Below are 144179 nucleotides of genomic sequence, written 5' to 3'. Positions count from 1 at the left end.
GTGTGTGTGTCTGGAAGTGTGCGTGTGTGTGTGTGTGTCTGGAAGTGTGTGTGTGTGTGTCTGGAAGTGTGTGTGTGTGTCTGGAAGTGTGTGTGCGTGTGTGTGTGTGTGTGTGTCTGGAAGTGTGTGTGTGTGCGTGTGTGTGTGTGTGTGTGTCTGGAAGTGTGTGTGTGTGTAAGTGTGTGTGTGTGTGTGTGTCTGGAAGTGTGTGTGTGTGTAAGTGTGTGTGTGTGTGTGTGTCTGGAAGTGTGTGTGTCAGGAAGTGTAAGTGTGTGTGTGTGTCTGGAAGTGTGTGTGTCAGGAAGTGTGTGTGTGTCTGTAAGTGTGTGTGTGTGTGTCAGGAAGTGTAAGAGTGTGTGTGTGTGTCTGGAAGTGTGTGTGTGTCTGGAAGTGGTCGTGTGTGTGCGTGTGTGTGTGTGTCTGGAAGTGTGTGTGTGTCTGGAAGTGTGTGTGTGTGTCTGGAAGTGGTCGTGTGTGTGCGTGTGTGTGTGTCTGGAAGTGTGTGTGTGTGTGTGTAAGTGTGTGTGTGTGTCTGGAAGTGTGTGTGTCAGGAAGTGTAAGTGTGTGTGTGTGTGTGTCTGGAAGTGTGCGTGTGTCTGGAAGTGTGTGCGTGTGTCTGGAAGTGTGTGTGTGTGTCTGGAAGTGTGTGTGCGTGTGTGTGTGTCTGGAAGTGTGTGTGTGTCTGGAAGTGTGTGTGTGTGTGTGTGTGTGTCAGGAAGTGTAAGTATGTGTGTGTCTGGAAGTGTGCGTGTGTGTGTGTGTGTGTCTGGAAGTGTGTGTGTGTCTGGAAGTGTGTGTGTGTCTGGAAATGTGTGTGTGTGTGTGTGTCTGGAAATGTGTGTGTGTGTGTCTGGAAGTGTGTGTGTGTGTGTCTGGAAGTGTGTGTGTGTGTGTGTGTGTGGAAGTGTGTGTGTCTGGAAGTGTGTGTGTGTGTGTGGAAGTGTGTGTGTGTGTCTGGAAGTGTGTGTGTGTGTGTGGAAGTGTGTGTGTGTGTCTGGAAGTGTGTGTGTGTCTGGAAGTGTTTGTGTATGTCTGTCAGGGACGTCTTTCCGCATGGGGCCCTACCGCGCTGCCCAGCATGCCCGGCCGACAGGGGAGATCCTTTGATCTCCCCTGCCAGCCAACGGAGAGGTGGCCTTGTTTTCTGGCCTTGTGCCGATGAGGGAGATCTCAATTCAATCGGGGAGAGAGGAAGCTGCCTAGGACCCAGGGCTGCAGGAGAGGCCGACCTGTAAGGCAGATCGTTCCTCCCGCAAGCAGGCTGTGTGGAGCGTTGCAGCGCATTACCATTGCAATGCTCCACACAGCATTCTGCGCGCAGTAGGACAGGAGATAGCCTGCAGCCAGTCGTGTGTATGCATTCAGCAGTCGGTGTGTGACTGCATTCGGCAGTCTGTGTGTATGTATTGAATGTATGCATTGCATTTGTTGGAGGTACTTCTAAATATAATCTTCGTTGTATCTATAATTTACATTTTTATTCCTGTAAGTTGTGTAGGCAGGGCCCCAGTGCACTGCTTTGCCCGGGGACCCATAATGTTGTTAAGATGGCACTGGTGTCTGTCAGTGTGTGTGTGTGTGTGTCAGCAAGTGTGTCTGTCAAGTAAGTGTCTGTCAGTGAATGTGTGTGTGTGTCTGCCTGTCAGTGTGTGTGTGTATGTGTCTGCCTGTCAGTGAGTGTTTGTCAGGGTTTGTGTGTGTATGTTATTGAGAGTGAGGGCCAGTGTGTCTGTCAGCAGGGCCAGCCTTTGAGGTATGCAAGCTGTGGGGTCATGTAGGGCGCAATAACAACAGAGGGGCCCGGCGGCCAACACAGCTCACAAGTTTTGGACACCAGCATATTTAATTTAAACGATTCCCTGGTGGTCCATTGGTGCGCACCAGCATAGGTGCAGTCACTGCGCTCTAACAACATTGAAAGTCGGAGCCGCAAAGGAGTGGGTATGGCAAAGAGCTACTAATTAGCATAATATCAATATCCGTTATAAAACCAGGAAAAGGTGGCCATGGATGGTGAGCTAATTCAGGGGTGCAATGGGCCACTTGACTGGATTTGCCCCCCAGGCCTGAGGCTGCCAGCCCTCCCCTGCTATAGTGCCAGGAAAACGAGTATGTTATCCTGGCACTATAGTGGTCCTTTAAAGCACAGGACTTCGGGTTCTCTGAGAGGCAGGGAGCAGTGCCTCATAGACCCCAGGTAAGAAGTCAAATCATTGGAAAATGGTTTGACAACTTACTTTGAGGGTAATGCCAAGACAATACTGGCACTATAATCACTTTAGCGTGTGGTTATGGAATGTTCCTTTTAACAAGTTCAATTTCAGAAATTAATATTTTTGTTTTGGTGATCGTGCATCCATATTGATATATCTGTAGTATTATGTTTATTTACTCACATTTACCCTTTGTACATCTTCTTTTTATGTTTGAAACAATTTAAATGACAAGGTTTTGAAATAAACTTTATTCCAAAGTCACAGAAAAATGAGTAACAGCTAGAATTGAGTTTCTTAACATTGGTAGCCACTGGGATGTGTCTAACTGAGAAATCATGTTGTATTACTTCTGTCTATGCATTAAAAGCAAATATATTAAAATTTCAAATATTTTTATATCTTCAAGTGTTCAGTCATTCTTTTGCATCACTAATTCCACCAACAGTGATGGCAAATGTGGCTTCATTTTCTGGCATTTCAGGGCTGTGAAGGAACAAGATATCTTTGTTAAATAAAACATTGGATAATTTCAGAGCTAAATTGTTTGCTTAGTCAGATATTTCTATCACCAATATCTTAGTATTTTTCATTAAAGGTTTACTCCAAGCACCCAGATACCGGTAACTTAATTGATGCCAGGAGTCTGTATGTGCCGTGTTTTGCTATGAAATGGTTTACCCCATTACCTGGGAACTGGGTCAGGCTGAGGCATACACGTTACATGGCACCTGAGAAGGGGAAATATATTTTGGCACCCACAATTTTTTTTCTGGGGTCTCCCCAAACCACCCCGAACCTCCTTTTAGTAGGTAAATTACATGTACATAATTCATATGTACATGTAATTCACTGACATTCATATACACATACACGTTCAGATACATACACATTCATATTCACGAATACTTCCTGTAACGGAACCGCTGGCACCCCGACCAGGTACCCTCCGCTGACGGATACTCCTAGTGCTTTGCAAGGTCACCGAAGCACTCTGCCTGACACCATAACCACTGCAGACCCCACGAACCACCGCAGCTTTGTTGGGGTCTCGCCGACTCCACCCACTCTGTACCCAAGACCAGGATCCAGCTTCCAGTAGGTGGACCTCTCCGAATTCCAGAGAACAGGAACAGGAACAAGCTCTTAGCAGAGCTCAGCGATTATACCCTGGGGAGTATAGTGATTATAGCAATCCCCAGAGTGTAGTTCTCCAATCCCCCAAACATGAGCCGAAACTTCATGAAGGTACAAGATGATCTGAGGTGCTAGCACACCCAGTCTGCTTTTATTTCCATCTTACACATATAAGACCGCCCACAGGGGAGGGGTAAAATAGCCAATAGCATAACGGTTGCAACCCACAGGTTCCCTCCCCTCAGATAACCAGTTAACATAATTATTACAGCCAGGGAAAATAAATTTTTTATACATGTGCTATAACTTTAAAACCGTACATCCAATCTTCATAAAAATTAAATTTTTCAAACATAAACACTTCCAAAAATCAGCCAAATCCCTCCAGTGGATCAAAAGTTAGCTGGAGGTCCCTTTATGACCGACCGCAAGCACATTTTCCTGCCCAAAACAGTTCCATAGATTTGGGCTGTGCGGTCGGTCAATTTCATGCCGAAAAACAACTAAGTCCCATTTCGAACGGGACTTAGTCTCTGGAGCTGAAAAACGAAGTGTAGGAGAAGGTAAGGGTCAGCGGTGTTCGGTAAAATGTGTAGCCGATTTCAGTTCCACAGAATCTTTAGCATACACCGCTGACCGCGTTCGACTGAACAAAGATGGCCGCCGCCACGTGCAATTACCCTGCAGTAACCTCACAGCCTGGGAGGTAAATTGCCTGCACACTTTAACTTCTGGGTGGTCCGCCTGTGTGGTACTTGGTTCAGTAAGCCCTATTTACTGAACCAAGTGGGAGAAAGCCAGGAACAAGTTATTTTACAGGTCTGGGGACATAGTCTTAAAGGGACATTGTTCACCAAAGTTACAAGATGTCCCCAGACGGTTCTTAAAGGGCCATACACACCCAATAAAAGTTAATACTTTTCAGAGGCCATAGTCTTAAAGGGTATTGTTACCCAAAGTCTCAATATGTCCCCAGACAGTTCTTAAAGGGCCAGCAGCAGTACAATAAAATACCATTCACTGTGCTTAAAGGGCCAGCAGTCGCACAATAAAATACAATATGCCCAAATGTTGCACCTGAAGGGCCAAATCTCCCAGGGACCATAGTCAACAGTTAAGAGGCTGGCAATCAGGCTCCTCCAACAGCCATGGGTAAAGGGCAGCTTGTCACCAATAATATTAAGTGACGAAAGGCATTTCGTCACACTACCCTTCATGTACATACATATATTCAAATGCATTCACATTGCTATACACACAGACTCACACACACAGATTCATGTACATATATATACTCATAATCACACACAGACATTCATATAAACACATAATTACATAACACACACACTTAATTTTTAATTATATATATGTTATCTAGTGAGGTTCACACAGCCACCCTGTTCTTACTTTGACAGGGACAGCTGGAGTGGAATCTCATCCCAGCAGTCCAGAGGGGTCTAGCTGAGATCAGTGTCAGTGCCTGACAGTGCAGAGCACGCAAGGAGCCTGGAAAAATAGTGCAGAGTAATCCCAGCAGCTCTCTTGGTGCACCACACCTCAAGTACAGCCCCAGGTGAAACACCTACCGCACATTACCACTGCAAGCATGGTGCTGGTAGGCAAGTGACTGCTCTAGCAGCAGAGCAGTGCACTGTGTACACCCCTGCTGCCTGTCACCCGGTGTGGACAGATTCCTCTTCCCCCTTAGTACACCACTGGGGCCAAAGTGCTTCTGGCATCATAACCAGTGTAGCGCACTGTAGTGGTTATGACGGTTAAAGTAAATCTTTAAGGAGGAACTGTCACTTCCATAGAACACGTTATTTCCAGTCTTAAGGGGTGACCGCTTGTCAGTTGTATATTCCTGCTAACTAACAGGTTAGCACCAATCAGTTGATTTAGTATGCTGTGTCCTAATTTTGAAATACTTCTTTAGTTTATATTAGTGGCTGAAATTTTCATAATGTATAAACATACTGCACAAGTGGCAAGCATCAAATATATTTAACAAGGGTATGAAACGGATATGCAATCAGTCCTCAGTGCTCCATTGCAGTGGGACCAGAGTTTTCAATCATCCAGTTACCTGCACTTTATGCATAAGACCCAGCAGTAATGTCAATCTAGAGCTACCAGGGAGAGTATGGAAACTATGATTTTCAGTTTGAAGAAATGACAAATTCTCCATCTTAAGTTTTCTTTCCGTCTGTCCCTATGTCCTCCCCTTGCACTGTTTGTATAAAGTCAAGTAAAAAGTATTTTTTTAACAGTTATATACAGAAGATGACCATTTTTGTGGAGGTAAGAAACAAATAAGGGAGCAATCACATAGCTAGATGATGGCACCTAACAGGAGGGCTTAGGGAAAGCAACAAAAAGAATACAGGAAGAGGAAGAGCAGAAGGACACAAAGAGCGAGAGAGAGACATACAATAGAATTAAATATATTGTAATAACCTCTTTTCAACGTATCTCGTTGCTCTATGGGGCAGCCATCTTTATGTTTACTTTGTTTAGAGTTTTACAATTTTGAAATTTAAAATGGTCACAGATATTTGTAACCTTTGACCCCCTTTGCCTTTGAACAAAAAATGGGTCGCAAGAGAATACTGAGAACGGGCAGCAGCTGAAATAGCCTGCCCTTCGGTGGGTCCCCGCTCAGTTCTCAAGCTGGTTTTTGCTCATCTTGTGCCATTACAGAGAGAACATCTCTGAAACATATCAGACTGGTCCCACCCATACGGGCAGTCCAGATCCCAAATGCCAGCAAGTTCTCTCTGCACGCCAGCAACGCCAGACGATCGTTTCAGCCTTGTTAGGCATCATCAGTGAGGCATAGCTTTTATCTCCCTAGGCACCGTGAGCAAGGGGTCCATGTCTGGATTATCCCTTTAAACTTGTGGAGAACAAAAAATGGGTCGCAAGAGAATACTGAGAATGGGCAGCAGCTGATATAGCCTGCCCTTCGGTGGGTCCCCGCTCAGTTCTCAAGCTGTTTTTTGCTCATCACCCTTTGCCTTTGATACCTGTGCTATTGAGTAATCAATATGTCTAACGAATATCATATAGTTCAATAGTGAAAATAAATAAAACATTATGCAAATGATGGACAATTCTAAGGTCATTGGCCATCTTGATTTTGGTATCATCTGGATTTGAAGATCAATAGACATGATACGTGAGCCAAATCTAATACTGTAGTAACAAATGTTTTAAGATGTTTAAAGGACCACTCTAGGCACCCAGACCACTTCAGCTTAATGAGGTGGTCTGGGTGCCAGGTCCCTCTAGGATTAACCCTTTTTATTATAAACATAACAGTTTCAGAGAAACTGCTATGTTTATACTGAGGGTTAATCCAGCCTCCAAAACCTCTAGTGGCTGTCTCATTGACAGCCGCTAGAGGCGCTTGCGTGCTTCTCACTGTGAAAATCACAGTGAGAGCACGCAAGCGTCCATAGGAAATCATTGTAAATGCTTTCCTATGCGACCGGCTGAATGCGAGCGCGGCTCCTGCCGCGCATGCGCATTCAGCCGATGACGTCACAAGGAAGAAGGAGAGGAGGAGGAAAGCTCCCCGCCCGGCGCTGGAGAAAGAGGTAAGTTTAACCCCTTTCTCCCCCCAGAGCCCGGCGGGAGTGGGTCCCTGAGGGTGGGGGCACCCTCAGGGCACTCTAGTGCCAGGAAAACGAGTATTTTTTCCTGGCACGAGAGTGGTCCTTTAATTAAAAGGTTTTTGCACAATCCAAAATGGCTGCAAAACTATGTGACTAATTTCTTGGTCACAAATCTCAATCTAGGTCAAGTCAAGTCATATCTGTAGTCTTAATGGCTCTGGAGAAGTTTTTTTTTTTTTTTTCCTTTAACTATTTATATGCGTATTGGTATATGCATATAAAAAAAACTTAAAAATTATAACAAAAAATAGGTTACTTGGCAACTTTTTTTGTTTGGCCCTTGAATTAATGCAGTTGTTTTAAAGAGATGCTGAGACATAAATAAGTGTTTATCTCAATACATAGTAAACATCATAGTACATTGATGTGTACTGTGGTCGTTGTTGCCGCCCAGGAGTGATGGGAGTGAGCGCAGGACTTATCTTTTTGTATTTGTATTCACTTTTTGTATCACACAGCTTTGTTACAATGCTGCCGCCCATCCCATGTGTTCCCTATTAAGGGTTAATAAGTATATAGGTGTCAGGATCGGGTCAGGGATCCAACACGCAGAGTACAAAGAGTAGCTGATACGTATACCGGACCTTAGAATGGCCGGACTTAACGTAATACTACGTATAGAATGGTCAGGGACAAGCCGAGGTCGAGGGAACGAGAAGACAGGTAAGCGAGAGACAAGCCGGGTCAAGGATAACAGAAAGACAGGTAAGTAATAACAAAGCCGGGTCAGAACCAAAAGACAAGAGAATACAAGAGCACTGTGTGACTAGGCTGACTAGAACCACGACAGGGCAATGAGTGAATGGAAGAGTTAAATACCCTGGATCAGTGATTAGACCCGCCTCCGATGAGTCCTGACTGGCTTCCAGTCAATTGAGTGACAGGTCGGTCCGGACTGACGTCATGACGTCGAGCACTGTGCGTGACGTTATAAAAGGGGACGGGTCCCTCGCGGCTGGCGTGTGAGTGACTAGGAGAGCCGCGAGGGATGGAGGAAGCAGCCCTGCCGGAAGGATAAACTGCTAAGTCTCTACCTCTTTCGGGGGTAGAGACCTCAGGTACCCTGACAGTACCCCCCCTCTCAGATACGCCCACCGGGCGGAAGGAACCAGGGCGAGATGGAAAGCGGGAGTGAAACGCCCTGCGAAGGCGAGGAGCATGAACATCCTCTTGTGGTACCCAACTCCTCTCCTCAGGACCATAACCCTTCCAGTCAACCAAATATTGTACCCTCCCCCGGGAGATACGAGAATCGATGATGGAGTTAACCTCATACTCCTCCTGACCCTCCACCTGAACAGAGCGAGGAGGGGCGATCGAGGAGGAGAATCTGTTACAGACTAGAGGTTTCAGCAATGAAACGTGAAAGGAGTTCGGGATGCGTAAGGCAGCTGGGAGAGCTAGACGATACGCCACTGGGTTAATTCGAGTCAAGATCCTGTAGGGGCCAATATATCGAGGAGCGAATTTCATGGAAGGAACTTTAAGCCGAATATTCCTAGTACTTAACCAAACTCTATCGCCTGGAACAAAATTCGGATGCCGCCCTTCTACGTTTATCAGCGTGTCTCTTAACCAGCATAGAATTGTGTAGAAGAATTTGTCGAGTCTGATCCCACAACTTCCTCAGATTGGCAACATGGACATCAACCGACGGTACTCCTTGGGAAGGAGAAACTGAGGGAAGAATAGATGGATGAAAGCCATAGTTCATGAAGAAGGGGCTTGAATGAGTAGAGTCACAAACGAGATTGTTGTGCGCAAACCCCGCCCAAGGAATCAAACCGACCCAATCGTCCTGGTGTTCGGAGACAAAACAACGTAAATATTGCTCAATTTTTTGGTTGGTACGTTCGGCAGCTCCGTTAGACTGAGGATGATAGGCGGAAGAAAAATTAAATTTGATGCCTAATTGAGAACAGAATGATCTCCAGAAACGTGAGACAAATTGGGAGCCTCTATCAGAAGTAATTTCAGAAGGTATCCCATGCAGGCGAAAAATTTCTTTAGCAAATATCTCCGCCAATTCAGGAGAAGTCGGAAGTTTAGGTAAAGGTACGAAATGTGCCATCTTGGTAAACCTATCAACCACCGTGAGGATAACAGTGTGCCTTTTCGAAACAGGCAAATCCACAATAAAGTCCATCGCCACACAGGACCAAGGTTTCTCTGGAACTTCCAGAGGATGTAGAAGGCCACAAGGAAGCGAATGTGGTAGTTTAGTCTTAGTACAGACCTCACAGGCTCCGATAAAATCCTTAATATCCCTCCGTAACGAAGGCCACCAGAAATCCTTAGAGATCAAGGAATATGTTTTGCGGACGCCCGGATGGCCAGCCACCTTACTCTCGTGAAGACACTGTAAGAGCTCCAGTTGGAGTTCAGGAGGAACAAAGTGTCTAGACGCAGGAGTCAGTCTAGGTGCCAGATGCTGCAAGCTCCTGATCTGATCAAGAAGCGGGGAATGGATTTTGAGAGTTGTGTTAGCGATAATGTTACACTTGGGTACTATAGAGGACAAAACCGGCTCAGATATGGCAGAAGGTTCATATTGGCGAGACAAGGCATCAGCTTTACAATTCTTAGAACCAGGCCTATATGTGAGTATGTAGTTGAAGTGAGTGAGGAATATAGACCAACGAGCCTGTCTCGATGATAATCGTTTAGCCTCCCCAATATAGGATAAGTTTTTATGATCTGTCAAAATAGTAACAGGATGCAAAGTCCCCTCCAATAAATGTCTCCACTCCTTTAAGGCCATGATAACCGCTAGGAGTTCCCTGTCACCAATGTCATATCTGCTCTCAGTACCTGATAATTTTTTGGAAAAGTACCCACATGGATGTAATGGTTTATCCACACCCAACCTTTGGGACAGAATGGCACCTATACCTGTCTCAGAAGCGTCAACTTCGAGTAGGAAAGGCAGAGTAGTATCAGGGTGAACTAAAATTGGTGCGGAAGCAAACAGCTCCTTGAGAGTCTTAAAAGCCAGAAGTGCTTCAGTAGACCAATTCTTAGTATCAGCCCCATGTCTTTTCATATTGGTGATGGGAGCAATGATAGAGGAGTATCCCTTAATGAAACGTCTGTAGTAATTAGAGAAACCAATAAATCTCTGAATAGCCTTGAGACCCTTAGGTAAAGGCCAATCTAAAATGGATTGAAGCTTCTCCGGATCCATTTCAAACCCCTCTCCAGAAATCACGTAACCAAGAAAGGTAGTTTGGGATTGGTCAAAGCTGCATTTCTCTAATTTGCAGTACAAGCCATGCTGAAGAAGTTTGTGTAAAACCCTTCTGACCTGTCCGTGGTGAGTCTCAATATCCCTGGAATGTATAAGTATATCATCGAGGTATACAATAACACAGTCATGTTGAAACTCCCTAAGAACTTCATTAATTAGATCCTGAAATACCGCCGGGGCATTACAGAGACCAAAAGGCATTACAGTATACTCATAGTGCCCATATCGAGTATTGAACGCAGTCATCCACTCGTGTCCCTGCTGAATTCTCACCAAGTTATAAGCACCTCTAAGGTCTAACTTAGTGAAAATCTTAGAACCCTTTAATCGATCAAAAAGCTCGGTGATCAAGGGAATCGGATAGGCATTTCTAATGGTTATCTTGTTCAGGCCTCGGTAGTCAATGCAGGGTCTTAAAGAACCATCCTTCTTTTTAACAAAAAAAAATCCAGCCCCAGCAGGAGAGGAGGATCTCCTAATGAACCCTTTGTCTAGGTTTTCACGAATATACTCCTCTAAGACTAAGTTCTCATTCGTAGACAAAGGGTATACATGACCCCTGGGAGGCATAGTACCAGGAAGTAAATTAATTTTGCAATCAAAAGGCCTATGTGGTGGTAAGGTATCAGCCTTTCCTTTGTCAAATACCGCCTTTAAATCTAGATACAAGGACGGTATCTGTAATTTAGTAGCGTCGGTAGAGTTATTAAGTGTGTTAACACTACAGAGAGGTGACTGTTGCGGTCACCGGCCTGCCGAGCCTCACGGTCGTGCCCGACCGGCACGACCGCCCCGACTACACGAGCTTACCTGCTCGTCGGCGAGCCGGGAACCGCGCGTGTAGTTCTTCCGGGCATCACGCCCGAATCCAATATGGCGCCGACCACGTGGTCGCGTCTATGGATAGCCCCGCCCCCGAGAATTATACTAACGTGTGCGTGACGTCACGACGTCAACGCACATGCACGTTCTGGGGTCAGAGGTCGCCCTCTGACCAATCATAGCTTAGAGAGGGGTATTTAAACCCCTAATTCACCCTAGTACTTTGCCATGTCGTGGTTTCAGTTCCCTGGTTTCCTGAAAGTGCTATTTTCGTGTTTCTGATTTCCTGGTATCCTGATCCTTGGCGTTATTCTGGTCTCTGGTTTCCCTGACTTGGCTTGTTTTATCGGTATTGAGTATTTTCTGGCTTCCTTGACCTCGGCTTTCCCTTTGACCATTCTCTGTCTCTAGCGTATTAGTCCGGCCATTCTAAGGTCCGGTTTACGCTCTGTCCTGTTATTTTTCCTTTTCTGACTTATGTATATGTTTACATAGTTTCTGCGTGCTGGACCACATTACTAGTCGTGACATTACGACATGGCCATGGATCCTGCAGAACTATGCAAACATATGATCGCCTGTGAAAATAGGGTGGAGGATATGGACCACAGGTTAGACCAATTTGCTCAGGCATTTCAGACCTTGCTCCAGAGGACTGCCTATTTAGAGGTCCCTCCTGTACCACCTGTGGTTCCGCCACCTGTAGTGGTTCCCGTACCACATAAACCACCGTCCATAACTTTGTCACCGCCCCCTCGTTATGGAGGTGATTCTAAGGAATTTAGAGGTTTTTTAAACCAAATAGAATACCACTTTGAGGCCTCCCCAGGTTCATTCCCAACAGATAGATCTAAAATAGGCTATCTGATGAACCAATTAACTGGAAAAGCCTTGACTTGGGCTAACCCCTTATGGGAAAGTGGTGACGCAATAGCCCGTGATTACAGTACCTTTCTTACGGCCTTTAAGGCTACATTTGAACCTAAAGGCAGGGAGAAGAACGCTGCCAAAGCCCTTATGAGAATCAGGCAAGGCAGTCGTTCTGTAGCCGATTATGCAATAGAGTTCAGGACATTAGCGTCTGAGGTTGATTGGACCAATAGCGGTCTGGTGGCTGCTTTCTCTGAAGGTTTAGCTGAGAATATACAAGATGAAACTGCAGCTAGAGACCTTCCGGTTAGTCTTAATGAGTTTATTGCCTACATGATAAACATTGATAACCGGCTCAGAGAGAGAGAAAAAAACAAACAACGTAACAGACGTTCTAATTTGTCCATAGCTCCTCGTTTCTCTAACCCAGTGGTGAGTAGCCAAACGCCTCTTCCAGAACCTGAACCCATGCAATTGGGTAGTGCTAAACTCACTGAGGCAGAGAGACAATACAGACGTAACGAGGGGTTATGTATGTATTGTGGCAAGAAGGGACATCTAAGATCGTCATGCCCGGTTCGGCCGGAAAACTTGCACACCTAAGGCACGCACGGGGACCGACCTTAGGTGTGATGTATATGTCCCCTAAATTGACTAAGAACCGTTTCCTGGTCAAAGTAACCTTATCTTTCGAGAACACTACTTTTCAGTGTGAGGCTATGATTGACTCTGGGGCAGCGGAGAATTTCCTAGACAAAGAGGTCTCTGCTAAACATCTCCTGCCCTTAAGACATAAAGAGAAACCTATAGCAGTCGAGGCCATTGATGGAAGGCCTCTTACCCAGCCTTTCATCACACACTTAACTCTGCCAATCACTGTTTCAGTGGGTATTCTCCACTCTGAAGAAATTACCTTTCAAATCATATCTTCACCTACAGTTCCGATAATACTCGGTTTCCCTTGGCTCCTGAAACACAATCCACGTTTGGATTGGATTGAAGGAGAGATTGTGAGTTGGGGTGAGAGATGCAAAGGTGTTTGCTTTAAGCAAATCCCACAACCTATTGGCACCATTAATGTTCCTGTTACACCTCCCTTGACCACACAAATTCCACAGCAGTATATGGATTTGAAAGAGGTATTTAACAAGGTCCAGTCAGAAGGGTTACCTCCTCATAGACCTTATGACTGTACTATAAACTTATTACCAGGGACTATGCCTCCCAAGGGAGGAGTCTATGCCTTGTCCCCCCAGGAAAATCTTTGTTTGGAGGAATATATTAAGGATGCTCTCAGAAAGGGTCATATCCGTAGGTCCTCCTCACCAGCCGGGGCTGGATTCTTCTTTGTCTCTAAAAAAGGAGACCTACGCCCTTGTATTGATTATAGGGGTTTGAATAGGATTACCATAAAAAATGCCTACCCTATTCCCCTTATATCAGAGCTATTCGACAGATTGAAGGGAGCTCGAGTCTTTACCAAGCTCGATCTCCGAAGTGCCTACAATCTAGTCAGAATTAAGGACGGTCACGAATGGAAGACCGCATTTAACACCAGAATGGGACATTACGAATACCTGGTTATGCCGTTTGGATTATGTAACGCTCCAGCGGTATTCCAGGATTTTATCAACGATGTCCTAAGAGAGTACCTTCACATGTTCGTTCTAGTGTATTTGGACGACATTCTCATCTATTCCCCAGACCTAGAGACACATCACGAACATGTGAGAATTGTACTGAAAACCCTGTTACAGAACGGCCTTTACTGTAAACTGGAGAAATGCCAGTTTGACCAAACGGAGATACAATTCCTTGGATACGTTATATCTCCGTCTGGTTTCCAGATGGATCCTCGTAAACTGGAGGCAGTCTTACAGTGGCCATTACCCAAGGGCCTTAAAGCTACTCAACGCTTTATAGGTTTTGCGAATTACTACCGCAAATTCATAAGGGGATTTTCCTCCGTGATTTCCCCTATAACCAATTTAACAAAAAAAGGAGCAAATTGTATATCTTGGCCCAAAGAAGCAAGAGAGGCATTTGAACGATTAAAATCTTTATTTTCCTCAGCACCTGTCCTGACCCATCCTGATCCATCCAAACCATTTATCCTAGAGGTGGATGCATCAGAGACAGGAGTTGGAGCCATTCTGTCTCAAAGAGAGAGTCCTGATACGCCTTTACATCCCTGTGGATTTTACTCTCGCAAACTCACACCTGCAGAGAGGAATTACGACATAGGGAATAGGGAACTTTTGGCCATTGTACTTGCCCTTAAGGAATGGAGGCATCTCTTGGAAGGTTCCAAAGAGCCACTTTTGATCTTTACTGATCATAAGAATTTGGCTTATATTGGGGACGCTAAGAGACTGTCCTCTCGTCAGGCTAGGTGGTCATTGTTCCTCTCCCGATTCAATTTCGTAATTACATACAGACCTGGTACAAAAAACACCAAGGCAGATGCACTTTCTCGGCAGTTTGAGACAGATGAAGTTCCGGAACAGGTGATATATCCTATTGTACCTCCTGAATGCCTCATTGCCACTACAGTTTCCGAAGTGTCTTCTCCACTCTTCTGTGCCATAATAGCAGATCAAACTCAGGCACCTGTGGGAAAACCTCCGGACAAACTGTATGTGTCACCTCAGTTTCAAAAGAAGGTACTAGATTTGTTCCATGACAGCCTCACAGCGGGCCATCCTGGAGTCCATAAAACTCTCTCTGCCATCTCCAGGAGATTTTGGTGGCCTGCTCTTAGAAACAATGTCAAAGATTATGTTGGGGCATGTCAAATATGTGCTGTTTCTAAAGTTCCTCCCAGGTCACCTCCTGGACTATTACAACCACTGCCCATACCTAGTGCTCCATGGACCCACTTGGCCATGGATTTCATTGTGGATCTACCCAGTTCAAACGGGTTTAATACAGTCCTTATGGTCATTGATAGATTCACGAAGATGGCACATTTCGTCCCACTTAAAAAATTACCATCTGCTCAAGATCTAGTTCAAATATTCTTGAGAGAGATCTTTCGGTTGCACGGTGTACCCAAAAGCATATTATCTGACAGAGGTACCCAGTTTGTTTCTAGGTTTTGGCGTTCCTTTTGCAAACAATTGGGCGTCGAACTCTCCTTTTCGTCAGCATATCACCCAAATATGTACCCAAATACTCAAACAAATGGAGCAGCAGAGAGGGCGAATCAGTCTTTAGAAGCCTATTTACGTTGCTTTATAAATGCCAATCAATCTAACTGGTACGAGCTCTTACCCATGGCTGAGTTCGCCAGAAACAACGCCACTCATGAATCTTCTAATCACAGTCCATTCTTTGTTAATCAGGGTTATCACCCCACTGTTTTTCCTTCTGCATTCTCAGACACAGAAATCCCCGCTTTGAACACCCGTTTAGATTCGATTCATGATACTTGGGATTCCGTCCATTCAGCTCTGCAAAAAGCCTCATTACGAGCGAAGGTCCAAGCTGACAAGAAACGGGGCGCTAATCCTGTCTATATTCCAGGTGACAGGGTGTGGCTCTCCACAAGACATATCAAGCTTAAGGTCCCGTCCATGAAATTTGCCCCTCGGTACATTGGTCCCTTTCGAGTTACCCAACGTATTAATCCAGTGACCTATACTTTGGCACTACCGGCTCATATGAGAATAGCGAATACTTTCCATGTGTCTCTGCTCAAGCCCCTTACTTGCAATCGCTACACAAGGGTATCCACTCCTCCTCCGCCCTTGGTAGTGGGTGATCAAGAGGAATACGAAGTCCGTTCTATCATGGACTCCAAATTATCCAGAGGTGTCTTGTCCTATCTCGTTGACTGGAAGGGTTATGGTCCCGAGGAACGTTGTTGGGTTCCTGCTGACCGGGTCCATGCGCCCCGTCTTATCCGGTCATTTCACAACCGCTTTCCTCTTAAGCCGGGTCCTTCCCGCTCGGTGCGCGGTCTTCGAGTGGGGGGTACTGTTGCGGTCACCGGCCCGCCGAGCCTCACGGTCGTGCCCGACCGGCACGACCGCCCCGACTACACGAGCTTACCTGCTCGTCGGCGAGCCGGGAACCGCGCGTGTAGTTCTTCCGGGCATCACGCCCGAATCCAATATGGCGCCGACCACGTGGTCGCGTCTATGGATAGCCCCGCCCCCGAGAATTATACTAACGTGTGCGTGACGTCACGACGTCAACGCACACGCACGTTCTGGGGTCAGAGGTCGCCCTCTGACCAATCATAGCTTAGAGAGGGGTATTTAAACCCCTAATTCACCCTAGTACTTTGCCATGTCGTGGTTTCAGTTCCCTGGTTTCCTGAAAGTGCTATTTTCGTGTTTCTGATTTCCTGGTATCCTGATCCTTGGCGTTTCCCTGGTTATTCTGATCTCTGGTTTCCCTGACTTGGCTTGTTTTATCGGTATTGAGTATTTTCTGGCTTCCTTGACCTCGGCTTTCCCTTTGACCATTCTCTGTCTCTAGCGTATTAGTCCGGCCATTCTAAGGTCCGGTTTACGCTCTGTCCTGTTATTTTTCCTTTTCTGACTTATGTATATGTTTACATAGTTTCTGCGTGCTGGACCACATTACTAGTCGTGACATTGACACTTTCTTTAAACAACTCTCTTGACAACCCTGACCCCACGAAACTATTTCCCCTGATTTCCAATCTATAACGGGGTTATGTCTCTTAAGCCAGGAGTATCCCAGGACTATGGGAACAGAAGGAGATGAAATGAGTAGTAGAGATATCTCCTCCTTGTGTAGAATACCAGTAGTTAAGTTAAGAGGTGTGGTCTCCCGGAAAATCACAGGCTCAACTAAAGGTCTACCATCAATGGCTTCAACAGCCAAGGGTGTCTTTCTTAACTGGGATGGGATAGCGTGTTTGGTGAGAAAAACTTGATCGATAAAGCTCTCAGCAGCTCCGGAGTCTATCAATGCCATAGTCTCTAAGGTTACCCTCTCCCAAGTTAAATAGACGGGTAATAGGAGTCTATGTTCTTTGTAGTTATGAGTAGAGGACAAAATCGAAACACCCAAGGTCTGTCCTCTAGAGAAACTTAGGTGCGAGCGTTTCCCGGACGACTGGGACAGTTCAAACTTAAGTGACCTCTGACTCCACAATACATACACAGTCCCTCCCTTCTCCTGTACTGTCTCTCCTCCTCTGACAGGCGAGTAAGGCCTAACTGCATAGGTTCTGGAAACTGTGGAGTTTTGGTTTCAGGACTTTGAAATGATGGAGCTAGTCTAAAGGAAGATCTACCGGTTCTATCTCGAGTGTTCTGCCTCTCCCTTAGACGTTCGTCAATGCGAGAGATAAAGGAAATTAAGTCCTCCAAGTTCTCAGGAAGCTCTCTTGTCGCTACCTCGTCAAGTATTACATCGGATAATCCATTTAAAAATACGTCTATATAGGCCTGTTCATTCCACTTCACCTCTGCCGCCAAAGACCTGAACTCTAGTGCGTAATCCACAAGTGTTCGGTTGTCTTGTCTAAGGCGCAACAGTAATCTAGCTGCATTGACCTTCCTGCCAGGGGGGTCAAAAGTTCTTTTAAAAGCAGCTACAAAGGCATTATAGTTATAGACTAATGGATTATCATTCTCCCACAACGGATTAGCCCATCTCAGAGCCTTCTCAATGAGTAAGGTGATAATAAATCCCACTTTTGCCCTATCAGTAGGGTAGGAACGGGGCTGTAGCTCGAAATGAATACTGATCTGGTTCAAAAAGCCACGACACCTCTCAGGAGAACCAGCATAACGTACAGATGGGGTAACTCGGGAAGAAGCACCTACAGTAGCTACCTCTAGCTCTGAACCCACAGGAGGAACAGAGGTATTACGCATCTCCTCAGGTGGATTAGTAGGACGTGAAAGTAACGCCTGTAGTGCTAGTGCCATCTGATCCATCCTATGCTCCATGGCGTCAAACCTAGGATCAGGAGAACCAAGCTGACAATTTGTACCTGCAGGATCCATGGCCCTGTCGTAATGTCAGGATCGGGTCAGGGATCCAACACGCAGAGTACAAAGAGTAGCTGATACGTATACCGGACCTTAGAATGGCCGGACTTAACGTAATACTACGTATAGAATGGTCAGGGACAAGCCGAGGTCGAGGGAACGAGAAGACAGGTAAGCGAGAGACAAGCCGGGTCAAGGATAACAGAAAGACAGGTAAGTAATAACAAAGCCGGGTCAGAACCAAAAGACAAGAGAATACAAGAGCACTGTGTGACTAGGCTGACTAGAACCACGACAGGGCAATGAGTGAATGGAAGAAACAGAGTTAAATACCCTGGATATGTGATTAGACCCGCCTCCGATGAGTCCTGACTGGCTTCCAGTCAATTGAGTGACAGGTCGGTCCGGACTGACGTCATGACGTCGAGCACTGTGCGTGACGTTATAAAAGGGGACGGGTCCCTCGCGGCCGGCGTGTGAGTGACTAGGAGAGCCGCGAGGGATGGAGGAAGCAGCCCTGCCGGAAGGATAAACTGCTAAGTCTCTACCTCTTTCGGAGGTAGAGACCTCAGGTACCCTGACAATAGGGATGTATATATTAAAAAAAAAAACCCTCTCTGTCTCATTGGAGATATCTTTGCCAGAGGCTCAAGGAAGCAAGGTGAAGGGTCAGTGTAGGACCCGCTTAGGGGGATCTGCCTTGACGTTGGCAGGCGGGCATTCCCTCCAATGGCCATTGAAGTAACTAAATGACCTCCATTTGTCTAAATATACATAGTGATTAAGGAGAAAGCACAGGTAACTTTTTTTTTCTTTGGTTTTTACTCTATCTCAATACATATCTTCTTTCAGGGCCGGATTAACATAGGGGCTGATGGAGCTGCAGCTCCAGGCCCAAGCCCAGGCCCAGGCCCATGGAATAGGCCCATTTTTTTTTTTTTTTTACACACTACTCTTAGGTTTGCCACCTGACTAGTATTTTACTGGCACAGCCGGTATTTATTTATTTTTTTTAAATTTGTATTTTATTGAATTTTATGCGCATAGGCAAATATTCATATCAGGGTATGAAAGTTAGAAAAGAGAGAAACAATATTCAAAAGAAACAATCATTTGACATATCGATATACAATATACAACATGCTGGGCTCTGTATTGGGTTCTATCTTGGGCAGTATATCGTGTAGTGTATTGGGCATGGGGCGTACTAGGTTGAACAGTCTATGTAGACCCCAGTGAGGTTTGGACCGGTGGTGTTTCCCTCTGGCATATGCCTATGGTGCTGGCCAGATTGACCGTGATACTGTGCCAGTGAAGGGTGAGCGAGTGGGCCCGTGTGAAGGGCGGGGATCTGGGTAGTGACATGCAGTCAGAAATCAAGGCAGTCTCTGGGTTTTAGTCTCTGTTGATGATCCATGTGTACTCTGCTCTCTCTGCGTTCCGCTGTGATCAGTCTGCGAATTCCCGGGTAGTCATTCTTGGGGTATTTCCTCAGCTTGTCTTCCCCTGTTGCTCCCCCCTCTTCTCCTGTGCGGTTATTCGTGTTTGACTTTGCTGGCGGGTGCTCTCCATCCGTGCAGCATCTTATTTTCTCTGGATCCTCAGCCGAGGTAAGTGTGAGGGTTTTGCCTTCGTGTGACACCATCAGGGTTCCATCAGCTCCCCAGCGGTACCTCACCGCGTTGTCTCTCAGTTTTTTTGCTATTGGGGCCAGCTTTCTCTTCTCTAGGAGTGCAGCAAAGGGGATGTCACTAAAGAACATAATATTAGCTCCTTCAAATTTCGCGCACCCCATCTCTCTGGAACGTGACATAATGGCCGCTCGTACGGCTGTGTCTCTGGTTACTATTATGGTGTCTCTGGGTGCGTCCTCTGGTGCCGACGGGGCTTTCCTGACTCTAAAGACCGCCGTAATTATTGTAGGGTCTGTTTGGCCCTGCAAGCCAATGGATGCAAGTAGCTTTAGTGTGTATGATAAAAGTGCGTCCCCTTTAACGGCCTCGGGTACCCCCCTCAAGCGCACGTTTCGGTGTCTATGCCTGGCCTCGAGGGTCGCCACCGAGCGGTGTAATCTTTGTACCTGCTGGGTCAAGCCGTCCAGGGTGCCTTCTGTGGCTAGTAGCCGGGTTTCCCGGGCCTTGCCTGATTCCTCCACCACTTGGAGCTTGTTTTGTAATGCTCCCATTTCCTGCTTAATGTCTCGTAGGTCCGACTTCCAGATTTGTCTCATTTCCAGGAGCATATGTTTAATGTCCCCCTTGGTTGCTGGGGACGAGTCTTCGTCTGAGTTAGCTTCCCGGTAAATGTCTCCCCGCCTCGGAGAGTTAGGTGATGCTTCCCTTTCCTCGTGGGAGTCTTCCGACGAGTCTGCTGTGCGGCCTTCCACGGGCGCCATTTTCGGCGGCGCCTGCGGGGCCTGCCGCTCAAATGAGAGCCTAATGTCTCTTTGTGTGGTGATTTCAGGCGCTTGGAATTTGCGGTGTTTGCGCCCCATGTTGTCTCTGGTGGGGTGGGATTGTGGAGGGTTCTCTCCGGGTGCTATTTTCGTCTTGGTAGGTGATTATTCCGTGTGATTCAGCGGAGCTCCACAGAAACACGTCTGTTCCGTCTCTAGGTTGGCCACGCCCCCACAGCCGGTATTTGAGGCTGCCTGGCAGTGCTGGTATTGCAGTAATACCGGCAATACAAATGCAGGTATTTTTCTCAGAATAAATGGAGATTACTCTGCAATACCAGCACTGGCCAATAGGGGTCACTGTGTGTGGAGAGAGGCAGGGATAGGAAGTTACAGCATATCCATGCCTCTCTCTACTACTCACTGATCCGTGGGGGAGCAGCAACACAGCACAGAGTCCAGACAGAAGCTCTACAGCTCAGGTAAGTGAGGGATGGGGGGAAAGGCAGCAGGGACACATGGGGACACTGAGACACTAGGGCACACATGGGGACACTGAGACACTAGGGGACATATGGGGACACTGAGACACTAGGGGACACAGACACTAGGGGACACTGAGACACTAGGACACAGACGCTGGAAAACATGGGGACACTGAGACACTAGGGGACACTAGGACACATGGGGATGCTCAGACACATGGGGACACTGTGAGACATAGGGACATTGGGAGACACTGAGACATTGGGACACGGAGACTCTATGTCCCCATGTCTCCCATGTCCCCTAGCCAGTGTCCCTAGTGTCTCAGTGTCCCCAAGTCTCCCAGTGTCTGTGTCCCATGTCTCTCAGTGTGCCTAGTGTCCCCATGTGTCCCTATATGTCCCAGTGTCCCCATGTCCACAAGTGTCTGTCCCCTAGTCTCCCAGTGTCTGTGTTCCCATGTCTCTGTGTCCCTAGTGTCTTAGTGTCCACAAATGTTTCAGTGTCCCCATGTCTCTCAGTTCCCCATTTCTCCCAGTTTCCCCAAATGTCTCAGTGTCCCCATGTCTCCCAGTGTCCCCGGGTCTCTCTGTGTCTGTGTCTCATGAGACATTGGGACACTGGGAGAAATGGGGACACTGAGACACTGGGAGACTTGCGAGACTGAGACACTGGGAGACAGGGAGACACTGTGAGCAATCCATCTATACAGCAGAATCAAACTGTACATCATGTGATGTCACGCATAACTAATTAATTATATAAATGATTAAGGCTGGTATTTTTTTCCAAGAAAGGTGGCAACCCTAACTACTCTTCACATACTCTTGCTTAAAGGAGCACTATAGGGTCAGGAACACAATCATGTATTTCTGACCCTATTATGATAAAACCACCACCCTGGCTCCTTCTTGCCTCCCTAAATATAGTAAAATATTACTTGTATTCAAGTCTGCAGAGGCAGAGCCAGCAGCTGCAGACTTGAATACAATATACAATACAAGCTGCTGGCTCTGCCTCTGAACTGACTGTCTGCTGACATCATCAGAAGTGGTGGTCTGAGCAAATTACAATACTTCCCCATAGGATTGGCTGAGACTGTCAACTAGGCAGATCAGGGGCAGAGCCAGCACAAGTCCAACATAGCCCTGGCCAATCAGCATCTCCTCATCAAGATAAATTCAATCAATGCATCTCTATGAGGAAGTTCAGTGTCTGCATGCAGAGGGTGGAGACACTGTATGGCAGTGCTGCACACTAGGCAGTACTGCCCCAGGAAGCACCTCGAGCAGCCATCTAAGGAGTGGCCAGTGGAGTTTTTTTTCTCTGAAAAGACAGTGTTTACTGCAAAAAGCCTGAATGGAATGATTCTACTTACCAGAACAAATACAATAAGCTGTAGTTGTTCTGGTGACTATAGTGCCCCTTTAAGTTTGGAAGCTTAATAGGGATGTATGGGAACAAAACTTGTGTGGACTGGCTGACAATAAAATTAGTTTAGGTAATGCAGACGTTGGCCTCTCTAACACTGTGGCATGTCCCCTTTCTTCTGCACTCACTACATACACCTTTTCTCTGTCCCAGACTATATACCAGGAACTTCTGCCTGCTAGTAAGAAGGTAAGGAGCAGTGGTGTATCTTGGTTTTGTGCTGCCCTAGGCAGGACAAAACTCAGACAACCCCCCCCCCCGCGCGCGCGCCACCCCACCCAACCCTCCCTGCCCCGCCTTCTAAATACACACACATTCACTGACAGATACGCATACACTAGCTAACAGACACACACAGTCAGACACACACACACACTAACAAACACACACAGTCGGACACACACACTAACAAACACACACAGTCGGACACACACACACTAACAGACACACACAGTGAGACACACACACTAACAAACACACACAGTCGGACACACACACTAACAAACACACACAGTTGGACACACACACACTAACAAACACACACAGTCAGACACACACACTAACAAACACACACAGTCGGACACACACACACACTAACAGACACACACAGTGAGACACACACACTAACAAACACACACAGTCGGACACACACACACTAACAGACACACACACTAACAGACACACACTGTCGGACACACAGTCAGACACACACAGTCAGACACACACACACTAACAGACACACACACAGTCACAGACACACACACACTAACACACACAGTCACAGACACACACTAACAGACACACACACACACTAACAGACACACACACACACACACTAACAGACACACAGACACACACACACTAACAGACACACACACACTCTATCAGACACACACAGTCAGAGACACACACACACACTCACATTAACACATTTTTTATTTTATTTTTATTTACTCCCCCCCCCCCCGCCTCCCTACATTTGGGAATGCTGGGGGTGGGGGGGGTTCTCCCATTCCCTGGTGGTCCAGTGGCTGCAGGACGGCACTGGCGGGCAGGCTGGGCGGCCGGCGAGGGAGCTCTTCCCCTGAGCTCTCTGCTCAGCTCCCTCGCGCGCCGCCCGCAGAGTGAGGCTGGGAGGCGGAGCCGGAATATGACGTCATATTCCGGCTCCCAGTCTCACTCTGCGGGCGGCGCGCGAGGGAGCTGAGCAGAGAGCTCAGGGGAAGAGCAACCAGCAACCAGCAACCAGCCCAGCATGTCTGTTAGCCGCAAGGCTAACAAGACATTTGCCTTGGGCATTTGGGGGCGGCGTTTTTTGCCGCCCCCTGGAAAATGCCGCCCAAGGCAAATGCCTTGTTTGCCTCGCGGCTAATACGCCCCTGGTAAGGAGACAAGTGGACCAGCGAGTGCTAGGGGACAGTCCTTAGAAAGTATGGAGCGAGCGCATCATTAGACATATTTATGTCAAGCTCAGGGTGCTACCTGCATAGTATGCCCTTAGTTGGACAGCCTGCATGATTGGCTGGCAGCCTGACATGCATTCATGCCAGGCTGCCCTTCAAATTCTTTGGACAGACATGCCCCCTTTTTGGGCATGCTCTCCCTTTTTGGCAGGTCTGGTCACGTAATTCGCACCAGTGGCCCACCCTTTTACCCCACCCATTGACTTCCTGCTTCACTGGACACTGCTGTTACGGGGTATGGATTTACTTGACAGATGAAAGCATAAATTAGAGAGAGATTAGCATAGAGTATGTGTTTTCTTATAGCTGCATCCTATGAGTTTCCCTCCAGCACCATCTCCATCAGATACATGACGCTTGGGAGGTATGATTGGTTTAGTGTTTTTGGTCGATAAGATTCCGTAATTAGGCCCATCATAATTGTCAGCACCAGGCCCACTGTGCTCTTAATCAGGCCCTGCCTTCTTTGTTTCTCACTGTTGTTCTGCTCAAAGTGGAATTTATAGAAACAATTAGTATGTGGCACAAATAGAGGGACATAAAATAGGGAAGCTGGAGACAAGGGTGATACAGAGAGATAAAGGGAGGAGAAAAAGACATTGATGAACAAGTGGCTAACAGACTTTGAAAGTGCAAGATAATTAGGCAAAATAGTGAGAAATACAAGGAAAGAGAGGTATAAAATGGAGATATGCTGACAGTAAGAAAGAGATTAGATGATGAAAGACAGAGATAAGAAAAGGCCCACATATGTAATCGTAAAACCAACCAGGCTCAGCAAGAGACACAGATGGAACATATATGTATGCACATACATACACACTTCCTTAGGACAGCACTTGATTGTACATATCCTGGTCTACTGTCTATCTGACATGATCCACATCTACTGGATAAAAATAAATAAAAAATGCTGCATGTACGCCAAGCAGCACAAATAAACCAGCTACTAGCAACATGCTCCCACGCTATCATTTTATTTTAATATTTGTATTATTTTTTTATTGAATTGTTTTTTGTCCCCCCTCCCTGCTTGTTGCCTGGCCAGGGAGGGGGGCTATGTGAATCCCTGGTGGTTCAGTGGATGGGCTGTGCAATGAGGGGGCCGGAGCAAGCTGTTACTTACCTTTACAGCAGCTCCGGTCAGCTCCCTTCACTTCCGTGCAGCTCCCCTGTCAGCTCCGTTCTGCTCACAGTGTAAATCTCGCAGTCTGCGCGCCGTGCGGAGCGTTGCCACGGTAACCCGGGGCAACGCTCTGAAGGCCGCGGGTGTCGCGATACTTACACTGTGAGCAGAACGGAGCTGACCGGAGCTGCTGTAAAGGTAAGTAACAGCTTGCTCCAGCCCCCAACAGGACCACCGAGCTTGTAATGAGCCTGGCGGTTCTGGTCTGTATTATGGCAATGTAAGTTGCCATAATACAAACACTCCCTCAAGGATAAGCCGAGTGGGGTTTTTTCAGCACAAAAAATGTGCCGAAAAACTCGGCTTATACTCGAGTATATACGGTAGCTGTTTTCACACACACTGTCTGACCCAAGGTGCAAGTAGATAGCAGAATGATCATGTCATGTACTAAAGGTAGGGATTCATTAATTCTTTTTTTTTTTTTTTTTTTTATACTTAATTTAACACAGAATCCATTTCTTTTCAAAACCTCATATATATATATATATATATATATATATATATTTGTGCTCGGAATTTATCTAATACGTAATGAAATGTAAAGGGGAAGCAAAAGTTGGTTGAGGTGTGCCGAAACCAACGTACGAGTAGGCCTGTAAAAAGAGGGCCCACAAAGGTGAGTGTTAATATAGATAGGTGTAGGTAGGTGGGGACAAACGGCTTGCAAGACAAAGGTAAGTAGGGGGGTAGGGTTTAAATAGGATCATTACTCCTCCCACAAATTCAGGCCAAATGGCCTTTCAATATATATATGTGTATATATATATATATATATATATATATATATATATATATATAAATGCTTGGAAGTTTACTTCTTTAGCGAGTGCAAGAGACTAGAAGAGTAATCACTGCAAATACAGAGCAAGCACTGCTTTTAGCAGGAGAACCATCTGCTGAAGGGAACTCCTGCACTCCCCTGTCACTCAGCAGTCAGCATAGTTTGATTCTCCTGGTAAACTGACAGAGGTACTGTTTGACATGTTAGTGGGGGGACCAGTTTTTTTTAGATCTAATTTTAGGAGTATCTACAGGTGATACTCGAAAAATTAGAATATCGTGCAAAGTTAATTTATTTCAGTAATCTAACGTAAAAGGGAAAATTAATATATTAGATAGACGCATTACATGCAAAGCAAGATCGTTTAAGCCGTGATTTGTCATAAGTGCGATGATTATGGCTTACAGCTCATGAAAACCCCAAATCCACAATCTCAGTAAATTAGACCATTACATGCAATCAATAAAATAAGGAGTGTACATAGAACAATATCGGACCTCTGAAAAGTATAAGCATGCATATGGACTCAGTACTTGGTTTGGGCCCCTTTTGCAGCAATAACTGCCTCAATGCGGCGTGGCATGGAAGCTATCAGCCTGTGGCACTGCTGAAGTGTTATGGAAGACCAGGAAGCTTCAATAGCGACCTTCAGATCTTCTGCATTGTTCGGTCTCATGTCTCTCATCTTTCTCTTGGCAATGCCCCATAGATTCTCTATGGGGTTCAGGTCAGGCGAGTTTGCTGGCCAATCAAGCACAGTAATCCCACGGTCATTGAACCAGACTTTGGTGCTTTTGGCAGTGTGGGCAGGTGCCAAGTCCTGCTGGAAAATGAAGTCAGCATCTCCACAAAGCTCGTCTGCGGAAGGAAGCTTGAAGTGCTCCAAAATCTCCTGGTAGACAGCTGCGTTGACCTTGGACTTAATGAAGCACAGTGGACCAACACCAGCAGATGACATGGCTCCCCAAATCAACACAGACTGTGGAAACTTCACACTGGACTTCAAGCATTTTGCAGAGTGTGTCTCTCCATTCTTCCTCCAGACTCTGGGTCCTTGGTTTCCAAATGAGATGCAAAAGTTGCTCTCATCAGAAAAGAGGACTTTGGACCACTGAGCAACAGACCAGGTCTGTTTTTCTTTAGCCCAGGTAAGACGCTTCTGACGTTGTTTGTTGTTCAGGAGCGGCTTGACAAGAGGAATACGACATCTGAAGCCCATGTCCAGGATCCGTCTGTGTGTGGTGGCTCTTGATGCACTAACTACAGCCTCAGTCCACTCCTTGTGAAAGTCCCCAACACATTTGAAGGGCCTTTTCCTGACAATCCTCTCCAGGCTGCGGTCATTCCTGCTGCTTGTGCACCTTTTTCTTCCACACTTTTCCCTTCCACATAACTTTTTATTAATGTGCTTTGATACAGCACTTTGGGAACATCCAACTTCCTTCGCAATTACCTTTTGAGGCTTTCCCTCCTTATGGAGGTGTCAATGATGGTTTTCTGCACAACTGTCAGGTCAGCAGTCTTCCCCATGATTGTGATTCCTACTGAACCAGACTGAGAGACCATTTAAAGGCTCAGAAACCCTTTGCAGGTGTTATGGCTTACTTAGCTGATTAGAGTAGGACACTGTGAGCCTAGAATATTGCATCTCTTCACAATATTCTAATTTACTGAGATTGTGGATTTGGGGTTTTCATGAGCTGTAAGCCATAATCATCGCACTTATGACAAATCACGGCTTGAACTATCTTGCTATGCATGTAATGCGTCTATCTCATATTAGTTTCCCCTTTTACGTTGCATTACTGAAATAAATGAACTTTTGCATGAAATTCTAATTTTTCGAGTATCACCTGTATACATGAGCTAGCAATTCTTTTACTGACCATTGCATGGCTCCTCTGATGTCAGTGCTTACGGGGATACTTAGGCATTACCCATAGGAAAACTGTTGAATTAATTCTTTCCTATGTGAATTTAAAGACCCTGGTTGTCCTCACGCACAAACATTGAAAAATAAAAGCAGATATTTGATCAGATCAAAGCTTGAAAACCTAAGAATTACCTGTCATAGATTTTTGCAATGCGCAGCTCTCCTCTTCCTTTTCTTAAACTTATTCTTGTGGTTGATGCATGTGCAAGTATATGACCACCAACTGGCTTTTTTGGATCTGCTTGAAATCTATCAATACGATAAATTAATATATCGTCATATAAGTGTTGTGGAATCTTTTAACAATCAGATGTATAATCCAGTGTTCAGTTCACACACGATTTACCCTAATTAATACACAGTATTACAAGTTTTCTTGTAGAAAAAAAACCCCCAAGAACTTACTTACGTCATGGTTGCACCCGGATCAGCAGTCATTTGATTTGTGACAAATACAGCTACATTATATTCTGTAGATGAAAAAATATACAACCAAGAGTAAAACAATAAGCCATCTCGTGATTTTATACCTATTTAGTTGATATAAAGCATATATTGGTATATTTCATGAATCCAGATTCTCAACTCGTGTAAAGTCTTCTTTTGATCAACTACTAACTGATTAAACCACAAACCTCTAATTTAAGGCAGACCGTAATTTCTTTTTTGAGTTGCCAGTGGGACATCATGACTAATGCACTAACTAAGTTGGCTGTGGGGGTTAAGCTGGAGGCCCAAATTATTGGAAGAGATCCCTCAAAACAATTCCATGCATTTATCCATTATTTTTAGGGTTACATCTCCTAAAGGCATGATAGTCATTATGTGTAGCTATGTCACCATTAACTTCAGGAGCTGATTCCAAGTGTAAATCCTTGTATGGGACAAAAGTGTCAGGAATATTAGGGGATCCTACACGCAGAGTGTAAAGGAATAGTAACATATACCGGACTTTAGAATGGCCGGACTAACTTCACAAGGACAGAGAGTAATAATAAATGAGCCGAGGTCATGGATGCCAGAAATCAGGAACAACGAGAAAACAAGAGCCAAGGTCAAAGGAATACAGAAAGGAGAATAGTCAATCTAAGCCAAAATCCAAGAAAACAATACGAAGTAAACGCGCTATTGGGACTATGCAGAACCACAACAGGGCAATGAGACTTTCCCTGAGTTCCCCTTAAGTACTGTGTTCCTTGATATGTAACCACGCCCTCAAACCGTTTGAATCTGAACGTTTTGGCGGACTGTGACGTCATTAGTGTCAGGAAGTCGGCGCGCATGCACCGCAACATAAAAAGGAGCGGAGCTATCACGGCCGGCGCAAGAACCGCTAGAAACAAGAGAAGAGCTACTGGGAATGTCCCCAATCCCCTGCTGGATGGTGTCAGCTTGTGGCACAGCCTGTGCCAACACACAAGGTACCCTGACAAAAAGGACTCATAACAAGCCTGTCATGTACATTTTTGTCAAAATACTTACATTTGAAAGATGTGAAGGTCTGAGACTCTTGTGCATTTGAAACATTTAAAGAGTTAGTAAGCCAGCCTGGAATGAGATTTCCGGGCTGGCTAGTGTTAACTTTGTCCATATTGGGCATCTGTGCATAGCATGATGGTGCAAATGACCAATTGCAGCACATCCTACCTCTGGATCTCCCAGGAGTGAGTGGGAGTGATATCACCAGATGAAGATCCTACAGAGAGAACATGGCCTCAGTGTAATATTACAAGTATGTTTGTTAATTTATTTTTTCTTTCTTTCTTTTTTGTGGTTGAGGGCAAGGGGGAAAAGGCATACGATTTAAAGATTACTACTCTTTAAAATACAAATTACTTTCAACATGTTATAGAGCCTACACTAGAAACAAAATAGCTACATTTCATAACTGAATAAGGTATATGCTATCATACTCACTATACTAACCTTCAGAGATCTTCTGAAGTCTGGACAGCATCTGTGCTAATTTCTGTTGCCTCTCTGCCAGTTCCCCACGGCCACTAAAATCCACTCGGAAAAGAGCCATTATAGAATCAATGACCTGGGAAAAGATCTTTAATCAGAAGTCTAAACACAAAAGTATAAATAACAAGGTGATTTATTGTTATAAGGCCTGTCTTGCATTCCATATCGGCAATGGTCACCATCCATATACATTGAGAAGAAATGCAAGAGAATAGTTGTTTAGTATATCTGGATTCCAGTTGTTATTGCACTAGGGATACATCGAAGTGTAGGATTCAGCTCATATTGTTATGCTATGTCTACATTTTAATAGATATTCTAAATACCAAGCTGCCATCAGAACTCAAATCATAGCAGATCAAGTCAGTGGAGTCAAACTCTGTTAAAAGTGGCATCACAGAAATGATTAACAAAAAAAAAAAAAGTGGCATCACAGCAAAATGTAATCAAAAATGCTATTCACTGTTGTCATATTTCTGTTATGCCAGTTAGTAAAAAATGTTTCTATCTTGAACCCAACCACACCATGTACTGTCCACCTCTGTGGCACTGAAAGTGAAAATAAATCAATTAAGTAATACATACTAGGGTCTGTAACTAAAACTTAGGTACTGACTGTACTGTTTTTGTTGTTGTTATGTACATGCTTTGCAAGGGACACTGTGGAAAGCATACAAATTAGCTAACCTCTTCATTTGTCACTGAAGCAAGTGCTGAGTGCATCTGTGCTCACACATATATTTCCGTAGATTCTAGAGCATGCATGAGTGTGCATCACGGTCTAGGCATCATGATGACTATGTTGATCTGGATACAGAAGTGCTGTGGAGTTACTACTTTGTTTTACTACTACTGCTATTTTATTCACCCCATTAAATAATAATTTCTCTGGAAATGACAGTTCTTCTTTCACTACTGGTTGTGTGCAGAACTCTTTCTCCTTCCTTAGTTCTCAAAGTAACATAAACAGATTTTTTTTTGTCCACTTTGTGATGCTCCATTTTATTCACCTTTTCTTGACTCTGATGTTATGTAACGGATCGCCTGGCACCCCGACTGGGTACCTCCGTTAAAGGATGCTCCTAGCGCTCCTGAGGACTTCAAGCCCTGCAGCAGACACCACAACCACGACTCTGAGAGGCATAGGAATCCTCTCTAGCATATGAATGCTGTATACAGCCGAATAGGAAAAACCATACGAATAGGTTTACACTCCTAGCAGTCAAACTGGAACAGCATGCAATAAATCCTCCCCCAATAATGAGACGACACTTCACTTTGAAGGTTAAGCAGGAACTATGGACTGGCACATCCAGCCTTGCTTTTATTTCCATCTCACACATATAAGACCGCCCACAGGGGAGGTGTCAAATATCCAATAGCATCACGGGTGCATATAACTTCAAAACCATACATCACATTCACATAAAAATACATATCCACAATCAATCCATTAAGGGGAACAACATATTCAAAATTGGCATGAATCAGACCAAGGGTTCAAAAGTTAGTAAAAGTATCTTTTGTTCCCCTGACTGGCAGCATATCAATCTGGCTCAAACAGGTTTTACAGGGGCCTCTATCCTGGAGACAAAGGGGAAAGTAATCCAATTATCCAGGGCTAGAGGCAGACTCCATTGAGCACATGGTTGCAAAAAGACATAAAACACTTTAAAATACATAAAGTCCCCTTTTACACATAACACACAGACATTTCACATATCCCCAGATAACTGGGATCTGAGCGCACAAAACTACCGAATTAAAGTCCATACGTTTTCAGGGGCCATAGTCTTAAAGGGTATTGTTACCCAAAGTCTCAATATGTCCCCAGACAGTTCTTAAAGGGCCAGCAGCAGTACAATAAAATACCATTCACTGTGCTTAAAGGGCCAGCAGTCGCACAATAAAATACAATATGCCCAAATAACCCAGGGGCCATAGTCAGTAGGTAGGAGGCGGGCAAACCGGCTTCTCCAGGGCCCAGTGGCGAGGTTGGTTTCGCCACATGTTATATTTAGAAATCATTGTGATGTCAGTGTTTAAGCATCCAGCTTGGTTGATTCTATCACATATAAAGTAAATTTACCAAGAGTTTGAAAATGCCAGCTTCCTCGTGAAATTTAGCTGCTACATAATCCAACAATTCCATCTGATGCTCACCTGCAGAACAGAGGGTAACGACAATAACAAGTATTACTTTACTGAGAGGGTAGTGGATGCATGGAATAGCCTTCCAGCTGAAGTGGTAGAGGTTAACACTGTAAAGGAGTTTAAGCATGCGTGGGATAGGCATAAGGCTATCCTAACTATAAGATAAGGCCAGGGACTAATGAAAGTATTTAGAAAACTGGGCAGACTAGATGGGCCGAATGGTTCTTATATGCCGTCACATTCTATGTTTCTATGTTTCTATAATCTCAAATATTACTTAGTATTACTTAGTATATTACTTAGTATCAAAACAATTTTAGCTTAATGATTTAGTTGTGATGTATATATATCATGGCATATGCAGTCTCACTGCTCAATTCACTACCACTTAGAAGTTAAATAACTTTTATTTCTGTATATATTGGCCTCCCCTCCCCTGCCTCTGTGAAAAAATGGTTTTAATTTCAATCAGATTTTACAGCTCAGTGTTTTACTTTAGAAGTTATTGTCTACTACTGTGTTACTTGAACTTTAATCTATCAACAAAGCAGGAGATAAGAAAATCTAACTTAAATACAATATGCAATAAAGGAAGCTAACAAATGTAAACTAATTTCAGGAAGTGTATAGGCTCTGTGAGTCTCAATCAGGGGAGGTGTAACTATGTGCTGCATAAGCAAAGAGATTTAGATTCTAATTGAAAGACAATTGATCAGTAACACAGGCTATCAGTAAGATGGAAATTAGTAAACGCTATTTCCAAAATATAATTTAAAAAAAAAAAAAAAAACTGTCAGATTTGTGCGTAAAAATGCTGATGACATCATTACTGATTGAAAAATCCTGGGACCATATGGTAACCTATGGCAATATGTGCAGGAAGCGATACTTCACCCTAGAAGGCGCGACCCTGTGGGTAATCTGTCTTACTAATTAGGTCTTACTAATTAGGTGTTTGAGTGGCTAGTTATGCAAGGGTGTGCATATTGCTAATTATGTGTGCGAATAGCTCATTTTATGAGTGAGGAGCTAGTTATGTTTGTGCGTTTTTGTGAGAGTGTGTGGCTTTTTGGGGCTGTGAAAGAATATGACTAATTATGTGTATGCAGTTAATTACGTAAGTACATGTGTCAAAGATCATGCATAATTAATGTGTATGTGTGTTCGTGTTCGATACACAGCAGATATAGAAAAATTCATCAGTTTTACACACTTATTGAGACAAATGACACAAATACATATTGTTTAAAACACACACACACACTACATAAATACTTATGCACCCATGCACCCACACATAATATATCCAAGTTACATGAAAATGTATATATGGAGGAGTGCACACACTTTGCTGTACCTAGGACAGGCAAACACACACACACATATATATATATACACATTAAAAAAAAAAAAATATATATATATACACACACTGGATGGGGGGTGATAAATAAAGAAGGTAATCTTACTTGTGTATGCACGAGCATATAACACATTGTCTAGCACTGCATCATGGTCCACACTAAATCGGTCAGCTATGTCTCTCAGACGATCTGGACGACTATAAACGTGTTAAGGGTGTTGCTGCTATTTGCTATTGAAGCCTAATAGAGTGAGGCAGATGATACAGGCCTAATTTGTGCTAGTTAAAAAAATATATATATTCATGTTATTGTATAAATGCAATCAAATCTAAATACCACAAAAGAATAAATGAGTACGTGGCTTGAACTTGAATTTGCAGCCTTTTCCACATAAGATTGTTATTTTTATGGACTAAACCCACACCCTCCCTTGTATCTATTATCCATGCAGTGTCAATGTAAGCCTTTTCCCTTGTAACCAGCAAAGTGAGAAATATGGATAGATTTTCTTTTTTTACAATTATTTTAAAGTAAACTGTTGTTTCTCAGAATGTGATGGATACTTTTTCATGGTACCTTTTTACTGTCTATTCAATTTAATGTGATGTTGTATGCCACATAATGTATTTACTGTATGTATATTTTGGAGAAAAAAATTGAATAAAACGTCTATGTAAAAAGTTCACAGTTTTAGCAAAATGTAACTTCCATTTATATATATAGGATACAATGTGTTTTCTGTATCAATAAAGATAACCTTTCCTCCCGTGTATCCAGTTGCTCCAGGAAGTTGGGCTGTCACTAGAAACAATCACAGTAAACATTAAACCAATAAAATTTATAATGAACAGATAATTATACCTAGACCATGGCTAATATTCCCCGACATTGTGAATGCATTTTAAATAGATTTACTGCATAGTTAATTAGTCCTCTGAATTAATATTATAGTATGTTAGTCTCAGCTGTCTAGCAGAGATTGCAGAAGTGACAACACTCAACGGGGTATCGTGTGAGAGCACAGGTAGATAGCAAAAGGAATCATATCCAGTAATAAACTCGGCTCACAGAGGAGAAAATTGCTGCTACTGGATAATCGGAGAGGGTGGTCTTACTGACCAGCTGAAAATTTTCTGGACATGGTAACTAATGAAAAAATCTATAACCATGGGAATCAAAGGGCAACCATGGAAAACTAATCTGGGTCGTTGGAATGTAGTGGTTATGGTGCCTTGACTGTGCCTTTAATGTTATATACACATATGCCATTGTGGGACAAAGTTAAGTTTTTGGAAGTGTAACTAAACAAGCCAGTCATCCTGTTTGCCAAAGGCAGTGTGCAGAGAAAATTAGAGCAAACAGTAAAGCCTAAAAAAAACTGTATATATGAATGTCAGCTCTTCTTCGAGTTCAACAATCTTAGAGTAAAACAGAACTGACGGTTCTGTGAGGAGAGAAAAAAAAGAGTAGTTTGGGTAAAGCTTTTCAGAGTGAGAAATGTCTCTCCAAATAGTATGGAAACAATTACCAAAGGTATGGTATAATTAAAAAGAAAATGTGTTAATGTTTACCATTTTGGTGTGTATTCATCAATCCTGTTTGAAGTTATCAGAATTGAGAAAAGCACGGGCCATTAAAGATGCTGGTTTCACATACACATACTCCTTTACTGTCCTGTCAACCATATACCAAAAAAAAAAAACAAAAAAAAAAAAAACATGCAGCAATGTCAATGTATACCAGGCAATATCGATGATTACATACCACAAAGAGTATGAGAAAGTTGGGTTTTTCCTGTTCTGAATTCTACAGATAAAATAACAAAAAATAAAAATAAATTAGTGATTACACACAAAGTTATTCAATAAAGTGAGAGTTGTCAGAAATTCAAAGTTAAAGCGACACTATAGTCACCAGAACAACTACAGCTTATTAATTTTGTTCTGGTGAATAGAATCATTACCTTCAGGCTTTTTGCTGTAAACACTGTCTTTTCAGAGAAAATGCAGTATTTACATTACAGCCTAGTGATAACTCCACTGGCCACTCCTTAGATGGCTGCTAAAGCTGCTTCCTTGGGCAGTGCTGCAGAGTAGCACCATTCGGTGTCTAGATGTTTCTAATTCAGCTACCTTAGCCTTAAATTTGACATCAACAATTCCTGACAATGCTCACCTTAGCGAACAACTTGTACCAGAATTTTGGTTGAAGGCCTCTTGAGCTTTGATTAAACACCACTGCCAAGCCCATTGAAAAGTAATTAAACGTTGTCTGTGGTTATTGTGTGGTCTCATTTTATTTATACAAATATTGCCTACCATACATATAGCAGAGCAGGATGCAGTGTTATAGGTGATATGCAGCCGCAGAAGGGACCACCATCCAAAACCAGACATGGGGAGACAGTTCACCCCAGGTGTAAGTACATACAAAAGAGAAGTAGTGAGAAGCTATAAACAAAGATTTACTTAGTAAAATTACCTCCAAATGTCTCTGTTATTGCCATACTTTCTATTCCACCACCCAATAACTTGCTGAAAATACACAGATTGTAGAATTGCTTGTTAAACTATACTATAGAGAACATGCAGTAAAATGTGTATACACAATCTAAAATCTAAGCATTAGAGATATATGATATACACATTAACATATAAAAGGACATAATTTAGGCTGTATACTCAAATTCTTGGCTTCCAGTAGATATGTGGAACACCATCTTCCTCTTTGCGCTGTATTCAAAGGCAGTAAGAAAACCTGGCTCCTGAAGATATCAAATCAAAAAAGCACAGATTTAAAAAAATAAATAAAAATAGATAGATAGATGGAACAATAGATAAAAAGTACATTAACTACTAACCTACTAGCTTGAAGCTTGAATTAAAAAAAAAGCATAAAAGATAGCGTCTCGGATTTATTTTTTCAAGAACAATTGTCAAGAGATATGCAAGAGTTATTTACTAAAGTGAGCATTCAAAGTGAATTTAAAATGTAAGGCCACAGTAGCCAAAATGGAAGCATAGTTGACTTTGGCTTTAAATTTGAAATTCTCTTTAAATTCTCACTTCAGTGTTAGACTGAAACATGGAAGCACTTTGTTATAAATGTGTCCGCTTATCTAATAAAATATTAGCTTATTTTTTATTAAAGGAACACTTCAGTATGAGGAAAAATGTGTTCCTGACACTACAGTGCTGGATTGGCTGTGTAGGTGCCCGGCTTTGCACTGATCACTCTGAAAGCTTAGTTGGAATTTCAGTGGAAGCTACGCCTCCCGGGAGCTCCTACTTTCACATAAAACTAGTGCTTCCTACCTGCGTTCTGTAACGCATGAAATGGAAGCTCAGCTCTCCTCCCAGGGAGCTTTCGGGCCATGTCCTCCCTGGCAGCATCCTGTGTGCCTCACCTCATCTTGCCACACCACAGAGCAACATGTCCGTTCTAATGCCATTACAAGAAGAGCTAGGACGACTCTTGGAGGAACAGGGGATTATAGTAAGTAGACAAGATCAGTAATTAAATATTGAAATCCACAGAGCTTATTGTCTACATAGAGGAGGCTCTACCTACTTGTTTGCAGGACTGCCACTATACGTGGGGAAAAAGGTGGTTTTACTCACCTTTTCTCCCGTGCCAGTCTGGCCGCAGTTGGCTCTGCTTTCATTGCTGAGATCATCAAGATTGATGATCTCAGCCAAACCAATGCTTTCCCCTTAGGAAAGTATTGGGAGGCTACTGTGCATACACTGCAAAACGCTGCACCAATGAGCATCTCCTTACAGATATGCATTGAATCAATGCATCTCTATGAGGAGTGTTCAGCGTTTCTATGTAGAGCATGAAGCTGCTGAAAATAGATGCTGCACAGTGTGCAGCACTGGACTAGGAAGCACCCTGATTGGCTGAGTGACCGCACCTAGAGATGTTACTAGACAGCAATGAATACCCTGCTTTTTCTCTGCAAAGGCAGCGTTTACACTGAAACGTCTGCAGGGATAGGCTATAGACACCAGAACCACTACATTAAGCTGTAGAGGTTCTGGTGACTGGATTGTCCCTTTAAAAACATTATGTGTTCTCCTTCATGAGCTGTATTTATGGGCTACAGACTGCACCTAGGCACTGATATTCACTGTAGTGGATATAGCGGTGTCTGTATATGACAATATTTCTGAGTGTATTCATTGTTAGTATTTAAATGGTATAGCTAGCACATTCTTGCTATAGTAGCACACTATATATTATTCTTGCACAAATATACAACTATACTAAACTATAAAAATGCAAAAACATAATGAAAAAAAAAAAAGATACTTGCGTTCAAAAATCTTTTTTTGCAAATCTGTCCACATTACATCATCAGCCTTAAACTTTATCTTCCTTAGTAAGGAGCTTGGCCAAACATGAACCTTTCATTCTGGTCTTAGAATCTCAATTTTTGGTTATGTTTAACCCAGCATGCAAGGTCTAAAGTGTGTGAGTACTGGGCCTAACTAGCTCCAGGTACACAGCCTTAGCCATGCTTAGAGCAGGGGTTTCTGAGACTTGTAGTTTCAGTTATCACCTTTCCACTTCTCAAAGCTGAACTACAACTCTAGTTTTCATGTGTTAACCAACATGTACAGCTGTGTGTATTGTTTCAACAACTACACAAACCTGGCCAGCCAAAATCTATAAAATACAAACAATATATATACATACCTAAGAGCTGTGTTCCATTTGAACCATGCATTGGGGTGTCTATGTATGTTGGGTGGAATAATGCAGGGACAAGCGAAAGCATGCAGTATTCCTGGGTAATTTCCTAGCTTACTACTGCACCATATCTCAAACCAGTATATTAATCACAGTAATAGCCATAGGCGTGCGCAGCCTGTTGCATTAGGGTGTGCACCCTAAAGCACAAACACACACGCCGCGTGTATATGTATTTTTATATACACACACATACATATACATACATATATATATATATATATATATATATATACACACACACACACACACACACACAAATACAAGTATACGTAGGTGCAGTGTATGTGTGATTGTGAGCTGTGCAGTGTGTGTGATTGTGAGCGGTGCAGCGTGTAAGGGGTGCAGTGTGTGTGATTGCGAGGGGTACAGTGTGGTGTAATTGTGAAGGGTGCAGTGTGTGTGATTGTGAGGGGTACAGTGTATGTAATTGTAAGGGGTACAGTTTGTGTAATTTTGTGTAAGTTTGTGTAACTTTAATCACATACAGGAGGCTCTTGCATGGTCTAGCAAGCTATTAACATAGCAGGGGATAAGACAATCTTAATTAAACAGAACTTGCAATAAAGAAAGCCTAAATAGGGCTCTCTTTACAGGAAGTGTTTATGGAAGGCTGTGCAAGTCACAAAGGGATTTAACTCATAAATGGCAGAGGATTGAGCAGTGAGGCTGCAGGAGCATGTTCTATACACCAAAACTGCTTCATTAAGCTAAAGTTGTTCAGGTGACTATATTCTCCCTTTAATAATGCTGCTTAATTAAACTGTTTTAGGCCCCGTTTCGGTTTTCTCCAGTTGTGTTTGGCCTCTACCGATAGCAGAGTTACATAAGGCTTTGCATCTTCCTGCTTGTGCTCCAAACATACCAACAGGAATCCAAGCCTAATCATGAAAGTTCTTGGTACAAATCAGCACATATTCAGAAAATAACACTTAATAAAATATATATCATCTTAAATGTACTTACAATTTTGAAATACTCACTATTAATTTGTTTGCTGCCTCTTTAATTTTGTCTACTTTAGCTTCAGATAAACCCTTAATGTTACACATTGCTTTTTTGGTAGTCATCTGAATGCCTTTTACAGTACATATTCCTACCAATTTTAACTTCTTTATATCTGATACATTCTGTAGGATGAAAAAGAGACATGACATTTACAAGCCTCCAAATCTTCATATATTATCTGTCCTCTTTTCTTATTTTGATAAGGTTGTTAATTTTTTTTTTTTTTACAAATGAAAAGTACATATATTTTAATTTATTAGGCTAGTTTTACCATTCACATTGACTCCGTTATTGTGAATACAAAAATAGCTGGGACATGGCTAAATCTTGACCCATGGGAGTCTGGGATAAGCTGGAACCCGGCAGCAGATGGACAGCACACCCTTGCAAGTGGGACACCCTTGGTGGCCCGGAGTTATGAACTGGTGCCTTGGAGGTCTGTGATGGAACAGGGGCTTTATTGGACAAACTAGGAGAAGAGGAAGGACAGAGCCAAATCCAGAATGGCAAGGCTGAAATCCTGATAAGAATGTCTGTAGGTCAAGGTCTGGGCACCGAGCAGTGCCCTGGGGGCAACTCCTCTAGATGTAGTGTGTCATGGCAATAGGCACCACTCACTTGCTCCCTGGCGCCTACTGCTTACTAGAGGTAGTCCAGGGTTAATGTGGCAAACAGAACGATTTATATAACCCTGCAGTGCTCCACCTTCAGGTGGTAAATGGATGGTCATGTGACTCTGTCAGTCTATTTAACCCCAGAGTGCCTCCTAATCGGTGCACAGATTTGCCACATGTTGCAGGGGTGTAACTAGCTGAAATAATGCACATCCAGACTCCTACCACACTGACCATTTCAAATCACTGAAAGAGTCACGGTGGTTGGAATAACAAATTAATTCTCCCTCACATTTACCTCTACAGGATTCCTTCTGCTAATATCAGTAATTGATATACTTTGCTCTAAAACATTAGAGAACAGTATGTGACCACCATCTAGTAAAGGCTGTTTTTTATTAGCATGTCAGGGAGATCTCCCAGTCATGCTTCGGCCAAGCATGCTGCCTCAGCCGATTGTCAAAACCCAGCACCAATCACAATCTGCATTGAGAATGCAGGTCATGCTCAGCCACAGGGATTTAAATCGATTTCGAAGTCTGCATGCAGCGCTCACATTGAGCACATCATACAAGTTTGGATGTCCACACAGAATATGGGCATTTCCTGTCCTTCAAGGAAACTTAGGCCTGCGCAACATAGGGTCATTCACTATAACACAGGTCATTAATCCAGTTGCAGTCAATCTGTATGTCTCTGAAACCTATCGGTTACACCCAGTGTACTGTGTATGCCTGTTAAAACCTTTAAGAGAAAACCAATTCCCTCTATGTACCACCATTCCTGATCCAGTTGTCATCAATGGTTCTGAAGAATTCAAAGTGAAGGAGATCCTCGATTCCAGAAGGAGCAGGGGAGGTTTGAAATACCTTATTCACTGGAAGTGGTATGCCCCAGAGAAACAATCCTGAGAGTCAGACTGGAATGTTAATACCCTTGCCAAGCTCCACGCCTTTCACCGGAGTCCCTGGTCAGCCATCCCTGTTTCACACCCTGAGGTCATGCCTACAGAGGGCATTTGGTTCTGGGCATCTGCCTCATCCTAGAGGTAGTCCTGGGACAAAGATGCCTCTGAGCTTCAGAACCATTTATATAACCTCAGAGTGCCTCCTAATTGGTGCACAGAACTGCCACATGTGCCAGTGGTGTAACTAGCTGAAATTAAATTTCAAGCTGAAATGATGCACATCCAGACTCCTACCACTGAACTGGCCATGGTGGTTGGAATAACAAATTAATTCTCCCTCACATATACCTCTACAGGCTTCCTTCTGCTAATATCAGTATTGATATTCTTTGCTAAAACAATAGAGAACAGTCTGTGACCATCATATGGGTGTCCTTTATTTTAGCATGACAGGGAGATCTCCCAATCATGCTTCAGCCCAGCATGCTGCCTCAGCCGATCACAATCTGCAGGGCTCATGCAGGTCGTACTCAGCCACAAGGATTTATTCGATTTCAAAGTCTGCATGGAGCACTCGCATTGAGCAAATCATACAACTTGTCTATCAGTCTGGGGCACTAAATATGTCAGAGAGGGGTCTCCCTGATGTGAGCAAGGATTTAACCCATTTCACACAAGACTTTCGTGTGTGGGAGTTTAATTCCCATTAAAAGGGTTGTGTGCAGAGCGCTAAAAATAGCCCAAAAGGGGAGCCTCACCAATTGATGCTTGGGTCTTACTTCTGCTCCCACCAGTATGTTAGTACATACAAATGCACCTTAGTGTGTCGTTAAAAGATTCAGCTGAATGTGTTGTTTGACATTGAGTGCCATCTAGTGGTGTCAACTGAGTATTGCACAGCTCGTAATATCTATCAACAAGGTACACAGTTTCCTGGAAAACAATGATAGCAGCCAGAAACAAAGCAGTTTGAAGCAGCTCACTATTACTACACTATTATTTTACACAAAAGTAAACAGTTGTTTTCTATTTGCTGATTGTTCACAACAGATGGCCTATGTAGAATAAAAAATGGGTCTTCGAAATTTACATTTACCCATTCACTACCAAAACAGTGTATACATCTTTTTTACTTTTATTTTTCAATAAAAAAAAGCATCATTAGGAACCAGCTTATGATGATTTGCACTCTGGATAGGAACTTACAAATTCCTTATTTTTCAAATCGGTGATTTTACTGTACTTACTTTATGTGGCCATTATGCTTCAATACAAACATTATTATTGTATACGGTTTCTGTTTTTAGCAAATTATATTAACAGATGCCCAGGAACAGAATATGTGACCATTTAAAACAAAATAAATATATATATATATAAAACAAATGTTTGCCAGCACTCCTGGATTTCCAACATCAAAATACTTTATTGTCAAAGTATTTTGATGTTGGAAATCCAGGAGTGCTGGCAAACGTTTGTTTCCTATATCACAGTGTGGCTGAGCACCCGGTATCATTGGCTGGACGTAGGAGTGCAAAAGTTCTTATATATTTTATATATATATATACACACACAAAAACATTGTAGACAACAAATGCCGACGTACATAGCTGCCGAGATAGTATGGTATAGCAAATAGAGAACAAAATATTAAACAATAACATAAAAACATTGTGAGTCTGTTTTTCTTTCAATATAAAATAACAAGAAAGAGTGTCAAAGGTACAACCTCCCAGGGGGGAGGTATAAGCAGTGGAGAATAACATTTAGTAGGGAGGAAAGGACATACAAAGTTCCATCAAATCTGTGGAAGAGGGGGAATAGAGTTGGTAGCATGGAAGTGATATTCACAGGTGTGGGAAGTTCACCAATTTTTATTTTTAGTCATAAAGCTGTATGAGCAACAAATTGTATATTTGTGTTATATTTCATACACTTTGTGAAAATTTGCGAGATAAGCAATAAAGTATGAAACCCTTTTATCCCAAAAATACTTTATTAAGGGATGACTAAATGAAAAATTAAATTATATAAGTTAAACAAGGGATTTCTATTCAGGAATCAAGAAATATATTTTTATACTTACAATTCCATGCTTCTGTAACATGTCAATATCTTGGAAAAAAGAGTCCTACAGTAGGAATACAGGACACACCTGATCATTTTTACATTCTTGTAAGACATAAACCTCATATGAAGTAAATACATAATATATCTATGAGTATGAAGACTAGTAGACTTTTTCACTTAAACCATGTTCTCATAAAGATCACAAAAGAGTGTCTCTTCAAGCTTAAATCTCACGTTATCTAGAACCTATATAATTTTTTAAACCTTATATGACTGATTTAAAGGAACACTATAGTGCTGGAGTAGCAGTTTAGGTCCCCGCCAACCCACAGAATGGAGTTAAAAGTTATTATACTCACCTTTTCTCCCTCGCCGCACTGGTCTTGCTGCAGCTGACCTTCCCTCCATGGCCGAGATCATCAGTCTGCACCAATCAGCATCTCCTCATAGAGATGCACTGAATCAATGCATATCTATGGGCAGCTTTCAGCAACTCAATGCTGAATATGAAGAATAGAAATGTAAATAAGAGTGGAGCAGTGTGGTAAAACTAATTTTAGGTGAGAAACCAGGAACAAATTAAAATAACTGGAAATAAAGGTGCTGTAGTTATACTTAGTAATCAGTACATGGCACCAGATCGACACATCTCATAACATGTATAGAGAGAAAAACATTAACACGTAATAGTGCAGACTGTTAGAATATACAAATGTAGAGTTAAATAATAGTTTTCTTAGTGCACATAGGTTCCCATCGAAATACCCATATATAGTTGCAAGAAAAAGTATGTGAACCCTTTGGAATAATATGGATTTCTGCACAAATTGGTCATAAAATGTGATCTGATCATCATCTAAGTCACAACAATAGACCATCACAGTCTGCTTAAACTAATAACACACAAAGAATGAAATGTTGCCATGTTTTTATTGAACACACCATGTAAACATTCACATTTCCTTCCCACTTTTGATAGCAGAGGTTGGGAAAGCAGGGGACTAAAATTTCTCCACTAAATCTGGAGCAGAAACGAGCTGACACCCTATTCTCACCTCCGTTCAACACATGACTTGCCCCACATAGGATATTTGCTATATTTGCAATTACAATCCCTATTAAAGAAAGTCAAACAGACACAATCCCCTGCCCTGTCCATGATGCCAAATCTGTCGATCATAGAGAAAATGTGCACAGAGACATTACCGAAAACGAAAGTTATATCAGTCTGCTATGACATGATTCTATGGGACACTAGTCATCCCATACCCAAGTACACGAAGGAGTGGGAAAGAGACTTGGGGCATGAGATTTCAAATGTCGCCTGGTTGAAAGCCTTTAAGATACATCAACCGTACAGAAGGTGCACTTCACATATAGAACTAATAAGAAAGATAGCAACTAGATGGTACCTAGTACCAGCATGCTTAGACCACATGTTCCCAACTGCATCTGACAGATGCTGGAGATGCGCCACTGAGAAAAGAAACCATGATGCACATCTGGTCAGAGTGTTTGGTGATCAAACACTTTTGGAAGACGATAGCAACCCTGATCTCAGAAATCATAAAAAAAAATAAAATAAGATGTCAGTCGAACATTTTCTCCTGTTTATGTTCCCCGATGATCTCACGAAGTAACAGGGGATCTTAACCTTTCATATACTGGAAGCAGCAAACTTATTGATAGCGAGAGGTTGGAAATCCCCCAAAGCTCCCAGCTGAGGAAAGGTAGTGCAACAAGTATCTATCAATGGTCAATACGAAAAGATGATCCATATGAGTTCCAACAGGCTTAATATAAAAATAGCTGTGTGGGATAGATGGGAGGAATGGGTGGGGTGCCAAGCTGAATCCACTAAGCAGACCCATAAACAGAAGACGCAAGCAGGGGCAGGGTTTCGACCCCTATCCCTGCATACCAGATACAAATCCATAAAGACTAATAGCAACACCACCACTCATCATCTCCTTACCCCTCATCGGTAGTTCACCTTCTTTTATCTCACCCTTTCTTCCTCTTTTCTTTCTTCTAGTCCAGCTTGGAGCTGGGAAATACTTCAGAAAATCTGGTATGGCACTACATTATTATTTTGTGGGTGACCAATCCGGTTCAAGGTGGCTAATAGCTCAAAGACCTGGCCATATGTAACTCAATCATTTACCCGCCTACAGTTTACAAATGTTAACACATATGACAAAAAGTTGTATATCAATCTGCTGTTGCATTATGTATGATTTTGTGGGTTAACCTTTTTACTGGACACTTTCTCTTAAATACTGTATCGCCTTGTGTAGATATTGTGGTGCCTATTTTCTTCTGTTAATCCTGTGTGTGCAATAATTACCGGAATAAAGACATAAAAAATAAAAATTTTAAAAATAAAATAAAAAATATATGTACTTACCTCATCATCAAACCTCACATCCTCCTCCACAACTTGATCTTCAACTGATTTCATAACTCACCAATTTTATATTTTCTGAAATAGTAAAACCATCAAAATATTGGCTTTTGTGCACAAGTATTAGATATCATAAAACATACTGTATCACCTTATACACCTACAGATGGCAATCAAAGGGACTCTCCTAACATAGAGGTTATAGTGCAAAGAGCTGCAGTTTTGAGCCCACCCTCTCACCCTAAAATGTCATAGGGGAATCTATGGTTCTCTCTGTTAATTAATACCATACTACATGGGTTTTTTGTGTTGTGAGAGTTGTCATTTTCTACAGTAACAAAAAATTAGTGACAGGACATGTACCCTAATGTTAATATGGTTACTCTAATTACAGTTGACGTAGCACTTCTTCGATTTTTAGTTCAGGTGCCCTTGAATGCACAGTGTTGTCTTATTAGGTGCTAGGTAGAACTTGGAGATTGTGTGTGTGTGTATATATATATATATATATATATATTATATTGAGGGACCACATTTTTCATCTTTGTACTATAGTAAGATTATTATTTGAATCAAGCTGGCTACCCCATCACAGTCCAAATCCATAAGTTATGTGTGCTAAAGACACTTTGTATCTACCTTTTTCCTAGCTGTTATTGTTTAACAATTTGTTTTTCATGTGTTTTTCTGTCTTGACTTTAGTTTTAAAAGTAACAATTGAAGTTATGTTTTAATCAGCTTGGTAACCACCAAGGACGTATTCCTTTTTTGTTCTTGTTTCTTTGTAGCCTCCTTTTATAAGTCATAGAGTCTCTAAGACTGGCTCCTTTGTTCCTTCTTCTCCTCCCTTCAATTTTATTTGGTTAACCATTTCTACAGTAAACAATAGCACATGCCCATCCAGGGACCAGTGTGTTTTGGGTAAGGAGACAATACAATATTCTTTGAAAAAAAAAGAAAATGCAATCCACTTTGATGACCCCAATGAAAAAGATTTAGTTTGGCATTATACTCCTTCCAGACCTAATTTTCCTTTTTTTAAGGGCAATATGGAATCTGTGGCTGATGGGAAATGAATTGTTTTACCTATGAAATGCTTAGTGAATATTCCCCTAGACATACAGAACTATAAATATATGCATTACCCTATAGATGTATTGCATACTGAGACGTGGATTTAATAACACATATTATCCTGTATCTACAAATACTTGGACAGATCGTCCTCGATGGTTTGTGGTGGGAGGGGGGCAAAGGGAATATTGGTAAAGCACTAATTAAAGGCCCACGGGTGCAATTAGTACATCTGGAGATACCTTGCCTAACTCTCACCTGCAGTATCAGTGAAAAGTGGTCTTGTCATAGATAGTTAAACTCACATTCTTTAACCCCTTAAGGACCGGACTGTTTTTGCGATGTTGTACATTTGCGACCAGGCATCTTTTTACACTTTTGTGGTGTTTGTGTTTAGCTGTAATTTTCCGCTCTCTCATTTACTGTTCCCATACAAATTATATATATTTTTTTCAGGACAAAATGGGCTTTCTTTACATACCATTATTTATATAATCTCATGTAATTTAATTTAAAAAAAATGAAAAAATATGATGAAAAATTTAAAAAAATACATGTTTTTTGACTTTTATGTGAAAAATCTTTTACTCATCTACAAAAGCGAATGAAAAAAACTGCTAAATAGATTCAAAATGTTGTCCTGAGTTTAAAAATACCCAGTGTTTACATGCTTTTTGCTATTTTGTTGCATGTTATAGGACTATAAGTACAAGTAGGATATTGCAGTTTCAAAACAAACATTTTTAAAATGTATCAATAGTGACATTGTAACACTATTATCTGTCGTAAATCTCTGAATACCCCCCCACATGTACATATTTTTTTTAAAGTAGACAACCCAAGGTATTCAATATGGGGTATGTCCAGATTTTTTTAGTAGCCACTTAGTCGCAAACACGGGCCAAAGTTAGCGTTCATATTTGTTTGTGTGTGAAAAAAGTAAAAAACGAAATTGAACGCTAATTTTGGCCAGTGTTTGTGACTAAGTGGTTACTAAAAAAGACTGGACATACACCATTTGCAATACATTGGGTTGTCTTCTTTTGCAAATGGTATGCCATCATGGGGGTAATTCTCATTCCTCGGCTACCATACGCTCTCAAAGGCAACGTAACCAACCTGGCCATTTTCAATGTAAAAATATTTGACCCATATATTTGACCCTGTAACTTTCAAAAACGCTATAAAACCTGTACATGGGGGGTACTGTTATACTCAGGAGACTTTGCTGAACACAAATATTAGTGTTTCAAAACTGGAAAATGTATCACAACAATTATATCATCAGTAAAAGTGCTGTTTGTGTGTGAAAAATTTAAAAAAAGTCACTTTCACTGACAATATCATCGCTGTGATATGATTTACTGTTTTGAATCACTAATATTTGTGATATTTTGAAGTCTCCCGAGTAAAACAGTACCCCCCCCTGTACAGGTTTTAGGGTGTTGTAGAAATTAAATTCTCTGGACTTTTGACCTGGGTTGGCAGGCAGGTCCCTTAAATTGCAATCAATAAAATTACTTAATTATGCAAAAATATTACATAAATACGCACGTAGAATTTAAATATATATGCTTATTTATATATTTGAAGTCTTCGTGTATATTTATATAATTATTTATGTAATTTTGTATATGGACATATGTATAGTTCGTATTCTTTTTATTTATTTATATATACATAGATATTTATACAATTTCATTCTAAGTGTATTTTGATATAATATATATATATATATTAATATCAAAATACAGTTAGAATAACATTTCATATAGATATATAATTTTTTTAATTTTTATTATTATTTTAATTTTTTTTTATTTAATTTAAATTACTTATTATTTGTATTTTATAATAATATTTATATACAATATATATAGTTATTATATATATTATATATATACACGTGTGTAATTTAATTATAAATGTATTTTTATATTAATATATGTACATATTAATATAAAAATACACTTAGCATGACATTATATATATGATATATAGACGTATATTATATAGGTATAATATATGTCTATATATCATATATATAATTATTATTATTTTTTTATTAACTTTAACTTTATTTTTATTTAATGATTTTACAGTTGCAGGGAGACTGCCTGTCAGCACAGACAGTCCCCCTGCAGGCAGACACATGGACACCTATTGTGACCATGTGGTCGCTCTGTTGAGCGATCACATGGCCCCAAGTGTCCTAATCCGCCATGGGGAGACTGTCTGGGCTGCAGGCAGTCTCCCCACACCGGGACCAACGCCGATCGCCGCCGGGGGAACGACGGCGATCGGGTAAGTACATTGCACTGTTAGGACGGTTCAGGACCGTCATCGGTCGGCAATGCAAAAATGCCGATGACGGTCCTGAACCGTCCTCGGTCCTTAAGGGGTTAAACATACCATATTATTCTGTTGAGAGCCACTATCGTGTATAAACATCCTGCTGTTGGAAAACATAACGTTCTCTCTAAGCACCTGAGAATTTTAATTGGGTTCCTAAATCAAAAACTGTCATGTACATTAGTTATTGCCTTAGTTAAAGGGACTTTCCAGTGCCAGGAAAACAAACCGTATTCCTGGCACTGCAGGTCCCTTCTCCCTCCCACTCCCCATCCCAAGTTGCTGAAGGGGTTAAAACCAATGCTTTTCTATGGGGAGGTCTACTGTGCGCGCGTTGCATTGCCGCGCATGCGCATTAGGTCTCTCCGGCCGCGCATGCTCAAAAGGTTTCCCCCGCCGGATGACGTTGGCGGGGGAGGAGCTCCTGCACGCACATTAGACCTCCGCATAGGAAAGCACTGAATAATGCTTTCAAGGCTTTTTTATGGGGATTTCAGGGAGGCTGGAGGTCCTCACATAGCGTGAGGACGTCCAGCGATGTTATAGCGCACTTTTCGTGTCTAGGAGACAGCCACTAGAGGTGGAGTTAACCCTGCAATGTAATTATTGCAGTTTATAAAAACTGCAATAATTACACTTGCAGAGTTAAGCGTAGTGGGAGTTGGCACCCAGACCACGCCAATGGGCAGAAGTGGTCTGGGTGCCAGGTGTGTCCCTTTAAGTCTTTCCACGTCTGCAGGGGTTAACAGCAAGAATTTTCTATCTCGGCTGCAATCGGTACTCTCTGTTTTTTCACAGCGCAAGCTGACACAGAGAAACTGACCTCGCATAGTTTTTAGAAGACGTGCTAGACATGCGCAGTGGATTTACAGCAATACGTAATGTTATATGAATAATTATACTGTTTGCACTGAACGTCTATGATTGTTTGATTTTGTCTTCTGCTGGATACACCTCTATGAAAAATGTGTTTCATAAAATACAATGAACATACATTAAAAAGCTACTTCTTTATTAAATTTCATCATGACTGATCTGCATTAATTGTACACAAATATTCAGGAAAGTAGGATGTGTTAGCTGCATAGGCCCATGGCAGCTTAAGGGTTACAGACCCTGTAAAATTCTTAGAGTCTAACAGTGCCAATACGATGATCTATGACTTTAATACAAGAAGCCTAAACATTTATATAACTATAAAACATTAAAATGTCAGGTGCCTCGAGAATTTGCCACCTACCAGAAATTGTACTGATCACAACAAGCTGCAATGCAGTTATTCCTGTTATGGCAAATTATAAAATCCAGGTGACCGAATAATAACAATAATAATAAAAAATTTAATCATGAAAAATGTTATCTGTGAGTGCTGTGTCTGAGGTGATTTGCGCGGGAAATGATGGCGCCAATTAGCTGGATGTCTGCCTGTAGGCTGATTGCTAGTTACCAGTTACTCCTCTGCAGAGATGGTTCCGCACTCACAGACCACTGTTGTGACTGATCAAGACGGGGGAAAGGAGCCTGTCTGTGAGACTTTATCCGAGTGAGGCCCGCCGGTAGTAAAGGCTCCGGAGCTGCACTGGGAGGGTTATTGTAGTGTGATACTGAGCCGCTGTGAGGGATCCATGCAGTAGAATGCGAATGAGAATGTTCCCGCTCTTTCTGTTCCAGTAACGAGACACAGAGAGCATTGCAGAGCAGACATCACAAGGACAGGGAAGGAAGAACAACAAGGGAGTCGAAATGAACTTCGAGACAGCCACAAGTGTAGCAAAGAGGAAGTGTAAAATTGACTAAGAGGGAATAATGGAGTAGACAAGGGAAGGGGGATCGGCAGGTTACAAATAAAGACCACTGTAGGATTGAGAAACAACTGAAGGCCCATGAGGGGAACAGTAAAACTTGAGCCTTTAGAGGTATCAGAACCAGATTTACCTGTATGCAATGGTGGGCAGCAAGTACTTGGTTAAATGTGTAGCTAGCACTGCAGAAATCTTCTACTGGGTGCTGCTGTAATTAAATAAATATCTAGTATAGATAATATATTGTACTAAGTAGGCTATATAGAAAGCAAACCATAATGGACATAGTGAGAGCTGGAATCTGCATTTTACTAAAATAGATCACAAGAAGAGCTGCACAAAAAGAAAAATATATTCTTACATCTTCATGCGTGTTGGACTTTTCATTTAAAAATCATAGGAATTGTTTTCATATCTTTCTGTATAGTGCCAATTAAGTACAGATACTCCTCACTTACCGACCGGTTCCGTTCTTACGAACCGGTAGTAAATCGAATTGGTCGGTAAGTGAGGACGCGCTATAGAGCACGCGCACCAGTACAGCGCTGTGCTGCATGCAGAGCTCAAAGTGAGATCTGCATGTAGCACTTTCAATGGGAATTTAAATCCTTGTAGACAGCAATGTGATATCAACAGGGTTAAATCCCTGCTTACACCAGGAGACCCACATATCAATAGATACATGGGGCTGACAGGTAAGCTGCATACAGAAATCAAAGTGAGATTGGCATGCAGCACATTCAATGTGGATTTAAACCACCATAGACCGCAATTTAGCGTGAGCAGTGTTAAATATCAGCAAACTCAGTTATCCATAGATACCTGTGGCTCCCTTCTGTCAGTTGGGGCAATTTTAATGGCTCCAGACCTTTGTATGAGCTGCATTCAGTGCTGAAAATCTACACGGCATATAGCCCTTTAATTTCATAGAGAACACTGCAGATGAGCGCTGCAATAACACATTACAGAGCATTCTGTACCTTGTGAGCTAGGAAATCCCTCTGCTAATGTAAGCAGAGGGAATCCTTTGTGAAGTCACAATTATTAGTAGTATGGTTAGTGGTTGGATTAGGGGAAAAGGTGTATCAGTCTACTTGAGGAATGTAGCAGAAAACAAATACGGAGTGTTTACAGTAGTGAGACATTGTTGACTGTGAAATTTACAAAATAAAATAAGTTTGAAAACATCCAAATAATTAAATATTATTCTTGAGGTTTGTGGTTAAATGAAATGTGTCAAAGTGCTCTTGGTTAAATAACCTGAGGAATGTACTTTATTTCGCTTTTGGGTTCTGTGACTCAGATTCTTCTGGTCTCAGCATGCTACATTTTGTATTTTTAGCTTTAAAACCATAATTCACTCCTTGTTTTAGTACTCCTTAGAATGTATGAAAATATTGGGCATTTTAACAATTTAGGTATAATGAGTGATTCCATTTTCACTTTTCTTCAGTTGCACCTGTTGTGTAGAAATGATTAAATTCAAAACTGACCCAAAAAATGTTTGACATCCAAACACCACCTGACGGCTCAAATGCAAGCTAGGATTTGAAATAAATCCAAGCTGTTTGCTCACTGGTAGGACTAGCATCCAGCGGGCAAATAAGTAAAGATATTCAGCAGTGCAAAGGTTAATTATGTGGCGGTTGGCTAATGCTTGGTACGTAAAAGCCTATGGGGTCAGTAAGACCTCAATATTACTAAAAGTGAGCAGGTTGTGCATATCTGCTAAACGGTTAAAGCAAGCAACTGGGCAGCCATGTGATGGGGCCTGTTAAATAATGTAAAAGCAATTATGTTTCCTTCGTGGCCAGCAGGTGTGGGCACTGATTATAATTTTATTGGGGGAGGATCTAGTGTCTAGTCCCCACCCATTTAGGAACCTAGTGTGGGCTGTGGGTGGATGTAGACATACAATCCATCCCCCCTAAACCCATAACCATCCTCCATTGAAATTAAAGAACCCTACCCATACTCCTTATCCTAATTATACTGGGGAGGCATGCCTGTAAGAGAAAAAATATACTTACCATCAGATCACTTTTCTAACTCATCTCCAACGTCTTCAAAATCCCCATAGGAAAACATTGATTCAATGGTTTTCTACAGGAAAGGCCTAATGCGCACGCAAAATGCTGAGTTCCCTCTTGCAGTGATGTTGGAGGAGGAATAGACAAAGCTAGCGTTGAGGGACCCTGGCGCTAGAATACAGTGTGTTTAACCCCTTAAGGACACATGACATGTGTGACATGTCATGATTGCCTTTTATTCCAGAAGTTTGGTCCTTAAGGGGTTAAAGGGTTATTTAACCCTTTGAGTGTTACTTGAGGTGGGGGACACTGTGCATATGGACACTGTAGTGTTCGAAATACAGCTTTAACTCTCTAATTCTCTGATTTAAAAAAACAAACAGGAAACAAATGTGTGCTGATATCAGAGAACGAAAAACACAAGCCACCTGATTGGGACTTAACATCCCTTTGAATGGCATGCCAGACATTGTCTGCTCCAGCTGGACTACAACTCATGTCTCCAGAGTGAGAATCTCCAGAGGCTGGTAAGAATTTAACTATGCATCTCTTGTAATAGTATAATTGGGGAACCACCTGCCAAACGGTTTATGTGGAATATAAGTCCAAGGTTGGGCTGTTAGACTGTCATTTAGCATTAAACATGTTGAATGAAAGGACAGAGCCCGTGACTCCAGACACTATACCCACTTATATGAGATGAAGCAGTTGAAGTGCCTATAGTGTCCCTTTAAGTTTTTCTGATATGAACATATGTTTGCAAATTTTAGTTAATGCATTTTTTCTTTTGCAACAGTTATATCCATTTAAACATGTATGCATTTTGTGCAATTGTAAGTCTTATTGTACAATTTGTAGGTCAATGATACCGTACAAAGAAGTCACAATTCCTTTTAAAGTTCTATGTATAAATGATGTGATTGCTACACTAGCCAACCAACTTAACTTTGTAAGTCCTTCATTGTATTTAAAATATTTGTAGATAGTATATTTTTGCTGGTCTAGTAAAAAAAAAAAAAAAGTGTTTTGGCTTACAGACACAATTATTGCTTTCTTAATGCTTAAAATATTAAACATATTGATAATGATAAAATATTAAACGTGATAAAACATCATTCCAATTGTCCCCCAAAAAAGGACAGAAAGTGTCTGTAGCAAATGTGTTAAAAAAAAAATTATAAGCTTAGAGTCATGTCTACAAATGCTCACAGTTTAGGAAATAAGATCCATGAACTTGTGGCAATAATGGCAACTGAGAATGTAGATTTCGTGGCTGTTACTGAGACCTGGAAAAATGACTGAAACGTAGCAATACCAGGGTACTCATTATATAGAAAAGACAGAGAAGGCAAGAAAGAGGGACGGGTGGCCATCTATGTGAAGGGTAGCATAAAATCTAACCTAAAACAAGTTGGTGAGGTGATCATAGAGTCTGTTTGGATTATGATAGAATTTGGTAATTGCAGAGTAATTTATTTAGGTGTGATTTATAAGCCCCGTGGACAAATAGAGGAGTTAGATAATCATTACAGCCTAGTGAGAACTTCACTGGCCACTCCTTAGATGGCTGCTAGAGCTGCTACCTATCTGTCTTGCCTAGTGTGCATCATAACATATCCGTATCTCCTCCCTCTGCATGCAGACACTGAACTTTCCTCATATAGATTATTTAAATGACTTGTTTATCTCTTTCATAAAATGCCATGCAAAAAGTAATACCAATAATATGGAACCTACTAAGTACAAAGCAATATTTATGACTCTCTTGCTTATATATATAATTTGTACATGACAATAAAAGTGTTTGACACGAAACAAAACAAATGGCCACCGACGAAAAGCTATACAAAGCAGTTATATACAATGAAGACATTCTCACATGTGTTGGTCCCAGTTTCTAATCTTGTTTCCCAAATTGTAGCCCTTAATGGTCTGCCAGAGGATTGATGGACATTTCATGATTTATTCATAAATTCTATTTATTTTATCTGACTAATCAAAAATAATAATAGGATTAACCTCTTAAGGCCGCAGCTTCAAAAATTGGACTTACCCTTAAAGGACCACTCTAGGCACCCAGACCACTTCAGCTTAATGAAGACCAGACCAGACCAGGTCCAGCTAGGGTTAACCCATTTTTTTTATAAACATAGCAGTTTCAGAGAAACTGCTATGTTTATAAATTGGTTAAGCCTTCCCCCTAATCCTCTAGTGGCTGTCTCATTGACAGCCGCTAGAGGCGCTTGCGTGATTCTCACTGTGAAAATCACAGTGAGAGCACGCAAGCGTCCATAGGAAAGCATTGTAAATGCTTTCCTATGCGACCGGCTGAATGCGCGTGCAGCTCTTGCCGTGCGTGCGCATTCAGCCGACGGGGTGGAGAGGAGGCTGAGAGCTCCCCGCCAAGTGCTGGAAAAACGTAAGTTTTACCCCTTTTCCCCTTTCCAGAGCTGGGCGGGAGTGGGACCCTGAGGGTGGGGGCACCCTCAGGGCACCCTAGTGCCAGGAAAACTAGTATGCTTTCCTGGCACTAGAGTGGTCCTTTAACCCCTTAAGGACCAAACTTCTGGAATAAAAGGGAATCATGACATGTCAGACATGTCATGTGTCCTTAAGGGGTTAAGGACACAAGCAATTTTTGCTGTTTATTTTTTGCACCAACACATGTTATATACCGTTTTTTTTAAAGGACAAAAAGGGCTTTAATCTGATGTGACACATACATATATAAATTCCTATTTTTTATTAAAAAATGCAACAAATGTTTTTTCCCCCCCCACAGTTTAGGCAATAATAACGTGTGTGTATAATAAGTGAATTAGTTGTTCTGTTTTTTAGAGTACATAATATGTCTAGGATGTGGAGCGATTTTAGAATTTGGTATGTTTGTCTTGTAAGCTTAATAGCCATCACAGAATGCAAAATTGCTGCACAAAAGTATATATTTATATAAAGCACACACCACAGGCAATTTACCTAAGGGTATTCTGACACTGTATACATAGCCATTTCACCACCAATCTCTGCTATATAGTGTGGTAAAATAGTTTTTTTTTTTCAGATTTCTAACATACACACATAAAACAAAGTATTTTACGTATTTCATAAAGCTGATGTATACTACTGCTGTAGAAAACCCCATATTGTGTTCAGCCATATCTGAGTAAAACAATACCCGCATCTATGCCTTTCACACTATCCTGTGAAGTTACAGTGCCATAGAAGAGACCTGACCATTTGTTTTCACAGTGATGATTTTGATAGATGAATTTGATGGGTGCAAGTCTCAATTGGGGCATTGTAGCAGTTTGACTGTTGAATTTATCCCTCAATGACCTACCATTTGTGAAAGTAGACAGGACAGTGTATCTCATATGGTGTATATTGTGCCTTAACGTGATGGCATTTTTTCACCAGTTTATATATACCCCATATGTATATATTTGGAAAGAAGCGATCTTAATCCCAATCTAAATCCCTAATTCTAAACCAAATCCTAAGCCCAAATCTAATCAAAAACCGTTACCACAATCCTAATCCATAACGTAATCCCATGTGTAACCCTAATGATCACCTTAATCTTAATCTCAATCCTACCTTTAGCAATAGTGTTACAATGATTCCCCCTGCTGGTGTCAGCAGAGGAATTCCCTTGCTATATTCAGCAAGGGATGACCGTGCTGATCCTAATCTGAACCATAATCTGAATCCTAATCTTAAAACATCCAAATACTACAATTAATTATAAAGCTAATCTTAAACATAAACTTAATAATAAACCCAGTAATAAACCTGATAATAAATCTAATACTTATTCTAAACTGAATAATAATCCTTAATTGTAATCCCCTGGGGGTCTCCCAAGCACCATATCACTTAAAAGAATGACTGTAGCTGAGCTTGATCGCTCAGTTGCAGTGTTCTTTGTGGATTTAAAGGGCTACATGCAGTGCTGACTTTTACTAAATGGCCCCAGCTGACAGAGGAAAGCCCCAGGTATATATTGATACCTAGGTTTCCTGGTGTAGCCAGAGATTTAACCCTGCTCACAGTACATTGCTGTCTATGGAGATTTAAATCCCCATTAAAAGAGCTGCATGCCGATCCTCACTTTGAGCTCTGCATGCAGCTCATCAAAAAGCTTGGGGCCATTAAAAATGGCTCCAGCTAACAGAGGGGACCCCCAGGTTTCTAATGATACCTGGGTTTCCTAGTGTGAGCAGGAATTTAACTATGCTCACATTGCATTGCTGTCTATTGGGATTTAAATCCCCATTTAAACAGCTGCATGCCGATCTCACTTTGAGGTCTGCATGCAGCTCAGCTGTCTGTCTGGGGCCACTAAAAATGGCCCCAGCTGATATAAGGAACCCCCAGGTTTCTAATGATACCTGGGTTTCCTAGTGTAAGCAGGAATTTAACAGATTTAACCCTGCTCACACTGCATTGTGCTCTATGGGGACTTAAATCCCCATTTAAACAGCTGCATGCCGATCTCACTTTGACATTAAAACGAACCCAGCTAACAGAGGGGAGCCCCAGGTTTCTAATGATACCTGGGTTTTCTGGTGTGAGCAGGGATTTAACCCTGCTTACACCACAATCTAGATATAGGTATTTAAATTCCTATTTAAGCAGATACATGCCGCGGTGACTTCCAGCACTTCATGTAGCTCATCAAAAAGGCTGGGGTTACTAAAAATCCCAGCTGATAGAGGGGAGCCCCAGGTTTCGATTGATACCTGGAAATACCTTGTGTAAGCAGGGATTTAACCCTGATCACACCAAATTGTAATAGTGGGGATTTAAATCCCCATTTACCGTATATACTCGAGTATAAGTCGACCCGAATATAAGTCGAGACCCCTAATTTTATGCAGCAGCTACTGGTAAATTTCTAAATAAAATTAGATCCCCCCCAAAATTATATTAATTGAATATTTATTTACAGTGTGTGTGTATATAATGAATGCAGTGTGTGTGCAAAACCTTGGTGGGGGGTGGGCATTTTTATTTTTTTTGTCCATAACATTATTATTATTTTAATATTTTTTTTTATATATCATTTAAATTATTTATATTTTTATTCGTCCCCCCTCCCTGCATGTTAGCTGGCCAGGAAGGGGGGCTCTCACTCCCTGGTGGTCCAGTGGATGGGCTGTGTAGGAGGGGGGCTGGCAGAGAGCTGTAACTTACCTTTCCTGCAGCTCCTGTCAGCTCCCTTCTCTCACTTCCGGTCCGGTCAGCTCCCTCTGCAAGTCTCGCGGTGTGAGTGCCGTGCGGAGCTCTGACCCCGTGGCTCTCGCAAGACTTGCAGAGGGAGCTGACAGGAGCTGCAGGAAAGGTAAGTAACAGCTCTCTGCCAGCCCCCAACAGCCCCTTGTCTGTATTATGGCAATGTAAGTTGCCATAATACAGACACTCACTGGAGTATAAGATGAATGGGGGTTTTTCAGCACAAAAAATGTGCTGAAAAACTCGTCTTATACTCGAGTATATACGGTAAATGCTTGTTTGCAGCGCTCACTTTGAGCACTGCAAACAGAGCATCGGTCAGTCAGGTGCCACTAATTCTGGCCCCAGGAATCAAATGATGCCTGGGGCTCATAGTTACCATTAAGGTAATAGACCCTGCTGGAAAAATACTGCTGGAAAAATACTGCAATACTACCTTGTCCTTAAGGGTATGATCAGCATGACGGAAAATTTCCATCACGCGTCCTTAAGGGGTTAATCGATTATGAAAATCATCAGTAGTTGGAGCCCTAATTCCAACAATGTTAATAGGTACTATTAACCATAGATCAGGCAGCCATTCTCATACCCTTAAAGCTACATCCCCTTGTAAAAGGGTTTTTGATGAAAGAACAGTGTCAAATACAAAAAACTGTGTAAAAAGTATTTTAATTACCAGCAACAGTTACAATTGTTTTGGTGACACACATCCCTGCATTCTACAATATTGAGGATGATAAAATAGGTTGTTTTAGAGGTGTGGATGTACTAGTAAGGAATTGTGCTTTTGGAATTCAGTTCTTCGTACTAAGATGCTCAGTCCATCTCGAGGTTCAGCTTTTAGATTCCGAAGGTGATATTGGATCAGTGGACTGTGACCATTCAGGTTAAAGAGTTTCTTTTCAAAATCTGGACCAGAGCATACTGAAGGAGCCTAAAAATAGATATGACAATATCACACAATACTAAATCTCTGAAACAATTATGAATGCATTATGCATAACTGCTGGTAGTTAGGGTAAAATACATTTGATATTTGAAGTTAATTTACTGGTGCTATTGTCATCACCTAATTTGTTAAAGAACCACTATAGACAACCAGACCCCTTCACTCAATGAATTGGTCTGTGTGCAGTGACTTTTTATTTTTAAGTGCGTTTTGTAACTTCTAGTGGATGTCTTCCTGCACTTCCCTGTGCAGGATATTCTTGCCATCCTTGTCAGGATTAATGCTACAGAGTCTATTTTGAAGGATTTTTGTGTGATCAGTTTAATTATGCACTAAAGGAAGTAGCAGCTCTGAGTACACAAATACCGGTATATTTATCTTTATTTACCTCTTTGGCTGGGCATATTTTCCGTGATGGCAACCTTTTAAACGATTTTCTCATTTGCTTCTTTCCACCTTTATTATAAGTGAATCCTGCAAAAATCAGGTACAAATTGTGGATGAGTAAATATATTGCAAAGATTCCACATGTGCATTGCTTTGACTGTGTGACATTTTAACTAGTCACATCTGAATTATCAAAACAGTATTTGTCAACAGCATTTGTATTATGTGTTTTTCATATATTAAATGTAACCGGAAGATGGGTTGATGCATATCAGAATGATTGTCTAGGGTCCTACATAACAAAGCTATCCATTGCAATATGTGCAGAGAGTTTTCAAAAGTGTGGTATTATGTATCAAAATAATTGTGTAAGCTGTACCAGAATGGAAATAGCTGGATCCCCTTACAAAGTATTTCCAAAGTTCTGATCTTAACAGGATCTGTGGAATATTTAGGAATAAACTTCCTACAGAAAATGGAAACTTGGAAAGTAACTCATCCTATTTCTCTTCTACTTAAATTAAGCTTCTGTCTACAGAGATCTTCAGAGTTTATCAACACCTTATTGTTTTTTTGTTTTGTTTTGACAAATTATTCACCTTTCTTTTGCTTTTCCTTCCCATGAGCAAGTTCAACTTTTGGTTCCAAAGAACCATAGTCCCACTTGCTATAGATTCCTGGACTGGGGTAGATACCTGACAAAGATAAAAATGTAAATGGACAAACAGGAACATATGCAATATTTGCATTAAAAGTGTATTACATAGATAAATGCAGGTTTTTTTCAACTGCTAGTAGGTAGTTTGGCCCAGCAACAAAACATAGCAACACTTTGATCTGACAGGCATTCATTCATTCATTCAATCATTCACTCAATCTAGCATCAGTAACCAATTAAAGTTTTCTGACTTTTGACCCATATCACCACATCACACAACAGTTAAAAATCCTAATTTTTCAAGAGGTAAGACAAGATATTCTCTGAAAATAAGTATAATTTCGACAGTATATTAAATGGTATTGTATTATTATATTAAAATAATTACAGTTTTCTTGTAAATTAACTTGCTATTCATTTCAATGTCAAAATATATTACACAATGCTACTAATTTCAGTATGTTTTATTCCAAAATATTTGGAATGCTAATGCTGAAATAGTATAACTACTGTTTGGGGAGTATGATCTCTCACCTGCAATCCATTGCCAGATAAGATTGCACAGCACAGTTTTAAAGTCATCTGACTGGAACTGGTACAGAGACTGGGGGAAAGAGCAGCAAAACCCACTGTATATAGCCTGGCTTAGAAGTGATGGGTAGACCTGGTTAAAAAGAGAGGGGGAAAATTCTGTAAACAGACATTTTTATTTTTATTTTTATTTTATCATTTAAATACATGCTTGAGAGTTCCTGAAAACTTAAAGGATATTCATAAAGTTGAAGATTTGGCCAAGCAAAGCTTTATTTTTTTTATTTATTTTTTATTTATTTTTTTAACATCACCTTTGCAATAGGTTTCCAAACAGAGTTACTCACTGAAGTGAGAATTCAAGGTGAATTTTCAAAGTTGGCAATATATCTGTGAGATATGTATGTATAGAATAGCCACACTCAATGAATAATTTTTTGTCTAACTAAATAGTAAATGAACAACAATACATTCACCCTATTTTCTATTCTCTATAGTCCAAAAATAATTTCAGACTTTCTATAACCAATTTGAGTTATAGTAAATATAGTTGATCCAATTCACATTTGATCTTTTAAGAAACGTTTTAATTTTCCTTTAAGCGCTCCTCTATAAATCAGTTTATTATAAATAGTAAATGAGTCCATCAATATCCTTTTGGAAACAAATGGCATACCTGGGATCAGATGGAGGTATACGAGTTACTAACCAAAATCTGTTTAAAGAGAATCTTGGGAGTTCTTGATAGTACCTTTTAGTAAATAAAATATAGAATTGAGCAGTGAAACTGCAGGTGCATGATCTGTACATCAAAACTGCTTAATTAAAGGAACACTATAGTGTTAGGAATAGAAAGTCCCCCCCCCCCCCCTCTCACAACAGTTAAAGGGTTAAAAAAAAAACTTTTTCTCACTTACCTTAGTCCAGCATTGAGGTTTATTGTTGCTGGCTCAATCTCCTCTGATGTCAGCTCTGAGGGGGAACCTAATGCGCAGGTACAGTGAGTGCCGTGAGCATTAGCCCTTCCCTATAGGAAAGCATTGGGATTTGAAGATGCAGGATGTTATCATGCATAGCATGAGCATGTCCAGCATTGTTTCAATGAGTCAAACTGCATAAAACAGCAGGAAATGCCTCTAGAAGCTGTCTAGTAGACCACCACTGGAAGAAGTCTTAATTACCAATACGGATACTGCACTCTCCTGGATCCCAGGGTGCAACTGGGTTCGAGGTTGGCCAATCCTCACAATGTGATTTGCAAAAAAAGTAATGTTGTGGACATAGAATAATGACCTAAAAGTCATGTTAGTAAAATGTCTATTTACTTAGTATAATTTCAATCAGTATTAACCAGCTTTAAATGTGATTTACCTAAAATGGCCGCTAGGGCCAGGGAGTTTCCCTTTGACATCGACTAACACACTCACTAACAAGATGGCGCTGGAATCTGGGGGAGACCTGCAAGAAACCAGTGACATTACACCCGCTAGGAGAATGAACCCTTTGTTTGGTTAAAATGGGACAGGAACACACTAGACCTTCTAAAGGTTATTTAGCTTGTGATATTGTTAAAGAAAGGGCAGGAGAAGAGGCTATGCTAAAAATTAAGAAGATAGCTAAGACTTGTGGTTTCCAGATGTCACCCAGTGGTAGATTACAGCCAGAATTTTGGAGGAAGTTGCTTGTTGATAAGGAGGGTTTGTTACTGGATAATGGGTTGACAAAAGCTGTAGAAGCTTGGTATCGAGTAGCTAGAGGACTCAAGTGGGAGGGTTGGACAGAGGAAGAGCTAGATTTCAAAGGACAGACGATTTATGTGTACCACCGTAATGTTTGCAATGATGATGCACCTCTTGCTGTTCCCCGACTACCGCCCTATGATGGCGCCCAAAGCATGGTGAATGAATCTCGCCCTGCCTCCCCCGTCAACGCCCAGACGTCACTCTCTGGTGGCGTAGGTGCTTCTGTCCCCACCCCTCTATACCCTGTGCTCGGGGCAGACGTAGCCTATTCCACATACATACTTTCGAGTAAAATGAGAAATCCCTATCAGAGGTAGTTTTGACCCACATGTTTATATTGATGCCATAGGTGTGCCAAGGGGGGTTCCTAATGAGTTCAGGGCCAGAGATGAGGTGGCGGCAGGATTCGAATCCTTGATTCTGCTAAACACTGCCAACAAGAATGTTAACCCCTTAAGGACCAAACTTCTGGAATAAAAGGCAATCATGACATGTCACACATGTCATGTGTCCTTAAGGGGTTAATTGGATCAACTATATTTACTACAACCAACAACGGTTTGTTAATTACACCAGAGATGCCCTCCAGGGCCTGGCAGAACAACTGCAAGCTACCTCCCAGATGACATTTCAGAACAGGATGGCCCTGGCATGATCTTGGCAGAGAAAGGGGGTGTATGTAAAATACTCCCCGATAACATGACATGCTGTACCTTTATTCCAGACAACACTGGTCCTAACGGTAAAGTAACCATGGCCATAGAGAAATTAGACAGTCTCTCTGATGAGTTACAAAGGAACTCTGGGATCCCTAATACATGGGACAGGTGGTTTGGATGGATGAATGGTTGGCAGAAAACTTTATTCCAAGTAGGAATGGCAGTACTTACTGTGACAATCCTTTTCCTCTTCCTAACTTGTTGTGTATTACCATGCATACAGAAATACTTACAGAAGACTGTAGGACAGACCATTGATCACGCCACACCTAAATTTTTACACCAAGACCTTGAAGACACAGAATGTGATACACCACATACACCTCTCCAGTCCCACCAGTTCAAACAGACAACTGCAAATCTTTAGGGATAGTGTAGGGATAGCTTCTGTCTCTACGGGCAAAAGTCTGTAGTGGGAGAAGTAGTGGGTTAGCCACTGCGGGATACCCACGGAGTGAAGCGTTCGAGGCCTGTTCAGATAGATGTGCTGCAGCCAATTAGGGACACCTTTAGGGACAGTTTGTAGTTGTCTTTTTAGTAAATAGTAATTTTAAGGGGGGACTGTTGTGGACATAGAATAATGACCTAAAAGTCATGTTAGTAAAATGTCTATTTACTTAGTATAATTTCAATCAGTATTAACCAGCTTTAAATGTGATTTACCTAAAATGGCCGCTAGGGCCAGGTAGTTTCCCTTTGACATCGACTAACACACTCACTAACAAAATGGCGCTGGAATCTGGGGGAGACCTGCAAGAAACCAGTGACATCACACCCAGTAGGAAGAGCAATAAATCAACCACTTAACCCCTAACCAATTATTGATGTATTATTTCATGTTATCTCTGACACAGCATATGATGTAATTTTGCTTTATAAGGGGCATGCCACCCCCTCTGAATAAACATTCCTCAAGTTTTTCATTAACCTGAAACTTGTGTCCGGTGTGAATTACTTTGGGAGCGTGCACGCACTATTTCTTTAATTTGGCCAGGGGCAGATACACAAAATAATCAATCGATTGGATTGAGATCCACTTCAAGTGATGATGGTCCAGGCACTCCAGTTCAATCCAGTGGGCAGATTTATTAAGGCAGAATCAAAACAAAGTTTCAGCCCACAACAAGGCGTTTGACAAAGGCCCTGTTGTGGGCCGAAACTATGTTTTGATTCTGCTTCAATAAATCTGCGCAATGGATTGAACTTGAGTGCCTGGACCATCATTACCTTTTACTGGAAGAAGTCTTAGCACTGCGGTGTTAATGATAAGGGGCTGAGGGGGCCAGGCACACTGCACCCAACCACTTCAATGAGATGAAGTGGTCTGGGTGCCTATAGAGTCCCTTTGACAGTAACAGTTTTGCCTTTAGTGATTACATTTAAGAGTTTTTTTTTTGTTTTTTTTTAAACACATAAATATTCAGGTCAGAACAGACGTAATGCTTACATTTAGGAAGGCCTCCCCATTGTGTGAGTTCAGGCATAAATTGAGAAGATGAACATAACTTTTTGCTACACGATCAAACAACTTCCTCTGGTACTCAATGTCTGTCTTTAAAACACAAATAAAAGAAGATATTATAGCCTCACTGTTATAATCAGTGTGTGACCACAGTTATACTTTATAATACATCTGCTAAGCCAAATGGTCTATACTTTCTGAATCACTATTCTGGTAAGCGGTAATATAAGCTTATATAGTCAAACTTAAATAAACATCTAGCTTTTGTAAGTTAGTTATTTTATACCGTTAATAATATGCCCCAAGTTTTGCCATAAGGACCTAATACTGTCCTCACATACTAATGTAAGTCCATATTTACAATTACATTTGGGTGGATCAGTTCTTGATATCTATTATTTTAGTTTCCTTATATATATATATATTAAAGGGATACTATAGTCACGCAGACCACTTCAGCTCAATGAAGTGGTCTGGATGCCAGGTCCCCCAGGTTTTAACCCTTCAGATGTAAACATAGCAGTTTCAGAGAACTGCTATGTTTACATTGCAGGGTTAAGCCACTTCGTGACAGCCGCTAGAGGCGCTTCTGCAACGCTGAATGCGAAAATCGAACACCGGCACAACATACAAGCACACTCCTGCAATCTAACACAAATAAATAGCATTCAAACTAAAAAATAAATATACAAACACACCCCTTCACTCAAACACAAACTTTACACAAATGTACATCTACATTTAAAAGTGGACATTACATTCAGACACATCCCTGCAATCAAATGCAAACATGACATACAAACACACCCCTGTATTAAAACACAATAAATGTATACAAGCACCCCTTCAAACACCATCACTGTACATTACACTATAGCGCCAGTAAATGCGGCAGCGCTGTACAAATACACAACCTAGAAATTTTGACTTGGGGTGCCTTGGAAAAATACTGAAATATTAAGGGCGCCTTGACCCTAAAAAGTTTGGGAACCACTGTTCTATAGTTTTTTTCAGCACACATACAGTGTTACGCAAGATAAAAAAAAATAAAATACCCACTGTCTCCTCAATGTGGCATTGACCTCTGGTACATGGCTGGACTTGCATCACACTAAGCTAGGTACTAAACAGTGGTAGAACAGAAAAGGAAAGATCTCCATAATATAATTACATTTTTGCACATTATTTGTTTAGGTCTTCTTACCTTATACATATGGAGAAATATCCACAAATAGCAATCCAGAAGCAAATCTTTGGCTGATGTGGAACTCAGAATATGGCGAACCACTTTGGATGAGCAGATCTGGTAATTGGTAGGAATGGTGTTTGGAATATACATGTACAGCCAGCATAGTATTTAAACCCACTGTCTTTCATTTATATATATTCTTTATACCACTTTATTATATAAGGTTATTACAATTTTTTTATGTTATGTTTGTTGTAACCTTAAGTCTCAAAAAGAAGCATTATACAATAATATTATGTAAACAAGATATTAAAATTTAGAAGCTCTGGTAGTAGTAGTAGAACAAGAGACAATCACAGAAGTATCGGTTTAACAGAAGGAAATACAACCTTGGGAGTTACAGGCTCAACTTAGACTAAAGAAAAATTACTGGGTAGTCACAGAACATGAAGCATATAGACACTAATGCCCCAGGTCAGGAACATCGGCTGAAGTAACAATACTTAATTCTCTTGCGACCCATTTTTTGCTCTCCACAAGTTTAAAGGGATAATCCAGACGTGGACCCCTTGCTCACGGTGCCTAGGGAGATATCAGCTATGCCTCCCTGATGATGCCTAACAAGGCTGAAACGATCGTCTGTGGTTGCTGTATCTTTCGTGCAGAGAGAACTTGCTGGCATTTCGGATCTGGACTGCCCGTATGGGTGGGACCAGTCTGATATGTTTCAGAGATGTTCTCTCTGTAATGGCACAAGATGAGCAAAAACCAGCTTGAGAACTGAGCGGGGACCCACCGAAGGGCAGGCTATTTCAGTTGCTGCCCGTTCTCAGTATTCTCTTGCGACCCATTTTTTGCTCTCAACAATACTTAATCTAACTCAAATAAAGGGCATATAATAGTTCAGCATTACATCAACAGACTCTCCAAGAATGACAACAAAGTGTCAGGGTACCTGCTGTCTCTACCTCTGTGGAGGTGAGACACTTGGACGTTCTTCCTCGCAAAAGGGTTGAATCACTCGTTCCTCGCGGTTCCCTCGGTCGTTTACACGCCGGCCGCGAGGGATCCACTTCCTTTTATGACGCGGCGTTCAGTAGCCGACGTCATGACGACAAACCAACCCGATCTGTCAATCAAGCCCCAAGCACGAATGAGGATTCGTCGGGGGCGTGATTACCTGTTTGGAACCAGGGTATAAAATAGGGCTTTCTACATTTGTTCATTGCACTGTCGTGGTTCTAGCTTGTCTAGTCCCTCAGTGCTCTTGTATTCTGTTAGTTTCTTTGGTTTTGACCCGGCTTGTCTGTTCTACCTCGTTTACCTCTATTACCCTTTGACTCGGCTTGTCTCTCGCTTACCTGCTCTCTCGTTCCCTCGACCTCGGCTTGTCTCTAGACCATTCTTTACTTACTACTTACGTTAGTCCGCCCATTCTAAGGTCCGGTATACATACCCTGTACCTGTTTGTACTCTGCGTGTTGGATCCCTGTCCCGATCCTGACATTACGACAGGGCCAATGGATCCTGCAGGTACAAACACTCAGGTTGGTCCTTCCGATTCTAGATTCGAGGCCATGGATCACAGAATGGACCAGATGGCTCTAGCGCTGCAAGCTTTATTATCTCGATCTAGTAATCCACCGGAAGAGATGCGAGCCACGTCCATCTCCTCTGTAAGTTCAGGTCTAGAAGTAGCCACTGTAGGTGCTTCTTCCCGTATTACACCTCCTGTACGTTATGGTGGTTCTCCGGAGAAGTGCCGTGGTTTCTTAAACCAAATTGGTATTCATTTTGAATTAAAACCTCGCTCTTACCCTACAGATAGGGCAAAGGTTGGATTCATTATCACACTCCTCATTGATAAGGCTCTGAGATGGGCCAATCCTCTGTGGGAGAATGATAACCCGTTAGTCTATAATTATAATGCCTTTGTCGCTGCTTTTAGAAGAACTTTTGACCCTCCAGGTAGAAAGGTCAATGCAGCTAGATTACTATTGCGCCTTAGACAAGATAACCAAACCCTTGTGGATTATGCACTAGAGTTCAGGTCTTTGGCGGCAGAAGTTAAGTGGAATGAACAGGCCTATATAGACGTATTTGTAAACGGATTATCTGATGTAATTCTAGACGAGGTGGCTACTAGAGAGCTTCCTGAAAATTTGGAGGATTTAATTTCTTTTATTTCTCGTATTGACGAACGTTTAAGAGAGAGACAGAACACTCGAGATAATATTCGTAGACCTTCCTTTAAACTAGCTCCTTTATTTCAAAGTCCTCAAACCACTATCCCAGTTTTTTCTGAACCTATGCAGATAGGCAATACTCGCCTCTCAGAAGAAGAGAGACAGTACAGGAGAAAGGAGGGGTTGTGTATGTATTGTGGAGTAAGAGGGCACCTTCGCCTAAATTGTCCTAATCGTCCGGGAAACGCTCGCACCTAAGTTTCTCTAGAGGACAGGCCTTGGGTGTTTCTATTTTGTCCTCTATACACAATTATAAAGATCACAGGCTTCTGCTACCTGTTTCTTTAGCATGGGAGAAGGGAGTAATAAAGACTATGGCATTGATAGACTCCGGAGCTGCTGAGAGCTTTATTGACCAAGTTTTTGTTTCTAAACACTCTATCCCATCTCAGCTAAGAGACACCCCCTTGGCCGTTGAGGCCATAGATGGTAGACCATTATCTGAACCTGTGATTTCTCATGAGACTATACCTGTTATTTTGACTGTTGGTATCTTACACGAGGAGGGTATATCCCTTATGCTTATCTCTTCCCCTTCTGTTCCTATAGTTCTGGGGTATCCATGGTTAAAGAAACATAACCCTATTATTGATTGGGAGCTAGGGGAGATAACTTCATGGGGTCAGGGTTGCCAGGACAGGTGTTTACAGAAAGTCTCACCACTTTGCGTAGGTAATACACCGGTTAACTCCACCCAGTCTACAGACTTACAAATACCGTCTCGGTATATAGATTTAAAGGCAGTCTTTGACAAGAAGAATGCTGATACTTTACCTCCACACAGGTCCTTTGATTGCAAGATTAATCTCCTACCTGGTACTATGCCTCCGAGGGGCAATGTATATCCTTTATCCACTAAGGAGAACTTAGTCTTAGAGGAGTATATCCGTGAGAATCTAGACAAGGGATTCATTAGGAGATCATCCTCACCTGCCGGGGCCGTTTTTTTTTTTGTGAATAAGAAGGATGGCACGTTAAGGCCTTGCATTGATTACCGAGGTTTGAATAAAATAACTATCAGAAATGCATACCCAATCCCTTTGATTACTGAGCTCTTTGATCGTTTAAAGGGTTCCAAGATTTTCACCAAGTTAGATCTCAGAGGGGCGTATAACTTGGTGAGAATTCAGCAGGGAGACGAGTGGAAAACAGCGTTCAATACTCGATATGGGCACTATGAGTACACGGTAATGCCTTTTGGGCTCTGTAATGCACCGGCAGTATTTCAGGATCTGATCAATGAAGTTCTTAGGGAATTTCAACAGGATTGTGTTATTGTATATTTGGATGATATACTAATACACTCTAGAGAAATTGAGACCCACCACAGACAAGTCAGAAGGGTATTGCGCAAACTCCTACAACATGGGTTGTACTGCAAATTGGAGAAATGTAGTTTTGACCAATCTCAGATAAACTTTCTTGGTTACGTGATTTCTGGGGAAGGCTTTAAAATGGATCCGGATAAACTCCAGTCTATTTTAGATTGGCCATTACCCAGGGGTCTCAAGGCCATTCAGAGGTTTATTGGATTCTCCAATTATTATAGGCGCTTCATTAAAGGATACTCTTCCATTATTGCTCCTATTACCAATATGACCAGACAGGGGGCTGACACTAAGACTTGGTCTACTGAAGCTCTCGTTGCCTTCAAGACACTTAAGGAACTTTTTGCTTCTGCACCAATTTTAGTTCACCCCGATACAACTTTACCTTTCCTACTCGAGGTAGACGCCTCAGAGACCGGTATAGGTGCCATCTTGTCTCAGAGGTTAGGCGTGGATAAACCATTACATCCATGTGGTTTTTTTTCCAAGAAACTATCTGGGACTGAAAGCAGATATGATATTGGTGACAGGGAACTACTAGCTGTTATCATGGCTTTAAAGGAGTGGAGACATTTATTGGAGGGGACCTTGCATCCTGTTACTATTCTGACGGATCACAAGAACTTGTCTTATATTGGGGAGGCCAAGCGCTTATCCGCCAGACAAGCTCGTTGGTCCTTGTTCCTCACCCATTTCAATTACGTGCTCACTTATAGACCTGGTTCTAAGAACTCTAAGGCCGATGCTTTGTCTCGCCAACATGAACCTTCTACTATATCTGAGACGGTTTTGTCTTCTATAGTTCCCAAGTGCAATATTATCGCCAACACTAGCCTCAGGATTCATTCTCCGTTGCTTGCCGAGATTATGAAGCTACAACATCTGGCTCCTAGACAGAGTCCTGAGTCACGGTATTTTGTTCCTGCTGAACTCCAACTAGAACTGCTACAATGCTTTCACAATAGTAAGGTGGCTGGGCATCCTGGCATTCGTAAGACATGCTCCTTAATAGCCAAGGATTTCTGGTGGCCCTCCTTACGTAAAGATATTAGGGATTTCGTCGAAGCATGTGAGGTCTGTATGAAGACTAAACGACCTCAGACGCTTCCATGTGGGCTTTTGCATCCCTTGGAAATTCCCGAGAAACCATGGACCTGTTTGGCTATGGACTTCATTGTCGATTTACCTGTTTCTAAAAAACAGACTGTGATTCTCACGGTGGTTGACAGGTTTACTAAGATGGCTCATTTCGTGCCCTTACCTAAACTTCCATCTTCTCCTGAATTGGCTGAGATATTCGCTAAAGAGATATTTCGTTTACATGGGATACCTTCCGAAATTGTTTCTGATAGAGGTTCCCAATTTGTTTCCCGTTTTTGGAAGTCATTCTGCTCTCAAATGGGTATCAAATTGAATTTCTTTTCTGCCTATCATCCCCAGTCTAACGGAGCTGCTGAACGCACTAATCAAAAGATCGAACAATATTTGCGTTGTTTCGTTTCCGAACACCAGGACGATTGGGTTCTCCTTCCCAAGGAGTACCGTCGGTTGATGTTCATGTTGCCAATTTGAGGAAGTTGTGGGATCAGACTCGACAAATTCTTCTGCATAATTCCATGTTGTTCAAGAAACACGCTGATAAACATAGAAGGGCGGCTCCAGTCTTTGTTCCAGGGGACAGGGTATGGTTGAGTACCAAAAACATTCGCTTGAAGGTTCCTTCTATGAAATTCGCTCCTCGTTACATTGGACCTTACAAGGTCCTGACTCGAATTAACCCAGTTGCGTATCGTCTGGCTCTTCCATCTGCCTTACTCATTCCTAACTCCTTTCATGTTTCCTTGTTAAAACCCCTAATATGTAACAAGTTTTCCTCCACTGCATCCTCTCCTCGCTCTGTTCAGGTTGAGGGACAAGAGGAGTATGAAATCAATTCCATCATCGATTCTCGTATCTCCCGGGGGAAGTTACAATATCTGGTTGATTGGAAGGGATATGGTCCTGAGGAGAGGTCTTGGATACCTCAGGAGGATGTGCATGCTCCTCGCCTCCGCAGGGCTTTTCACTCCCGTTTTCCATCTCGTCCCGGTTCCTTCCGCCCGGTGGGCGTTTCTGAGGGGGGGGGGGTACTGTCAGGGTACCTGCTGTCTCTACCTCTGTGGAGGTGAGACACTTGGACGTTCTTCCTCGCAAAAGGGTTGAATCACTCGTTCCTCGCGGTTCCCTCGGTCGTTTACACGCCGGCCGCGAGGGATCCACTTCCTTTTATGACGCGGCGTTCAGTAGCCGACGTCATGACGACAACCCAACACGATCTGTCAATCAAGCCCCAAGCATGAATGAGGATTCGTCGGGGGCGTGATTACCTGTTTGGAACCAGGGTATAAAATAGGGCTTTCTACATTTGTTCATTGCCCTGTCGTGGTTCTAGCTTGTCTAGTCCCTCAGTGCTCTTGTATTCTGTTAGTTTCTTTGGTTTTGACCCGGCTTGTCTGTTCTACCTCGTTTACCTCTATTACCCTTTGACTCGGCTTGTCTCTCGCTTACCTGCTCTCTCGTTCCCTCGACCTCGGCTTGTCTCTAGACCATTCTTTACTTACTACTTACGTTAGTCCGGCCATTCTAAGGTCCGGTATACGTACCCTGTACCTGTTTGTACTCTGCGTGTTGGATCCCTGTCCCGATCCTGACACAAAGGCATATAATTCAACTTACACACCCTAGGCCAGGTGTAGGCACCCTTCAGCACTTCAGATGTTTTAGACTACATTTCCCTTGATAAGAGAGACACTGCTATTTGGTGTACCGTATTTATCTATCGGTGCCTGTTTATACACTCTCTATATATACATATTGTATTTATCACCTTTAAGTTTATAACAGACAAGAATTAGATCAGTATGGTGACGTTTATATTCAGGATTTAGTACTAGTTTTAGGATTTATATGCATGGTTTTATATATCAATAAACTTGTCCTTTTTATTTTTTATCGTTCTACTTCTATGTTGTTACATTGAGGAGCGTACATACCCTTTTCTGACCTATGTGCTTTCACTCACTTAAGACGCTTATTGGTGTATGGAGCTGCCCTTTTTTTATTATATTTATTACACCTATCTCCACTAGTTTTGTACATTTCCCTTGATGCTATGAAAGCATTACGACTGTAAAAGCATTATAGGAGATGTAGTCTAAAACATCTGGAGTGCCAAAGATTGCCTACCCCTGCCTTGGCAGTACCAAGGTGAGGGCTCCGATGCTCTCCAACTTCAGCCAGGCAGCTGCTGCAGTAGTCACAAGGATCTCACAGGTAAGTCTACCCCATCATCTTTTAGACTGTTCAGGCTTTCTGGAACATAGCATTGCCAGCAGCAGCAAGGTAGCACTCTCAAGGCTTTCTTCAGAGTTGCTTGGCACTGGCTCGACTGAGCACAGCATAGGTACAGTTTATTTTCCTTGATCACCTTTTTGACCTTGAGGAGTGTGTAGGGGAACTCATGGTTGTGTGTTGAGTAAATATACAAAATGAAGCAGTAAAATAGCTGATGCAGAGCTGCTGATGAGTGCCATGTGAGCCTGGAATTAGCCTCCTGGTTGAGTAGCAGCAGGTATGTGTTATATCACACAAGCACCAAACCCTGTCAAATCAGGCGAACTCTTGAGGCCGGGATGACATCATCTAGCAATTTGGGAGGCAGGGGGACCAGGAAAGTTTCCACATAAGGTCTGAAAGCACCGGCTCCTGAGACTGGTCAGCTATCCTAACCAACATCATGTAAGTCCCTTCTAACCTCAGCAGGTTTGTCAGATTCAAAACGTGTCTGAATGTATCCTCAAACTAGTAAATGATCTGCTTTTAGTTGTGCACAGCCACTGCTAAGAATCAGAATCCTGGCACAGAGCTCCAGTAGAATGCTACTATGCAGGATGACAGTCAGATCATCCATGATATATATTTTTCTTTTTTCTTTTTTTTTACAAATTATATCTTTATTTGGTTTTATACAGATTAAAACATTCATACCAACTTCTTTATATTCACAAGACAAAGAAATGTATGTGCTCAGCAAAATATTTATAAAAAGTGAGCTAAGTTAGGTAAACACCATATATATGTGGAATATTTTTGTAGACTAACAGCTCTTATGTTCCTTTGTATTGATATTTAACTTATACAAGAAAAGCAGATCAAGAGTAGAGAAGAGAAAAAAGGGAGAGAGATAAAAAAAAAACATGTGAGTGCTTGTGGAGGGGAGAAAAGAGGGAGAGCCCCACTCCTGCAGCAAATAAGATTAAAGAAGTTCAAAACATTTTTATCAATTTTTCCCATAAGCCTTTTATTTTTTTTTAATTTTTTTTTTTAAATTCTTTATTTTTGTTGTGCACAATAGTAACATATGACTCTGGTGCGCCACAACAGCAACATCAGGACAAGCGTAAAAAAACATTTTCAATACAAGTTGTGACCTAGGTTAGTCAGGCACATTTTTAAGTTATTAGGGTTAGTATTTAGTATTTTGACAGTGTATATTCTCGCTTGATTTCTAATGTGCTGGTAGGTACAAGATATAAACATGCGCTATATCGGCGTACTGTAAGAGTATCATACATGAGGAAGTGGCACGAGCATTCGCACATTTTACAGAATTATTCAGCTCAATTTAACGATTGCAGTATCAGGCTAAGACAAGAGTAAAACAAGTGTGCACAGTAACTACTTAGCAGTTTGGGGCTAATTACGTTAGTGTCGGCTCCATACGAGTAAGAAATAGTATCAAGGCTTGCCTTGCTATAACGGCTGTATGCAACCACTCGCGCCAAGGGAGATAGCCTATCCTACCTGTCGTATGTTAAGCAGGATTTAACACAGGCAGTTTCATACATATAAGCAGGCATTGTTTAAGAAAAAAAAAAATAGCAGAATAACAAACAATCAATAACAGTGGTATGGCTTCTCATAAATTGCACATTTTGGGTTATTATTTACGATCAATACAAGATTGAATCTATAGCTGGGAGTATGTTAGGGCTATTTTGGCTTGATAACATAAGGTAGTAGTGTGCAGGGGACTACCCGTGGGTAGTAACCTAGCGAGACAGGGTAGTGATCCCTGAAAAAAAAAAAAAAAAAAAAAAGAACTGATAAAGTTTAACCTATACCCATTGCATAGAGACTCTCACCACAAAATGGTAGGTAGTATGGGCCTCCCCGATCAACCACCCATCTCCCCCAGACCTTTGCACAGTCCAGCATTACAGTCTTAGGGATCCCATCTGTAGCTGCAGCTGGGTTCAGGGCTCCACACTGCTTCCCTTCGCTCTGGGATCTGGCTTCCTGGGCAGAGGATGAGCTTCCACAGGAATGTCTCTTTAGAGCCTGCTGACCGAAGCTGTGTAGGAACTCCGCAGGACGGGGCTTTTGGCGGGAATAGGCCTGTTGCCTTCTCTTCCTCTGCGCTGTTGGTGCCTTAATCGGGCCTCTTTTAATGGGTTGTGGTACGGTGCGGTGTCCAGGAGGTCGGGTTGGGGCCACACGTTTCATCTTTGGCGTCTTCGCTTGAGGGTAGACCGCACTCCAGAACTGCGTCCAGAATCTCTCGAAGGCTTGAGCTATGCGGTCTTCTCCCTGTGGGTGCTTGGCTTCAGGCTTTCCTCCGGCGGCCATCTTGGAGCTCACGTGGCGGTGCAGCCGCTCCATGTGCCCTATCAGGGCTTGTGGATGTGAGCCAGTAGGTGCGCCAGCGGGGACCGGGATAACCCCCACTGGTCCAGAGGGGGGGGGGGGGGAGGCTCGGGTTGGTTGTTGCCGCTTCCAACACGGAACCGGGTGAGCGGCCGTCTCACCTCGGCTCGTTCAGGCGTAGGCCGCAAGCCTCGGGCTGGTCTGCTCAGGTTCTGGGATGCTTATGTAGGGTATCACCAGGTAGTGCAGCATCCCCCGGTCTTGATTATTGCTGTTTGTCGCTTGGATATTGCAGGTAGTAGGGGTTTTTGCCCCAAAATCTGCTGCCAGTCGCAGGAGCTCCAGCTAGGCACGTCTGCTCTGCTTGGCTGGCAAGCTCCGCCCCCCCCCATAAGCCTTTTAGACTAGCTTTTAAGTTTGATGAGGTTTTAATACCTTTTAGCCATTTTCAGTTGGTAGCTGAATTGAACTTTAATTGTAGTCCTGATATTTGTAAAATGTTAAACATTCTTAAATGGTAAAGTCATAACCAGCTTTTAATTATTAGTATTACATATATACATATAGAAAGAAAGTGGAAAAGAACATATATACATTGAATACAAGAATATATTGACATACCTTGCCCCCAGTGTTTTCATGGCCTAAAACAACATTACTAATTATGGTGCTCAACTTAATCCCGTGAGGAAAAGGCAAAGGACCATCTTCTGAAAATCCCGGACATTGATACAATTCTACCAGTCTTGGTATAAGCTTCAGTTCGTGGGGGGGAAAATATACCAACACAAATATATTATTTTTCACTTATGACTGTAAATATTACAGACATTTTAAATATGCAAATTACTTGCTCATTACATACCGTATTTATCGGCGTATAACACGCACTTTTTCTCTGAATATACCGATATACCATATTTACTTACCTGTCTTGAAGCGTGGGCCGGTGTTCAGAGCGCACCGCTGTACTGGAACTTCAATTTCAGGTTCCGGTTTCCGGCGGGACTGAAAGGAAGTGTGCACACTTCCTTTCAGTCCCGCCGGAAACCGGAACCTGAAATTGAAGTTCCAGTACCGCGGTGCGCGCTGTGAAGGTAAGTAATTATGGGACAAGGGGAGGGAAAGTGCACTAGGGGACACTATGGGAGGGGGGGGGGGCACTATGGGAGGGGGTGGAGAATACTATGGGAGGGGGGGAGAATACTATGGAAAGGGGGGGAACACTATGGGAGGGGGTGGAGAATACTATGGAAAGGGGGGGGCACTATGGGATGAGGGGGGGGAGAATACTATGGGAGGGGGGGAAATTTCCTGGAATTTCCTTCTTAAAATGAGGTGTGTGTTATACGCCGGTGCGTGTTATACGCCGATAAATACGGTATTTATTTTCTTACAAAAATAACCAAAATGATTGCCTTCATAAACTTCCCATTTAAGCCTTATGGCTTCAATCAGTTTTCTTCCACTCTCTACATTTATTTTGTTTTTCTTTTTTGTTCTCAAATTCTGCACCCTGACTTCAACTTTCTTATACCTCTGAGAGGGTTGACCAAACCCCTAGTGAGTAAGTCATGAAAGAGCAATGCTACACACTGTACATCAAGCATGTCAATCTCAAAGGCTAACACAGGGCAAATAAACCATGGTTTAAGTTTATGTAGGCCGCAAAAAAACCCAAAAAAATGTTTTTCATTAAAAAAAAACCAAAAGTTGCCTAACTGACATTGGATGTCTCCATGCTCATAGGGCTTCAAAGTAAACAAAAGAGTGAATTTATTTTAAGGAGACATGCATTTACATATAACCAATGTTTCAGTCCAACTACCTTGACATATTAAGAAAAGTTTGGTAATGGGTCTGAAATGGTGAATGTATGCTGTTGCACAGCTGTAAAAAACAAATTACGTTATCTTGTTGATTTTCCTATGAGTGTGTATTGCACTTTGGCTGAAATAAAATTTGATGATCTCAGCCAATCCTATGTGTGGCAAAATTTGCATGGCCAATCAACATCTCCATGTGGAGCTTTCAGCACCTCAATGCAGACCCAATCTAATACACTGCCCAGCCTAATACACTGCCCACAAATCCAATAAATTGCCCCCAAATTCAATCTAATACACTACAGTCTCCACCCAATCTACTACACTGCCCCATCTCTTTTCACTCTAATTGAATACACTGCCCCCCTCCATCCCCTATTTTAATACACTACCCTCTGCCCAATTTGACACACTGCCCCGTTTCCCCCAATTTAACACACTGCCTTCGCTCCTACCACTCTAATTTAATACACTGCCCTCCCCAAATTTAATACATTGCACCCGTCTCCTAATTTAATACACTGCCCCCCCTCCCACCACTCTCATACACTGACCCTTTCCCCCAATTTAACATACTGCCCCCTCCCATCACTATACACTGTCCCCCCATTACCACTCTGCCCAATTTGACACACTGCCCTGTTTCCCCCAATTTAATACACTGCCCTCCCCAAATTTAATACATTGTACCCCGTCTCCTAATTTAATACACTGCCCCTCTCCCTCCCCCAATGTAATACACTGCCCCTCTCCCTCCCCAAAATTAATACACTGCCCCTCCCTCCCTCCCTCAAATGAATACACTGCTCCCCCTCCGCATTAACCCTATAGTGTTAACCCCCCCCCCCATCCTCTCTGGCAGAAACGTTGATGTTTTATTGGGAAATATGCCAGAATACAGATTGGATGTTTGTACCTGCTATTTGCTGCGCATTCCACTATTTGCTATAGGTCTGTCCACCGATTATGGTTCCAGACACACCTCCTAAAATCAAAAAGATCCTTGTCCAACCAAGTGACATTTTTGTCAGTATGTAAACATTTCCACTAAATTTAAATGATTGTTCAACTGCATGTTTTTGAGCTTTTATTGAACACTAAAATATTTATTAATATAAATGATACATGTGAACACATAGCTTAATGAGACCCAGCATTTCTTAATACACATAATTCTTACTTTCTTCTCAGCTTTCAGCTTACGTTGAAAATTATTTTTGGTTAAGGAACTTTGAAATGTCGGGGTGAAAGTCCAAAAATCTTTTGTGTCACTTTCTGGAGATGAAGAAAAAAAAAAAACCATGATTCTGAAATAAAATATTTTTCTACTTTTCATCTTCTCATCCTACAAAGATTGCCAGATTCAACAAGCAACTAACACTGTAGATCTTACTGGGCTATTAATTAGTTGAGATCAGTACATCATATTCATCAGGTTATACAGGCATTTGCAATAAATACATGATTCACTGTATTCTCAGTGCAACTGGAGACACTGTAAAAGAGTGTAATGAAGGTGCTTTGTTAAATTCATTCTGCTATATATTTAAGAAGGGACACTGAACAGATTTTGCTGTTAAAGAACTGTTCACCAAGCTATTACTATGTACAAAATGTGGGTACTTGCCTAAGAACTTGTGATTACCTGTTTTTATCTTTAACGTTTCCTGTTTCATTTATCTATTTCATTAAGCAAAGATTTTTTTAAAGAAACATTCATAGCTGACCTATCCCTGTGAGCAGAAATAAACTGTATAAAGATGTTTCATATTCTATGCCCATGCCTTGCTCTTATTCATTTTCAAACAACAGAACAAATAACTGTTTATAGGTTTTGTTATATATATAACAATATATTCATATTATTTAATGTTATATCCCAACCAATAGGTGAAAATATGTTATGTTAATAGAATTTCAGGGTTGTTATGGTACTGTAAACATACCTTCAATACATTTGTTTTTTTCCTGTGGTCTCTTCGGTAACATTAATCTATCGACTGATTTTTCTCCCTCCCAACAATCATTTATCTACAATACAATTGAAAGATTGAAACCAATATCATAAGTGCAAGGATCATTCCGTACTTCATAAATCATTTAGGAATGTTCACATTTCATTAATTTATTGCATGTATCCCAGTACGTACTTTTAATGCACTACATATGGTTTCAAAATATTATGTCGACTACACATTGTCCATAGTTGACCTTCATTATTCTATTCATGATATTTGTTTTTATTTAAAATTTTATTTAGCTATAAATCAAACTATATAATCATCAGAGTATATATTTACATCAATATATCGCTCACATATAGATATAAAACATGCATAAAAAAAAACTTGTTCAAAGAGTTAGCATCAAAAATAAAGAAAATCAAATAAAAAATATACTCTGCAATCGTTAACAAAATAAAGTCAAAAGAATAGGTGGGCTTTCTCATGATAAGCAGAAAAGGTCATGATCGATAATTATCAAATTAAAACCGCTTGTTCTTGTGAATGGAAGCCAAAGCCAAAAAAAATCCAATGTTTACAAAATATTAACCATACCAAAGAGCTTAGTGGATATGTTGTAATACACTGCTTACCAGATCTTGTGTTTCCAACCCACACTCTATATGAGCTAATTTCTGATTTACCATTTCCATGGACCCAATTACAAATACTGGAAAGCAGGTGAAGGAAAAGAAACGGAGCATCGTAAATTGCTTTCAGACAAGAAACAAATAGCGATATTTCTGAGGTCAGGTCTCCAGGTGCCACATATCAGAGTCGCAGGATCAAGTCTGCTCTTCATGATTCAAATGTTGTTAAAAGGAGCACTAAAGGGACCAAAACAACTTTTGCTTAATAAAGAAGTTTTGGTGTATAGATCGTGTCCCTGCAGTCTCACTGCTCAATTCTCTGCCATTTAGGAGTTAAATCACTTTAATTTATACAGTCCTATCCACAACTGCCTGCATATGACTTACACAGCCTTACACAACACTTCCTATAAAGAGAGATCTAATGTTTAAACTTCCTCTATTGAACAGTCTATGAGATGTTCTCATCTCATGTTCAGTCAATAGCCTGCTAGAGCAGGAGATAATAACTTTTATAACAAGTTAACAGTTGATTGAAAATTAAACATTTTTTTTCATGCAGGTTGTATGAGTCACATGCAGGTTGTATGAGTTCAACACAGGAACTTCATCAGGGACCGCACAGTAAAACAAATCAACAGCAATATTGCAGATTGTAAAAAAATACACATCCATCCACAGGATGTGTATTTTTTTACAATCTGCAATATTGCTGTTGATTTGTTTTACTGTGCGGTCCCTGATGAAGTTCCTGTGTTGAACGAAACGCGTTGGACCTACTGCTGCACTTTTATATTTTATCTGCTTGGTGTTGTATCACCTTTTAAAGAAAATAAAACTACAAATATTTTCTACCATTACTCACCTGGAGTCCTGTGTCCCATTTGGCTGCTAGACACTACCGAAGGATACCAGCATCCCCCCATACTCCCTGGGGAGGCACCTTGAATGCTGTTTTACCTTTACTATCTCGTGAGTGCATCCATTTAAGCGCACATTTTCACTGTATATACTGTATCACACTATTGTTTTTCCTTGTATGTTCCCTATATAGACTGTACAGCCGTATCCCACTTCTGCTTGTGGTTCTATACATATATATGATCGTTTTTTGGTGGATAACGATCGTGGGAGGCTACAGACTAATTGAAGTTAAGTAATCGATATTTTACACTTAACAACGTAGTTGTTTTGTTTTGCTGTATGAGTCACAGGCAAGAAAGGTGTGGCTAGGACTGCATAAAGAGAAGAGAAAGTGATTTTACTCCTAAATGCCAGAGAATTGAGCAATGCGACTGCAGGGGCATGATCTATGTGCATTAAAACGGTTTAAGTAAGCTAAAGTTGTTCTGATGCCTATAGTGACCTTTTTAACACCTTAAGGACACATGACATGTATGACATGTCATGATTCCCTTTTATTCCAGAAGTTTGGTCCTTAAGGGGTTAAGGAACACTCTAAGCACCATAACAATTACAGCATGTTATAGTGGTTTTGGTGCCAGAAGTACCCTGAAAGCCTCTTACTGCAAGGGGCAAACCATTTAGTAAAAAAATTATCCCATGTAAATGCACTCTCCACTGGATGATCTCTTTATTGGGCTAAGCCCAGCAGTGCAAGACATAGCTCATTGGCTAAGAGTAATGAGATGACAATCTCAACCAATGAGCTGCAGTTGTTATGATGCTTGGAGTAGCCTTTTAAGTTGGATAATTGAATTATCAGTGTTACCACTGCACTGTTAACAAAAGAACCAATATGAACAAATTATAATAAAATGCCTTACCAGATGTAGAATAAGACATGGATTAAAACATAAACATAATATCATTGTGGAATAGAGCTCCAATATGAGACAGGTAATTTGAAGTCTTTACCAGATTTGGATTATTATACAGGGTGAGTTATCATAATTTAAATACCTGAAAGTTGCTTAAAGAGTTACACCAGCACAATGACCACTTTACTGATTTGAAGTGATCATGGTGCCTGGAGTCTTTAGGTGCACTATCAATGCACAGGTGCAGGTAATGTAACTTGACCTCTGTCATAAGGCATCAAGAGACAGCCAAGAACAAGAGGTCAGGGTCGCTAATGTGAATCCTGTGAAAATTAAGATCTATCGCCAGACAACCAATGGCGGCATGGTCCCCCACTCCGTGCCACCCATGCTCTGCCCTCAATCTGCCTTGCCTTTGGTGAGAGGGGGTGACATCAGTCATGGAGGATTGGGCTGCAGTGTCAGGGTATTTATATCGGCAGACATTTTGTGCTATGATAGAAATTAAAGTGTATATTGCCTGAATTATTCTGAACAGAGCAGACTCCATTTTGTTATTTTCAAGTTAACAAAAGACACAAGATTTCTATCCCTTCTGTAAAACTAACCACTTTGCCAGAAGCTAAGGAATTCTTAGTATATACAAACCAAATTGATAAGAAATGAGAAAGGGGGATGGACAGACTGTCTAAATGCTAATGGAATATAATCAATTCTAAACCCAGACATTTGTGACAGAGAAGATTAAATAATTTAATTTTACTTTCGATATTGTATAACGTCCCATTGTAAGTTTAGGGGTCATACTTAGTTATAACTGTCAAATTAGAAATTATAGCAGGATTTGCCAGACACATAGTCTGAAGAAAGCCCAAAGAAACTCTTTGAACTGACAGAAAACTTAAATTATAAATAACCATAAAGATAAGCTAAATGATGTCAAAATAGCCACCAGGAAAAGTTAACTCTTTCCTGGATAGGAATGTTTAGTGGGATGAGACTGCCCTCTATAGACCAAATACTTAAATTGCTATCTGGAAGGTAACCACACCTCCAGTTTTCTATTGGTCTATCACCTAGTGAATTTTTCCCTTTAAAAGTGAAGACAGGGGGGCGTGGTCTGCGGTCGGAGCGAGCTGGACGTACCTGCGTGAAGCTCCACCGGGATCGCCGGACCAACAGCGAATTTCAGCAATCAGACTGTGAGTTTACCGGCAGCTGCCTGCGGGGAAACCCGAGATGGACAAGCGGGCCCCTAAGAAGCAGACGAAAAAACACGCTGAGCAGGGAGTGACGGTGTCGGATCTCTTTGCAGCCTCCCGCGCCATGAGGAATTCCACCCAAGATGGCGGACGGGAGAGCACAGGAGGGCCTCGATCTCCGTCCAGTCCTGGCTCCAGCGCGACACCCGGACCCCAAGAGCCAGATACTAAGCAGATACTGGCTACCTTGGCAGAGGTAAGGTCTTTCCTGGCAACAGAAATAGCCAGGAATACCGCTGAGGTCAAGGCGGAAATTCATGCCCTGGGGACCAGAACTGCAGTCTTAGAACAGCGTGTAGAGTCCATGGTGGGAGCCCACAATGCGGCCGCGGCCCAAATTAACCTCTTAACGTCCAGGTTGGCGGCGGCTGAATCTGCGTTAGATGACCTGGGTAACCGCTCGCGCAGGAATAACATTAGGCTGCGGGGTCTGCCAGAACAGGAGGGGGAAGGCTCCCTGATTGAGGTCGTATCCTCCATATTTAAACCGCTCCTCCCAGATATATCGGAAAATCATTGGCACATAGAGAGAGCGCACCGCGCATTGAGAGCCCGCCGGGTGAACGATAACAAGCCCAGAGATGTCATCATCAAGTTTCAATTTTTTCAAACGAAAGAAGCCTTGATGAGACGCGGGAGAGAAGGCCACATTAAGTATAAAGGAGCGGAATTGGCCTTATATCAAGACCTGACGCCGGACACCCTGAGGCAGCGGCGGGAATGGCGGCCTATAACGGAATTGCTCCAGCGGCATTCCATTAAATATGCATGGGGATATCCGTTTCGGCTGATGGCGTTTAAGGACGGCCGCTCTAAGATTTTACACCCGGGGGGCGACCCGGTGTCATTTCTGCACGAGCTAGGGGTGCAAGAAACAGGAGGAATCACGATCCCAGATGCAGCGATGGCGACGGTGCATCCCCTCCCCCGAGATTGGTACACGGCGGGCGAGTGAGGTCTGAAGGGTGTTCTATTTCATTTTGGGGCCAACTCCTCGTGGGGATGGCTGGTGGGGGGTGTTCTGCATCCTGATTTTGGGAGGAGGTGTTTTTTCTATTTGCGGGCAAGTTCTTCAGTTTTTTATCTTTTTTGGGAGTTTGGGGGCTTTTATACCCGCTAAAATTGGGCCCTCTACACTCGGCCTGAGGCTCTCTTACGGGGGGGCTCCGGTTTACCATGGGGAGGGTTAGGGTTTCTATCTCCTGGCAGGAACTACCTAAGGCGAAGTTGAGGGTAGTGTCCCCCTTTTTTGGGCCCTTCTGGGGACTTCGGGTCAGTGCTCATCCATGCCCGTACCTAGGTTTTGACTGAAACACAGTGCTAAGGCTTGCAGGTGCATGGATGATTTTCGGGACCTGAACTTAATTTTTCAAAATAGCCGTCGGGTGGCGGGAAGGTTATGGAGGGCGGCGGGGCGGATTGCGGCAGGGAGAACTTATTTTTTCTTTCTTTTTCTGTTCCACAACTATTGCTTTATTTTAAGGCATTGCCTGTTTTCATATCCTTCTATATATTTCTATGTTGGATTGTTGCCATCTAGCTTAAACCGAGGCTAACTACCAAGAAACGTAGTGGTGGGTGGCGGGGGGATACCATTGTTCCTCGCTATCTTTTTGTCAGTGTCACTCGCGCCACCTAGTAGAGCATTGTCTCAGGGGGCCCCTTAACCCCTTGAGGACCGAACTTAAGGAAGGAAAGGTAATTATGACATGTATCACACGTCATGTGTCCTCAGGGGGTTAAACACGTGGTAAGGCGCGGGATTTGCGATTTTGTGATGGGAGGGGAGTTCTCGTGAGTCTCAACTGCTCCGATTCTCATTTTCGATTACGGGGACTGTACCATACTTTTTTGGGCTCTACATTTTTCCTGAAGTGTGAGCTGGGGCAACGCTGTACTCGCCATAGCTCTCCTGGCCGGGCTTTCTTAGGGATTTATGTCACAGCTCTCATCCTTGGTGGCAACATTATGCTTTTTAGGGGATCAGGAGGGCGGGAATACTGCGGGATGGGCGGATGGATGGGGGAAGGGGAGAGCCCAGAATGGTGTACAATTATACTGACCCTCGTCAGATTGTGGTGAGATGCCCCTACTAGGCGACTGTAACGGCAATGGAGGCTTACGATGCTATACTATGCGAATGTGGTCTCATTTACAATTTAAAATTTAGGTTGGTCTGAGTCCCTGCTCCTATAGGACCTTTCAGGAATACTGGAGGAACGGGGACTCACACCCCACACATGCCTGGCTACCGGTAAGACCAGGCACCTGTTGTATATAATATGTTTCTCGATTCTTGTTTTCCTTCTTTCCACTTCACTCTTTTCCTTTCCCTTTTTATTCCCTTTGCATTCCCTACCCTACTTTTCCCTGGAGGGGGGCGTGGGGGAGACACCCCTAAGGATTGGCCGGAGATTAAATGGAGTTCACCTGAAGGACGTGCAAGTCCAATCAAGGAAAGGAAGCGGGACGGCCGGTGAGAAAACATTGATTGAGGTTGCATGCACTGAGCAGACTAGAGCATACGGGCGAACCATGGTCCTTCCACCAACGAGAAAGGTACCTGGGGTCAATTTAGTGCGCATGCGTAACAATATGCCCTATCATAGCGAAACCAGTAGGGCAGGTCCATGCCGGTAAAGATATTGTCACTGAATGTTAAGGGACTTAACGCACCCAAAAAAAGGCGCCTTATGTTTAGGGACCTCAAAAGATTAAACCCAGACATAGCCTTCCTGCAGGAGACACACATTCAAGCGTCAGCTAAGTTTGCGCTTAGGGACCATACATACCGCACCACTTATGAGTCTAGAGCTCTAAATAAGAGGAATGGGGTAGCAATTTTGATCCATCACAGATGCCCGCTCACTGTTACAAAGATACACACAGACTCGGGAGGCCGCTTCGTACTCCTGTCAGGAACGCTCTACTCCCATAGTATACATATTCTTAATCTTTATGGCCCGAACGACCCCTCCAAGGAGTTCTGGGCAGAATTGACTCAGGTAATCAATGCATTGCCACATGGAATGGTGATAGTAGGTGGCGATTTCAATGCAGCTCCATGCCCAGCGAGAGATAGGGGATCTGGTAAAAACCTCCCTAGATCACACAACAGGGGCGGGCAAGACAAATTACTACACATCTTCATACAGGATACAGGCCTTGTTGATGTTTGGAGGGCGCAACATCCTGATGAGGACGATTTTACGTTCTATTCAGCACCCCACGATACATACTCGAGAATTGACTTCTTCTTGGTCAATCCCTCCTCGGTTCCCAAGGTGTCGGAGTCGACTGTAGGCTCCATCACTTGGTCGGATCACGCAGATGTGTCCTTAACACTAGATAGACTAAGTGTGGCGTCCCCGTGGTCCTGGAAATTGAATACGTCTATGCTTCGTGATTCTGAGATTGTTGAGACGGTAAGGGGGGAATTGACTGACTATTTTGCCAGAGAAGCCGAATCAGGACTGTCTAAGGTGACGGTGTGGTCGGCTCACAAAACGGTGATTAGAGGCATTTTGATTCGCGAAGCTACACTAAAGAAAAAGCGCAAAGCCCTATTGCTATCATCCCTTCTGGAGTCTTTGCGTAAGGCTGAACAAAAACATAAGGCGGACGCTACACTCACTAGTTTGCGGGCGGTCCAGGACCTGAGGGCCTCGGTCAGGGGAACGCTACTTGACGAGACGGCGCGGGCTATCATTTGGTCTAAACGGACCTACTTCGAAAAAGCTAACAAGATGGACACCCTGCTGGCGAGGTCGCTCCGACCACGACAGCAGAGGACCCACATCACACAAATCAAGGATGCCTCGGGTCAAAGCCGCACAGACCCAACAGACATAGCAACGGTATTTACAGAATTTTTCACTCAATTGTACAATCATTCCACAACAGACCCGGCCAGTGTACAAAGTGAGAGGGACAGATTACAAGCTTTTCTTACCGGGCTGGACTTGCCAAAACTAAAAGAGGCGGATGTTGAATACTTGAGGAAACCTATCTCGGCAGAGGAAGTGGACATAGCAATCTCTGCCTTGAAGAGCAATAAGGCACCGGGACCGGATGGTTTTGATGGCTCTTACTATAAAATTTTTAGGGAAGAACTAGTCCCGCATATGGAAGCTTGGTTTAACGAGTTACTGGAGGGAGGACCTCCTGATAGAGACATGTCACTTGCAGATATTGTATTACTGCCGAAACCAGGTCGGGATCTGTCGTTCCCGGAAAACTTTCGCCCAATATCCCTTATCAACCACGATTCCAAACTACTGGCGAAAATTCTAGCCGCCAGGATTAACCCAATGCTGTCTCGTTTGGTTCACCCCGATCAGGTGGGGTTTATACCAAATAGACAGCTTTTCGAGAATACCAGGCGTAATGTAGATCTCATATGGAGACAAAACATCAGGAAAATACCGACAATGTTACTGTCATTGGACGCCGAAAAGGCGTTTGACAGGGTTAAATGGCCTTATTTATTTACATTGCTGGACCATTTTGGCTTCCCAGCCCAGTTTACGACGGCAGTGCGAGCCATGTACACCAACGTCAGGGCGCAAATTCGCATTTCGGGCGCAAGGATAAAGCCATTCGATCTGAGCAACGGTACTAGACAGGGCTGCCCATTGTCCCCCTTATTATTTGCTTTATCGTTAGAACCACTCCTTCAGGCAATACGCGTAACTTCGGACATTAAAGGGATAGATGTAGGTGGGCAAAGATATGTGGTATCGGCATTTGCGGACGACGTATTATTGACTCTGACTGAACCGAGAGACTCTATGGCGGCATTAACGACCGTACTGAAGGATTTTGGGGAACTGGCCGGATACAAAGTGAATATGGACAAGTCTAGCGTACTACCTATAGGTATGCCAGAGACGGACGTCACTTACATAAGGATGACACATAGCTTACGAATAGCGAGGGATTACATAAAATATTTAGGCATCCGATTAACGGCAGACCCATCTCAAATGTTTCAACAGAATTACACCCTGCTGATACGGACGTTGATAGCGGACATGGAGAACTGGACTGATAAGGCGATTTCTTGGATAGGGAGGATCCATTCTGTTAAAATGAATGTACTCCCCAGAATATTATTCCTGTTTCAGGCCCTCCCGATTAAAGTAACTAGGTCTGACTTAGGGACACTTCAACAAACGATAGGCAAATTCATATGGCAAAACAAAAAACATAGAGTCTCACGCAACATCCTCTACCGAGCTAGGGACAGGGGCGGACTGGGCCTTCCACACTTACATTTTTATTATGAGGCAGCCCAACTGGCCCAGGTGGCAATGTGGCACTCTCCACCGGAGGAAAGGAGATGGGTAGACCTGGAAGCATCCCTTATGGGACTGGATAGGCCTCAGTTCTATATGTGGACCCCTAGAGAGCACAGACCACACATCACAGTGCCCTGTCCAGCGATTATCAACTCTCTGAGGATATGGGACGCAGCCGCTCCTAAGTATGGCCTGGCGTCCTCCCCTTCTCCGATGACCCCTCTCTTGAGGAACACGGCATTCCTACCAGGAATGACGGCCCGGGATTTTAGAGGCATAGAACGGGCGGGGTTGCAGAGATTATACCAGTTGTATGAGGGAGGGTCGTTGGTGACATTTGAGGATTTGAGCAACAAAACATCTTTGCGAACCTTTGATTTTTTTAGATACCTCCAGATTAGAGCTTACGCCCAAGACACTCAGGTTAAAAAAGCCGCAGTAGCAAAGATGACATTCTTTGAAAGAATGTGCGCGACAGAACAATTCCCGAGCAAACTGATTTCGCTTCTATACTCACAGTTGTGCAATAACACTTTAGAATGGGGAGGAATTACATATATAGATCAATGGGAGGCAGACTTGGGGGAGACACTGGAAGGAGTGGAATGGCAGGAAATGTGGGAGGCGGCCGCGCAATCCTCTATGTGCGTCTCAATACAAGAACAAGCATACAAGACGCTGTTTCGATGGTATGTTACCCCAGTTAAGTTGAGCCGTATGAACCAAACTACTACAGACTTATGCTGGCGGGGGTGCGGCCTCAAGGGCACTTACGTTCACATGTGGTGGGAATGTCCAATAGCACAGGTCTTTTGGCGGCAGGTTGCGCAATTGATACAAGACATATTTGAGAGGGAGGTTAAGCTGGACCCGTGGGTGTTCTTGCTGGCTAGATCTATGGAGAACTGGACAAAAGCGGAACAGACCCTGTTGCATAAGGTGAACCTAGCCGCTAGGAGAGCATTGGCACAGGTGTGGCTGCGGAGAGAGGCTCCGGAAATTGATATGGTAATTCGGAAGATTAGAGATCATTATCTGATGGATGACCTAACAGCCAGGGTTAGAGGCTCGACCAAAAAGTTTGAAAAAATTTGGGGCCCTTGGGAAGCCAGCGCAGCGAATGCCTGAGGTACACGCTAACGATACTACCAAGGCTAGGATTAGATAGATTGGATATGAACTGGCCGGTTCTTCCCTGCACCCTCCCCCCCCCCCCCCCCCCCCTCGTACTCCCTTTTTCTTTCTTCCTACTTACCCCTCTTATCTGTTTTCTTCTATTTTCTTTTTACCGTGAGTATTCACCGCAAATGTTGAAATATAACCACTCAATACGTAACTAACATGCATTACGAGGGGACATGGACCTGTACGCACAGAAACAGACGGATAGCAATTCTTAGGTGACTCAGAGGCGGATTTTTTGAACCCGCATATGAAAACCTGAGAAAGAATAGGGCATGTCCCATCGACTAAAGAAATGGATATGTGGTGATTTATATTTTATTCACGTCTTATCTGATTTTACTTTTATGTTATAAATTAAAATATACCAGGGAGGACAGTGTGTCCACGCTATATTGTTTGTTCTACTCACTCCACGATATGTCGGTGTAGGAAAAGTATGTAAGGAGTGTCACTCTTTTGTTTTTAAAGATGCACTGGAGACATGGCATACAAACTGTTACTATATCTTCCAATATTTCGATGTAATGTGTGTTCACTGTACTGTTTTTACCTTGGCATAAATAAAGAATTAAAAAAAAAAAAAAAAGTGAAGACAAAGGGAAAAGAGAGGAATGCAAAGAAGCAAAGAGGTGAGCAGTCGGGGGCAATGCAGAGAAATACATGACAGATATCCACTCCAGGGCACTCAGAATTTCTTACACACCAATCACAGATCCATTCAATTCCTGAGACTAGCTACTAATCTGATGAAAATATCTGCTCAACTGGTAATTATACTGGTTTCATTTAATTAATCTAATTTAATTAAAATTTTCTAATAGCATGATATATGCCTGGATAAATCACGATCAGATTTCGATATTTAGAAATCTTAGTTACTAAAGAATATATAGTTATAATATCCCAATCTGCAGATGGGAGAAGAATAATTATGTATTAATGTGACATATCACATGTTAGCATATCGTGATATTTATCCAGGTGTATTGATTTGCTCTAAAATAAGATAAAATATCTGTTTAGGCAAGTTAAAATTCTGCTTATAGAACATGGTAGATTACTCTTATTGGATGGTTCCAGGAAATGACTAATGAGCTGGTTTAAATGTTATTTTATTTAAAATTACATGAGAATAGGTTTTAATTACCTAGGAGGTCTAGTCAGCATTGAAAGGGTTATTCTAACTGCTAGCTAAAGTTTTATGGCCTTAAGCTGCAAGCTCTGTGTCTGTGTGTAAGTTTCACTTTCGTTTTTCTGTGAACTACCGTCATAAATCTTCTCTTGACAGCTAATGTTGTAGATTCTATGCTGTGTTAGCCAGTGAAATGTATTGCCATTTGTATTGCATACTCATGTTATACTGAATATGCATTGATTATTGTCACGCATGTTACTTATTATTATTATTATTTAAATTGTCACAATAAATTGTATCTATTTTTATAACAAATTGTGATTTTATTTATATGGAATACATTTCACTTACACGATAACGATCTTTGGGATCTGAGAATTGAAATAGTGGGCAATTCTCAACTGTTTACTATTATTATCCCATAAATATCCCCACAGTAGGGAGAACTTGGCTTTGGTCCTGGAAAACATTTTTATTTTTTTTCTTCATACAACCTCAACCACACCAGTGAGAATACATCAACAAAGGAACAGTAAACCCTTAAATTCACAATAAATATGTAGAAGTAATAAGATCCAACCAAGTTTTGTCTTAATTCTCTTATTTTGGTGGGAGACCACCTCAGCAAAGGTTACGATAACCAAAACCAGTGTTTTAGGAAAACACAGATTTTTGGTTGGAGTTATCCTTTAATGTCAATATGTTTAAGATGGCAGAAGATTAGAATGTCATGCATCACCTAATGGACTATTACATAATTGTATTATCTTATATTAAACGCCTTATAGATATTTGGGTGGTCAGCCTGTAAATCCATCTATTATATAGAAATAGAACCACTGAATCTATATAAAATGAAAAATGTTACCGCTAATCAAGGATACAAGCTGGTGATTGTAATTCTCCTGTTTGTGTAACATTTCTTCTCTTACTGTGCTCTGTGGAGTCCCCTTGCTGGAGAATTATTGAAGAATTCAAAAAATTGATGGAATCCATTCGCCCACTCTATAAAGAAGAACAGGAACAAGCTTTAGTAGTTTTCAAACAAGCCCTAGGCCCTAATTCGATTTATCACCCACCACCATGAGCAATATCAATGAGTTATAAAAGGTTTTACCTTTTCCTGCACTCACAAAGACTTCCTCGGTGCTCCAGGCTGCAACGCCTCCCACGACATCATCATGGAGGCGTTGCTTCCTAGTTGAGCCTCCAATCCAATACTCCTCATAGAGGAGCAATGGAGAAGAAATGCACATGCGCAGCGAGCGAGTAACAGGGCGAGTTGACAGCCAGTGGAGTGTAATCACCTTCTCCAAGTGTTATGTTTTATGTTTTTTCTATGCCAGCATAGATACAGTGTTCCCATTCCACTGAGTATCGCAAAACCAGTAACACCACATGTTATGTTCTTTCTATCTTGTTAGCACACTGAATGTCCTTCCTTGTTTGCACTTAACTTCCCATAATAAGTATCTTGTTAAGCTTGCTTATACCAATCTTAGTTGATTAACTCATTGTATACCTTGTGTACAAAACCAATAAAAAAAAAAAATTGGCACATTTATGAGTCAATAATATTACACCCCCTGACTGTCAGTCAACCAATCTTGTTACTTCCTGGTTTGGTTAGCTCAGTGGAGATGAACTCAAGAGGCAGCAATTGCCCAGAGCACTTGTCTGCCAAAGACTTCTCATTGAAAAGTCTGTGATTGGACAGTCACAGAAAGTCTTGGCTGGGTTAGAAGGGGAGGGCTTGGAAAGGTTTCAGATATACCTCCAATGAAAAAAAATGCATAATTAAATACATGGATGTTTTAATTGGGGGTATATCAACTAAACAGTTTTTTTGTATTTTGACAGTGGAGTGTCCCTTTAACCCCTTAAGGACACATGACATGTGTGACATGTCATGATTCACTTTTATTCCAGAAGTTTGGTCCTTAAGGGGTTAAAGAAGAGTAATGGCTGAGAAAAGGTCACAATTAACTTTGTACCCAATAGGTGTCAGCACAGTAAAAGGAAACATAACAGGTAGCACGTCTAATATAAAATTTGCCAGTACAGTGAAACAGACTCTAGGAAACAAAACAAGTTGTGAATCACAGGAGAAGGCAGCATAAACAATTAAACAGAGCTAGGTTCAACACAGAAGGTATCAGCAGACAGGTATCAGTAAGAAATGTTAAAGGAACACTCCAAGCACCATGACCATATCAGTCCACTTTAGTGGTTATTATGCCAGGAGTGTCCTGGTGATGTTCCACTGTAAGTAGTCTTAGCAAGTAGATTCTTTATAAGTCATCCAAAGCTTCATGAGATAATGATGTCATGAGAGGCGGAACAGCTGTAGTTTTAAGTTTTAACAACTTACCTGGGTCTCCCAGGCACTCATGCCAATCCTGGTCTTCTACAAGAGAAGTTGGTTATCTCTGTAGAATAAAGCATGCCCTTAGGGGTGTGCGAGCTGTGCGATCGCACAGGGCACCATGGCAGTAGGGGGCCCCGAGTGACAGCTGTGAGGGGTGCTCAGAGCACTCCTATAATGCTGTGTAGCGTGGCACCCTGGTGGAGGATTTCATTTTGTCCACGCTCACTGGACTAGAGTTCTCAGCTGACACATTCAGTCAACAAGCACATTCCTGTATAGCCGTGCTTAGCTATGTAGTGCAATTCAGACCCTCCTGTTGGGGATGCAACTGTGGGAGCCCAGCAGAAATCAAGTTAAGATGTCAAATCATGAAACTGCTTGATTACTTATTGTGGAATAGTGACAGGACACTCCTGGGACTATAGCCACTACTGCGGGAGGTTTTTGGAGTTTTCCTTTCAGATAAGGAAGTAAGGATAAAGTAGATTAACAGTTTTGTTTATGTGTACTCTACACGTTTTGGTACAAGGAGCCCAGCCCTATTGTGCCTTCCCCCCAAGATAATCAGAGCTATAAGCTCCATCTTGATAAACTCATACAAGAACTTCTGTGCATATGTTACATTACATATTTTCATAGCTTCCTGTGTATGAACCTGTGATTTGTTTGTTCTCCAGAGATTAGCTGTTTAGCTTGCTCAGTGATGCTACTGGTATTATCTCTTCTCATACAGGAAAGAAGCCTGAAGGTTATGCTTAGTATTTCCATTGAGAACACTGGGAGGCCAAGCCTGACCAAAAAAATCTAATTTAGATGCTGCAGATGTTTTTTAATTTTTTTTACCATCTTGCATTACGCATTTATACCATAATGCATTGGAAACATGGATCGGTCTAGAGTATATCCTACCAGTCTCAACTAGGGCTGCCACAGCGCCATATTTTGTGAGTCTACAGTCTGTAATGAGAGCCTTGAAATGCTGCCCATTAGTTATGCATATTCTACCTAGCAGAGAAATCTTAATTTAGGAACACCCCTGTCAAGCTGACAGCCAGGAAGGCTAACTGATTCCCTTGTTCAAGCAAATGTGAAAGGCTTCATAGGGAAACATTAGTATGATGCTTTTCTATGAGAAGCATTCTGTTGGGTGAACGTTTAGTACATTTATGGAAATTGCTGCACATGCACCAATTTCATCCAGACAGAAAGGCAGACTGTTGTCTCAAGAAGGTGGAGCAGAGCAGAGGTTGGGGTTTACCGGAGTCATGATCTACAGAGTTATCCCTTTCTCAAATAGAGTTAGAAATCTTAATGGTGCTAATTGCAGCTTTTGCAGTGATGGTTTCAAATTTAGACTGATCAAATTGTCTGATTCAACCAAATTTCTGTGGCCAATTATTTTAAATGTAATAGTTTGGTTGCTTATTTCACTACTTCGAATCTGGATTTTCAATCAATTGTATCTGGACTGGTAGAAATCTGGTCTACATTCAATCTAATTCAGAAACCTTATTGCAAAATTCTGACATTGATCAATCTTGAGAACAATGTCTGGATTTTGTATTCTGAATGCTCCCTGCTGGTAAGGGATTTCTTAGATAATCTAAATCAGGGGCATTCAAACTTTAGCAAAAAACCCAGTTTATCAAGATGGATCTTTTGTGATTCTGGTAGTGATTGCAGGTTGCATACTGAAAGCACATGAATTCCATGTACCTGCAGGCACTACTTTTATGCTTTAACTACTCATGCTTTCATGAAAAACAGAATTCTGAATTAATAAACATCCCACAATATTATGGCTAGTCAGTAGCTCTAAATAAATTTAGGTTTCCTCAATAGCAATTTTTTGGAAGGGCTCATATAGTGATTATCAACTAACCTCCAAGCTGTCCTGTGAATGGCAAATTTCAGCGGAAATCACAGAATATAATCTGAAAGTGCAGTTTGGGAATTTACTAAACACAATTTAGGGAAATCACACCAAATGTGTTATAGAAAAACTCCAGTGCCATAACTGCTACAGCTCGCTTCTGAGGAACCTCTGTCTCTTGGAGGTGGGGAGCAGTGCCCTGAGGACGATAGGTAAGAAGTTATGCCATATCCCTTTAATAGTCACATCTGTAGATAAATCATTGGAAAGGTTTTTTTGTGTGTGTTTTTTTTAACAGATTTGAATATTTTCAGATGCTGATACAAATTAATTAAACTTAGACCTTAGTGAATATTTCTATAAGAAGGTTTCATGATGTGCATGAAAAGAATGTCTGGCAATATGTACCGTTCATATGCAGCAGAAGTAAGATGAAATAATGAATCTTGACTTTTTGGGATATCTTTCATAATTAATTGTTTTTCCTTCTGCTGCATATTATAAATGCTATAAAATGCTGGTTGTACCCACATCCATGACATCTGCTTAAGCCTCCCCATCTGCTTATGTTAATCTAGTCTAATTCCACCTGATTCTTTTGTTTAATGTGCTCAATGATGTATAGCCACTAATCTATGTAAGGCACCAGGGAGAAAAGTGTCACATGAGAAATGAAAAAGTAATAACCGATTCCTGTGCTCATTAGTTAAGTAATATGCCAAATTCATTTAGTAAAAATGATGACCTGCAATAATCGTATGTTATTTGTAATATGTTTATTAATGTAATCTTTTAACTTTGTATTTTTTTTTTTTTTTTAGTATGGGAGACATAGGAATGTATTCGCTGCATACGCAACTGAAAAACAAATGGCAAAAAAAAAAAAAAAACAAGGCTAAACTAACCAAGCTGGTATAGTAGCTGACTTAACCCCTTAAGGACCGAACTTCTGGAATAAAAGGGAATCATGACATGTCACACATGTCATGTGCCCTTAAGGGGTTAAAGAACTTTTCCACCTCAGCTATTTAGCCGACACTTTGCAATTCGGTTTTCAATTCACCACAATTTGCAGGGTTATTCACTAAAGTGAGAATTATTATTATTATTATTTTATTATTTATATAGCGCCAACAAATTCCGTAGCGCTGTACAATGGGTGGACTAACAGACACATAATTGAGATCAGACCACTGGACGTACAGGACCAGAGGGGGTTGAGGGCCCTGCTCAATGAGCTTACATGCTAGAGGGAGTGGGGTATAGTGACACAAACGGGTTAAAGTAGGGGAATTAAATAGTTTGTTAGAGAAGGGTTTATTGAGTGCTTGGTAGGTCATTTTTGACAGTAGCAGGAAAGGAGTCATGGGGTGGGGGATGAGAAGCCTGCTGACAGTTTAATTGATACGCTTTAACGAAGAATTGAGTTTTCAAAGATTTTTTGAAGGAGTGGAGGCTGGGTGAAAGTCTGATTGAGGAGGGAAGTGAGTTCCACAGAATAGGTGCAGCCCTAGAGAAGTCTTGAAGGCGAGCGTCAGAGGTGGGGATCCGGGCAGAGGATAGGCGTAGGTCTTGGGATGAGCGCAGGGGTCTCGATGGGACATACTTGTGTATGAGGGAGGATAGGTATGTTGGAGCAGCATTATGTAGGGATTTGTAAGCAAGTATAAATGATAGGATATTTTAGGGATTCTGCTGGTGTACCTAGAATAGAGGATAAAACATAGTGCAAATATTGTTTGATACTCAAAGGTAGTGTACTGATATATATGCACTCACAAATTCCAAATGATTTAGCGCTTTAAAGGTGCCTCCCCACGATGTAGATGGGGGGTGTCAATCAATATCCCTCCTCGAGTGGTAGCCAGTGGGGTATCAGGGTCAGCAAGGTGTTTCAAACAAACTCCGACCAAAGAAATCCTTCCAAGGCAATTTATTCACTCATAAAAATCAGGAGGTGTACAAAATAAATAAAAGCAGATATAAATAAAACAGGTCACCGGTCCTACGCGTTTCGTCCTTGTGCAAATGGACTTCCTCAGGGACCTTTTTTTAGTAAAAACAGCAGTAACATGTACAATGGCATCCTAAAAAACGCTAACACATGAAAACTTATATAGGGCTAGTCCCTCCAAGTCATTGGTGGAATAGTGGGTGTCTTCTTTCTTCTAAATTTCATTCGTTGCCCGGTATTTTTCTTCAGGTGTAGGCTTTTACCGAAGATTTCAGCTCCCTCTCGTGTAGTTTTCTATCATTTCCGCATACGTCACGCGTTACGTTCTGGTCACGTGACCCGTATGCGTTCCACACTCGAAAAAATAACATGGCCGTGCGTTCCACCATAAAAAGGAATAAGTCCGTTTATTACTTGTGCATATTGATGGTGCTTGAGAATCTAAACGAAAGGGCTGTTAGATATTGCATACAAGCAACCCATAAATTAGTAAAATCATTAGTATATCCTCTATATCTCATAACATAAATAGAAAACAAAAATAAAAGTTGAATGCAACAACTTCCTATCCAAGTGTGCATACAAATATAATTCTAAAACTATATATCACAAATTATTATATCACATACCATTAGTGATTATCTCAAATAGTTTTGTGAATTATTATGATACCTTAAACCAATAATTAATGTGAATATATAACTATAATTTTAATTTTAATTTTTAAAGTGACATATCCATAATTGCGCGTGCATATTGTGTTTAACCTAGTCTATTTCTCTTGCCTAATCGCAAGGCTAGTGTACTTAAATCTCAGAAGTGGCTTATCCATGTAGGAAGAGAATATGTATATCTCTCTCTTTAACTTAATTAATCCAAAAAACAAATGATGTCCATATCTACATTCAGTCCCCTTGGTGTAAGGGTCCCCAATCTATGAATCCAGTATGACTCTCTGTGATGTAATTCCAGTAAAATACAAGTTTAGCAGGCTAAGATTGCCACAAGGCATATGTATGTATATGTGTTTGTAGTATCAGTTGGTTAATTACACGTAGCTAAGATACTGTCATCACTGTACTGACCAGGTGCAGGAATGTAAGAACTGGAATTACGCGTCCCTCTCCTTTGTATCAGATGAGCCACGTGGTTAGACCGGATGGATGAGTTTAGACTCTATTTATTAAATAGGTTAAGGGTATGTGTGGGTGTAGTTAATTGTGGGAGGAGCTACAGTGCTATATAAGGAATGTACTCTATGTATTCAGTACTCAGACTTTGCTGTATTTTGGTGACGCTAGTCCCTCTGAGTCCCGATCGGTGATCCAATAAAGAATCTCTTCCTTCCTGAAGAAACCTGTGTCCATCTCTCTGTGCTTGGCTTCCGTCAGTTTCTCCGGTATCATTTGGTGCATTGGCCGGGAAGCTCATCGTTCAACGGTAGCTGAGAGGCAGAGGCGTGAGACGGTCTATCTTTGCCCACGTTCTCTACGGCTGCACCCCTGAACTTCTGCGTGGACCTCCCTTCGTCTCGGCGCCACTGGTCTGTTGTCCAGGAGATCATCGGCCTCTACGTGAGAAGTGCTGGGGTGTCCCCGTCGATGAGTGTGAACTCAGGTTCAGGAACGAGGAGGTAAGATAACTGCTGTTTTAGACGGCAGGACCCGCTAGGGGTATACCGATTGTGCGGTAGGCCCAAAGGGGTTTTTGAATCTGTATCTGCCCCCTCTGTCGGAGGGAAGGAGCGAAGGCGCACCGCTCGATCGAACGCTCTTTAGTCAGACCGTTTGATTTGGTTAGTCAGGCGGGGTCCTGGTGTAAGATAGCCCTAGCCGGACACCGGTGTCTTGTCTAGACTAGCGTTCTAGGGTGTATATTACGTTCGCTAGGTCGGAGGGACCGGGAGACTAAGCGGCGCCTGTGTAAATTCGGTTCGCTAGTTCTCATCCTATCTGGGCTAAGTGGGAAGGCGTGTAAATTTGGAACCCACTAGACTTTTGATAGTACGACTAAGAGGCGCCTGTGTAAATTCGGTTCTCTAGCTCGTTGTATAGTGCGACTAAGAGGCGTCTGTGTAAATTCGGTTCTCTAGCTCGCTATATATGTGGTGATTGGGCAGTGTGGCTAACCAAAACGGGTGTATATAGTTTTAGGTAGTCCATTCAAGGTACTGGCCAATAGTTTAGTTGGGAATTGTAAATGTGTTAACGATTGTTTTAGTAAAGTGTATATCTTGTTAGATAGCGCGAGCTCAGCCGTCTAGCGAGAGTGTTAATAGTGTGTTGCTGTATTATAGTGCACGGTACCATAACCCTGTATATTTACTGACATTATATAATAAGTACTAATCATTGTCGTCCATTGCATGTTTAACACCATAACCACTAATAATTGTATTGTGACCTTAACTTGTGCTTTGACCTATGCTAACCGTACTGTAACCGCTATTTGTAAAAGACGATGTTACTGGGGTGTGTTATAGACGGGTAATTCGTATATAGAGAATTATAGCGTGGGTGACTGTATAGTTACGCCAAAGGGCATAATATTGATTATATAGTGACTGGTGTAACAGCTGTGTGTGTACGGGAATTCCCTGAGTGTTTATTGTTATTGTGTACGTTTCACTTGGTAACCGTACCACGTGGTGCTGTTGCCAGAGGAAACGGGTGTGACTGTTGAATAGTACGCGTGTATAGTATTCGTTGTCGACGACGTTCCATTGTTAAGTATGGGTGCGTCGCAGTCAACGATTCCGGATCCCTTAGGATGTATGGTTAAGAATTTTAAAAAGGGATTCAAAGTTTGTGATTTTGGGGTAAAGATGTCTCCTGTACGTTTGGTCACTTTGTGTACTAGGGAGTGGCCTACTTTGGTTGCGGCATGGCCGCCACGTGGCAGTTTGGATCCAACTCTGGTACAGCGCTTACACGTGGCTGTATCGGGTAGGCCTGAACTTTACGGCCAGTTTCCTTATATTGACTGTTGGAGACAGGCCGTAAATGACTCGCCAAAATGGCTCCAGACATGCCACGAGGAGCAGTGTCGCCTCATGGTAGCTAGGACTTGCTCGTCCACTAGGACTGGTGTTAGGCCCATTTTGGACACGCCCCCTGAGTCCGAGATCCCTTTGCCGCCCCCTTACTTTCCGGTAAGAGGAAGTGACGCAAATACAGGAAGTCCTGTAACCCTTCCCTCATTACCCTCATCCACTTCCGCTTCCTCCTCCAGTACAGGATCCACCCCCCCTCGTACTAAATCTCCCCTTCCGGAACCAGAATCCACCCCCATTAGAAACGAATATCCTGATTTGGCGCCACTTCAGACTTCCGGTCAAGCTTCATCTAGCTCGGCCCGAAGTGTTCTATTCACTACCTTTTCCCAAAACCAACCTCCCACATCCCCATACCCTATATCTCCCCGACCGGAACCCATGACTGACGCTTCCCTACGTAGCCCCATCCAAACCCGACAGTTGACTGGTGCCCAACAATTAAAGCACTATCAGATGCCTCTTCGCTTAAATCCCGGGTCAGCTTATATCGATGCCGCAGGTCAAATGGCACACGCTGACCCTGTCTTCGTATATGTCCCTTTCACCACTACCGACCTTTTAAACTGGAAGACCCATAATTCCTCGTATACTGAGAAACCACAAGCCATGACTGATCTGTTCACCTCAATAGTATAGACACATAATCCGACATGGGCTGATTGCCAGCAGTTATTAATGACTTTATTTAACAATGAGGAAAGGACAAGAATAAATCAAGCAGCCATTAAAGCATTAGAGGATAGAGCCCGTGCTTTGAACCAAGCTAATCCAGCAGCATGGGCCGCAACACATTATCCCAACACTGATCCCGATTGGAACGTAAATGGTGCTGATATGGTTCAACTCAGAGCCTATAGAGACGCTATAATTGCTGGCATGAAAGCCGGAGGAAAGAAAGCCATTAACATGTCGAAGACAGTTGAGGTGATCCAGAAAAGCGATGAAGCGCCCAGTGTCTTTTATGACCGATTATTGGAGGCATACCGCTTGTATACCCCCTTTAATCCGGAAGACGCAGACAATTCCCGAATGGTTAACTCCGCCTTTGTCAGCCAAGCTTACGGAGATATTAAGCGCAAGCTACAAAAGTTAGAAGGGTTTGCAGGTATGTCCATCACCCAACTAATGGAGGTAGCAAATAAGGTCTATATGAACAGGGATACAGAAAGTAAGAAAGAGGAAGAGCGCAAGATGCGTAAAAAGGCTGATATGCTAGCGGTAGCGATCGCAGGCGTAGATAAACGGGGCCCAGATAGAGGCAATAATAGATGGAGTAGGGAGCCTTTGAGTAGGGATCAGTGTGCGTATTGCAAGGAAGAAGGGCATTGGAGGAACGAATGTCCGCAAAGAGAGCAGTACGAGAGAGACCAACCCAGGGCAGGCTACGGAAACTTTAGAGGCAGAGCGAGAGGTAGAGGAGGTCCCGGAGGGAGTAATGGTTATAGAGGGAGTAATGGGAACAGAGGAAGTGTTAGGGAAGACAGGTATATTCCAGCAGCGCAAAGGTCTCGCGATAGAGAAGGTAGGGACTTTGTAGGATTGGCTGACACGGTCATGGAGGACTATTGATACCGACCGGGCTCCATCCCCCTTGGTCGAGCGGAGCCTATGGTCGATGTATCAATAGGGGGGAAAAGGAGTGCGTTCATGATCGACACTGGTGCTGAACATTCAGTGGTGACTAATCTAGTTGCTCCTCCATCTGGAAGGACTATTACTGTGATAGGAGCAACTGGAAGAAGTGCTGAAAAACCGGTTCTTAAAAGTCGACTCTGTACATTGGGAGGCCACGTAGTAAAACACCAATTCCTTTATATGCCTGAATGTCCAGTCCAATTGCTGGGACGTGATATGCTATCCAAATTACAAGCGCAGATTACGTTCCTACCAGATGGAACAACATCTTTAAAGTTTAATGGACCTTCAGGTATTATGACTTTATCCGTACCAAAGGAAGAAGAGTGGCGACTTTATACAGTGTTGACTAGCCAAAACCCTAGGAGTGATGAGACATTGTTTAACATACCAGGAGTTTGGGCAGAGAACAACCCACCAGGACTGGCCCGCAATATTCCACCAATAAAAATTGAACTGAAACATGGGGTTTATCCAGTGAGCCTAAGACAATATCACATTCCGCAGAAGGCTAAGAAGAACATCCAATCCTATCTGGATAAGTTCATACGGTATGGTATCCTAAAATTCTGTACTTCCCCCTGGAACACCCCATTGCTGCCTGTTCAAAAGCCCGGTACAGATGAGTATCGACCTGTACAGGACTTAAGAGCAGTCAATGATGCGGTTGTTAGCATACATCCAGTTGTACCCAATCCATATAACCTGCTTGCTTTAATTCCGGGCGGGGCTACTTACTTCACAGTCTTAGATCTCAAAGATGCCTTCTTTTGCCTCCGAATTGCCGCAGAAAGCCAATGTATTTTCGCTTTCCAATGGGAGAACGCTGTAACGGGCTCAAAACGCCAAATGACTTGGACAAGACTGCCCCAAGGGTTTAAAAATTCACCTACCCTATTTGGTTCAGCTCTAAGTCAAGATCTACTGGATTTCGAGTCTATCCCAGGAGAATGTGTATTGTTACAATATGTAGATGACTTGTTGATAGCAGCAGTTACAAAAGAAAAATGTCAGCAAGCAACGCACGATCTACTACATATTCTCTGGAAGGCAGGATACAAGGTGTCCAGGAAGAAGGCTCAGTTGTGTTTGCCAACTGTCAAGTATCTGGGATTCCATATCTCTGAAGGTCAAAGGATTATGGGGCCAGAGAGAAAAGAAGCTGTCTGCCAAATACCAATACCCAAGAATAGAAGACAAGTGCGAGAATTCTTGGGGGCAGCAGGCTTCTGTAGGATATGGATTCCCAGCTATGCGATACTGGCAAAACCTCTGTACGCAGCTATCAAAGGTACAGAGCACGACCCCTTCTTATGGACCCAAGAACAGCAAACGGCATTTGAAGATGTGAAGAAGGCTTTGATGAGTGCCCCAGCATTAGGTCTACCTGATCACACACGACCATTCTACTTATATGTACACGAGCAAAGAAGAATGGCTGTGGGAGTATTGACACAGTACTTGGGATCATGGCAAAGACCTGTTGCCTACATGTCTAAGCAACTGGATGCAGTGGCCAGCGGACTTCCACCTTGTCTAAGAGCCGTAGCTGCAGCCGCCCTGCTAGTAGCTGAAGCCGATAAACTCACTCTGGGTCAAGAACTTTATGTACGAGTCCCACATGCAGTACAGACGTTGTTGGATTACAAAGGAAATCATTGGTTTAGTAACAGCCGTATGACCAAGTATCAAGCAATGTTGTGTGAAAACCCAAGAGTGCATTTAGAGACTGTAAACACCTTAAATCCAGCTACCCTTTTGCCGCAACCTACTGAAAGTCAACATGATTGTTTGGAAGTAATGGATGAAGTATTTTCAAGTAGACCAGATCTTCGTGATTTTCCCATCCAGAACCCCGATGTTCAATATTACACCGACGGCAGTAGTTATGTGAAAGAAGGGATCCGCTATGCAGGATATGCAGTGACAACAATAGACAAGGTGATAGAAGCTCGGCCACTGGCGAAAGGAACATCAGCACAAAAGGCAGAATTAATAGCACTAACACGAGCGTTACAATTGGCTGAAGGTTTAAGAGTAAATATCTATACGGACTCTAAGTATGCGTTTTTAACCACTCATGCCCACGGAGCTTTGTATAAAGAAAGAGGACTACTGAATTCAGAAGGCAAAGAAATCAAGTACGCAGCTGAAATCCTACAACTATTGGAAGCAGTGTGGGAGCCGAAAGAAGTCGGTATCATACATTGTCGAGCGCATCTGAGAGGAGATGGTGATGTAACCAAGGGAAATCGGATGGCAGATAGTGCAGCTAAGCGTGCTGCTGAATCAGGAAGACAGGAGTATGTGGGGCATATAGCTGCTCTTATACCAACTCCACTGTCCCAATGGACTCCAGTTTATACAGCTCAAGAAGAGGAGTGGTTAAAGACTGAACCGGGAAAGTATTTGGAGAACAAGTGGTATCAGCTAGAAGATGGAAGAATAGTCATACCAGCATCGCTAGCGGTAGAAATTGTCCAAAATTATCACAACGGGACACATTCTGGGAGAGACAGTACTGAAGAATCTCTTAGAAAACATTTCTACATACCAAGATTGTCCAACTTGACTCAGGCCATTGTACGCAGATGTGTAACGTGTGCTAAGAATAATGCAAGACAAGGACCAGTAAAGCCACCAGGAGTCCAGTTTATGGGGGGACTCCCCATGTCCGATCTACAAATAGACTTTACAGTGATGCCTAAATCGGGTGGACATCGTTACCTGCTGGTAATTGTGTGCACCTATTCAGGCTGGGTAGAAGCATGTCCTACTCGTACAGAGAAAGCAGGAGAAGTTGTAAGATTCCTGCTACGAGAAATAATACCCCGATATGGACTACCCTGTTCTATAGGATCGGACAATGGTCCAGCTTTTGTTCATCAGTGCCTACAACAACTGACTCATATGCTTGGTATAAAGTGGAGGCTTCATACTGCATATAGACCCCAGAGTTCTGGTAAGGTAGAGAGAATGAATAGAACTATAAAGAACCAGTTGGCTAAAATGTGTCAGGAAACCCAACTTAAGTGGAACGTTCTCTTACCCATAGCTTTATTGCGAATCCGCAGTACCCCTACCAGAAGGATGGGCCTCTCTCCTTTTGAAATCATGTATGGGCGACCACCTCCCGTACTTGGTAACTTAAGGGGGGACTTGAGTCAGTTGGGAGAAGGAATTACCCGGCAGCAGGTTGTAGAGTTGGGTAAGACTATGGAGGAGGTACAGAAATGGGTACAAGATAGATTACCTGTGAATATTTATCCCCCTGTTCATAGTTATCATCCAGGAGATCAAGTGTGGATTAAAGAGTGGAATAATGTACCGTTAGGGCCCAAGTGGAGAGGTCCTTATGTTGTTCTTTTGTCTACCCCTACAGCGATAAAAGTAGCCGAAGTAACTCCGTGGATACATCACTCCAGGGTTAAACCAGCAGCAGTCGATTCTTGGCAAGTTACAGCAGATCCAGAGAATCCCTGCAAGATCCGGTTGAAACGCACTACTCAGTCGGAGTAACGAGGAATTATTGTGGATTACAAATTTTATTGTTACAGGTGTGAGTGAGAAGGCCATAATAAAGCCTGTCCGCTTACCAACACATAGTGTATAAGCCAGGAAAGTCTCGAAGGGACACCTGTGAAGACGAGCAGAACTCCATTCCCTGCAGCCCTCACATCCTGGAAGCTGAGGTTCCATCGCACGGACGAAGACTGAGGATGACGGCGAAAGATGTGCTTTTGATTGTGTTTATTTATATGTGTTTTTATATTCAGGAAGGTAGAGGTACCGACACTCCTAGCTGTGAGGTATGCATTAAGACTACGAGAACAGGTAACCATATTTCCCAAACCCTAATTTGGCATTCACAATACGAATGTAAAGGAGAGGTATCAAGATGTAGATACCTAAATATAGACTATAGTGTGTGCCATTTAGGAGTAGGAGAACCTAAGTGCTTCAGTCCAGAGTATCAACCTCGTACAATTTGGTTGACTCTCAGGAATGGAGATCCTCAGGGGACCCTAATTAATAAAACGGTGTTAGAATCCGTACATTCTTCGGGTGTTCTGCTATTTGATGCGTGTAAAGCGATATCGAGTGGTAGAAAGCCGTGGAATGTATGTGGGGATCTTAGATGGGAGAGGACGTATGGGTCTAACGATAAATATATTTGTCCCAGTAGCAAAAATAAATATGTGAGTCCTAGATGCCCAAATAGAGATTATAACTTTTGTCCATATTGGTCTTGTGTGGGGTGGGCAACTTGGGGACAGACAGTAGACAAAGACATGATAGTGACTAAGTTGCCGACTAGCCCTTATTGTAAGTCTATGGAATGCAACCCAGTCCATATACTCATTAATAACCCCGACAAGTTCTTAGATAAGTATGGAAATTTATTTGGGTTTCAGATATACGGGACGGGTTTAGATCCTGGGACATTATTGTTTATAGGAATAGAGACTGATACGGTATCCTCCCAGACTCATCAAGTATACCATTCCTTTTATGAAGAGATGAGTATAGATAATAAGATCCCCCATAACGCTAAAAACCTGTTCATCGATTTAGCTGAAAGTATTGCCGGTAGTCTTAATGTTACCAACTGCTATGTGTGTGGAGGTACTAACATGGGAGACCAATGGCCTTGGGAAGCAAAGGAGGTAATGTCCGGTTCTGAGGCAGTTGACCAACTAATATCTACACAAGCCGATTATCATTTGAGTGTTAGAGGTAAATCTGAGTGGAGATTAAAGACCTCCATCATAGGTTATGTTTGCATAGCAAGGAAAGGAATAATGTATAATACTTCTGTAGGAGAATTAACTTGTCTAGGGCAAAAAGCTTATGATGATGATACTAAAAATACAACTTGGTGGTCGGCTTCAAATGTCTCAGAACCATCTAACCCGTTTGCTAGATATGCCAATTTAAAGGACGTGTGGTTTGATCTATCCATCACATCTACCTGGAGAGCCCCAGCAAATTTGTACTGGATCTGTGGTAAGAAAGCCTATTCGGAGCTGCCACAGGACTGGGAAGGGGCATGTGTGTTAGGTATGCTCAAACCATCCTTCTTCTTGTTACCGATTGAAACAGGTGAGACTTTAGGTGTTAAAGTGTATGATGTGAATCATAGGAAGAAAAGGGGACCCATAGAGATAGGCGCCTGGGAAGATAATGAATGGCCTCCCCAGCGTATCATAGATTATTATGGGCCAGCCACGTGGGCAGAAGATGGTACCTTTGGTTATAGAACCCCAATTTATATGCTCAACCGTATTATAAGATTACAGGCGGTGGTTGAGATTATTACTAATGAGACCTCACAAGCACTCAATCTTCTAGCGAAGCATAATACCAGGATGAGGACAGCAGTGTACCAAAATAGATTAGCCTTGGATTACCTTTTGGCAGTAGAGGGAGGTGTATGTGGGAAGTTTAACCTGAGCAATTGCTGTCTTCAAATAGATGACGAAGGGCAAGCAATAGCTGAGCTTACTAGCCATATGGTTAAACTAGTGCATGTGCCTACTCAGGTATGGAAAGGGTACAATCCAAGTAGTTGGTTTGGTAGCTGGTATGAGTGGTTTGGAGGGCTTAAGGCAGTGGTAGGTGGAGTCCTACTGATTTTACTGTTGTGTCTACTCCTACCGTGTCTTATACCCTTAGTAGTTAGGTCTGTGCAAAGCCTGATAGGAAGTATAGCAGAGAGGAAGGCTGCTGCACAGATAATGGCGATATATAAGTATAAGGCTCTAGATCAGGGAGAACCAATGCAAGAAGATGAATGTTGAAGATTCACATCATAAGATAAGTCTGGTCTGGTTCATGGTAACCTGAGGTATATGCAAACCAAGGTTAAGTGATGCCTCAAGTAATTGTGAAATATCAGAGGCATCAAAGGGGGGAATGTGATGTAATTCCAGTAAAATACAAGTTTAGCAGGCTAAGATTGCCACAAGGCATATGTATGTATATGTGTTTGTAGTATCAGTTGGTTAATTACACGTAGCTAAGATACTGTCATCACTGTACTGACCAGGTGCAGGAATGTAAGAACTGGAATTACGCGTCCCTCTCCTTTGTATCAGATGAGCCACGTGGTTAGACCGGATGGATGAGTTTAGACTCTATTTATTAAATAGGTTAAGGGTATGTGTGGGTGTAGTTAATTGTGGGAGGAGCTACAGTGCTATATAAGGAATGTACTCTATGTATTCAGTACTCAGACTTTGCTGTATTTTGGTGACGCTAGTCCCTCTGAGTCCCGATCGGTGATCCAATAAAGAATCTCTTCCTTCCTGAAGAAACCTGTGTCCATCTCTCTGTGCTTGGCTTCCGTCAGTTTCTCCGGTATCATCTCTTTGAGCCAAACGCTTTTCCCTATTCCCCCCTCTCCAGTGTGGTTGAATTTGTTCCATCCCCATGCAACGTAAACCTTTTAAAAAGAATTGTGGACAGCTGTTGCAATGGAGAGGAACAGAGTGGGTTTCAAGTTTTTTCTTGATGTTATTAATGTGTTCAAGGAGCCTCACTTTTAAACACCTCTTAGTGCGTCCAACATACTGACTGCCACACGGACACTGAAGCAAATAAACCACAAAGTCCGAGCGGCAGCCAATCCCCGACTTAATTTTAAACTCCTTCCCAGTGGTGGAACTGGTATATGACATAACCTTATCTGTGTTAACCTGTGAGCAAGCTTTGCAATTTTTACATCCCTTGAAACCTTTGTCACTCTTTTTGTTTTTAAAAACATTTTTTAGGGCATAGCTTGGTGCCAGTAGATTTTTTAGATTTTGTTTCTTCCTATATATAATTTTTGGTTTCTAGGGCAGATGTTCTCCCAGAATGGGGTCCTCCAACAATATCGGCCAATATTTACACAAACTCCTCCAAATTTTAGGATGATCAATGTTGTACTGGGTAAAAAAGGATTGTCTGAAATTTTCTTTTTGTCTGCCAATCGGGTTATCTATTAAGAAATCATTTCTGTCTTTTTTAGACATCATATGGATTTCTCTATCAATCCTCTTTTTGTTGTAACCTTTTTGGACAAGTTTATCAGCCACATGTTTGGCCTGTGTATGGAAATCTTTAATATGGGAACAATTCCTCCTAACCCTGGTAAGTTGTCCTTTTGTGATCCCCTTCAACCAAGGTTGGTGGTGACAGCTATGTTTGTGAACATAGCTGTTTCCATCGGTTGGTTTAAAAAAACATTTTGTCTTGATCTCATTTCCTTCACAAAATAAGGTGAGATCCAAAAAATTTATTTCCCTACGGTTCCATATTGGGGAGAGTTTTAAATTATATTCATTAGAGTTCAAATGATTTACAAAGGTCATGAATTCCAGATCTGATCCCTTCCAAATAATGATGACATCGTCTATATACCGCCGCCATAGGACCAGGTTCTCCACCCAGTCATGCCCCAACCTTACGCAGAGGTCCTCCCACCTGCGCATGTATATGTTGGCATAACTGGGGGCGAACCTGGTGCCCATGGCGGTCCCCACCAACTGTAGAAAAAACGACTGATCAAAGAAAAAGTAATTATGTTCCAGTATAAACTGGATACCAAAAAGAACAAAGGTTTTAAGCCCTGGAGAAATATCTACATCCCTATCCAAATAATGGGCAACTGCCTCCAACCCCAAATCGTGACTGATGACCGTGTACAGCGAGGTCACATCCAGTGTGGCCCAGCTGTAATCTTCCCGCCACTCCAGATTTTCAACCTCTTGTAAAAATGATTTTGTGTCCTTAGTATATGACCATGCCTTTTGCGCATGTTTTTGTAGGTGAAAATCCAGAAAGGCGGATAGATTTGCTGTAATTGATTCAATGCCACTGATTATTGGGCGTCCTGGTGGGTTTTTTAAGTTTTTGTGGATCTTCGGAATGAAATAAAAAATTGGAATGACTGGATGAGGATTCCAAAGGTATTCAAAATTTTTTTTAGAAATAATATTCGCGGCTCTTGCTTCTTCTAAAAGGGTTTTAAGTTCTGCATTAAAGGCTAGGGTGGGGTCCCTTTCCAGCTTTTTATATGTCTTACCATCTGCCAGAATGTTAAAGGCCTCCTGTCGGTAATAATGTTCCGACATAATCACTATCGCTCCACCTTTAACCGCCTCCTTAATGACAATGTCCTCCCTTGAGGTTAAATTGTTTAGTGCTAATTGTTCTCCCTTAGTTAAATTTTGTGCTCCCTTTTCGCCTTTTTGTTTGTTCTTTCCTGTCCATTTCTCAAAATCTTTTTCCACTAGACTTTCAAACGTCTCCAAATGGGCCCCTTTGCTCTGTACTGGAAAAAATTTAGACTTTCGTTTAAAACTCTTTTGTATATCATTCTCCTTCGCTCCAAACCCTGTCTCAATTGGATTGGGAAACTTCAGAAAATGTCTCGTCACAGTCATAGATCTAATGAATTTTTTCAAATCAATATACAATTGGAAATCATCTGCCACCTGATTAGGAGCAAATTTCATTCCCTTTTCCAACAGCTCAATCTCTTGTTCTGTCAGGTTAGATCCAGATAAGTTAACAATCCCCCTCTTTAATTCTTCCCCCAACGTGTCTAATCCCTCCCTTGTGGTCTCTCCTGATCCTCTGCTCGTTTTCTCTTTTGTGGGGATTCCATGTATAAATTGGAAAACCGATTGGGATGTTCCCACCTTTTCTCTCGGGGACGGAAATAATTGGTGATCATTTTTTCTTTGGGGGCTCGGGTTCTCCCCTGAAAATTTTCCTCCTCTCTTGAATCAGAAGTATTTCCTTTCCTATTTTCATCTTGATTTTTGAGGGCCTGTGCATAAGATCCAAACCTTTTTGTTCCTCTATCTGGGGATCTCTCCATACCATTCATATTCCTATTTAAATTACTATTACTACATTACATTACTATTTACATTATCATCAACTAAAAAAAAAATTTGAATACCTTTGGAATCCTCATCCAGTCATTTTTATTTCATTCCGAAGATCCACAAAAACTTAAAAAACCCACCAGGACGCCCAATAATCAGTGGCATTGAATCAATTACAGCAAATCTATCCGCCTTTCTGGATTTTCACCTACAAAAACATGCGCAAAAGGCATGGTCATATACTAAGGACACAAAATAATTTTTACAAGAGGTTGAAAATCTGGAGTGGCGGGAAGATTACAGCTGGGCCACACTGGATGTGACCTCGCTGTACACGGTCATCAGTCACGATTTGGGGTTGGAGGCAGTTGCCCATTATTTGGATAGGGATGTAGATATTTCTCCAGGGCTTAAAACCTTTGTTCTTTTTGGTATCCAGTTTATACTGGAACATAATTACTTTTTCTTTGATCAGTCGTTTTTTCTACAGTTGGTGGGGACCGCCATGGGCACCAGGTTCGCCCCCAGTTATGCCAACATATACATGCGCAGGTGGGAGGACCTCTGCGTAAGGTTGGGGCATGACTGGGTGGAGAACCTGGTCCTATGGCGGCGGTATATAGACGATGTCATCATTATTTGGAAGGGATCAGATCTGGAATTCATGACCTTTGTAAATCATTTGAACTCTAATGAATATAATTTAAAACTCTCCCCAATATGGAACCGTAGGGAAATCAATTTTTTGGATCTCACCTTATTTTGTGAAGGAAATGAGATCAAGACAAAATGTTTTTTTAAACCAACCGATGGAAACAGCTATGTTCACAAACATAGCTGTCACCACCAACCTTGGTTGAAGGGGATCACAAAAGGACAACTTACCAGGGTTAGGAGGAATTGTTCCCATATTAAAGATTTCCATACACAGGCCAAACATGTGGCTGATAAACTTGTCCAAAAAGGTTACAACAAAAAGAGGATTGATAGAGAAATCCATATGATGTCTAAAAAAGACAGAAATGATTTCTTAATAGATAACCCGATTGGCAGACAAAAAGAAAATTTCAGACAATCCTTTTTTACCCAGTACAGCATTGATCATCCTAAAATTAGGAGGAGTTTGTGTAAATATTGGCCGATATTGTTGGAGGACCCCATTCTGGGAGAACATCTGCCCAAGAAACCAAAAATTATATATAGGAAGAAACAAAATCTAAAAAATCTACTGGCACCAAGCTATGCCCTAAAAAAGGTTTTTAAAAACAAAAAGAGTGACAAAGGTTTCAAGGGATGTAAAAATTGCAAAGCTTGCTCACAGGTTAACACAGATAAGGTTATGTCATATACCAGTTCCACCACTGGGAAGGAGTTTAAAATTAAGTCGGGGATTGGCTGCCGCTCGGACTTTGTGGTTTATTTGCTTCAGTGTCCGTGTGGCAGTCAGTATGTTGGACGCACTAAGAGGTGTTTAAAAGTGAGGCTCCTTGAACACATTAATAACATCAAGAAAAAACTTGAAACCCACTCTGTTCCTCTCCATTGCAACAGCTGTCCACAATTCTTTTTAAAAGGTTTACGTTGCATGGGGATGGAACAAATTCAACCACACTGGAGAGGGGGGAATAGGGAAAAGCGTTTGGCTCAAAGAGAGTCATACTGGATTCATAGATTGGGGACCCTTACACCAAGGGGACTGAATGTAGATATGGACATCATTTGTTTTTTGGATTAATTAAGTTAAAGAGAGAGATATACATATTCTCTTCCTACATGGATAAGCCACTTCTGAGATTTAAGTACACTAGCCTTGCGATTAGGCAAGAGAAATAGACTAGGTTAAACACAATATGCATGCGCAATTATGGATATGTCACTTTAAAAATTACAATTAAAATTATAGTTATATATTCACATTAATTATTGGTTTAAGGTATCATAATAATTCACAAAACTATTTGAGATAATCACTAATGGTATGTGATATAATAATTTGTGATATATAGTTTTAGAATTATATTTGTATGCACACTTGGATAGGAAGTTGTTGCATTCAACTTTTAGTTTTGTTTTCTATTTATGTTATGAGATATAGAGGATATACTAATGATTTTACTAATTTATGGGTAGCTTGTATGCAATATCTAACAGCCCTTTCGTTTAGATTCTCAAGCACCATCAATATGCACAAGTAATAAACGGACTTATTCCTTTTTATGGTGGAACGCACGGCCATGTTATTTTTTCGAGTGTGGAACGCATACGGGTCACGTGACCAGAACGTAATGCGTGACGTATGCGGAAATGATAGAAAACTACACGAGAGGGAGCTGAAATCTTCGGTAAAAGCCTACACCTGAAGAAAAATACCGGGCAACGAATGAAATTTAGAAGAAAGAAGACACCCACTATTCCACCAATGACTTGGAGGGACTAGCCCTATATAAGTTTTCATGTGTTAGCGTTTTTTAGGATGCCATTGTACATGTTACTGCTGTTTTTACTAAAAAAGGTCCCTGAGGAAGTCCATTTGCACAAGGACGAAACGCGTAGGACCGGTGACCTGTTTTATTTATATCTGCTTTTATTTATTTTGTACACCTCCTGATTTTTATGAGTGAATAAATTGCCTTGGAAGGATTTCTTTGGTCGGAGTTTGTTTGAAACACCTTGCTGACCCTGATACCCCACTGGCTACCACTCGAGGAGGGATATTGATTGACACCCCCCATCTACATCGTGGGGAGGCACCTTTAAAGCGCTAAATCATTTGGAATTTGTGAGTGCATATATATCAGTACACTACCTTTGAGTATCAAACAATATTTGCACTATGTTTTATCCTCTATTCTAGGTACACCAGCAGAATCCCTAAAATATCCTATCATTTATACTATTCTACTAAACGGTTATCAACTGGGAAATAACCTTGGGAGCTGTGTACCCAGAAGTTAAGTTTTTTTAATCACTTTTGTTTCACGGGTGATTTTGTTTGAATTTCATTTGTAAGCAAGTGCCAGAATTTTGAATTGGGCCCTATATCTAACTGGAAGCCAATGCAGGGACTGACAGAGCGTGGAGGCGTGGGAGGTGCGACCGGACAGGAAAATAAGCCTCGCAGCCGCGTTCATTACAGATTGCAGCGGTGCAAGCAGGGAACATGTAAGACCGATCAGAAGGGGATTGCAGTAGTCGAGGCGAGAGAGAACAACAGCATGAACCAATATCTTAGCCGCGTCCGGCGTTAGATATGGGCGGATGCGCGCTATGTTCTTGAGTTGGAAGCGACAGGATTTGACTATCGATTGGACATGGGGAGTAAAAGAGAGGTCAGAATCGAAAAGAACCCCTAGGCAGCGAGCCTGCGAGGTAGAGGTGATAGTAGCGCCGTTGACTTGGATGGAGACAACAGGAGTAGCAGCACTTGAGGGAGGAAAAACTAGAAGTTCTGTTTTGGACAGGTTGAGTTTAAGGAAGTGAGCAGCCATCCAGTTGGAAATAGCAGAGAGGCAGTCAGAAACACGAGTCAAGGTGGGCGGAGAGAGATCAGGGGAGGACAGTTAGATTTGCGTGTCATCTGCATATAAATGATATTGGAAACCAAAGGAGCTGATGAGTTTACCAAGGGAGGCAGTATAGATAGAGAACAATAGGGGGCCGAGGACAGATCCTTGGGGGACGCCGACAGAGAGGGGTTGGTGAGAAGAGACAGAACCAGAGAAAGAAACACTGAAAGAGCGCTGGGAGAGGTAGGAGGAGCACCAGAAGAGAGCAGTATCCCGTAGACCAAAGTTACGAAGAATGTGAAGAAGCTGTTGATGATCAACAGTGTCAAATGCGGCAGAAAGATCAAGGAGGATTAGGATAGAGTATTGGCCGTGAGATTTAGCGGCAATTAAATCGTTGGATACTTTGGTCACAGCAGTTTCGACAGAGTGACCAGCGCGGAATCCAGACTGAAGGGGGTCAAGCAGAGAGTTGGATTCGAGAAAGTCTGTCAATCTGGCGTACACAACTCTCTCGAGGATCTTGGAGGCAAATGGCAGTAGCGAGATAGGGCGGTAGTTGGATGGGGAGTTGGGATCAAGGTTGGGCTTTTTCAGAATTCAAAGTCAATTTCAAATTTAAGGTAAAAATTACAGAACTGGAAAAATTCTCTTAGCTATACTTCCAGTTTGGCTACTCTGGCCTTAAATGGAAAATTCACTTTGGATTCTTGCTTTAAGGGACATTATAGGCACCCAGGCCACTTCAGTTAAATTTTTAAGAAACTGCAATAATTATCTTTCAGTGTAGGGTTAACTGCACTTCTAGTGCTGTCTACCAAACAGCCACTAGAGGGACTTTTTGTCTAAGGTGTTTATTCTTTTTTTTCTAAAAACACCTTAGACAAAACTGGGTAATCCTTAAATCCTGGACTGGTAGGTGTGCCTTGAGGACTGGGTTGGGAAACACTGACCTAACTGATGCTGGCCTTCCAGCGTCACCCGAATCCCCATAGGAAAGCACTGTATAATGCTTTCCTATGGGGAAATCCTAATTTGAGCGTGGTCATTAGAGCGAAGGCGGACCCGAGCCAGAGCAGAGGAACATAGCGCTGGACCCAGGTGAGTGGCACAAGGGTTTTTTAACCCCATGTCTTCTACTGCTAAAACAATACAACCATGTTACAAGATTACAAGTGGGCAACCTTGGACACTCAAGACGTTTTGGACTACCTCTCCCATAATGCTCTTACAGCCATAATGCTAGCAAAGCATCACTGGAGATACATCCACATTATCTGGCGTACCGAATGTTGTCTACTCCTGCGCATGCTTAACAAATCAGGGTATTCCAATTTGGCTATATTTGGCCTTCGTTTTGCAAATCTTTAGCATTCTCTGTTAAAGAGACACTATAGGCACCCAGACCCCTTCATATCATTGAAGTGATCTGGGTGAAGTCCCTTTAACCCTGCAAGTGAAAACATTGCAGTTTCAGAGAACCAGGGTTACGACAAACCCAAGTGGCTGGCTGCCAGAAATGACATTGGACATTCTCCCATTTTGCACGAGAACATCCAGCGTCTTCAAAATCCGCATTGGAAAGCATTAATTCAATGCCTTCCAATGGGAAGGGTCTAATGTGCATGCAGTGCTTGGCGTGCGTGCACATTAGGCCCTCCATGAGCGTCGCTAGAGGAGGAGACTGAGCGGGTAAGCGAAAAGGTGTTTTTTTTGTTTTTTTTTAACCCTGTCATGTAAAGGGCAGGGAGAGAAGTAGAGAACAACTTAAACCTAGGGGGCGGGCATACCATAGCATTGGGAAATTTAGTTTTGCATTCCATTAAGTGAATGGAACTCTATGTAAAGTCTATCAGGATTATTCAAGTGATTATTCGAAGTGAATTGGAAATTCGAGGTAAAAATAGCCGAACTGGAAACATTCTCTGAGTCGGCCATGCTCACAGTTCGGCTACTTTGGTCTAAAATGTGAAATTCACTTTGAATTCTCGCTTTAATGAATGCCCTGTATCTGTGCTGGACACCGTTATGTGTATAGTATTGGCTTCCCATGCCGGCCCTCCGGCCAGGCCGCAGCCATCCTGCCTTCTCGTTACCTGACTCCGAGATCCTGGGCAATAACTGCCGCCGAGCGGTGTATCCGGTAACCATGGAAACACGGAGCCATACCATATTCTAGGTTTTTTTTTTTTTTTTTTACTGAGGATTCTGCTGCTTGATATCCCCATCCTCAGCGTATTCATTATTCAACACGTTCTATAAATCAAAGCAGCTACTAAAATCCGATGGCGTTAAAGAAAACAAGAAACAGAGAGATAGCTGATTAACCCGTGTCATACAATGGTACAGTCCACGGTCGCTGGCAGTTGAGGGAAAGCGGTTGCCATGACAAATGAAGCTGGACGAGTCCATTACTTGCAGAGGGTTGGATGGTGTAACATTCATATTGAGGTAACCAGGAAGCCGTTTATGTATTCGCAGAAAAAAGATGGCAGACGGCATGCAGTAATAGACAATGGTTGGGATAATTTAATGGGATTGTTTCGCGTTTCCTCCTGGTTTGATCCCCGCGGTGGTACATTCCGGTCGTTGCGCATGCGCAGTGTGTGCGGAGAGGTTGAGTTTGGGAATACCGGGAGTCCGGGCAGTCAGTTGCTCGGGGGCGGCTGATGGTCGGCAGACAGTGTCACAGGTAAGCGGATAGGGAGCCTGCTAGCGGCGTCCTCCATACCACCGGGTCACACTGTGCCCCTCACAGCAGCCTTCTATGTAATGAGGGACCAGCTCTCCCATCATGGCCAGCCAGCCAGCCATAGAGCCAGCCACTGTCCGTAGAGCCAGATAGCCCCCCCTGTCCGTAGAGCCAGATAGCCCCCCCTGTCCGTAGAGCCAGATAGCCCCCCATGTCCGTAGAGCCAGATAGCCCCCCCTGTCCGTAGAGCCAGATAGCCCCCCCTGTCCGTAGAGCCAGATAGCCCCCCCTGTCCGTAGAGCCAGATAGACCCCCCCTGTCCGTAGAGCCAGATAGACCCCCCCTGTCCGTAGAGCCAGATAGCCCCCCCCTGTCCGTAGAGCCAGATAGACCCCCCCTGTCCGTAGAGCCAGATAGCCCCCCCTGTCCGTAGAGCCAGATAGCCCCCCCCTGTCCGTAGAGCCAGATAGCCCCCCCCTGTCCGTAGAGCCAGATAGCCCCCCCCTGTCCGTAGAGCCAGATAGCCCCCCCCTGTCCGTAGAGCCAGATAGCCCCCCCCCTGTCCGTAGAGCCAGATAGCCCCCCCCTGTCCGTAGAGCCAGATAGCCCCCCCCCTGTCCGTAGAGCCAGATAGCCCCCCCTGTCCGTAGAGCCAGATAGCCCCCCCCTGTCCGTAGAGCCAGATAGCCCCCCCCTGTCCGTAGAGCCAGATAGCCCCCCCCTGTCCGTAGAGCCAGATAGCCCCCCCCTGTCCGTAGAGCCAGATAGCCCCCCCCTGTCCGTAGAGCCAGATAGCCCCCCCCTGTCCGTAGAGCCAGATAGCCCCCCCCTGTCCGTAGAGCCAGATAGCCCCCCCCTGTCCGTAGAGCCAGATAGCCCCCCCCTGTCCGTAGAGCCAGATAGCCCCCCCCTGTCCGTAGAGCCAGATAGCCCCCCCCTGTCCGTAGAGCCAGATAGCCCCCCCCTGTCCGTAGAGCCAGATAGCCCCCCCCTGTCCGTAGAGCCAGATAGCCCCCCCCTGTCCGTAGAGCCAGATAGCCCCCCCCTGTCCGTAGAGCCAGATAGCCCCCCCCTGTCCGTAGAGCCAGATAGCCCCCCCCTGTCCGTAGAGCCAGATAGCCCCCCCCTGTCCGTAGAGCCAGATAGCCCCCCCCTGTCCGTAGAGCCAGATAGCCCCCCCCTGTCCGTAGAGCCAGATATAGTATCCCTATAGTATCCCTTTAACATCTATGACACACAACACTGGACATTCACTGTCTTTCCCCCCCAGACATACTACTTGTAATAATCTTACAGTGTTATTCATTCAAAGTGAATTTAAAATAGAAGGCTAGACTGAAAACAGAATTGACTTGGAAACATTGTCTAGTTTAGCTTATATGACCTAAATTCACCTTGAATTCCCATTTATGTGTATATGATTAAAAGAGTATTATGTATGACCTGTATATTTAGTATTTTACCATACTTGCAAACAAATGTTTCATTTAAAAAAAAATAATAATTTCATATTCATTTTAGAAAATCCACTGTTTTCCATGACATTTGGTGTGTTTACAATCTGTCATTGTAAGCAGATTACCTGAATATATGAAGCATTGGTTCATGTTTTATATATTAGGTTACTATCTCAATCCAATCCTCTTATGTACTACTTGCAATAACCATGACATTTTACGCACATTAAATAGAATATATGCTACAAATCAATGAAACATGAAACCTGCTATTAGTTTTTCCTAATGCCGCCCAGAAGTGTTTTTTTTTTTTTTTTGTTTTTTTTTTTTTTTGTTTTAGTAACCATCACAAACGTTGAGAAGATACATCAAGGTGAATGGCAGCGTCCTTATATTCACAGTAGCAGCAATAGTGTAGAAGGTATTAAATGTAAGACAACTTACCATTACGTTAAGGATATATTAAAACATAGGGCCAAGGGGTCTAAGGGAACACTCTGGTCACCATAACAACTTAATCAGCGTTAAGTTGTGATGGTGCCAGGAGGACCCTGGTGCCGAATTACCTTTGGGTGTTATACCATTTAACACCCCAATGTCTTCTGTCAAGGCTATTCAGTAATGTCCCTTTAACATCCATTAAGTCTGAGGCTTGAAACAGGAACATTTTGCTAGATTACAGGATCTTGTCCATTGTAGAGAAAACCAAACTTGTCGAACTTACTTAAATTCTTTATTTATTTATTTATTTCTGCGCAGCTTCACCTTAAAAGGACGAGTTGCAGATTAAAACTGGAATCTTCTCTGTTTTTGGGCAAAATGCCTCTTTTTGGAAATACATTCAGTCCGAAGAAAACTCCACCTAGGAAATCTGCCTCCCTCTCCAACCTGCATTCGGTGTGTATATAAATAAATTGTACTTTAGATTTTGAGTATCCCTATTAGTCTAGTGATGCAAATGCAGAATTATCGGGCTAGGAATTTTAAGGGGGAAAAAATGGTGGAATTTATAGAGTCTAAATAATAAAATGGAAAATTATATGAACTTGATAAAATGGGCAAATCAAAAAAGCTTGATGGTACAACATGTTACTGTGTATGTGAAAACAACGCTAGTATGGTATTACAGGGAGTGCAGAATTATTAGGCAAGTTGTATTTTTGAGGATTAATTTTATTATTGAACAACAACCATGTTCTCAATGAACCCAAAAAACTCATTAATATCAAAGCTGAATATTTTTGGAAGTAGTTTTTAGTTTGTTTTTAGTTATAGCTATTTTAGGGGGATATCTGTGTGTGCAGGTGACCATTACTGTGCATAATTATTAGGCAACTTAACAAAAAACAAATATATACCCATTTCAATTATTTATTTTTACCAGTGAAACCAATATAACATCTCAACATTCACAAATATACATTTCTGACATTCAAAAACATAACAAAAACAAATCAGTGACCAATATAGCCACATTTCTTTGCAAGGACACTCAAAAGCCTGCCATCCATGGATTCTGTCAGTGTTTTGATCTGTTCACCATCAACATTGCGTGCAGCAGCAACCACAGCCTCCCAGACACTGTTCAGAGAGGTGTACTGTTTTCCCTCCTTGTAAATCTCACATTTGATGATTGACCACAGGTTCTCAATGGGGTTCAGATCAGGTGAACAAGGAGGCCATGTCATTAGATTTTCTTCTTTTATACCCTTTCTTGCCAGCCACGCTGTGGAGTACTTGGACGCGTGTGATGGAGCATTGTCCTGCATGAAAATCATGTTTTTCTTGAAGGATGCAGACTTCTTCCTGTACCACTGCTTGAAGAAGGTGTCTTCCAGAAACTGGGAGTTGAGCTTGACTCCATTCTCAACCCGAAAAGGCCCCACAAGCTCATCTTTGATGATACCAGCCCAAACCAGTACTCCACCTCCACCTTGCTGGCATCTGAGTCGGACTGGAGCTCTCTGCCCTTTACCAATCCATCCATCTGGCCCATCAAGACTCACTCTCATTTCATCAGTCCATAAAACCTTAGAAAAATCAGTCTTGAGATATTTCTTGGCCCAGTCTTGACGTTTCAGCTTGTGTGTCTTGTTCAGTGGTGGTCGTCTTTCAGCCTTTCTTACCTTGGCCATGTCTCTGAGTATTGCACACCTTGTGCTTTCGGGCACTCCAGTGATGTTACAGCTCTGAAATATGGCCAAACTGGTGGCAAGTGGCATCTTGGCAGCTGCACGCTTGACTTTTCTCAGTTCATGGGCAGTTATTTTGCGCCTTGGTTTCTCCACACGCTTCTTGCGACCCTGTTGACTATTTTGAATGAAATGCTTGATTGTTCGATGATCACGCTTCAGAAGCTTTGCAATTTTAAGAGTGCTGCATCCCTCTGCAAGATATCTCACTATTTTTGACTTTTCTGGGCCTGTCAAGTCCTTCTTTTGACCCATTTTGCCAAAGGAAAGGAAGTTGCCTAATAATTATGCACACCTGATATAGGGTGTTGATGTCATTAGACCACACCCCTTCTCATTACAGAGATGCACATCACCTAATATGCTTAATTGGTAGTAGGCTTTCGAGCCTATACAGCTTGGAGTAAGACAACATGCATAAAGAGGATGATGTGGTCAAAATACTCATTTGCCTAATAATTCTGCACGCAGTGTAGTGTCCTCTACTCTTATTTGTTTTCTCTGTAATCTTGTGTAAAACAGCCATCCAGTGACCCCCCCCCCCTTTTTGTGAGCAAGATGTCAAACTGTGCAGCTCTCTTTGCAGACACTTAGGGTAGCAAAAAGAGGCTTATGTCTTGGTATTTATTGAAAGATGTTGAGGATTATGTGATATTAAGGAAAAGTAAGGGGTTTGTTGTTCTATAGACAAGTTATTTTGTAGAACTGACAAGGGAAATGTGATTTTTAGGCCATGCTAGCTAGCCCTGAAGAATGATCTACCACATTTTTGCAATTCTTTTGTCCTTAAAGACGTTGAGTGGTTAAAATGTGTACCAGCTAGGTATAATATATCATATTAATTTTATTATTGCAATTATTACTCCAGATATCAGTCTTGGGGACAAATTGTCAGTACCTCCTTTTACAACTAACTTTTTTGCTTATTTATTGTAGCTGGACAGAACTACCAAAGAAGTAGAGTTGGGCTTAGATTATGGATTGCCAAGTATTAACATTGCGGGTCAAAGTTTAAAATTTGAAAATGGACAGTGGATTACAGGTAAACTAACCCCTTCACTACTTCATTGGAAAAAAACACTATTATCACAATATTATACCATATTAGTAAAGCATAATATTAGCATAAATTTACACAATTTGTATTTTTTCCCCCACTTATTCATTCAGCCTTTTACAAAACAATGTTTGCATAATAAAAAAAAAAAACTGTAGACATTATAACGTTTCCTTTACCTAATAATATTTCACACAGGGTCTGAAAGCAGAAATAGAACTGTTCTCACTTACAGTAGATATAAAAAAAAATAGATAAACAAAAGTTGTCAACTTGTTTATAAGTATTTATAGGGACCCTAAAGGCATTACTAGCCGTGCAACCCATAAAAAAAGCAAAATAATGTCCCAGTGTTCTATATAAAGGTATTTAAACTGCTACAGCAATATTCATCAATCTCTGGATTGATAATGCATTAACAGTGAAAAGGTAGTCCATTCATTGCCCCCTTCCTGAATGTTGAAGCTTTTTTCCTCGCCAAGTAATATAGTACATGTATTTGTGACTACCTCTCAGTATGATCACTTTTTTGTTTGTGCTGATGTAAAAAAAGTTAAATATTTAAAAAAAAAAAAATAAATGTGCTCCACAAGCTAGTCAGAAAATTGTATTAATTTTTTTTTTTTAATTCTTTATTTTTGCATGTGCATATGAGTTACAGACAATCTTGCAGGGCCACAACAGCAACTGCAGGCGTATTCTTGGTATTACAATGAGTGGCATTCAGAAACAGCACATTTTTATATATGAAAGAGCAAGTTTGTTACATTCTAGGCAGACGTATGACATTCCTAGGTACATCTAGGTTTGGTACTCTAGTTAGTGCATTCTCAGTTAATTGTTATGCTAGGACAACAGTGTAGTTATCATATTATTAGGCTTTGGCATTCGTTATGGAACAATATTAAAGTAGATTACTCAAACTGATTGAGGCTGTCGCTTTTACACATGTTATGCAGGTTAGTATACAGCATAGGCTATAGGGAATGCTCTGTGTTAACGTAAAATGACTGTGCTATACTTGAAATAGGCATATAGGTTATGGAGCAAATTCCCATATACGTTTTAACTCGTTGAGATCTGAGCTAGTCTGGATATAGGTATTTGCATGTTACATTTAATAGATTACCAGTGGCTTCTTACCCCACCAGCCCCCTTGCAAACAGTTTAGGAATCTAAGAGGGAAGCGGCAATGTCGGCATACACTCGTGTGAGTCCAGGTAAAATAGAGAGGAACCTTAGCGGTTGTGAGCGCCCAGTCCATAGTGTCCTGATCTCCCTATTGTCAGCCGATGCTTCTTAGGTAAGTGGAGGCCCCCTGTGCCGGTCTGTGCTGCCTTGATGTGGGTTACAGTCCCTTCAGATCGGCAGTGTGTGGCTTGGGTGTCTCAGCGTGGTTCGGCGTCCGTGTCAGTGAGTGAGCTGTAGCTGTGAAGTGGGACTCTTCCGACCGTGTGTTGTCGGGCTGTAGCCGTAGAGGGTGCTTCCAGTGGGGCTCTCTGGTGAAGGTGCCCCCTCTTGCTTGTGCTGCTCACAGGTTCATACTTTGCATGGGGAGCGGTGTGGGCCGCTTCTGAGCCTCACTGCCGGTTTTGGCGCCAGCATCTGTGGTCTCCGCCATCTTGACTGCTGCGCCCTCGCGTTAGGCCCCCCGGGAGGGGGGGGGGGAAACGGGGCCACGGCTCCACGGGTCTGGCTCCTGTCTGAGCACCGATGGGCAGGATAGCGGGGCAGCGGCCGTCTGCCCCACTCACCGCCGGAGTAGGCCTCGTTGGCGCCAGTGAGGATTCGTCCTCCAGGGGACTGAAACCCGTCGGGCCAGCCTCACCCTGGGTCCGATACTCTCCACCCGATGGGTTTCGCCGTTGTGTGTCAGCTTTTTCATGCAAAATTAAGTTGCTATCGTGGTTTTTCCTCCATTAGTTTCAGGAGCTGGTCTGACATGCGACCAGCTCGCTCGGCGGCCTGGCCCCGCCCTGTATTAATTTATTTGATTAGCCCCAGCTTTCTTTTATTATTATTATTATTATTATTATCGCCATTTATATAGCGCCAACAGATTCCATAGCGCTTTACAATATTATGAGAGGGGGGATTTAACTATAAATAGGATAATTACAAAAAAACTTACAGGAACAATAGGTTGAAGAGGACCCTGCTCAACGAGCTTACGGTCTATAGGAGGTGGGGTATAAAACACATTAGGACATAAAATATAAATCAAATAAGGTGGGAGTGGAGGAGAGAGTAGAGTGCTGCCCTTTAGGAGAGAGGAAAGGACAGGAAGTAAGGTAGAGGTTACTCTGGGAGGTCATAAGCTTTCCTAAAGAGATGGGTTTTAAGGCACTTCTTAAACGATTTGAAGACTAGGGGATAGTCTGATGGCAGTAGGCAGGCTATTCCATAGGAAGGGAGCCGCCCGCGAAATCCTGCAAGTGCGAGTTGGGCGTACTGGTGTAAGCAGCGGACAGGAGAAGGTCACGGGCAGAGCGGAGAGATCGAGAAAGGGCATATCTATGGATCTGTAAAAAGACATGAGAGGGGCTAGAATTGTTCAGTGCTTTATATGTATGGGTTAGCACTTTTAATTGACTCCTATAGGATACAGGAAGCCAATGTAACGACTGACAGAGGGGTGAGGTGTGAGAGGATTGACTAGAGAGGAAAATCAGTCTGGCTGCGGCATTCATTACAGACTGTAGCAAGGCAATACGGCTTTTAGGAAGACTAATCAGGTAAATGTTACAATAATTCATGTGGGAAATTACTAGAGCATGGAAAAGCTTCTTGGTAGCATCTTTTAAGTTGGAATCTACAGGATTTGGCAACATACTGGATGTGAGGCCAGAGTCAATTATGACGCCAAGACAGCGTGCTTGCAAGGATGGACTTATGTGGATACCACTGACTTGAAGGGAGAGCGAGAGAGGAGGATCAGTATTATGAGGAGGAAAGACAAGGAGTTCAGTTTTAGAGAGATTGAGTTTCAGAAAGCGGGAGGACATCCAGTCAGAGAAGGAAGAAAGGCAAGCAGTGACACGTGGCAGGGGAGAGGTCCGGGGAGGAGAGCTATATTTGGGTGTCATCAGCGTACAGGTGGTAGTGGAATCCAAAAGAGGCAATAAGTTTGCCAAGAAAGGCAGTAAAAAGAGAAAATCGAAGGGGACCAAGGACAGAGCCTTGGGGGACTCCAACTGAGACAGGAAGAGGGGAGGAGTTATCCTTGGAAAAGGAGACACTGAATGAGCGTTGGGAGAGATAAGAGGAAAACCATGAGAGGACATAGTCACAGAGACTGAGCGATTGAAGAGTTTGAAGAAGGAAAGCATGATCAACGGTGTCAAAGGCAGCAGAGAGGTCAAGAAGAATTAATATGGAGTAGTGGCCTTTGGATTTAGCTGCGATTAGGTCGTTAGTAACTTTGATAAGGGCAGTCTCTGTAGAGTGGAGAGGGCGGAAGCCAGATTGAAGGGGGTCAAGGAGAGAGTTGGAATTGAGGAAATGAGACACACGGGTAAAGACAAGTCTTTCCAGAAGCTTTGAGGAAAAAGGGAGCAGGGATATGGGACGATAGTAAGAGGGGGAGGGCGGGTCAAGAGATGTTTTTTTCAGGATAGGTACTACAGTGGCATGTTTAAGGTCAGCAGGGACAATGCCAGAAGAGAGAGAGAGCAGTTGAAGATGTGTGTTAAGGCAGGCACAAGACAAGGGGAGAGAGATCTGATGAGGTGAGACGGGACAGGATCGAGTGGGCAAGTGGTGGGGCGAGAGGAAAGGAGACGTGCAGCCACCTCTTGTTCAGTAGTCGGGGAGAAAGTCTGAAGGGTAGCAAAGGCATGATCTACATGTGGTTGAGAAAGAGAACGGCAAGGTGGGGAGAATTCTTTCCTTAGCTATTCAATCTTCTCTGTAAAGTAGCATGCAAAACTATCGGTTGTAAGGTTAGTTTGGGGGATGGTAAAGCAGGGCGAAGAAGAGAGTTAAAGGTGTCAAATAGACGCCTGGGATTGTGGGCGCATGAACTAATGAGAGGGAAAAAGTATGACTGTTGGGCGAGGGCAAGGGCTGCGATGTATGAACACAATATGAATCTATAATGGAGAAAGTCCGACTGGGTGCGAGACTTCCAACCAGGAGCGTTCAGCACAACGGGAGTAACTTTGCAGATAGCGTGTTGATTTAGTATGTCACGGTTGGGGGCGTGTCATTCTCGAGGTGCATGTTTGGAGTGGGGCAGCAGCGTTTAAGGCAGAGGTGAGGGTAGTGTTATATTTGGAGATGGCCAGTGAGGGACAGGAGAGGGGAGGGATGGATAGCAGTTGTGAATCAATATCAGCTGACAGCTTCTGGAGTTCAATAGAATTAAGGTTCCGCCTGAGTTGAGGGGGGTTTGGCTGAGGTTGTTGGGTGAGTGGGTACTTGAGAGCAAACGATAAGAGGTGGTGATCAGAGAGAGGAAATGAAGTGTTGCAGATATTAGATACTGTACATGCATAAGAGAAAATGAGGTTGAGGGTATTGCCAGCTACATCAGTGGGAGAATTAGCCCACTGCAATGGCCCGAGGGAGGAAATCATTGAAAGTCGTTTAGAGGCTGCTGAGGTCAAAGGTGGGTTAATGGAAATATTGAAGTCCGCAAGAATTAGGGATGGAATATTAGAAGAGAGGAAGTAGGTTAGCCGGGCAGCAAAGTGGTCAAGGAAGAGAGGGGGAACCAGGGGGATGATCAATAACGGCAATGTTAGCAGAGAAGGGTTTAAAAAGGCGAATTGAATGGATTTTGAAACGATGGGGAAAAGAGAGGTAAGGGGATGTGGGCAGAGTTTTAAAGGAGCAGTTTGGTGATCTTGTCTGTTTTGTGCTAATCATAACATTACCCTCCAATTGCAGAATCTGGTGGAACTGGGTCACAGAAGGAAATACAGCGGTTGCGCAAGAGAAACCTGCAACTGGAGGAAGAGAATAATTTGTTGCGTCTGAAAGTGGACATCTTGCTTGATATGGTAAGACATTTAACCATTTGAAATCCAGTGGTTTTGGAAACTGCTGATGAGCTTGATTAAAACCTCTATTGGTTTTATTATTTCCAAGCTTAAATCAGAAGCTAAACATTTGTTCTAAATTTAGCAGGATCCTTCATATACCATAGATTAAACCTACAATTTGGTATTTTCCAAGCTGCAGGTTTCTTAGAGGCTTCTTGTGACACACAAGTTGATCATTTCTGTACTCCTACCATGACCCATGGCAATTGAGTCTAGGATACATTTGTAGTGAGGAATCCCTCTCTGCGTTGGATTAAAATAAAGGGTAAAATGTGTTGACAAATGTGTGCATGCTCTTCTTTTATCGAATTTGAGTGTTGGACGTATCTGACCTAGCCTAATAGATAATATCTCTTTCTCTATTTTTATATAGTTGTCTGAGACAACAGCTGAATCTCACTTAAAGGAGAGAGAACTTGAAGAGTTGAAGAATCTGAGTGCAAGAAGGAAATAGTCTTTGTTTTTGAAAAAGATGAAATTTTGAAGGGGCCCTTATCCATGACTAATTGCATTGTTTTGTAAGATGTCTCCTTCCCAACAATTCTTCTGCATCACACCCACTTCTAGACACACGCCTTAGTAGAGCAATTTTGTATTTGACAAACACAAAAATCACCAACATTATATTTCATTAATTGTGCAAAATTCTAAAGGATATGTACATTGCTGTATGCTATGCTACCATACATATGTGTCTGAGTGTGGATTAGAATGCATATGATTCGGACGATCCAATCCAAAAATTTTTTTGCACAAGTCTACTAATTAGCATCTATTATTCTTTAAATGGTACTTAATGTAAGTTCTCCTTCTGTTTCATTATTGGAGAATTGTTCTGTACTGTAAAATAGCAACTGGGTGACCACACCAAGCAGAATAGAGCTATGGTTCTGTAATGGAATGTAAAGACAGGAAATCACAGTTTATACACTGTTATAGCTACAATGTTAATATAGACAAGCATATACAAAGTGAATTTGGGTTGACTTTGTATACAATTAAACATGGTTCCAATATTTCTGGTTTATATTCTACTAAACAAAAAAACTATTGTAAAATTGGTTGCTCATCACAAGTAGCATATGATTGTGATATACTAACTGGTATTTATCCATTAAACAGTGAAATGTAATAAACTGGCAAAGAATTTGAAACTTTAGATATCTTTGTCAGATTTTTCTATACACCGGTTAATCAACAAACCACTTGTAGATCTGCATTATATTTACTTTTTTTTCTTTTTTTAAGTTATTTTAAATGTACCCTTCTGTTACTTGGGAGATCATGTTCATATTAAATGAAATATTTTAAATGGTTACCTCACTAGAAAAAAAGTGTTTTGTTTTTTTTTTTAAATACCTTCTGCTAAATATACCGCTACTAAAATGAAATGTAGCATTTTAAAATGGCACTGTACTCTGTGTAAATGTTTCACTGAAATTCTAACCCAGTCAAAAGGTATCATAAGACAAAGTATGGACTACTTTGTTTTATGTATTTTCCTACAATTGACAAGAGGCAGAGAAAAGCTGTCTATGGAGGGTCTTGCGAGATCCTCCATAGATATCGGTGCTCTACAGCACTGATGTCTGCCCTCTATAGTTGAAGCACCAGAGCATAAGATGACCTTGTGGACGTTGGTGGTGCCAACAATGTACAAGTTCCTGTAAACTTACCTACCCCTGCACCCACAGGCCACCACAATAATAGCAGAGCATTCAGTATCTGGGGTCTTTGCAAAATATGCAATTACCCCAGAAAATGACAGTCACTTTAAACATAGTCCCTGGAAAGCGTGAAAACTCTGCCCCAAAATAGCTTTTTCACTTTTTGAGATTTTGCTCTTACAACTCCTTACGGTGTTAGGTATTCTAACAAAATCTGTTTTCATTCTTTTATGTATTTGGTACCAATGAAACTGTTCATATTAAACAGGCAGTTAATCCTAAAAAAATAAGTTTCATCCTTAATAGAAGCAAAGCTATTTTAACTTTGCAGGACAGTTTGACATAAAACTGCGACGTATGGTTAAAAATGTAGATAGATATCTGCAACTCTTAGAACTGCTCCAGTTTTGAGGAGGCTACAGCAACAACATCGATGTATACCCTCTCCAATCAGGAAAGGGTTTCATAAATAAGTTTCAATCACTTTCTTCGGTAGCTTTATATGTAATTGGTAGATGGAGGCCTAATTAATACCTAATACTGGAAGCAGGGACTGTGCTGGCAAGGCAAAAATGCATGCTTCGGTTTGAAGCATGCACCTTATCAAGTGATATGTTGGCAAATTTCTTAAAAGGTACATGCCCTCTTTGTTCAATTCCAAGTAATTTTTTGGGGGGATTATTCACGAGCGTGTGAATTGTTGGGAATTCAAAGTCAATATATTCCACGTTTTAGACAAAACATCACTTTCAATTCCCAGCAATTAATACTTTAGTGAATACCCTGAATTGTTTTTAGCTTTTTGCTTTAAAAATCAGCATTTGAAACCAAAAGCCTCGAAATGAGAAGTAACAAGCAGGAGTATACAGGGCATGTCCGTGTTGCGGCTGGTTTTAGGGAAAGTAGCAACCTTTATAGAATGTTTTTGGAATTGTTAAATAGAACATGTAAGAAGTGAATAGTTGAATATATACCAATATTTCGTATATTTTGGTTTATATACCCCCTGTAAGTTAGATACTGTTGTTTATTTAAACTTGTAAATTGACCATTTTATAGATTTTTATATTTTCATGTTTAATAAAATAAGTTTTCAGTTAAATGGTCTTCTGTCTTTATCATGTCTCATACTATCCTGATGCCTATGGTGGTGATTTGGGTGGGCAATATCATATCCATCCCATGCCTTATTGTATTAATGCCTATCAATCAATGCCTATAGATCATTCATTTACAGACATTTTCTAAAGTGAGAATTGTCAGGAATTCAAAGTTAATTTTAGGCCGAAAAAGCTGAACTGGATGTGTCTGTGACTTAAAGAATCTTTCAAATTTGGCTATTTTGGCTTTTAAATTCGAAATTTGCTTTGAATTTCAGGCAATTTATCACTTAAGTAAATAACTCTGAGAGGACATGCCCTATCTGACATGTTTCCAATCTACACCTTTATTGGGGAGGTTGTCAGTGAGCTTGGGGTTGCCAGGGGAGGGTGCCCTGTCTTTAGCTGTCGCGGGGCTGTACTTGGCTTACATCGAGCGTGTACGTCTCCCTGCCATCTTGTGTTGCCTGGAAAACGTGACGCATAATGTTTGAAGGTCCTGGTCGCCACTTGTCATAGTGGATCTGGAGGCCCATTTTAGAGCCTCTTATTGTGGCCAGCCTAAGACACACCTTTGCAATAATCATGCTGTCTAATCAACATCTTGAAATGCCGCACCTGTGAGGTGGATGGATTATCTTGGCAAAGGAGAAGTGCTCACTAACACAGCTTCAGACAGATTTGTGAACAATATTTGACAGAAATAGGCCTGTGTACGTAGAAAGAGTCTTATCTTTGCGTTCAGCTCATGAAAAATGGAGGCAAAAACAAAAGTGTTGTTTATAATTTTGTTCAGTGTATATATATATATTTTTTTTTTAAAAAAATATTAATTCTACATGTATATTTATGCAATCTTTTTACATAATTAAGTAATTGTATTAATTAATTACAACCCAGGTAGAAAGTCAAGAGAATTTAATTTGCAAGCCCTATATTTAACCCTGTAATTTTCAAAAACACCATAAAACCTTTACGGGGGGGTACTATTGTTCTCAGGAAACTTCACTGAACACAAGTATGAGTGTCTTAGAGCAGTAAAATGTATAATGCTGATATTAGTGAAAAGGCATTTTTTTTTATGAAAAATACAAAACAAATATGAACACTAGCTTTGGCCAGAGTTTGTGGCTGAATGGCTACTAAAAAAACTAGACATACCCCATTTTAAATACCCTGGATTGTCTACTTTTGAAAATGGTATGGTTAATTTTCATTCCTGGGCTGCTATATGGTCTCAAAGGCAACATAACCAGTCTGGCAAATTTCAATGTGTATAAACTGAAAAAGGAAAACATGATAAAATATATATATATATATATCATTCAAAGTTTATTTTTTATTGCAGCATAGTTTGATGATATACAAGACAGGATTGTAAAGTATTGTCACACAAAATAGTAAAGTACATAGCTGGTAAATAACAGGTATGGGTATAAAGATGTAAGTCAGTGTTAAATATCAAAATCAAAATCTGCGACTGTTTAACAAGCAATATGGTGATTCAACATTCGATAAATCAAGATGCGTGTGTGTAAGTCACCAGGGGACTTAAAGGACCACTCTAGTGCCAGGAAAACACTCGTTTTCCTGGCACTAGAGTACCCTGAGGGTGCCCCCACCCTCAGGGACCCCCTCCCGCCGGGCTCTGGAGAGAGGAAGGGGTTAAACTTACCTCTTTTTCCAGCGCCGGGCGGGGAGCTTTCCTCCTCTCCATCTTGATCGCGACGTCATCGGCTGAATGCGCATGCGCGGCAGGAGCCGCGCATGCGCATTCAGCCGGTCGCATAGGAAAGAATTTACAATGCTTTCCTATGGACGCTTGCGTGCTCTCACTGTGATTTTCACAGTGAGAAGCACGCAAGCGCCTCTAGCGGCTGTCAATGAGACAGCCACTAGAGGATTTGGAGGCTGGATTAACCCTCATTATAAACATAGCAGTTTCTCTGAAACTGCTATGTTTATAAAAAAAAGGGTTAATCCTAGAGGTACCTGGCACCCAGACCACTTCATTAAGCTGAAGTGGTCTGGGTGCCTAGAGTGGTCCTTTAAGGAACCGTTTACCAGGAGTTGGAGCCCAGTTGCAGGAGATGGCACAAGGAGGAGACAAAATCCAAAAACACAGTACAGATTAAGGGAAAATCCAAAGGCAGGGTCAGACGAGACGCAGAAGTCATGTCTGGCAGCGGAGTAATAAAGTCAGTAAATCAGGCAGAGGTCAGAGTCCAGGAAATCAGTCAGTAGCGAAGTACAGATCCGGCATGAAAAAACAAACAGGTAAAATGACCAGATCCTAGGTTTCAGGCAGGGCTGGCTTTTACAGCCTGCTAATTAGGTGCAGCTGACCCCAATTGGAAAAGGGCTGCAGGTGGATCAGTGCTGCTTAATCCAGGGCAATCTGCTACCTGCACAGTCAGAGTCTCCAAGATGCATGTGTCCCCATATGTCTCACCCATCACCGGCCACACACTTGGTGCAGGCGTGCACCACCCGCAGCCACAGGTATACTGGAGAGTCACACAATCCAGCCCCACAGGGCTCACGATGCTGGGGACAAAATCTCTCTGGGCCCCCCTCATACCCTGCAAGTGATGTCACAACAATTTCAGTAGGCGGGCCGGAATAACCCCCTAAGGCCAAAAGGGTGAGAGGGGGCAGGCACCCCCTGTCATGTGCTGCGATCAGTGCGTACTCATGGTTTGTATGTTCATCTGCATGATGTTGAGTGTTCGTATCTCACAGACATGGCAGGAGGGGAGAAGATCGCCATCTTTGGCTGTAAGTTGAGCTGCGATCGCGGCTCCAACTGGTTCAGTCTGACTGGCCGGGGTATCCCCCACAGGCCAGGGCCAGAGCAGGACCGGACCTCTATTTGCTGCCAGCTTTACGCCCTTTATAGTTACGGGCAGCAGTCACAGGCATACTTAAGAGTCGGCAGGCAGTTCTCCATCGTAATTGCATTGCTTGTCGTCAGGGTGAAGCATGGAGGTAGGCCTGAGGTGCCAGCAGGCTTGGGATCTCGGTGTTCAGGGTCAAAACCAGGATCTTCAGGCAGCTAATAGGTTCCCCTGGGTATGTGTAGCAATAGCTGGCAGTTTTCTGGGCTCTTGTGGCCTAAAATTAGCTTCTTCAGGGGCCTGAGACCGGAGCTGAGGAAGATGGCAGACATTCAGCTTGACGGTCCGGCCCTGCCTTTGGAACCTGCTATATTTGACCCTGTATCTTTTTAAATTTCCATAATACCTGTACATGTACTGTTGTACTTGTGAGACTTCTGAATACAAATATGAGTATTTTATTGCAGTAAAAGCTAACAGTATTATGACATTCACAGCTAAAATAAATGTCATGCAGAACCAAAAAAAATCAAATTTCTTAATTTCTCACACCTTTTTACATTTGATTCATATTATTATTATGTTTCATATATGAATATTTTTTTTGTCATTCTTTGTTTTATTGAAGCAATGTGAGATTGTTACAGAAAGGAAGAATACATCAGTGAATATACAAACATATGCAATAACCATTAACATTGATATATACTCTCCTGAGTGCATGCTTCATTTTATGTTTTAAAGGATGTCGCTTTGTCTGATTAGTTAGGCATATATAATTGTGATAATGTATTAGTAGAGTGGATTAATACATGTTAGGTTTAACTTTAGCGTGAGAGTGAGTAGCATTTACATAATCTGATTTATCGTAGGTTAAACACGCTGTGTTTTGGTAATAGGTTGTATGAATGCTATAGGGCATGTGGATATACTGTGCCCACTGGGAACAAGATAGGCATAAGTAAGCAGATTGGGCTAGCTTTTGGTTTAGGCAGCACTGTGTCATGTTACTTGCATGGTAAAAAGAATATAAAAAAAAGAAAAATAGATAAACAGAATGCACTTGTGTATGCATAGTGTGGAGCACGACAATATAGTAAATTCCCCGGGGGTCCCCCAGGTATGAGTCCCTCTCTGGCCGGGCAGGCTTTAGGAAGATCGATTCTCCCAGATTTCAGTGCAGCGCCATGTGACTTATTTGGTCTCCCGGTCGCGGGACTCAGCTTTCTGTGCATCCCTGATGGTTCACCCGATGCCTCGTTGGGGCTGTACTATTTCCTGCTGTGGATGTCCGTGGATCCCCGACGGGGTGCGGTGAGTGAGCGGGAGTGGGTGGGGACGATTGGCGGTACCTTGTTGCCCTTGTAGGGTCGCCCCTGTAGCGGGCCTGTGCTTGATTTCTGCGGTGTTCTCCGCGTTGTTGCTCTGCGTGGGTGAGGTACATGCTCGCCTCTCCAACGCCATTTCTTGGTTTTAAGTCCCGCCGGTGCAGTTTTCTATTGCTGGAGATAAGGTGGCAGCTGTCGAGGTGGGTGGCTTGAGCTGAGTGGACGTGTGTCACTTTGTTGGAATATATGCTCGAGTTTGTGCCAGAAGTCTGTGAATATGCGGTCCAAGTTGGACATGGGGACGAGCTGGGCCTCATGGTTGCCTGGGGACCGCATGGTCTCTGCCATTTTATGTAGGCCTCTCAGATCTCCGGCCATTCTCTCCGGCAATTCCGCTGTGTCAGGGGGGACACCTAGGGGTGGCCCGGGATCACCCCCACCGGTCCAAGATGGGGGGTTGCGGGGTGCCCACTTGTGGCATTTAGTCTCCGGATGGCTCCAGGTTGGGAGGTCGGCCGCCTCTCCCACCCGGCACATGCCAGGCCGCATGCCCTCGCAGGTGTAATCTGCTGTCCATTGTCCGCTCATGGGCCACTTTACCGGTTCACCGTGGGGACTTGGCGATATTAAGTCGCTTGGGGTCTCGTATGGTGAGTCAAAGAGTGCCTTTTTAGCCATTTTTCAGTATTCGTAGGGAGCACCAGCTAGGCACGTCTTCCACCCCCCCCCCACATATATGAATATTTGATGTGAAATTAAAGCCCTGTTTCTCCTGAGCAAAGTGATATATAATGTCTGGGTGCACTTAATATGAAAGAGGTAAGTTATGGTTGAATAGACATATAGTCATATTCCAGGCTTTGTTTTGATTTTGAAGGTGTACAATTGCCTCTGTCCTTGAAGGGCTATAATGCTTAATTAAATCTAAAGAACTGGGTAATCCATTTTGACAATCAGACTGAATTTGTAGTAGGTTTCTATTTACCTCACCAAAAGGTTTCTTGGGACTGGAAAACTGGTGCTTTGCTAGCACAGTGAGTATTAGGGTTGTCTGTTGTTTTGTTTTTTTGTATCGCTTTGTTGGTGTATGTAAAATTTGTTCCTAGCCCCATTCTTTTGCAAAAGTTAAGAAAATAAAAATGATCATCTTATCTGATGCATTTTGGTCTGGTTTAAATTTGGTGCTTGAGAAATACCCAGAGCCTTTATGTAGGATGCAGATGCGAAAAGCGCACGATAATCACATTTTGACATTATTAGGCATGAGGTGAGGATTAACAAACCAAGTCTGTAGACCTTTTCCGTGTCGTGCATCGCGCAAGATGACCACACGTGGCGCTGTGCAGTGTGGGCGCATCTCTCCTTCTCACTGCCTCTCTATGGTTTCTGTGCCTGTCGCCTCCCGTGACGTTTTTCCTGCCGGCTGACCCCTGTGTGTTCTCGCACGCTGAGAAACATGTCCTCCCCGCTGGGTTTGCCGCTGGGAGCCGAGCTGAGCGAGGTTCGAAACACGGAGCTTGAGGAGGAGGGAGAGGAGGATGACGAGGTAATATCGCAGCTCGATCTCTTAATAAATAGCCGACATTGGTGAGAGCTTGGCCTCCATGCTGCCAGGTGTGCATGCCTCTCCTATAACACTGTATCACCGCCAGCTAGGGATAATACAGCTCGACACTGCATTGGGCACAGCTCTATTATTATTATTATATTATTTATATGGCGCCTGCATATTCCATAGCGCTGTACGATGTATGCCGAGGAAGTGGGAAGGTTAATGTAAGTGCCCTTATTTCATCATTGACATCAAGGGTCCTGCAGTAGGACTAAGGTCTCAGGATGCATTGCTGTCCTTTATTTCACATGACTCCCAGCATATTATTATTACTGGTATTGATATAGCACCAGCATATTCCGTAGCGCTTTACAATATTATCAAAGGGGGGAGGTTTAAAGGGACACTCCAGGCACCCAGACCACTTCTGCTAATTGGAGTGGGCTGGGTGCCAACTCCCACTACTCTTAACAATGCTACTGTAATTCTTGCAGTTTTTTATAAACTGCAATAATTACCTTGCAGGGTTAACTCCTCCTCTAGTGGCTGTCGACTAGACAGCCACTAGAGGACACTTCCTGGTTTCTAGCACAGGTTTTCTGTGCTAGAGCGTCGCTGGACGTCCTCATGCTGTGTGAGGACCTCCAGCGTCGCTCAATTCCCCATAGGAAAGCATTTTCAATGCTTTCCTATGGAGAGGTCTAATGCGCATTAGGTCTCCCCTGCCGGCGGCTGCGCATGAGCGAGCGGTCTCCCCCGCCGGATGACGTAGGCGGTGGAGGAGCATGGGCGGACCCAAAACCACCACTGAGGGACATCGGCGGGGGTCTCAAGTCACTGGAGGGGTTTTCACCCCGTCAGCAACATGGGATGGCTGGTGGAAGGGAGAGGGTACCTGCAGTGCCAGGAAAACGGTTTGTTTTCCTGGCACTGGAGTGTCCCTTTAAGCATATTTATTTGCTACTGTGTATCGGAATCCCACAGTAAATGTGACCTTAATCTCACTGGTGGTGTTAAGGCTTATTTTTCAGGGATTAAAGTTCCATTTATTTATTTTTTTTTCAGCACAGTAAATTTTCTGTAGTGCAATGAATATATGGCACAGTTTGAATGACCTTTTGAAATTGTAATGCTGTTTTGTTTCATCTGTATTTAACCTCCATGGCCAAATAAGGTTTCCGTTGTGTATTTCGTAATGTCACATCATGACTTCTAAATATTTATGCAAGATGGCATGTGAGAAATGTGCACGTCAAAGGTTTAGGTCTTCAAAAAAATAAACTCTAATCAGCAGATTATAAACACAACTCTTTTTGAAATGAATACAGTGTGTGTATTTATAAATTGTGACTTTTATTGCAGGCCCATTATGTTTTACTTTTTGACAGTCATTTGTTTTCAGCATAATATTTAGAAAATATTTAAAAACTTGTAGTAAAATAGAATTTGTTTGTAAGTTATGCAGGAATTACAATTGTGTCTACCATGATGCCATTAGCTCCTGGTCCCTGGACTATTTAAAGAAACACTACAGTCACCAGAACAACTACAGCGTATTGTATTTGTTTTAGTGAGTATAATCAGTCCCTTCAAAGGTGGCGGCTGGGAGAAGGGGGTAGATGGTGTTTTAACACTATGGGGTCAGAAATACACATTTGTGTTCCTGACCTTATAGTGTTCTTTTAATATAACTGCTTTGTTGCAGTAATTTATAGAGTGCTTCTTGGGCATAGTATGCAGAGGTCTTTGAGATTGCACGCACTCGGCTTATGTATGCACAAGCTCACCTTTCTATGTTTACTGACTGGGTTCATTCAGGAAACTGGTGACACTTGGAGAAATTCTATTTAAAGGGGTTCAAGCTGTATTACAATGAGACACTTAATATATTTAAAGTAACACCATAGGGTCAGAAACACAAACATGTATTGCTGACCATTTTGGGTCGCAACTGAAATCAAAAAAATAGATCAGGTGCAGTGGGTCCAGGAGTCAGTTCATTCAGAAAGGCTTATTCTAATGTATTCTGGTGATTCAGAAGGAGCACAGCACTTGCATATATGGGGTGTATGTCTTTAAATCTGCTAAAGGCAGAGTCAAATTTTGCTACACACCAAATAATATACTTTTGATTTAAAGCTCCAAACAGGAAAGAATGCTATAGGAGAACAGTATGAGGAACTGTTCCCTATTTGTGTAAAAAAAAAAAACGAAAAAAAAAAAACTTGAAATAATTATATATGGTGTATACGTCTTTAAATCTGTTATAGACAGAGTTAAACTTTGTACTAGAGATATAAACCTCTTGTATTATGTATTAGATATACGGTATATATGGCTGTATTCTATAATGTAATATAAACCATATCTCTTTAAAACCGTTAAAAAATATATATAAAAAAAGGAGAAAATGAATAAGTGAATAAATGCAGTAATGTGGAATTTATTGGATATAATTTTTCAATCAAAAGTAAGAACACTAGGAATTCCTAGTGTTTTTACTTTTGATTGAAAAATTATATCCAATAAATTCCACATTACTGCATTTATTCACTTATTCATTTTCTCCTTTTTTTGGTTTATATTACATTATAGAATACAGCCATATATTCCGTATATCTAATACATAATACAAGAGGTTTATATCTCTAGTACAAAGTTTAACTCTGTCTATAACAGATTTAAAGACGTATACACCATATATAATTATTTCAAGGTTTTTTTTTTTTTTTTTTTTTTACACAAATAGGGAACAGTTCCTCATACTGTTCTCCTATAGCATTCTTTCCTGTTTGGAGCTTTAAATCAAAAGTATATTATTTGGTGTGTAGCAAAATTTGACTCTGCCTTTAGCAGATTTAAAGACATACACCCCATATATGCAAGTGCTGTGCTCCTTCTGAATCACCAGAATACATTAGAATAAGCCTTTCTGAATGAACTGACTCCTGTACCCACTGCACCTGATCTCTTTTTTTGATTTCAGTTGCGACCCAAAATAATCTATCTCTCTAGGCAGATTACTTGGTGAAATTTCTGCCTGCATCCAGTTTGAGCCATTTCACTACAAGTCAGACTCCCTCATCCCTGGGTGTTGCAATAGGCATACCAGACCAACCTGATGTATTTCTGACCCTTTAGTGTTAATGGGACTCTCCAGGGAGGCAATTTTACTTACCTGGTTCCAGCGCCGAGAGCCTTGTGAAGCCGCGCCCCGCAGGCGCGAGCAGGGAGCAATCAGACACTTCGCCGCACATGCGCACATACTTCAGAGGGCGGCATTCATGCCGCCCTCTGAAGTCCTGAGCGCACTACCGCGCATGCGCGCGGTGTGCGCAGCCGCGAGCTGAGCTGAGTGACAGCTCAGCCTGCGGTCTTTGCCCGCCCCCCTCCTCCGCTGACAGGCTGGAGAGAGAAGGCGCGCACACAGTGCCTTCTCTCTCCTGAACACGTCAGACGTATTTTAATACGTCTGACGTGTCCAGGGCCTTTTTAGGGCCCTGCGTGATAGGAAGTCCCTCTAGTGGCCTTCTGAGTGACGGCCACTGGAGGTATTCCTATCAATCAATGTAAACACTGTATTTTCTCTGAAAATACAGTGTTTACATTAGATTGCCTGCAGGGAGCTATAGATAATACCTGAACAACTACATTAAGCTGTAGTTGTTCAGGTGACTATAGTGTCCCTTTAAATCCACCACCTGGTTCCCCTTTGGCCACAACTTGCCCCCCCCTAAATATAGCAAAATGTTACTTTTATTCCAGTCTGCTGCTGCTTGCTTTGCCTCTGATCTGCCTGCTTGGCTGGCATCATCAGAAGTGATTCTTTCAGCCGATCGCAATGATTTAACATATTAAAACACTGAATTGGCTAAGATTGTCAAGTGGCAGAGCCAGCACAAGTCAAACACAGCCCTGACCAATCAGCATCTCTATGTGGAAAATTCAGTGTCTCCATGCAGAGGGTGGAGACACTGAATGGCAGTGCTGCACAATATTCAGCACTGCCCTAGGAAGCACCTCTAGTAGCCATCTGAGGAGTGACCAGTGGAGCTCTCTAGGCTGTAATGTAAGCACTGCCTTTTCCCTAAAAAGAGAGGGTTTACTGCAAAAAAGGATGACGGGAATGATTATACTCATCAGTATAAATACAATAAGCTGTAGTTGTTCTGGTGACTAGTGTCCTTTAAGTGACATGCCCCCCTCCAAATACAAGGGAAAGGTGTTTTACTCACCTTTTTCCCCGCGCCATACTTGTGACACCGCAGCTGGCCCAACTTCCATGGCTGAGATCGTGCTGACAATCTCGGCCAATCCTATCCTTCTTCATAGGAAAGCATTGGGAGGCTATTGCGAAAATGCCACACTGCGCCAATTAACTTCTCCTCATAGAGATGCATTGAATCAATGCATCCCTTTGGGGAACATAAACATAGGTGCTGAACAGTGTCTGAATGACTGTCACTAGAGGTGTTACCAGGCAGCAATGTAAGCACTGCCTTTTGTCTGAAAAGTTAGTGTTTACATTAAAATGTGTGCAGGGACAGGATATAGACTTCAGAACAACTACATTACGCTGTAATGGTTCTGGTTACTATAGTGTCCCTTTAAACATACACACTCACTGACAGACACACAACACTGATACTGCAGCACTCGCACTTTATTACTTTTTTATTTAAATTCACCCAGCTCCCTTGTGGTCCAGTGGGGCTGCTGTCACCTCCCTGATCTCCTCCCTAGAGCGCTGTTTAGTGGTGCGGGGCTGGAATGACGTGATAACTGGAAGGTGCGCAAGCAGATCAGGGAGATTGCAGCTCCCTTGCCGCTGCCGCACACACAGTCAGCCACCTGCCTTTCTGCCTCAGCCCTCCAATCTTAGGCAGCCAGTCACCTTGGGGGCTGAACGTTCTCACAAATCCCAGGCGCCAGGACAAATTGTCGAGCCCTGGCTTAGCTCAGGAAAGCTAACAGAAGTTTTTGCTTAGGAGACTCTGTATCTCTTTTTTTAGTAGTGGAGGTGAGGATCGGTTCTTTGGCTGATTCCTTGTTAGAAAACAAACAGTTTGATTTGTGTTTTGAGAATCTATTTGTGGTGTACATAATGATCTACTTAATTTTACATGTATATTGTACATGGGCACTTTAGCCATTTTGCTCTTATAAACTAATCTTCAGCCTTTTTGTTACATTGATATCTAACCTAATCCTATTTGCATTTTGCAACAGATAGATGAAACTTTGTCAGAGAGGTTATGGGGCTTGACAGAAATGTTTCCTGATGGTCTTCGAACTGTGGCAGGTGTCGCTTGTGACTATTCTGTTTGTGCGGCCAAGAAATTTTACAGGTAAGTTACCTGCAGAAAGTGACATGTTTGATTTTGTGTGTGTGTGTCTGTATCAGTGACATTCCGGCTGAAATAAATCTACATGAAAACTTTTAGGGGCGCCTCAAAGTCGACCCAAATGCGGCGCAGCCCCCACATTCTCCTGGTAGGGAGGGACTTGGATCACCACGATGTTAGGATCCATGGACCCCAGATTCGGGCCCCCTCTCAGGCACGGGGAGGTAGGGGCGAGATCCTGACACACCCTACTCAAGCTACCATACCTGGAGCATCTCCGACTTCACAGAGTGAAGGCATCGACTGACATGGACATGCCACCCTGAGAAAATAGTCCCCACCGCTCAGGGACACATTTCTATAAGCCACAGCTGCTGCCACAGTAATCCGATATACCCATCTACAACCATGCAGATGTTGCCACCAATATTAAGCTATCCTTGTTTTCTCTGAATGCATGCTTTTGTGTTGCCACATTCTCAGCTATGTAGGGGCTGCCCAGAAGTTAATCCTACGAGTAACGTTACACAGGCACACCTACTCAGCTTACTGTAGGACACATGCCTTATGTACCCACACCATGTTTAACCCCTTAAGGACCAAACTTCTGGAATAAAATGGAATCATGACGTGTCACACATGTCATGTGTCCTTAAGGGGTTAAACTCCTGCAGAGTATTATACTTAATATGATTTATGATTACCTAAGCCAAAGGACAGCCAACATGTTACTCACTCTCATCTTATACCTAGCCCAGGGATAGGCAACCTTCGGCTCTCCAGATGTTGTGGACTACATCCCCCATAATGCTCTTACACACATAATGCTGGCAAAGCATCATGGGAGGTGTAGTCCAAAACATCTGCAGAGCCGAAGGTTGCCTATCCCTGACTTAGCCTGAACTAAACTACACAACTTTCTTGCACTACATTCCTCCGTCATATACATACTAAATTTCACTCTGGAAACACAGCTTGTTTATCTTTACCAAAAAATGTGCGATTACTCATGCCACTGTATATATATTACGCTGTTATGGCTTTTGACCACTTCAGCTCTTCCGGACAGCCACCAGAGGTGCATCTGCAATGATTGAGGCATATTAAGCCTCAATCATGCAGAGCGTCCGTAGGAAAGCATTGAAAAATGCTTTCCTACGGACACTTTGAATGCGTACGCGGAAGTGCCAGTGTTGTCAGACGAGGATGCTGACGTCGGGGGGGGGGGGGGGGGGGGGGGGTGAGCTACTGAAGGGGATGGAACTGAATACTATGTGCATTGAGTAGCAGGTATCTACGTGAAGGACTAATATATGTGTGTGTTTGTTTGTTTTTTTTCTTCAAGAAAAGAAAAAAACATTTGTCACCTTAGGGATTTTGTCTTTGAGCTGAAAGCAACAAGATGATATGTTTGTGTCCAACTTAATTTGTTAGGTGTGTCTTAACATTGGCAAATTATAATTGGCCAAATAGTTCTCAAATCATTTCAATAGCAGCCTATTCATATGCAAGGCATGGGATAAAACATAATAAACATTAACGAGGTGGGTGGATGAAGAGTTGTCATAAATACACTGGGAGGCTTAGGTTTTAATGTACATCAGGATGTTCCCAATTCCCACTAACATTTCTTTTCATTACAGTTTTTCTCGCTCTGCACTATGGATAGGTACTACTTCATTTATGATTCTGGTCTTGCCAGTGGTATTTGAGACTGAGAAACTGCAGATGGAGCAGCAGCAGCAGCTACAACAGAGACAAGTGAGACATGCGACACTTGACAAATTGTACTACAAAGTCATTGCAGGCCTTGACAATTGTTTATAGGGAGAATAACCTCCAAGAAAGTTATCTTTTTAAAGGTCTATGTGAAATTTTAGTCATTCATAATGACAAAAAAACAAAATAGATTATAAAATTGATACATCAAAAAACATGAGGTACAACCGTGATTTCCAAAAGATGGAACAAATATATTTTTAATTCATTGTTGCTTAGTAACCCTTCCTCAGATTCAAATTCTACTTCATATGGAATTTGATGTCCCTGCCATAAAGTGGAAGTCAATTATTTGATTATACTTAGGATGGTGGTGCAGTTATTGACTGATGGGGAAGAGGGCAGTGAAGGCTGATCCATATTGGGCAGGTGGGGTACCCCACTCACCTCAGTTTTTAATGCAATAAAAAAAAAATCTATTGGCATTGTAGGGACTAATAAGTGTGTTATAATGATGACGGAAATATTTATTTTCTATCAGCACTTTCTATCCTTTACTTTACTGATAATTGGAGATTTAAAAAAAATTGATAAAATTGTAAGATGTCATGGCATCTCATTGGGTCCTGGGTTTATGGGGTTAAGTGGTTACAGACCAACGTGTCAGGTGGAGCACCATCTTTAAACTTTGTCAGCCTCCACTGGAAAAGGTGTTGTGACTTGGGGTTAAAGTGTTATTTTTTGGTTAGAGTAACCCTTCCTATCCTGGTCCCCTCTCTCCACTCAGACTTTCAAAAAAAAAAAAAAACAAAAAAAAAAAACCCTGTTCTAGTGCAGAGGCCAAAACCATTGGACACCTCTCGACTGCATGCTGTATGTACGGATGTAAGATGTCCAATATGTACAGAACATTGAATGGGCTGACTAATGACGCCCCTGTGAAATAGTTAATCTCACACTTGTATGAGCTTAGATATTGTGGGCATTCAGTACACTTCAGGACTACTGGCACTAAAATCTCCTTTTGATCTCCTCCTGGATTGCAGTAGTTAAACTACATACATATAAGAGGGTGACAGATATGTGGTGCAGTAAGTTATGCTCACTTATAAATTAACATTTCCCACTCACATGTATCAGAGGAGAAATAGCTTGAGTGTTTTTACAAGATAACCCTCCTTGATGTGAATGGTATATAAGTAAAATTCAATGCCAGGAACAGGATGGATAGAAGTTAAAATATCACAGTTTACTAAAACTACACTATGTACCATAACCACTACAGCTGGCATTTTGATAAGGGTGCTCGTATTTTGCACCCTCTAAGTAATCTGTCAAACCGTTTTAGAATGATTTGACAACCGACTGCCTGTGCCAAGCTCCTAGCCCGATTTATCAACTGTAAGGAGGTTACATGTAGAAAATTGATGGAAGTGCATTCCACCCCTTGCCAAGGAATCCAGGGTGCTTCACTGGATATGTAAGGAGATACATTCCTAAACGTATTCATCCCTTCTGAAATGCCAATATATATTCGATTAATAACATTGCCTTGCATCCTAACTCAAGGCTGATAATTGTTAAGAGTGAACTGATGGTTCTTATGACTGAATATGATCACCTTCCTGTTGAGTCTACTTATAGAATGCTAATGGTGTTACTATGTGACTGTAGTTGCAGACATGACTGTGGTATATGAAAATAAATTGCTTTACTCTATTCAATTGCTGTAGCCTTTCTGCTAGCACAATATTTAGATGGAAACATTTAGGCACATCTGCAAGCTAGCTCGCTTTGACAACTTTCTGCTGTGTCTCTGAAGAAGAAAACACAGGCAGTGCAGGGCTCAATAGAGCAATCCTGCATCTCACGCTGGCGAAGACCAGATACGATTGATTCGGCATAAGCACTTTACAGGACCACGGTTGAGTTGTCAAACCAGGCTAAAATTGTTTGAATTTTTTTTTTTTACGGTGTGACATGAGAACAAACTATTGTTGCATTGATTTACATGTTTATTCATAATAAAACATTTCCTCTCTTCGAAACAGATTCTACTTGGACCATCAACGGGTATGTCTGGTCCCCTTCCTCCACTCCCAGGAAAAGCATAGTTCTTTCACATACTAGTTGTTGCAATTTCTTTTTTTTATTATAATTTGCCTTGATGGCTGAAGAAGGAATGATGGAAGACTAATCGCCTTGGCCACCTAGCATATTCAGTGTTCTACATGGAATGATCCACTTCTGAAGACATAAGCGTTTAAGTAGTCTGTTACCATGCTGCTTTAGTGACAAGTGATTTTTTTTTTTTTTTTTATAAAACACACTTAACCCTTGAAAGATTGTTCTGTTGCACTTCATAATGATTCCTTCATTACTGGATCTGAGAGATGCGTGTTTAGATATTTGTATTTAGCAAACAGTGAATCGTGTGATTAAGTTGACACTTAAATAAAAACACAATTGTATTACTTTGTAGGTGCCTTTCAGCCATGTAAGAACGTTTGTTTTGTTTTTTTCCCCCTCACACTTTTTTTGTTAAAGCAGAATCACTGAGTACACTGCTTATGCTCATGATGATTTGCAGGTTTTCCTAGCGGTTACTGTGATTATAGTACCATGGCATCAAAGTACTAAATAGCAAAACATCACAAACATTGTCAGTTGATTTTTTTTTTTTTATTATTAATGGAAAAACATGAATTTTTCATGAGTACCAATGAACAGGATTGAAGCCCTAATTCAATTGCTAGAAAGCCCAAGTATTTGGGGGCCTATTATGGTTAAAGGTTTTTTTTTTTTGTAATGTTTTAACCACTTCAGTCTAAAGAGTTGGTTATGACTTAGAGCTTTGTTGATCTACTTGCAAAATAATTTTTATTCTTTTCCTTTCAAATATTAAAATGATTTGAACTAACGTCTGGTTTCTTTATTAATACGGGCAATATTCAAAATGTGGTAACCTTCTGTCCAATTAGTCTGTGTTCTAAAGCAGATTATCTCTAGACTTGTTGGCTTTTAGTGTGTTTGTAGAAATGTGTACCGTTTTCAAGCAAGTTTTATGAAAGTGGATTCATTGATCCCTCTTAGCCAGTCAGCAGCATCGCTGCTCAATTCTGCAATAGCCTTCTGGTGTAGATATTTTTAGAAAACAGAAGGGCAGAGAGGCAGGTAGATTCGATACTGCAACAAATACTTTTGGGTGAGCCAGAGCTATCGTGACTTTAACCTCCCATAGCCATTTCAGTGCATGCTACAGACTATAGCAGTGAAATGTCACTCCATTTTAACGCCAGCAATGAATTGTATGTATATATATGTGTATATATATATAATCATTGAATACAGCATGTATATTTGATAGATGGCGGTAAGTTTTTTTTTTTCCCCCCCATTACAGGTTCACTTTGACCCTTTAAAATGTGATGGGCATTTTTGAAATCTAGATGTGTCACACAGTTCAACCAGAAGAGAAACTTTTTTTTTAAATGCCACAGGTGTTAGGTTTGTAATATACATTAAGCAACAGCTCCAAGAAGTGCACAATTGATGTTTTAAGAGAGCCCTGGACTTTGAGTAATGAA

General features: G+C 42.2%; 4 protein-coding genes across 4 annotated transcripts; 2 read left to right on the top strand and 2 right to left on the bottom strand.

Annotated features, from left to right (window-relative positions):
- Nucleotides 1–2506: 2506 nt before the first annotated feature.
- On the bottom strand, nucleotides 2507–44932 carry DMC1 (DNA meiotic recombinase 1). The gene is made up of 13 exons (XM_063427421.1): nucleotides 44864–44932; nucleotides 42473–42517; nucleotides 38841–38987; nucleotides 35784–35866; nucleotides 35584–35636; nucleotides 34867–34908; nucleotides 33831–33903; nucleotides 33208–33299; nucleotides 31674–31747; nucleotides 29546–29660; nucleotides 28029–28089; nucleotides 27752–27868; nucleotides 2507–2699 (listed from the first exon to the last, which is right to left on the bottom strand). The coding sequence occupies exons 1-13, from the start codon at nucleotides 44915–44917 to the stop codon at nucleotides 2630–2632; spliced, it is 1026 nt and encodes a 341-aa protein (XP_063283491.1). The 5' UTR covers nucleotides 44918–44932; the 3' UTR covers nucleotides 2507–2629.
- A 13071-nt stretch (nucleotides 44933–58003) lies between these two features.
- On the bottom strand, nucleotides 58004–114765 carry FAM227A (family with sequence similarity 227 member A). Its single transcript, XM_063427419.1, has 12 exons — nucleotides 114698–114765; nucleotides 90216–90336; nucleotides 78672–78748; nucleotides 78022–78106; nucleotides 77256–77350; nucleotides 74871–75005; nucleotides 65006–65104; nucleotides 63787–63891; nucleotides 59882–60011; nucleotides 59289–59384; nucleotides 58691–58776; nucleotides 58004–58287 (listed from the first exon to the last, which is right to left on the bottom strand). Exons 2-12 carry the CDS (start codon nucleotides 90325–90327, stop codon nucleotides 58105–58107), a joined length of 1203 nt encoding a protein of 400 aa, XP_063283489.1. The 5' UTR covers nucleotides 90328–90336; nucleotides 114698–114765; the 3' UTR covers nucleotides 58004–58104.
- A 457-nt stretch (nucleotides 114766–115222) lies between these two features.
- Nucleotides 115223–125801, top strand: CBY1 (chibby 1, beta catenin antagonist). The gene is made up of 5 exons (XM_063427418.1): nucleotides 115223–115293; nucleotides 117510–117647; nucleotides 119879–119984; nucleotides 124890–125002; nucleotides 125418–125801. The coding sequence occupies exons 2-5, from the start codon at nucleotides 117570–117572 to the stop codon at nucleotides 125496–125498; spliced, it is 378 nt and encodes a 125-aa protein (XP_063283488.1). The 5' UTR covers nucleotides 115223–115293; nucleotides 117510–117569; the 3' UTR covers nucleotides 125499–125801.
- Nucleotides 125802–133372: 7571 nt separating this feature from the next.
- On the top strand, nucleotides 133373–143512 carry TOMM22 (translocase of outer mitochondrial membrane 22). The gene is made up of 4 exons (XM_063427417.1): nucleotides 133373–133522; nucleotides 138758–138876; nucleotides 140517–140634; nucleotides 142644–143512. Exons 1-4 carry the CDS (start codon nucleotides 133433–133435, stop codon nucleotides 142704–142706), a joined length of 390 nt encoding a protein of 129 aa, XP_063283487.1. The 5' UTR covers nucleotides 133373–133432; the 3' UTR covers nucleotides 142707–143512.
- Nucleotides 143513–144179: the final 667 nt, after the last annotated feature.

The sequence above is a fragment of the Pelobates fuscus genome, chromosome 7 (assembly GCF_036172605.1).
Source record: "Pelobates fuscus isolate aPelFus1 chromosome 7, aPelFus1.pri, whole genome shotgun sequence".
Lineage (NCBI taxonomy): Eukaryota > Metazoa > Chordata > Amphibia > Anura > Pelobatidae > Pelobates > Pelobates fuscus.
The sequence above is the reverse complement of the archived record's forward strand: the minus strand, read 5'-3'. Positions and strand labels throughout refer to the sequence as shown.

Excerpts from the sequence above, each read along its gene's own strand:
- DMC1 (XM_063427421.1), bottom strand. The coding sequence starts at position 44,917 with ATGAAATCAGTTGAAGATCAAGTTGTGGAGGAGGATGTGAGGTTTGAT. Across the intron at positions 35,867-38,840 it reads AGGCAGCAAACAAATTAATA|GAGCCAGGTTTTCTTACTGC; the intron begins GTGAGTATTTCA and ends TGATATCTTCAG. Across the intron at positions 27,869-28,028 it reads GATCCGGGTGCAACCATGAC|ATTTCAAGCAGATCCAAAAA; the intron begins GTAAGTAAGTTC and ends TCGTATTGATAG.
- FAM227A (XM_063427419.1), bottom strand. The coding sequence starts at position 90,327 with ATGGATTCCATCAATTTTTTGAATTCTTCAATAATTCTCCAGCAAGGG. Across the intron at positions 63,892-65,005 it reads TATTTCTCCATATGTATAAG|ACAGACATTGAGTACCAGAG; the intron begins GTAAGAAGACCT and ends TGTGTTTTAAAG. Across the intron at positions 59,385-59,881 it reads TATCTGGCAATGGATTGCAG|GTATCTACCCCAGTCCAGGA; the intron begins GTGAGAGATCAT and ends TATCTTTGTCAG.
- CBY1 (XM_063427418.1), top strand. The coding sequence starts at position 117,570 with ATGCCTCTTTTTGGAAATACATTCAGTCCGAAGAAAACTCCACCTAGG. Across the intron at positions 117,648-119,878 it reads CCCTCTCCAACCTGCATTCG|CTGGACAGAACTACCAAAGA; the intron begins GTGTGTATATAA and ends TATTTATTGTAG. Across the intron at positions 125,003-125,417 it reads TGGACATCTTGCTTGATATG|TTGTCTGAGACAACAGCTGA; the intron begins GTAAGACATTTA and ends ATTTTTATATAG.
- TOMM22 (XM_063427417.1), top strand. The coding sequence starts at position 133,433 with ATGTCCTCCCCGCTGGGTTTGCCGCTGGGAGCCGAGCTGAGCGAGGTT. Across the intron at positions 138,877-140,516 it reads GCGGCCAAGAAATTTTACAG|TTTTTCTCGCTCTGCACTAT; the intron begins GTAAGTTACCTG and ends TTTTCATTACAG. Across the intron at positions 140,635-142,643 it reads AGCAGCTACAACAGAGACAA|ATTCTACTTGGACCATCAAC; the intron begins GTGAGACATGCG and ends TCTTCGAAACAG.